General features: G+C 35.3%; 8 protein-coding genes and 1 long non-coding RNA gene across 19 annotated transcripts in view; 4 read left to right on the top strand and 5 right to left on the bottom strand.

The window, feature by feature from the left end:
- Positions 1–4,314: 4,314 nt before the first annotated feature.
- LOC127941353 (cholesterol 25-hydroxylase-like protein 2) lies at positions 4,315–5,725 on the bottom strand. The gene has a single exon (XM_052536351.1). It carries the CDS (start codon positions 5,598–5,600, stop codon positions 4,728–4,730), a length of 873 nt encoding a protein of 290 aa, XP_052392311.1. The 5' UTR covers positions 5,601–5,725; the 3' UTR covers positions 4,315–4,727.
- A 6,195-nt stretch (positions 5,726–11,920) lies between these two features.
- s100z (S100 calcium binding protein Z) lies at positions 11,921–16,429 on the top strand. Its single transcript, XM_052537598.1, has 3 exons — positions 11,921–12,131; positions 12,469–12,625; positions 15,953–16,429. Exons 2-3 carry the CDS (start codon positions 12,485–12,487, stop codon positions 16,127–16,129), a joined length of 318 nt encoding a protein of 105 aa, XP_052393558.1. The 5' UTR covers positions 11,921–12,131; positions 12,469–12,484; the 3' UTR covers positions 16,130–16,429.
- Positions 16,430–30,073: 13,644 nt separating this feature from the next.
- LOC127942050 (corticotropin-releasing factor-binding protein) lies at positions 30,074–34,058 on the bottom strand. 2 transcript variants are annotated; one of them, XM_052537581.1, is made up of 7 exons: positions 33,909–34,058; positions 33,094–33,190; positions 32,716–32,873; positions 31,697–31,907; positions 31,328–31,470; positions 30,700–30,817; positions 30,074–30,579 (listed from the first exon to the last, which is right to left on the bottom strand). In XM_052537581.1, exons 1-7 carry the CDS (start codon positions 33,993–33,995, stop codon positions 30,425–30,427), a joined length of 969 nt encoding a protein of 322 aa, XP_052393541.1. In that variant the 5' UTR covers positions 33,996–34,058; the 3' UTR covers positions 30,074–30,424. The 2 variants fall into 2 exon arrangements, with proteins under 2 accessions (XP_052393541.1, XP_052393542.1); XM_052537582.1 differs by having other exon boundaries at positions 33,094–33,187; positions 33,909–34,054.
- A 12,043-nt stretch (positions 34,059–46,101) lies between these two features.
- LOC127942193 (angiogenic factor with G patch and FHA domains 1-like) lies at positions 46,102–55,155 on the top strand. 6 transcript variants are annotated; one of them, XM_052537840.1, is made up of 16 exons: positions 46,102–46,205; positions 46,292–46,348; positions 46,810–47,030; positions 47,109–47,208; positions 47,290–47,477; positions 48,390–48,527; positions 48,630–48,830; positions 50,710–51,232; positions 51,395–51,497; positions 51,575–51,626; positions 52,423–52,524; positions 52,614–52,779; positions 52,892–52,971; positions 54,201–54,328; positions 54,437–54,536; positions 54,629–55,155. In XM_052537840.1, exons 3-16 carry the CDS (start codon positions 46,827–46,829, stop codon positions 54,833–54,835), a joined length of 2,292 nt encoding a protein of 763 aa, XP_052393800.1. In that variant the 5' UTR covers positions 46,102–46,205; positions 46,292–46,348; positions 46,810–46,826; the 3' UTR covers positions 54,836–55,155. The 6 variants fall into 6 exon arrangements, with proteins under 6 accessions (XP_052393800.1, XP_052393801.1, XP_052393802.1 ...); XM_052537841.1 differs by having other exon boundaries at positions 46,107–46,194; XM_052537843.1 differs by having other exon boundaries at positions 46,172–46,205; positions 46,814–47,030.
- A 1,121-nt stretch (positions 55,156–56,276) lies between these two features.
- LOC127941805 (high affinity cAMP-specific and IBMX-insensitive 3',5'-cyclic phosphodiesterase 8B-like) lies at positions 56,277–114,907 on the top strand. 3 transcript variants are annotated; one of them, XM_052537237.1, is made up of 22 exons: positions 56,277–56,477; positions 87,056–87,112; positions 90,434–90,624; positions 91,715–91,774; positions 91,863–91,920; positions 92,252–92,340; positions 92,442–92,520; positions 93,214–93,354; positions 93,510–93,598; positions 93,921–93,975; positions 96,806–96,857; positions 98,173–98,250; positions 98,614–98,690; positions 100,850–101,014; positions 104,483–104,540; positions 105,632–105,761; positions 105,855–106,053; positions 106,922–107,139; positions 107,221–107,359; positions 107,433–107,600; positions 108,380–108,509; positions 110,008–114,907. In XM_052537237.1, exons 1-22 carry the CDS (start codon positions 56,433–56,435, stop codon positions 110,115–110,117), a joined length of 2,388 nt encoding a protein of 795 aa, XP_052393197.1. In that variant the 5' UTR covers positions 56,277–56,432; the 3' UTR covers positions 110,118–114,907. The 3 variants fall into 3 exon arrangements, with proteins under 3 accessions (XP_052393197.1, XP_052393196.1, XP_052393198.1); XM_052537236.1 differs by lacking the exon at positions 56,277–56,477 and adding an exon at positions 64,536–65,259; XM_052537238.1 differs by lacking the exon at positions 56,277–56,477 and adding an exon at positions 86,491–86,974.
- LOC127941807 (uncharacterized) lies at positions 58,954–60,661 on the top strand. The gene is made up of 2 exons (XR_008149145.1): positions 58,954–59,210; positions 60,468–60,661. It is a non-coding gene; the product is annotated as an uncharacterized LOC127941807 (long non-coding RNA).
- An 8-nt stretch (positions 114,908–114,915) lies between the features above and the next one.
- On the bottom strand, positions 114,916–124,162 carry LOC127941806 (WD repeat-containing protein 41). 2 transcript variants are annotated; one of them, XM_052537239.1, is made up of 13 exons: positions 123,610–124,162; positions 123,058–123,173; positions 122,304–122,352; positions 121,094–121,222; positions 120,947–121,009; positions 120,696–120,807; positions 119,988–120,050; positions 119,638–119,739; positions 119,377–119,561; positions 118,423–118,544; positions 118,265–118,347; positions 117,100–117,236; positions 114,916–115,721 (listed from the first exon to the last, which is right to left on the bottom strand). In XM_052537239.1, exons 1-13 carry the CDS (start codon positions 123,655–123,657, stop codon positions 115,581–115,583), a joined length of 1,350 nt encoding a protein of 449 aa, XP_052393199.1. In that variant the 5' UTR covers positions 123,658–124,162; the 3' UTR covers positions 114,916–115,580. The 2 variants fall into 2 exon arrangements, with proteins under 2 accessions (XP_052393199.1, XP_052393200.1); XM_052537240.1 differs by having other exon boundaries at positions 123,058–123,170; positions 123,610–124,148.
- A 5,265-nt stretch (positions 124,163–129,427) lies between these two features.
- Positions 129,428–134,368, bottom strand: LOC127942126 (homeobox protein orthopedia B-like). Of its 2 annotated transcripts, none has more exons than XM_052537711.1 (3): positions 134,144–134,368; positions 133,345–133,745; positions 129,428–130,648 (listed from the first exon to the last, which is right to left on the bottom strand). In XM_052537711.1, exons 1-3 carry the CDS (start codon positions 134,217–134,219, stop codon positions 130,139–130,141), a joined length of 987 nt encoding a protein of 328 aa, XP_052393671.1. In that variant the 5' UTR covers positions 134,220–134,368; the 3' UTR covers positions 129,428–130,138. The 2 variants fall into 2 exon arrangements, with proteins under 2 accessions (XP_052393671.1, XP_052393672.1); XM_052537712.1 differs by having other exon boundaries at positions 134,183–134,367.
- A 6,367-nt stretch (positions 134,369–140,735) lies between these two features.
- LOC127941826 (tubulin-specific chaperone A) overlaps positions 140,736–144,179 on the bottom strand; it is an 8,707-nt gene continuing 5,263 nt past the window's right edge. Inside the window, exons 3-4 of the mRNA XM_052537267.1 lie at positions 142,809–142,895; positions 140,736–141,046 (exon numbers count right to left, since the gene is read on the bottom strand). Coding sequence (XP_052393227.1) covers positions 140,966–141,046; positions 142,809–142,895 — 168 coding nt within the window. The 3' untranslated portion in view covers positions 140,736–140,965. The remainder of the gene's footprint in view (positions 141,047–142,808; positions 142,896–144,179) is intronic.

Genomic DNA, 144,179 nt, shown 5'->3' with positions numbered 1-144,179 from the left:
GTTTGATACTAAGATGTTTATTCAAATCTCTAAACTGAAATGTGAATAATAATTGTACTTGCCTTAGCAAATACCACTTTTAACTTTTCCAGTACAGATATTTTAAAGCTAGAACCAAACAATAGCTGTTTAAAGGCTGTAAAAGTTTGTAAACTTTGGCCTTTGCTGTTTATGACAGACCAGAAGTGTTTAAAGCAAATGAAGTTCCTCTTGCATCTTGCTGACAGCACAGAGAGGAAGACGTTATTCCTCTTTCTATCATCACCCTCCCCTTGCTCTCATTCTTTTTCTCTTTCCTCCCCCTTTCGTCTTTCCTTGTGTTTTACAACCTGTTATTCAGCTTACATTTTTTTCCAAGCATGAACAAACATCAGGGATACGATACGTGAAGCAGAGTAGAAATGTGACACTGTGACAGACAGGTATACATTATAACCTGTGAGTTAATGAATGTTAGTGAGTCAGGTTTGTCTGTAGGAAGTAAGTGCTGACATTTTGAATTGTTTGCTGAGCAGATAAATGTTTGTGGTTTTGTGCCATACAAAAACCATACAATACAACTCCATTTCGTCGACTCTCTTTCGATGTTCAAACTCATGTGCACATGCGCCACCACCTGCAGTTTAAGATTCAGGATCACTTCTCAAGACACAATCATTTATTATTCACTGCTGTGTCTGTTGGGGTCTCGAGTCTTTGACGGATGTGTGTTGGCCGATGTTTTTTAAAATAGGGCCAGTCTGTGAAACTCTTTGTGTCTGTGTTCAGCTGAAACACAATGACTGGTCAAACCTGTTCAGCAGAGCATGCTGAAGCACGTTTGTTGGTGGTGCTCATGTCCTAGTCAAAGCATTCACATTACACACACACACACGTACCATATGTCCAAAATGTATATGTTTTTATTATTTTTTATTTATTTTTACAAAACAAACTCCTAGCATAAATAGTTTTAACATAGATTTTTGACTTTGTCGTTTTATATTCATTCATTCATTTACTTTAACATTAAATAAAAAAAATAATCCTATGTTAATTTGCTCTTTTTGTGTAAAATAAAATGTAGATGGCCTTATAACATTTATATAATGTGGAATATTTACATTTATTGAAGTTAAAAATAGAAATGACGAGGCTTGTTTCTTAATTGTATCTTTTACTATGAAGACATTTGTCTATCGGTGAATTCGTCGCGTTGATGCAAGTGTATTGAACACAGCGACATCTACTGTACAGAACTGGTAAGTGCAGCACTTTTTTAATGTATTGGCTGTTTTGAATACATTTTTTTTTAAATAATATGTAAAATAGTATGCAATATTGAACTAAAAAGGTTTCAAAATGTAGCTCTTTTGCACAATTAATTTTGTACACAAGTTTTGCAGTTATCATATTGGAAATAAATACAGATATTTTGCAATTTATAATAATATTTATTTTCGTGGTAAAAATAATGTCTTGGTGAATTTTGACATGAGATGAGGACTAATATTCCACTACACGATGTAACTGGAAGGTCAAGTCTAATACACTGCATTGTGGGATACGGTATAATGTGCACTTCTGTATATTGCAAATATAATAGGTCATCAATGTTGCATACATAAAACATGCATACTGTGCACATTACACATGTCATATAATCCAGAAATAATACAAGTAGCATGGTAGTAGGCTTTTAGGAGAATTCTGCTGATTATTCTATGATATATGTGTAAGTGAGTTTAGTTCTCGTCAATTTGGGTGACTGATTTATCCTAGTGTTCAATGTAAATGTGTAATCATTTCTTTCATGAGCACTCCGATGTTCACAGATTGATTTGTCTCAGCATCTTATCTCTCCTGTATAACTACTTGCTTAAAACACAGTCCACATTTTCTCCCAGTTTCCACATTCCTCAAGGACCCCTCTGTTGCAGTGCCAGAGGGGGAGGCGTCCACAGCAGTGCCTGATGGGAAATGTTCCAGTGTTTCCTGTGCTGAGCTGCAGATAACAACTCACTGTTTAGAGAGCTCAGCCTGAGGTCTTCAGAGATACTGAGCTGCTGGACGAGAGCCAGGTAGCGCTCAGCCTCACACGAACAAATGCCGCGAAGCCCTTATTTTCAAGTTTGTTTGTTCGGCCTCCTCCGAGTGAGCCAAAGGTTGCAGATAGCACCACCGCCCCCTATGCTAAAGGTCTTCCACCTTCTGTGGCATTGCATGCTGGTATCTTACTGTGAACACTCCAGAATCATATCTGAAATTGTGTCATAAGCCAACTTTATCTGAATTTCTCTTTCTCTCTCCTCTCTCTGTCTCTCTTTTAAAGCATGGAGAGCTATTCTCCATGTGCCAGAGGGATCAGTAGGAGGCTGAAAGAGAAGATGATTAATTAGCATTGCCTCTCTGCTTTGGCTGTAGACTGATCTCAGCCCAGATTCTCTGCGGGCTTCTCTTATGTAAAACTGTCGAATAACAAAGTGTGGCATAGAACCGAGCGATGGCTGAAAACAAACAGTGCATGCTGAGGTGTATGTTCAGGCCGGTTGGACATCCATATCCTAAAAGTGTGAACATATATTGTTCTTTCAGTAGTTCTAAAATGTAATAATTTATGCTCCCCCTTTGTCATTTCAGTCCATAAGAGTGGTCCATACAACTCAAACTCTATATTACAAGTCTTCTGAAGCTGTTTGAGAGCTTAGTGTGAGAAACCGGGCAATATTTGAAGAGATAGCTAACACAAAATTTGTAATTCTTTTATTTGCCCTAATGTCATTCCAAACATGCAAACAAAAAGAAAATATTTTTAACAGTCTTTTGTCTGTGCTTTTAAAGTCACCTTGTATTCTTAAAAAATAAATAAATAAATAAATAAATATATATATATATATATATATATATATATATATATATATATATATATATATATATATATATATATATATATATATATATATTATTTTTTATATAAAATATATATACCTTTAAGCCTTATGCAATTCTTAAATGTCATATCATATCATGATTAGTTATGTGACCTTGCATGATATGTCAAAAACAGCCTTTTTATAATTACCATAGTTGCAAAAGAGATTTCAAAGCTCTGTTTTGGACACAAATCTACATTATGGGTTTTCTAGGTCTTCTAGGTTTTCTAGGTCTAGGCAGTTGACCAATTTAGGGTGTTTTATTATTTTATTTTTTTGCCTTTTTTTTAAGTTTGGCAATATAAATCACCATGTACTTACAGTATAAGAGCAGCTCTGACGAACATCTCATATTGTATTTTGAGAGAAGAGGGAAGAAGGAAAATAATGACATAAAAATTATGACAAATTTTGGGGTGTGCTGTCTCTTTAAGCCTAATGAAGTCCTGAAACGTCATTTACAGTTGCAACTTGCCACCTTGTGATCGGTCATGTGACATGAGAACAGGCATGCTATTTTATTTTATTTTTTTATCCATAAAATGTCAGTTTCTCAAACAAATCTATCCCATGGATTAAAACTCACATTTTCTGGAGCTTTTGTCTTTTTTGTACACCTTTGCAGTATAAAACACTGTCTATTCTAACTGGATGAGCAGCTTAAAGATATAATTTTGTGATTCACTGAACGAAGAGTTGTAATAACATTGGGTAAATTATGACATGATTTACATTTTGCATTAACTACTGCTTTAAGCATTATGCAGTTCTACAATGTCATTTACAGTCACTTTTTTACTGCCATGTGATGTTCAAGAACCAATAGCATTAAGACTCAGTGATGTACAACCAGGCATGATGCATAATTTTTTCAAAAGACACACTTGTGAATATGATTTCAGAGCTCTGGTGGCTTAAATTGTGGTCTGTTTTTCACACAAATATATCTTATGGCTTGAGAAAGCTTAGGATGTAGTGTTTTTTGACTGGTTTTATAGCTAAATCTCCATCCACTTTTGCTTGAAGAGCAGCTAAGACATTCTGGCAAACATCTCATTTTGTGTTTCATGAACTAAAGACAATGATATGCTCGAAACAAATTTTTTAGGTGATATGTGCCTTTTAAACTTTACCTTAACTATGTCAACTCAATTATCATGATCAAAATAACTCATGTAGTCTGTATTTTGAACATTTTGAATTTATATTAGCAAACACAAACAGCAGCAGTGATGGTGTAAGAAGTCTGAGATCTTTCTAGCAATCACAGTGAGCCAATTGTGTTAGCCAACATGCCGCACAGTTACTTCATATAACGATTCTCTAACGATTATAACAGCCAGTCCTTTTATTTCCCAAAGGTTGCAAAGCATCCTCAAATGCATATCAACACAGCTGAAAGTAAACTTAACAAACAACACAGTATTTTATTGACCCAAGTTTAGTGAAAAGTGTCAAAATACAATAACAAGCACTGGAATACAAGCCATTTTGAATATACATAATCTTTTGGAAAGACATTAGGCCAAAGCTACAAACCTGAGATATGCAACAAAACTCACAAGTTGGCCATTAAAAAATTTTATTATTTAGAAAAATAGATAGATTTGAAAGAAAAGACACTTTATACATTCAAGGACCAGGATGCTTTCGTTGCAAATGTGCTGCTTGCTTCTGTACTGGTTTGTTAGTAAGATACTTGATCTGCAGTTCGGGGAGAAGATGAATAGCAATGGAGAATGTGCGAGACAGGGTGGGACAGATGGAGCGAAAAGAGAGAGATGAGTGTGAGAGCGTGAAAGGGAAAGCAGAGCCTCAGGCTTCCTTTTCGTCCCTTTCTTTCTGTGTTTTTGTCTTCACAGGAGCCGGCATGGTTGCGGTTCCCCCCAGCCAGTCCCAGTGGGCGAAGAAAGGTGCAAAGTTGGTGCCCGGCTGCTGATGGTGAGCGTCGTGCCGCAGCGCTCCACCCCAAAGGCCAAAGGGAACCAGACGATGCATTGCCCAAGGGAAGTCGTACCCGCAGTGGTCCTCAGTAGAAACCCAGATGTTGAACAGCATGAACGCCCAGGTGGTGAGACAGTGACACTGGAGGAGCAAAGGATCCACGGTGGTCCAGAAGCCCACACTGAAGAGCTCCCAGGCAGACAGGTATTGCGTAACCAGGCTGAAGGTTTGGCGATACTGGTGGTGGAGCGCGTGGAAGGTGCGGTAGAGCCAGCCAACGCGGTGATGCAGCAGATGCCACAAGTAGTACTGGAAGTCGAACACCACTGTGCAGCCCACGATTCCCAGCAGGAAGGCAGTGAGCGTGGGTGCCTCGCGGGGCAGCGGCACAGGCGGACGCCAGAGCCACTGGGCTATGGCTGCAGGGAAGATGTAGAGCAGATGGTTGTATGTGGTGAGCGCCAAAGTGGAGCCGATGTTGGACCAGGTGACGGTGCGGTCCTGGTGGATCTGGTAGCGTCGGATGGACGGCCAGGTAGGTGCGAGCAGGTCCAACACAGTGTAGAAGAACACTAGCACCAGGTACATGGACACCGAGATGATGACGGGAAACAGCGGCGAGCGCAAGGTGCTCTCGTGGTTCTGCTGCAGGTAATCCCACATGGGCTGCAGCACAGAGCGCTCCGACAGAGCCCAGGTTGCGTTGCTGATGTCCAGCAGGCCACGCAGACTGCCGGGATTCATGTCCAGCTATGTTTTGTTGATGCAACAGCCAGACTTCTGTTACGCCTGTGGCGGGGTGAGGATGCTGGCAGCGGCCAGTGGCGACTTACTCTTGCTTTGAGTGCTGGATGTGGCTTTTTGTAAATGATCTGATCTGCACCAAATGAGGCAGGCCTTTACGCCTCTAAAATGTGTCCAAGCACCACCTCCTGCATCTGTAGCGTTTCTCTCTCTCTCTCTCTCCCTTTCTCTCTCTCCCCCCCTCCCCCCATGCTCTTCTTCTTTTGGTATGATGTGTGTGTGTTTGTATGTGAACGCTCTTTTCATTGGTGGTTCGAGGGTGATCCAGCATTTGACCAGCTTTGACCAGTTCAAACATTCCTGTGCCACTCATTTCTGACCTAGAAATGCATGGAGAAAAAGAAGCAGAGATGTCTAATTGATCCGTCGAGTATCTATTTGTTTGATTTTAATCATCTGCACTGCATTTATTAACCAGCAACGGAGATTGATTCATTGATGCATTGCAGTTCTGTTTCACACAATGTGCAAAAATGTGTCATTCGGATTTAAATGTCATTTTTACTTCTGCTGAATGAGGCGCTGTGAATGTATTTATGCAAGAATGGCAATCAGGAGACATATATTGTGCACCTTCACTGACTGTCAATTAAAATAAAAATAAAGGTTTTTTTTAGATTTTATGCATTTAGCAATGAGTCACTTTGCTCAATTTGTTTTGCACAGCATTTGGGTCCTTAGAATGTTTATAAAATAATGTTATTATGAACTTAAATGATAAAATAAAGCTGAAAGAAATTAAATATATTAGATAAAAACTTAAAGTATAAAATAATAGGTTTAAGTTTAAATACTATGATTATTAAGAAAGAAAAATGCATTAAAGCTATATATATATATATATATATATATATATATATATATATATATATATATATATATATATATATATGTATATATGTATACATATATATATATATATATATATATATATATATATATATATATATATATATATATATATATATATATATATATATATATATATATATATATATATATTTATATAAAAGAAATTACTAAAAACATACACCAAAATTACTCAAATGAAAATCTAAAAAATAAAGCCAGTTCAAAATATGAATAAATACAATAATATTACATAAAAAAACACTGTAAATAATTACTTAAATCATGAATTGTTTTGGAAGGGGTTCATGTTGCTCATAGCTCACTTTAAAATGAAAATTGCCATTATCATGTTGTTACAAACCTATTTTTCCATGAAGAGCAAAAAGGTTTTTTTTATTTTTATGCACTTGCAATGAATCAAAACTGGAGTTTTTAAGCATCATGTTTCATGTCTTCTGAAGACATATGATAGCTTTGTGTGAGAAACATAAAAACATTAATCAGCTGTTATTTACCCTAGATCTTATTGGTGCATTCATGACAGAAGTAACAATTTGTGAACAAATAACTGAAAACAGTACTGTGAACTGGATCAAATAAGTCACTGAGAAAAAATCTGACTCAAATAGAAATGTTCACAAATAAGACATTGTTATATTCACTTTTTTATATTGCCATTTTTTCTCAAAGCTATGACTTTAGAAGACGTCTATTCTTAAAATAAACCTGTATGATAAATTAGGCATGTTTATGCTGCTTTTGCATCCTTTTCAAAGCTTCAGCTTCCATTTCGTGGAACTGCATAGAAAAGAACAACTACAATTCTTCAGTATTTTCCATTTGTGTTCCATAGATCGAGTTCATACAGGTTTGGAACGACATGAGGGTGAGGAAATTGAGAGTTTTAGGTGAACGGTTGAAGTTGTATTTGTGCAACAGGTGGATGCTGAAACGTATAGAGCAACTGACCTCAACATTACAGCATTTTAAGATTTTCTCCACAACATATCAGTTCCTGTTGCACATTATAAAACCTTCTGTTAATATACATTTTAGAGAATTACATTTATATAAACTGATATTACGCAACATTTGCCATTAATATTCATATGTTTGTCTGGCTAGACTTGAGTATAAAATGCATCATAAACAACCCATTTCAAGGATGAGTAGGGTTGTGCAGCCTAGTTTCTCTCGCCTTTTCTCTTTCTGTCTCTCATTAATCATAGCTTTTCTGTCAGGCCTTCACAAAGATGAAAAGCCCTTGTTCATATTTTGACATTTTTCAAACCAGGAAGTTGTAGCTGTCACTGTGGTCATGCATTAATCTCTCTACAGAATAAAGTTGGTTTTTTTCGAACAGGAAGAAGCTGAGAGCAGGACAGGGCAGACGGCCACTGAGCTGCTCTCTATGGAGTCATGAATGATCCACTTCTCATGCAAAAAAAAAAATAATAATAATTATAAAAACATCCTCCATGATTGGGACAACAGCATTTTTTTTATTTATATGATTTGTTTTCATATCTATATATTATATATCTGTAAAATAGCTGTTAGTACAGAATGCATGAATAGATCACAGAAATCTGTGTGAAAGGCTGGATACAAATACTGAATGAAAATATGAATCATTTATGAGTCACATACAGGCTGATCGACATGAGACGCAGTGCTTTAATGCTTAAGGTGAAGCGTGTCAGCTATTCATATCAGTGCATATAAATTATGGTAATTAATTTGCATTGACACTGTATTCCAGCAAGAACATATAAAGTATAAAAATGTATTCTTTATAGTTTAATAAAATCAAATGCATGCAGGTTTGAAAAGAGTACATTTAAATTTCAAATCAGCTGTTCATTATGTATATTGCATAACAATGTATACATGTTTTTGCATTAAAGGAATAGTTCACACAAAGATGACTATTTATCCACTCTCAGGCCATCCAAGATGTTGATGAGTTTATTTAATTTATTTGAACCGGTTCAGAGAAATTGAGCAGTACATCACTTGCTCACTTGCTTTACCATTGGATGCTCTGCAGTGAATGGGTGCCGTCAGAGTGAGAGTCCAAACAGCTGATAAAGACATCACAATAATCTACACCACTCCAGTCCATCAATTAATATCTTGTGAAGCAAAAAAAAAAAAAGCTGCTTTTGTGGGAAATGTATCATTAAGGTGTTTTAACTTTAAACGTAATCATTTAGAACTGTTGGACTGTTTTCACTTGTAAACGCTGCTTGATCGGTGTATATTTCACATCTGATTCAGATCACTTTTTCACTGGAGAAATCAATTTTATGGATAGATTTCAGTTGGAAGCAACAGTTTACAGTTAAACATTTTGGGAATTGTTTCTTACAAACACAGCTTTTCACTTTACAAGATAATAACTGATGGACTGGAGTGGTGATGATTACATGTGCATTATTCTGATGTTTTCATAAGCTGTTTGGAGTCTTTTTCTGATGGCACCCATTCACTGCAGAGGATCCACTGGTGAGCATACGAGCAAATCTTTTCTGATGAAGAAACAAACTTGGTGAATACATTCTTCAGCAAACTTCATTTAAGGGTGAACATTTTCTTAAAAAGTGAAGTTTTCAGAGTGTACAGCGTTTTTGTGTTCTGATTAGACTTGAACTGGCATTGATTCTCATCACAGATGCTCATTCAAAGCTTCTACAGCTTGACGGAGGTTTCAGAATTGCTGGAAAGAGCCTTCAGGAGCACCAGGATTAGCTGTCCGGTGGTTGTTAAAGTTGCTCATCATCATCATCATCATCATCATCACCGGTGAGTCATCAATAAATTATAGCCTCCAGCTATTATATAACATGCAGTATGATGCAGACATTTAACAATTGCTGTTCAGGAATTTACACTACAACAGACCCATCACAATATAATTTTTTTTTTTTTTTTTTACCAAATTACTTTTGCAGGAATTACGTTATTAACATTAGCATTATGGGTTAGTTTTGTATGCAAAAAAAACTCTTACCTGGAAAAATTGATTGTGTAGATTTACAGATAATGTGTATATGCTAGGCTAGCTACTGTAAACAAATATAAGCCTTTATGCATTAATAACTGTTTTGTTTCTTGAGGAGCAAATCAGCATATTAGATTGATTTCTGAAAAATGATGCTGGAAATTCAGCTGTACATCACAGGAATAAATTACTTTTAATTAATTTTAATTTTACCAGTTATTTTATATTGTGATAATATTTCCCCCCAAAAAATTATCAAAATAACGCAGCCTTGGTGAGCATATGTAAAAAAAAATTATCTCACGGACCACAAATTTTTAATGGAAGTATCAATTGTTTTCAGTTTAAAATAATGCTAAAAACATTCATAGTCTCGATATTAAAATAACAGAGGCACTACTCATGTTGAGCCGCTAGAGGTCAGAAACACATCGCCATTAATACAGCAGATGACCTCAAGATGTGCTGAAACAACCATGCTGTGCTGTTTACTTTTATGATGTTTAGACAAATGCAGTAGTATGAATACTGAGACATTATATGAAAAAAGAAAAAATGGCTATATGGGTCATTGCCCTCCAGCACAGTAAATTCAATAGTTTCCTCACTCTAATTAACACAGTACTTCGCAGGGAAACGTTTCATCATCTTAATGAACGGAAAACACATTTAGCTTGGAGGGGTGAAGGGTGAAACACACCTGAGCCTCGTCCTGACCCCACCTCTGCTCTCCCTCAGGTGATATATCACGAGTAAAAAATAGACTCGTCTTGATCCTCGGAGAGAAAAGGCCCCGAAACACGTCGACACATCCAGTTGAACTTTCTGTCTTTTAGGAAGAACATTTTATTCAGGAATTTAAGATTACATAAATAATACATAACTATCGATCTAAACAAATCAATAGTCTTAGGTCTGAAGTTCTCTTAGACCTAAGAGTAACCCCATGGGATTAATAGCTTAGTTTTAGCAAAACAAGAACGCCGCATACGTCATCAAGTCCCGTTCCTGCGGGCAATAATAGTCTGTACGTAAACGCTCGTGCTTGGAGGATGTTGCAGGAGTTTCCAACCAAAGCACTGAACCTTTCTCAACAAGCTGAACCAGACAATCATGCAGAAAGAACACAGCTAAAACAAACTAATGTTCCATTCACACTGAGTAGAACATGCATGTTTTTTTACTCTTATATCATTTGCCATGCATTGTACGATTGAGAGGCTGCAACGACTGAAGCTGAGAATCATAATTTGTGTTCTGCTGAAGAAACAAAGTCACCTACATCTTGGATGCTCCGGGGGTAAGCAGATAAACATCAAATTTTCATTTTTGGGTGAACTATCCCTTTAAGCCACATAACAATATGATAACCAAGTGATAAGCCAAGTACAGAATCTTCTCTATCACTCACTCTATCATTCCCCATGCAGAAGTAAGTAAAAGGGCTTAATGAGCAGAATTAGAGCTCTTTTGTATGCATCTATGACAAAGATGCTGATGAAATGCTTTTAGAGGGACTTGATAAGGAAGGCTTCCCCCATGAAACCTGTACCATTCGTGCTGCAGACATGAATGAACTCAAATCATGTGAGATGTCAGATTCCATGTATTGACACACAGTGGTGGGCCCTTTTTGACATGGGGCACGCAGTGTACAAAGGGGTCCCAGAGATGCCTGAGGGCGTCTGACATTTCTCGGGACCCAACATGTCATGCCATCTCCATCAAAATAATCACAAAGGAGTTTCCCATAAATAAATAATGTTTAAAATCACATCATCTTGTTCCTTTCTCTTTTAATGCTTTTAGCGTCTTTTCTAAGTTCACTCTTGAAATCATGAATTTCCTGGTTTATGCTTGCTGTGGCTGGTTTGGTGCTAGTTAACCCGCATGATCTTTCTGGTGATGCAGGTGGACCAAGAACCTCTTGCTGGTTAAGCTTGATAATAAGCCTAGGAAAAGTTTGTGGTCAGTAACATCTTTTAATGATCAGTTGCAGAAAAACTTCAGGAAAACTTCAGTGTCACATGATCCTTCAGACATCATTCTATTTCTAAGATGCTGATTTGCGATTCAAGAAACTTTTCTGATTACAATCAACGTTGAAAACAGTTGTGCTGATTATTTTATTTATTTTTTATGGAAATGGTGATTGTTTTTTTTGTTTTTTTCAGGACTCTTTGATAAATAGAAAGTTCCAAAGAACAGCATTTATTTGAAATACAAATCTTTTGAAACATTATAAGTGTTAACACTTTAATGGATCATGTTTATGTTTATTTATGTTAATATGATGACCTGTTGTAGGATACCTTTGTGAACTGACTTCATACATCCACCTAAAAAGAAAAAGTGATATAAAAGTGATGTTTGTGTGTGTGTGTGTGTGTGTGTGTGTGTGAGGGCTCTCAGGAGGCCTTTGCTCTTTTATTTGGAGTGTGTTTTCAGTGCAGGTGTGTGGAAGGGTTACTATGGTACAACACCTGAGCTATCATACATCGTCACAACAACAGAGGAGGGTCTTCCCTGCACAGGTTACCTCAAAAACAACTTCATCCACTCCTGAAAACAGTTTGTTCACCAACACAGAACTTCACTCCTCGGCTCTCAACAAGGTAAGACACTTTTCTCTCTTTGCCAACAAACTTCAGAGCTCTGTTCATATTTAAAGGAAAGCTGATAATGTATTGAAACTGACTTATTTATTTGTAAAATTATTTTAACCTCTGCAAATAAATTGTAATTTGGCTGTGTGAGTACCATTGTGGGATTTTGACATTATGGTACTGAATGATTTTTATATTAATGTGCACTAGTATTGACATTCTGCTATGTCCAGAAAAATGCTATGATACTTTGGAAGTGTTTGTTAATAAATATAGCAATCAAACAGTTATGTCTGAGCAGCAGCGGGTCGGTCTGAACTGGATGTGTGTCATACCTGCTCCACAGGTGCTCTGCAGCAGAAATGCCCAGTAAACTGGAGGGAGCCATGGATGCACTCATCACGGTCTTTCACAACTACTCAGGGAGCGAGGGAGACAAATACAAACTCAGTAAAGGAGAGCTGAAAGAACTTCTTGACAGTGAACTTACAGACTTCCTCACGGTTAGAGATCAGAATTTTCACAACAAATTTCAAAGCTCGAGAACTCTAGCTCTTTCTAGCCTTTACCACAGTTTGCGTGTTATTTATGAGTCTGCATTGTCAGATGAATACAACTAATCTTAATCCAGACTGGAAAAATATAAGCAAAAGAGACATACCAAAACATTTTTATGTATGCACATTTATAAGAATGTACAGTAAAATGTAATAAAATATATGCATTTAGTTTTTTATTCTTCATTTATTGATAAATATAATTTCTACAATGTAATAATCATCATTATTAATGTTATTATTAATAATAATTACAATATACAATATATAAGTATGTGTATGTTTCTTAATAAATATAATTTATGAATTAGCATTGCTCAAATCAAAAAATTCAAAAGCATGCTTTTAAGAGTGAAAATGTGTAGGTTTTTACCATAAGGAAACATAATATCTGACCTAATTTTTACATTTAACTTTATTTAATTAAAAAAAAAAAAAAAAAAAAAAAAAAAAACTGCATGAAGTTACCAGATTAAAAAAATCATAGTAAATTTATCACAAATAGGGCTGCTAAGGAGTGGAAAATTTCCAGTAAATTTCTGGAAACTTTTCAAAAATCCATGGAAATATATATGTAAAAAAAAATCCTGGAAAGTTTCCAAAATTTCTGGAATATTTCCCAAATTGACTGGACATTTTCCACCTGTTTGCAATCCTAGTCACAACCAAGGTTTATTTAGATTTTTAATAGTTTATATAGAAATCCAGTATATTATGCTATGGATATTTTTGAATGCATTTGCAACCCTTTGTTGCAAGCATTTATGGTAAGTGAGCTCTATTTTGGTTTCCTCATCAGGAAGTGAATTTAAATCATGTGTATTAAATAATCTTCTGACCTCATATCACATGAGAGCTGTTATATGAACACACACAGAGAGCGAGAAAGAAATCTCTTGGCATGCAGTTCAAAGTGCTCACTTTCCTTCAAGAAAACAGCCCATAACATCACCTCACTGACTGCTTAGTCAACTGTACATAATGCTTTAATGCCATCTATTAAAACTGAAGATCTCATCTTGACTTCCAGCACATACCCTGCTCTTACTGCATGCATTAATATGGGAGTGAGTGATGTTGATTAGTGATAATTATTTTGTTAAATGCACAACAAACTTTTCATGTTGTTTACTGTGTTTGCGTTGAATTCATTTCCTGTGTTCACAGGCGTGTAATTCCAGCTCTCACACTGGGACAGGCCACTTGCTGAGTTGGCTGAAAATCTGAGGAAATGCATTAAATTAATTATTTCTTTCCCATCAGACACAATTTCGTTCTATAAAAATGACCCCATTCATGATCAGGAAACTTTATCTGAACCTCAGTGAGACAAAAGTTCAGGAAAACAGTGCTTGGGTCAAACAGCGTCTCTGATGAATCCATACAGATCTTTGGGGATCTGTGTGTGTGTGTGTGTGTGTGTGTATGAGAGAGAGAAAGACTCTACAGGATCAAGAGGAAAATAAGTTGCCTCTCCTCCCTCTTTGACTGAATTTCATAAACCTGTAAGGAATTATTTTAAACGTATACTCTTTTTATTATAAAAATAATCCTGTGGAAACATTCTCTAATTTTAATGCAATACAGAAATAAATACAGATTAATAAACATATTATTAATATACAATATACAATATTTAACAGCACATATTTCATTTTAGTAAACATAAAAAAATCATTTATATGTATATATATATATATATATATATATATATATATATATATATATATATATATATATATATATATATATATATATATATATGCACATATACACATATACATATGTATGTGTGTGTATTTTGTTTGAATAGAACATTTTGACGTTAACTTTTGCTGTAATGTGTTCATTCTGTTTTAAATAAAATATTATGCTAATTTATACTAATGATACAGTTAAATGTGAAACAAGTAAAAAAAAAAAAAGAACAAAAAACTGAAAAGTAGATTGTTTTGATTGCATTAGTATTATGAGGACGAATGTGCTTGATTGTCATGCAAATTACATCTCAATGTAACAAAATTGTAATGTTTTTCCCCCTGTTACGTAACATAATTTCTCATTTTCTTCATTTAATTTTTGGGATGAAATATTAGCTGGATGTGTTTTTCTTGAGATGGGGTCTCCGTTGTGCACGCATCATCAGAAGGAGGCATCATCCTGAAATAGACTGTCACCTTTGACCTCTCTCTCGCCACAACAGACTCGTCCACGCTCTCCTGAGAGTGTGTACTGTAACATTAGGAGGCAGAAAGAGTAATGCGTGAGATGTTAAACCATGTCTGGTGGCTTCGTGTGTTAACCATACACAAGTCAATCATTCAGTGGAGCCACAGGCCGATGGAGTCTGATGGTTTTAAAGTCACGGTTCATCAGTTACCAGCTTCAGGGACCCACGGCCACTGGGTTTTGCCCAATCGTGCTCACGTGGAGTGAATGTCAGGGTAGATGGATGGATATCCATGAGATGGATCTGATGATTTTTTTTGGACGGTGTGGAAACAGGCTAACAGGATCAGGGAAAAAGAGTTCGTGCTCAATATAAAAACAAACATATACCCAACATTAAGCAATTTCTATAAGAAATCAGTATATGTTCCATAGAGGTTTTATCAGATTGTGTTTGTTATTGGCCACAAAGGACCTGTATTTTAAGGCTGAATACAACAAATCTTAATTCAGACTGGACACACTTTAATGAAAGAGTCCTACAAAGCAAAATATTGTATAAAAGAATATATTTTTTAAATTATAAATATTTGATTAAATCAAAACATATTCCTTTTTAATAAAATATTATTTTTAATGAATACAATTTAATTATATAAATTAATATTAACATAAAATAAAACAATTTTTTTAGCATAACTAAATATTTATACAACAACTATAGATTCATAAAAAAAATATTTTTCAAATTCATAAAAGGAATATATTGTGTATGTATGTATGTATATATATATTTAAGGTTTAAGAATTGTATTATGTACTTTTTCATGTTATAATCATTTTGATTATATATATATATATATATATATATATATATATATATATATATATATATATATATATATATATATATATAATCAAAATGATTATAACATAAAAAAGTACATAATACAATTCTTAAATCTTAAATATATTGTATTTATATGAAAATACAGGATATATCCTATTTTGACTGATCAGCATTCAGTGGCGTACCATGCACAATATAGCACACATACGTTTCAAGCTGAGCTGAGTTGTTGTGTTTGTTTTGTCTTTGTTTAGTCTCAAAAAGACCCCATGCTGGTGGAAAAGATCATGCACGATCTGGACTCCAACAAAGATAACGAGGTCGACTTTAACGAGTTTGTGGTGCTGGTGGCGGCGCTGACAGTTGCGTGCAATGACTTCTTCCAGGAACAACAGAGGAAGAGAAGCAAAGACGAAAAGAAAGGCAAATGAAAGGGATGCATGAACGTACCTGCTTGTGTAATGCTCTGTGATGCATTAAACCGTTTGTCATGAACCAGACCACGTCCTTATGTTAGCCATTTACTGTCAATCCTTGGTTTATATCAAAGGCATTCATTACATAATAATAAATTATTAATTTCAATTATTTAAAATGACTTGTTTTCTGAAATGAAAAGATGTACTTATCAAAAGCTGGACTTTATTATCCTATACCTGTAGAATACAATGGATCTGACCTCTGCTTCTATGTCCATTAAATATATTATATATACAATCTATTAAATCAATAACATTATCAGAGCTGAATCATGTTGTTTTTCTCATTTCATTAGTGCACATACAGCTTCCCATTAAAGAAAGAAATGGTTTGGGAAACAGTCTGCTGTATGTTATGATGTTTTAAACTGTAGTGTGTCCACCAAGGTTGCTATTGTTAACTTAAACTAACATTTTGTTAATTGAAATAAAAATTGTATATATTTATTTATAAGCGTTAGATTAAAAAAATACTGTCTTGGCAACTAACGTAAATCATTTTATGTTGAAGCACTAAAATACTGAATGAAAATAAATAAAAACTAATACTGAACTAAAACTAAACTGAAGTAAAAACCTAAATAGTAATTTTTTAATAACTATTTATGTAATAAAAAGAAAAAGCAAAAACTACTAGAAATAATAAAAGCCCATATCAAATATAAAAAAGTTAATGAATAATAATATAAATAAAAGTTAAATAATGCTGGTGTCTAGTTATTATTTCAAATATAAAAATGATTTTTTTTTATTAAATATTTTTTATTTATTTTTGTGAGAATTAAATTTTTTTAACAAGCCCAAACAAATAATGAGTACATAAAAAGTAAAAAAAAAAAACACAGCTGAAAGAACATCAATTTTCTTCATCGCACAGTGAATAGAAGGTTAATTCAAGTGCATTGAATTATTGCTGTGCTGTTGTTCTTTTAATACTGGCATAATTTTCAGTTTTGGGTAAACTATCGGTTTTACGGTTATGGGGTTTGTGATTTCTTTTTATTGGAATTTTGCCCATTTAGATGATATTGATCCAGGAACACATAATAGTTTATCACTCTGGTATCAGCACTATAAAGCTAAACCATGCACTAGACGACCATGTGTTCTTGTGCTTTATAGTCCATCTTAAAGGTTTGAAGTGTCTGTGTTGAGAAATACATCAGACAAAAGGCACAATATTTAACAGATGTCTTGTTTTCGCTCCAAAACATTGCTGTGCTTCAGTAATGACTTCAGAAACCTTTCATTTCCGTTGTCTGTCCCTCAGCAGTGCGCTTCATCTTCTCTCTACAGAGCACTTGATATTCTCTCCAGAGCTCGACTCTGTCTGACGCAGTTTCTCCTAAACGATTACCGTCTCTGTCCCATGCACCATCAGTGATAAGAGCAGTGTGCAACTTCACTGTGTAAAATGTCCTTTTAATGAACAGGCACATGCAGTAATTGCATTATGCCATTACTATAAGAGTTAGATTTTTATGAGATGATTAGAAGACGTCTCAGGGCACATTTCGAACTGAGGTTCATACATTTTTTCAGCCCAATGACAAGTTTAGACTGGATTCAATATTATTAAAATAAAATATTTAGGGCTTTTAGTCCATGTGTGGTAATTTTGAAGCATAATCTATAAGCTAGTGTAGTCTTAAACAAAAAAAAGACAGTATTATAGTTTAGATAGTATTATAGTTCAGAAATATATGTCCTCTCTAAAGCTTTTGAATAATAAAATAATAAAAATTAGTATTTATTATTTATAAATGAATTTATGAATTTATTTAATAATGAATAATTTAACTTGCTTAATTTGAAAAACATGCCCAGTTTATAGCCTTAAAAATTATAAAATAGAATACTAAAGTAAATGGAAAAATAAAATCATAATTATAGATATTAAATAATAAATATTTCTTTTATTTTCATATTTTGTTTATTTTAATGATGAAAACATGTTGATTGTTTTTATTTATAGAATACAAATAATAAATATGTTGTATCAATTATTTACAAATGTATTTATTATTATATATTCAAATATGTATTATTTATGAAAATGATTAGAATATTATTCAACATTATTATTATTATTAATATCAACAAAATTATAATTATTATTATTAATATTATGCAACTTAATAAAAAAATATTTACATATTGTTATTGTTTGGAATAGAACAAATGTTTATATATATATATATATATATATATATATATATATATATATATATATATATATATATATATATATATATATATATATATATATATATATATATATATATATATATATTTCTGTTAAATATTTAAATGTATATCCTCCTTATAGCCCTAAAAATAATAAAGTATTATTTATATAATATTAAAATAATAAATAACATGCATTTTTATTATTTAATAGTTAGCAATTTAGTTTTTATTATTCGTAGTTATATGTCATATTTGAACTGAAGGTTTATGATATTGTTAGAAAGATCTATTTCAGATGTAGAGTGTGCATATTTTCTTATTTTGTCAACTATTTACATTTTATCAAAAACAAAAAGTGGATCCCGTGGCAAAAAACAAAAATAATCCACATCCAGGCACTCACATAGGAGGCAAAATATAAAAAGCCTTTATTGTAAGACAGGGCTACATGTTAAAATACACCATTGCTAATCAGCCCAAACAGGCCTTTATCAGGGTATTATTTACATTAGCCTATAAGTCACTATCACTGCATATTACGGTTTCGCAATAATGACCCTCCTGTAAAAGAGGCTTGTTTCTAGATCTCACCTCGGTCAAATAAAGGCTATGAAGGTTAAACTATCTGCCTTTGACATGCATTTGTCCTCTGTCCTCTTTGACTGGAGTCGACTTCAGCCAGGTGTCTAATGCTTCACACGCACACACTGTGATGTCGGCGATGATGCGATGTGATGTAAGAATGATACACGACCTCATTTCCAGAGGCTGTCGATCAACCCGGGTATTTTTATAAAGGACAAATGAAGATCTTGGCAGAGGAACGTGACTGCAAACCTGAGCGCGGAGACACGACCCGTAATATAACGCTTCAATGTGATAAACTGCCAGAGGGCTGCTATTTATGAAACGTCCTTCAGTAGCCGGACGATCGGTGTTACCTGAGACATTTCAGACATGTATAATAATAAATAAATAAATGCTCCACCAGTGCACCTTCTCTCGCTCTCTGGTTGCTTTTACTGTGGATGAATCAGTCATGATTAACCGTGATAGCTAAGATGAGATAATTATCTGTTGTCTCTTAATGGCCTCTAATTCTATTTGTCTTTTCCTCTTCAGCGATTCATCATTGCATCTTGTTTTTCTCCCCCTTCCATTTGTATCCTCTTCCGAAACACCTGAGTGGAAGTTCTCCCCTAGTAAATGACACCTTAATGCTTTAATGCTGGTTTAGATAGTAGTACACATTCGCTATTATGCATAGATGGATATTATGGGTTCTATATGATGCTATGCCACTGAAGAACCAAATTATGTGGTTCTTTTTATACAGCAAAATACGGTTCTTAATAAAAAAAGAGGGCTCGTTCATGCACAGATTTCTTCCGCCGAGCTCTGGGTGCAATCCCGTTGGATTTGTTGCTGTTTCCGCTCTCAGTGAATGAGTTCTGGGAGATGGTGTCTGAGATCAGGCCTCTGCTCCGCTGCATCGGTCTCCAGCCGTCTGCACAAGAGAGATGCTCACGTCAACAGCGGCCTTCACAAAGACAAATCCAGCCCCGTGAAGCTCCGTCTGTTTACCAGTGACAGCGATAAGAGAAAACTAGACGAAACAAGGACGAGCAGAGGAAGCGATTACGCCCCCTCTCGCTCTCCTTCCCACCGAACATGCCATTTATCACCGCACAGACACAAGGGTCAGACTAGGAGGAGAAGTCACGGTGTGCTATAACAGAGGTGCATGAAAAAGTGTGTGCACGGCCCTATTAAAACTCCACTCCGAGATCCATTTCCGGCGTGTTCCCACAGGACAATCACGATCACCACCCCTCATTCGGCCTTATCTAGGAGACTTTCAGACACTTCACTACCTCCTTATCTCTCCTCGCACACCTCCACTCCTCCGTCAGGCATTGCGTCACTCCCGCATCATCCACCGACTCTTCATTAGAAGTGAGTGATATGTCGGAGAGCTGGAGGGTTTCATCCATCTCGCCCACTCCCATCCTTCCGGACATCTGTAATCGGTTTTAGACCTGAGTTACGGCCCGCCGCTCTTTCTAAAGAAGAGCAGGTTCTGGTAAAACTCACTCTGCGGCCTGTCGCACACACTAGACCGCACAGATGGGTCATTACGCTGTGAGAGAAAGAGTATTTATAGCCAAAAATAATGAGGATTACTCACTTACATGCTATTTGAAGAGCAGACGAGGAAACGTCTTCAGAATACACACCAACAATGTACCTGAGACAGAACTCGGCTGATTACACTGATGCTATAATTATAGAGTAATTATGGAGTAATTCAGTTTTTTTTATTTTATTGAATCTGTTCTGTTTTTTTAGTATACCATATCTAAGCAGACTTTTTTATCCCTTCAGACAAGATTAAGAAATAAGTTCAGCTAGTGTGATTTATACGTGACATATATAATTGGTTACATTTTAGCTTAACACATAGAACTATTTCTTGAAATTAATTTATTATGTTTATTTTGTTATTTTTTTATTGTTAATTGGCAGTTGCACTTGATTAATTTATTATTAGTTCATCTGTGTTTTAAGGAAATTAATACTTTTAATACTTTTATGCAGCAATGATGCATTAAATTGTTTAAAGTGATAATAAAAGACTTTTACAGTGCAATACTGAAAACTCAGCTTTGATCACAGAAATAAGTTGTTTTAAAATATACTAAAATAGAGAACAGTTATTTAAAATTGTAATATTTCACAGTATTATTGTTTTTATTGTATTCATTTTTTATCAAATAAATTCAGCCTTGGTGAGCTTAAGAGACATCTTTCATTAAACATTAATAAAATAATGATAAACTTTTGAACAGCAGTGTAAATCCTTCATCTTTTAAGCATATTTTGACTGAAAGTAAACTGAATGCTACAGTACTTTATAATTATGCTATTTTTTTCGGTATCAATATGTCAGTAATGTCATACGTTATGCACTAAATATGAATCATTTTGAACCAAATTAGTCTGTAATAAAACTGATTTAAAAAAAAAACATATATAAAATATATTTGAGTTCACATCCAAGTTTTATTTTGTATATAAATTTATTTTGTATAGAAATAAATTTTAAGACTGCCTGTTATCCTTTATAAATGGCATTGGGAGTGTTTGGCTGAATCAGAAGTTACTGAGAAGCAGCTGATGAATCTGATTCTCAGCGTTCAAGCTGAATCTGACACAAACGCGTTGATTTGTTTCACAGATTAAATCAGATGAAGTGCATTTCTATTGATTAGATCTCCTCAACCCCAATATTTTCCCCTGAACAACACTTGTATACGGATGCACTGTAATTGACAACTTTCAAAAGTCCTCTAAAGAAAGCTTCTGAAAGTGACGTGAGGATGATGAGTGTGACGAAGGGGATGACGCTCATCTCTGTGGGGTTTGCCCTCCAGTGGCATGAGATGAAAGCACTTATCAGCGCCACCAACGTCACGTCACCCTGAGTTAGTACCAGTGTCTTTCACACCTTTATAGACTTTCACAGTAGGTGGACTGATGGAGAATGTGTGTGTGTGTGTGTTGTGTGTGTGTGTGTATGTGTGAGTTTGTCATGCTGAAGCCAAACGACTCAGAAAGGCTTTGCATCACTCATGGCTTTCAAACGATTGACTGAGTGTCCAATGTTATGCTCAAAATCCCATTCTGTGGACATGAGTGGACGTCACAATAATATCCTTGAAAGCACACACACACACACACCTGAGGCTAATGTGTCGGTTGCCATCTCAGCAGGATTGTGAGAAGGACTTGCTCAAGATGCTCCACTGCAGTGATTTCTGAGGAACAGATTGTTATTAATTTAGCAAAACCATTTTGGCTGCTCTCATTCAGCTAAAGGAAAAAAAACATATTTTTTTTAAATCTTGACATTTGCTTTACTGTCCTGCTTCCCAGACTTTAGAGTTTCAGTGGCTCTCAACCAAAGTCTGCAGTCAAAAGTCAAAGACCTCAATATGAAATCAATAATTTCTTTTTTTTCCAAATTATCTCAAAAGTTGGGGGGGGGGGGGGGTTGTAAAGAATTGATGTGACTGTAAAGACATTTATAATGTTATAAAAGATTTTTATTTCAAATAAATGTTTTAACTTTTTAGTCATCAGTCTTGAAAAAAATTCCCACAAAAATATAAAGCAGCACCAGTGTGATTTTATTAATAATGTATACTATTAAAGTTATTATTAATATTTTTAATTAGTTTTTATTTTTCTATTTTCTATTTTCATTTTAGGTAAGCTTAAGTAATTTTGCTGTGTTTCTGTGTGTGTGTGTTTTAAATATGTCAAAAAATTGTATTATAATTTTTTTTTTTTCATTTTTTTTTTTTTATACATCAAGTTAAACTATAGCTAGTTGGCAAATAGCTGAACATTTTAAATAAGTTTAGATTCATTTTATTTTATTTCAGTAAAAAATGGTTTTAATTAAAATTTTAGTGAACTGTAATTACCCTCATCAGCACAATCTTTCAACTGTTTTCAACCCAGATAATAATAAGAAATGTTTCTGGAGCAGAAAATCAGCATATTAAAATGATTTTTGAAGGATCATGTGACGCTGAAGAGGAATAAATTACATTTTAAAATATTAAAATAGAAAAGAGTTATTTTCAAATTGTTATAATATTTCACAATGTTAATGTTTTCTACTGTATTTATGATTAAATAAAATAAGAATAAGAATAAAAATAAGAGACATCTTTTAAAAACGTATATTATACATGCTATTCATATTAGTGCTGTACTAGAACTGTACATTAACAACTGCCTTAAATGTTTCTGTCTTTTAGGACTTTTAGGAGATACATCTGAGATAAAGTGGATGTTTAAGTTGCCTCTATGAGTGTATGTGTTAGATGTGTTTAGACACACACTTTATTCCCCCAGTGACTCAGATAGGAAGATGCAGTTTACCGCACTGATAAGACATCACAATGAATGCTGCTTCATTCAGCCGGCAGGAAAGAGTCAGTGTGTTACTCTTGTGTGTGTGCGTGTGTGTGCGTGTATGTGTGTGTGTGTGTGTGTGCGTGTGTGTGTGCGTGTGTGCGTTTGTGTTCATGGAGATATGAACAGCAAACAGGAATATAAACAGAGAAACTTGCAAGACCAAGTCTGATAACAACAGATACTGTGGAAATCAAACACTGCATCCCAGAAAAACCGGCGGCGTTGAATTTATCTAATTGATCGAACACAGACTTTAATAAAGGACATAAACAAATCCATAAAATAGAGTGTAGTCTCACAAAATTAGACTCTCAGTGATAAAGAACTAACTTGAGTATCTGGTTGTCTCTGATATAAAATGTATATGGGCGAATCTCACAAAACATGTCCACACTAATATAAAAAAATATATATTATTATTATTTATAATTTTATGTTACAGTTTATTTTATATTAATTAAATTGCAGCATATTTATATCAAATGCTGATTTTTTTTTGCTAGTTATGTCAGATCCCTGAATGGGAGTAAATGTTGAAATTAAATATTATGTCATATGTATATGAGTAAGATGAGAAAATGGGTAAATTGTTAGTTTTTAATATTTTGATATGTGAGATTTATGTGAGATTGTACATTTTGAAATTAATTTATTTTAAAATTTATTTTCTTCTTTTTTGCTTGTTTATTAGTTTTTTTTTTTTCTATTAAATATTTTTATTTTTATTTCAGTTTTAGCTTTAGTAATTTCGTATTTCAGCTTAATCATATATATTTCAGTTAGTTGCCAACATTTTCTTAATAAGGTTTGTATGAGTTTTCATCTCATATTTACATTTACAGTTATTTTGGCTTTATTTGAGTTAATGAAAATATTTTGAGTCTTATTTTTAGTTAACACAACACTGACAGTAAGTTAAAAAAGGACATTTACTTAGATAGTTAATAATTCAACTAATAATTCAAAACGTGCAACCACTGTCCACAACTGAATCAAGAAAGATTATTATTTAACATTTATATAATATAAATATATAATTATAATATATAATATATAATTATATAACATTTGCAGTGCATAATGCACTTTTAAAATGTTTTCTCAGTGGTGTATCCCTAAAACTCTTCTTAAGATTCAGTGATATTAAAGTAACAAAATGACAGTAATCAGGATTGTTTGGGTTAAATTTTATTGGGTTGAAATACCCAGACATATTCTTAACAGGCACTATGAGATCCAGCGCATCCTTCTGCTTCTCTGCGGAAATATTTGAACAAAAAGTGATCCAGATGATGGATTAGACGGCACTAATGGTGAGTTTCACGCTTAAAGAAGTGGTCTCTCATTATGGCCAAGAGTGAATATCTTCCTCGCAAGCGTGCAAGTGGCTCTATGTCAAGAACAAAGACGTTCTGATTTCCCTTTTTGCAATCTCCCATCTCAGTGTTTTGGATCCATTAGGTAGACCCGCTACCCATAATACTTTACGAGGGACTGTGATTGTGGTGTGTACGTGACATCATTAACCCTGCATCATAGCATCATAGTGTTAACATTAGCTTTGCTTGTTCCAGTCTGATAAACAGGACACGGTCATAAGCCTAATCATACACAAATAAGTCCTCTTTTCATCTTTTTTCTTCTTTATCTTCATCCTCGCAGCATCTCCCGGCCTCTGTTCTGTGGTATTAGTTGGCCGAGAGAGCATGCTGAATTTCTGCCATTTTATATTAAATTGCCCTCTTAGATTCAAGATTTCTTTGAAATGAAGTCTTTCATAAGGCAAACCCAAGGACAAAATAAGCTCAAACTATGTTTGGTACATGGGTGAGTACTTCTGAATCTAACGGTTTTCTCTCAGGGCTCGAAGCATTTCAAAGAACATACAGTGAATTCCGAGAAGCTTGTAAGATGCGGGCTGATGGTGTCAAGGGTGACATCTGATTGTTATTGTGGCCATGCATCTGTCCCGGCTGCTGATGTAGTACTTTAAAATGACATAACCAGATATTCTGTAGCCTGCTAATCAGGTTCTGCAATGTTCATTTGATTGTCTTTGCTTAAACAGAACAGAGTGAAGCTGATGGAGGGAATCAGAAATCAACAGAAGAGTTTCAGTCATCATGTGTTCAACTACAGAAATGAGCAGTTTCGACTTAATTACATGGCTCTCTGAAATGCTTGATTCTGATTGGTCAGTAGAGTGTATTAGTGCATTAAAGTGAATCAGAACATTACAAAATTTGATTTGGAGCAGAAATGAGGAAAAGAACTACAATCCCATAAACCATTGCAAATTACATAAGTTGTAGATTGTATATAGAAACAATATATTTTCCATTTATTGAATTTTTTTTATATATATATATATATATATATATATATATACACATATACACACACACACACACACATATATATATATATATATACATAAAACAACTATTTAAGTGTTTTGAGAGCATGGAGAGACATCACTTCCACCTCTTACTGGTGGAATTTTCTTTAAAGCATCATGGGTAATATAGTTTTTCACCAAGGATTCTGCTGTTAAACACAATCATTTTAAACATAAGCTGAAATAATGCAAACTGATGGCTTCAAAAAAAGCATAATGCCATCGCTCACAGCTGGTCTGTCTATAAAGTTTTATAAGATCTCATTAAGAATCCATTTCATGCAGAAAATGATTGCAATTTTTACTTCCAGAACCCGACTGCTGCATTCTATTACAAGGCTCTCTGAAATGCTTTATTCTGATTGGCCAGTCACAACGCTCCGAGGTCCGAGTTATTCTCTGACTGCTGTCGATAGCAGAGCTGTTTCATGACCAGTCATTCGTGCTTCTTTCATGTCTCTTGTATCACACCGTGGACAATGTTTGTTTTTTTTTTCATTGTGGAAGCTTTACGATTAAAAATATTTAAACTCAAATCAGGCAAATTTTCTTCTTGAATATCGTATCATCTCAAACAATGGGTTGCTTCTCAAATGGAAGGACACATCCTTGTAGACTGCCACAGATAAAGCTCCGTCGAAGGATGTCTCAGTTTGAAGGATTCTAACTAGACAGTCTTGCTATGACCACGTGGGCACAAACCTTATGACACAACCATCTCACAGATGCACTCTAGCCTCTAAGTCTCACAAGGTCTGGGCTAAGAAAGACGCATCCTTGGACGTCCTTCCAATTGAGAAGAACCTTTTATTTCTCCTTAGCTGCTCATACTGCAGTGCATTGTGAGTCAGGAGTATACCACCATTTCATTAAAAAAATAAACATGCTACAGACTAATTCTAATAGTTAGATCTAATTTCCATTAAAAAATTAGATAGGGTAAATGTTATGTTGACTTTGAAACTAGTTGTATTTAAAAAGTAGGCTATTATTTGCAATTCATTTGGATGGCATGACATCTATTTAGTAAAGCTCTCAGATTTTGTTTTGTCATTTTACAGTTTGATTTGATCACTTGACCAGTTTTTGCAACACTCTGTGAGTTTGTTGTTCTGAAACCCAGCTATATTTCCGCCTGTGCTCCAGCATCTCTCAATGCAGCTCTCTCCCTCAATCTCAATTCCTCTCTCCCTTTCTCTCTGTCTCTCTCTCTCCATCTCTTACTCTCTTGCTCATTCACCCTAACAATCCCACGTGTGGCAGTGGTGGTGTAATTTCCACCGTTGGCTGATTTCTGCGTTGATGTGCGCAGTAGGGGACAAGCGCAGCTGTGCTTACCTCATTGTGCGTCCTGCTGGGATTCTCAGTTCGTTATCAATTATTCTGCTAAACTCTCTCTGGAGCGTTTGGTCTCGACCGGGATAATGTGTGCGCCAACCTTTAATCAAGCATGAGGCGACCCGTTTCATCAAATCACACAGAAATGCAATAATATTTTAACACACAACACTCACATTTCATTCATAAAACATTCTGTCCGAATGTTTCACACAACATACACTGAATAAACTTACAGCTGTCTTTTAGTTGTGAAATGAGATTAAGAGTTGTTTTTGATCTAGATAATACCCTTACTTTCTTCATACAGATATACAGTCGCAAAAACATAGACATCATGTTAAAACTGTGTCTTACAAACTAGTTTGGCCAACTAGCAGTTACCCAAGGGGCAATCAGTCTTACTTTTTGGGATCACATTAGACCAAACTATGTAACTGTATTAAAAAAAAGTTATAACCAGTCTTGAAGAAATGTATTTTAAAAACATTTTGAAACTATAGTCTAAGTAGTTTATGCAACCCGCCACTGGTTTTATACCCGGGTTAGCAATTAATAACAATCAATATTCATAATCTGATGTTTCCATTGATCTATATAATATCTCTATTATAGATCAGTGGATGTTTCACACTTTACATCCCTGATTTGCATATTTGGGTTGTCAGTGTCATTGATTGGACGAACGCAGCATGTGACCAGTATAATATTCTTCCTTAAAAGATTAATTCACCCAAAAATGAGTAATAGGTTGCGTTTTATTCACCCCCGAGGCAGGTGTATATGACTATCTTCTTTAAGACAAATCCAGTTGGAGTTATCCTTAAAATTGTTTTTGATCTTTCAAGCTCATTAAAGTCAGTGAGTGTTGCATTCCTTCACTCCAAAAGAAGTTAAATAAAAAGCACCCTTCCACAAAAAAAGTGTCTTACACAACTCCGGGGGGTGAACAAAGGCCTCCTGTAGTGACTCGATGTGTTTTTGTGAGAAAAATATCCATATTCAAAATGTAATAATCACTTTAATCTAGCGTGCGCCAACAGATTTACACATAAGCAGTTCCGGGGGAATGAAGAAATTGAAGTCAGCATTGCGCATGTTCTGTTGAGTCTCGTGAAAACCAACGTTTGTTTACAAGATCAAAAGAATAAACGTTTCTTTACTTTAGCAAAGCAAAACAAGTCTCCTCTTCACTTATATCAATATCCTTTGAAATTCTTCTTTACAAAAATCCTCATTTTGTACTTTTGTATTTAGTGACCCCTGTTTTGTTTCGATCTCTCTGCTGCGTTTCCACATGCGTCACTTCTGAGCGGTGCATGACCAACATTGACCTCATACATCGTTCCCCCGGATTTGCTTAGTTTACACCAGTGAGTGCAAGCTAGATGAAAGTAATTTTTTACATTTTTGAATATGAAATACATCAAATTTAGATATTAATACACATAACATTTACACTAAACCACTAAGTCACATCTAAAACATTGTTAAATCAGTATAAAATATTTAATAATTACTTTGGGTGAACTCTTCTTTTAAGCACAGTCACTTCTTTAAGTTCCTATTTTGAGGGACGGTCGAGATGCCAAGGGGACCTTGTTGATGCCTGGTGCATGCAAAAGAAAGACGTGTCTGAACATCGTCCTCCATCATAGGACAAATTTGACAGGATAAGGCAAAGCCGAACTCCTCTGCTGTCATGATGTGAGCAGGTTGTCAGCGATGATGATGAGCATCATACAGTATGAGAGTGTGACGATAATACATAAAGCAATCTGTTGATTTAACAATAGTGATTAAGCAGTCCGTTTGATTCAGGTCAGCAGTCTTCATGAAGAGGTTCAATTGACTAGAGCTCGTTAAATTGATAGTCCTGTATTAGGGCTGCACAATTAATCGAATTTCTAATTGTGATTAAAATTATGGATGCCATAATTGGCAATTAGTTGTTCAAAGTCCACTTATGTTTAAAATGTATTTTTGTCTTTCAGGTTATCTTAAGGGGTTTTAATTTTAGTTGTAGTATAACATGTTATATATTATAATATATATATATAATATTTTTTTATTTAAAGAAGAAACCAATGTATAGTTGACATTTGAGGTCTAATACAATAGAAAAGTAATAAACGTTTTTCAGTTAGAGTGTTTTCAGCTGGTTTCTTTTAATCTGAAAATATGGCATGCGGTTGATATAACAAAGATATAAACATCATTTAATGTAAATTGTGATAATCGTAATTAATGATCACAATTACAATTTCAACAGAATAATTGACAATTATGATTTATTTTCATAATCCTGCAGCCCTATCTTGTATAGTCATGTAGAGTTTGGATGTTATTCAAAAGATTGTGGTATTTAAATTATGAAAATGTCTTTCGTTTTTTTACTAAAATTGCTAAGTAATAGAGACAATCACAGAAACGTGACTGATGCAAGAGTGCTATGACATTTTACTTATATTCTCAAGCTATATTGCTTTTTAGCACTTTATGACTGCTTAGATTGTTTCTTTTGCACATTATGTTCTGGCTTAAAGGAATTGTTCACCCCATAATTCTCATATTTTTGCTGGAAGCAAAGGTTTGAAGTTTCTTACAAAAATGCAGCTTCTCCCTTCACAAGATTTTAATTATTTGGAATGGCTTAATGTGGATTACTATGATGTTTTTATCAGCTGTTTAGCTGTTTGGACTTTCATTCTGACGGCACCCATTCACTTCAAAGGATCCATTGGTGAGCATGCGATGTATTGCTAGATTTCTCCAAATCTGTTTAGATGAAGAAACAAACTCATCTACATCTTGGATGGCCTGAGGGTGAGTACATTTTCATAAAAATCTTCCATTTTTCTCTTTAATGACAGATCAAAAAGTAATTTGTGACAACTAGTTTGCTTCACCTTACAAAATGAGTAGACTAGGATAAATGTTAGTGTTTTCTAGTGCAAAATCAAAAATTACTGTAACCAGAGTTTGCTTTGCTCATGTTTACTGATTTTATTACAAAAGCTCTTTAATACAGATAAATAATGACAATTACATTTGTCCTACATAGTGGATTTTTTCACACTTGTGCAGTACCGCTCCAGTTTTTAAAAGGGTGCTTCAAAATGAAACATGCTGAACAAAACGGTGATGTGCATCAACACAAGTACAAATTTTATTTAAACATCAGCCACAGATCTTACAAGTTTATGAGATTAAAAAAACAGAAGTGTCAAATGAAAAGATGAGGCAAAAAAATAAATAATTTTTTTAATAGGGAAATTATACAAAGGCTCAAACTCAGTTATTCTGACATCCCCCTGAACAGAGAGAGGGTCTTATGCTCTTAAACACACGTCTTCAATGCTGTTACCCTTCATCTGCTGAAGCTCTTGGTGGCCCAGTAGCCGATATTGGAAACTAACTCGATTTATGAACTTCCCGCTCGACACCATTCTGACCACAGTGTTATCACAGCCGACCTTCATTTGAGCTGATGGGAAGAGAGATACGGTATGGAGAGGTTTATGAGATTTTTTGCACGCTAAATTGCTTAGCACGGTTACTGCTAGAACCAGTGATGATGCACAACAGATAAAGAAGGAATGCTCACCTGGTCCGTTAAAAGAGTAGCAGAGATCTGCCATAGGGTACATCTTGGATGTGTCCATGCCGTTTCCACCCAGAAGCTCCACAAAGTCTCCAGAACCGGGACAGCCGAGAATGGACCGCTACATGGATAAACCAGAAGACTCAAAGTCATCATAATTCATCAGTGTCTTTATATCAACTAATATATTTTCAAAGATATTAGTTCAAAACAGCTTAACTCAATTCAAAGATTGTTAAACAAACTCTATTTCACTCTATTCTGTTTCTGTTTGTTGTTCTGGACACCCAGTCGTAGGTTAACCACATAAACGTTTATAAAGAAAATTGTAAATAATATTTATTTTATTTTGTTTTCTAAATGCTATATTTGTAAATAAAATGTATATGAATTCATATGTATTATTTATTTATTTATTTATTTTTACTTTTGGGAAAGGCTGGTTTTGTTACTTGAGATCCTTTTGTTGGCCAAAACTAAGCTGTACTTTGAAATAGTGAAATTGCTAATTTAATGTATTAAGTTGTGTTTATTAAATAATATTTCTTTATTTTATTGTCATTTATTCATTTTTATTTTGGGGAAGGCTGGTTTGTGCAAATGGTGCATTTCTTGACCTGGAAATGCTCACCTTGAGATCATTGTGTTGGCCGAGATTGAGCTCTCCGATCTGGATCTCCACTGGATAGATGATGGAGAAACTGCAGTTCCTGTGCTGCTGTGGAATGATCATGGTGAAACTGCCCTCTGGGGTCTGAGAGACAACATTACAGGCTGCAAAAAGAGAGAGAGAGACACAGATGGTTGACCATCAGTATCTTGCATGTTAAGCTTCAAGCGTGGTTTCAGCATGAGCCATATGTCATTCAACTAACAGTATAAATGCTCCGAACCTTCAGGGAATTAGTGACATTAGTTTTCAAGTTCATCGGTACTGCAGAGAGGCAAATTATACATAATTTCCAGGGTCATTTTTGTATTTGTGTGCATGTGCACTTACGGAATGGATTGATGAGTTTGCGGAATGTTACTGTGAAGCTGCTCCCTGATTGGTGGAGTCTGAAGAACAGCATGGCGACATTCTGAGACGAGCGTACGATCGGTCGAGTCACTCCAGTGTCGCAGTAATCAGAGTAACGCTTGTACAGAGGAAGAGGATGGTCCTGTGTGCTGGGAAACTTCTCGCCCTTCATCACCCAGCCATCAAATACCTTAAAGATAAAAAAGTTGGCTTTTTAACACTTTTAACACCATTCTACTCCGCTCATCTGCATTTAGTACAACATAGCCTGTTAAATAATTTTCTAAGTTGTAAATGAAGATTGTAGGAGTACGTTTTACAAGAACATATGAAGTTTTTCTACTTCAAAAATGTAATGTTTAATTCATTTGTTACTTGCTGTTTCTTATTCACTAGCAATTTCTGAGTGACAATTTTTTTTTTCAGATCCTACACCAATTTTTTTTTTTTTTCAGAGTACTTCATTTTTTCAGTTCAAGTGAACTGTCTTGAACTCTGTTTAGTTCAGGTCAGGTTCAGTTTATATAATTCCCTACCGTCTCCCCCGCTTTTCAGGTCTGTTGAGTTCATGCCAGTTTTGTTTCACAGCTAATAAATTACATTAAATTTCGACATTTCATGTCCGTTTCATTGAACAGGAATTAATTCAGTATGTTAACTTCAACTATATGCCATGTGGGTTTTTCAGTCCAATTAAACTTCATTAATTTCAATGACATTTGCTTAATTGGATTTTTAATTCAGTTTTTAGAGTGGAATATGTTAGCTCATTGTATGTAGCTAAACATGCTTTCTGTTGTAGGGCCTGGCTTAAAATGACATGACGTGATCTTTTGCCGCCCTGATATAACCTGGCTTTAGTGTACCTACATTCACAGTTCGAAAAGGTACAGATTGACACAAAAATACCAATTTTTTTATTATTTATTTTTTTTCATACTTAGAACCGAATAAGTGATTGTAATACTAATACATTACATTTTTTAAATAACACTCACCTTTATGAAATCTCCTCCTCTGCAGTCGATGTTGACCGAATCATACTCGACGCTAATGATGTCACTAGGCTCGCCGATGAAAAACACGGCGCAGTTTAACTGTGGACGTTCTGCTGTGAATGTAAATTGACCCTCTACGGCCACCATGTCCAGACATCCTGAGGGACACGGAGGAAGATCAAGACAAGAAAGGTGAAAAGATGGATGCATAACCACTCTTTAAATATCAATTAGTGCCATAATGTGCTACCATATCGATTAAACGGTTAAAAAAAATCAACTTATTAAAACACATGTGAAGTCAACATCTTGATATAGATAATTAATTTATTATCCATGACGTGTGTCTTTTCCCACAGGTTTTCTGATGTCACTCACTGAGCGCTCGGCGGTACACAAACTCCTCCGGTAACTCTCGCTTTAGTTCAGAGCTGAGGAGAGATAATAATCCTTCCGGGCTGATCTCGTTATCCTGCTAAAACAACAATAAACAGGACATGGAAATGACTGGAATTAGAAAAAGATGTCAAAATACAAAAATATAAGCAATTAGGTTTGCATTTCAATCAGTGGTGCTCAAGGATTAGGATTTTTAGGGCTTCTTGGATTCAAAACAACTTGTTCTTAAATGTTCTTAAAGTAACATAGGCTTTCACATAAAGAAATAGGCTTTGCACACTACATAGAAATAGGCAATAATATTATACAAATACATATTTAAGCACAAATATTTAATGCCAAAGCATATGTGGGCACTTGCAAGGATCTATTTCCACTTGATCGGACACTTATAATGATTTCCACTGGTGTCACCCATATTTTTTTTTTTTTTTTTTTTTTTTTTTTTTTTTTTTTTAAATAAAATAAATAAATAAACGAGAAAAAAAAATTGCATTGAAAAACCCCCGTCATTTTAGACATTAAACAAATGCATTAGTTTACGTTTTGTATATGCTCACAATAAATTGTACGATAAAAGTTGCTCGTACAATTTTATATTAAATATAGGCATTGTTATAAAATGTAAACATTCTATTGTAGAATGATTGTTAAAGCCAAAGCACCAATAAACACACACAGAGCTCACAATAGACACATCGAAAGTTAAATATAAAGCTCATTATTGTGTGTGTGTGTGTGTGAGTGTGTGTGCGTGTGTGTGTGTGTGAGGTGAGCAGGTGTGAATATCTCACCTGTATGTCCAGAAAGCGCGCGTGTCCCCGGAGAGCCGTGACGCTCAACAGGAGGAAGCACAGCTGTGCGCGCGAAGTGCCCGACATGTCCGCGAAGATTTGCGCAATAAGAGAAGAATTCCGAGATCTCCCGACCAGACTGCTCCTTTTATACCCCCTCACATAAATGGGGTGGGGGCTGCCTGTATGGATCAATTTATGTGAGTCCGCGAGACAGAGAGAGAGAGAGAGAGAGAAAGAGAGAAAGGGCATGACAGATGCGTAATGTTTATTCTACTTTGTCTAGTTCTCTTTGAATAGACTAGTAAAAATAATCGTTGAAGTAAAATTTTCAGTTATACAAAAGGCAAAAGGGAAATTGTAGCAGGCTGAGAAAAGAAATGTCACTAGAGATTCGCCATAGAGTCTCAGCTACTAATATGTAAGTGCCATAGGCTATTTTATGAATATGCAGTTAGCATTCTTCCAGAACAATAAAAAGTCAATAAAAGTAGAGTTGTTTTTAAACGATTATATGTATATATATATATATATATATATATATATATATATATATATATATATATATATATATATATATATATATATATATATATATATAGTGTGCATCTATCTATCTATCTATATGCTGTATATAATAGTTCTATGTAATAATTTATAACATGTAATCTGGATTGGATAATCAGATGTAGTATCTAAAAAAAAATATTTAAATGAATTTATATTTTATGTTATAAAATATTTATAATCAGATTCCAGTTACATTTATGGATTGTATTATATTATTCACACAATGGCAATCAATTATCCATAATTTATTGATTCTCAGAAGTAGTCAGAATAGAAAATGAGTAATATTCAATACATTACTGACTACAATTTTCATCATTTGTAATCAGCAACAGATTAGCTGTGCACTTCTGTTTCTCAGCTCAGAAGAAAATTTGTGTAATTTCACTGCAGTGGGAGAAAGGTGAGGTGGTGGGACTGAATGAATGAACGTCACATACAGACAGTCAGTGGGGTATAATCATGTGTTTCAAAGGAATAGTTCAACTTAAAAAGAAAATTCTGTCCATTGCTCACCATCACGTCATTTCAAACGTATGAATGGTAGCTTTTTGTGTTATACAGGAAAAAAGAACGTCACACCAGAATGGAACGACATGAAGGTGAGAAAATAATGTCAGATTTTTTTTACTTTTGAGTAAACTAACCTTTTAGAACATTTATTCATTATAATATAATGAGGCAACTGAACTTTTCACTTGCATATTAATATTGCAGTCCACTAATTGTCTCAGACTGGTGTTATTTTCTCACACCTACACTGAACCAACTGTGTCAGGTGAGCCGAATAAGAGTGTTTAACCTCACTTAAACACATATTCACTGCTCTTAACCCTATTTGCTCTTAGCTTAAAGGTCTTTGAGCTCTGAAAGTCATCTCGGGTCAAATCAATCAGGACGAGAAAAGCCTTTGGGTGCATTCATGAAGGTTTCTTGAAAACAGGCTCAGGAGGGAACCAAGTAATGTCTCTAAAGCCAAACGGTGTCTGTATTAGTTTTAGGGTGTAATGATTTTCTGCTCGTACAGCAATATGCATTTATATTTTTGCCATAGTTTAGTCAATGCACTTGTTGGACAGAGGAGAAAGTTTTGAGTTCCATGAGTTGCAGTGTGCTTTAATAATGCATCAAGCTCTGTTATCTCATGATCTGACCCCTAAAAATGACATCCATTCAGTTATTTTAAGAATGCATGATACAAAACTAGCTGTGTATGTGTGTTTTCATTTTTGAAGGGCTTTCTAAATAACACATGGCTATGAAACCAGAGTCATGTTGTTTGTGTTTCTCCTTACCCAGCGTGTACTATCATCTTCAGGGAGCTGCAGACGTTCCTTCCCATCAAACACCCTGTTCTGGCATTTGAAACCCAGCTCTTGCACAGGTGTCCACTTCTATCAGAGTCTTACCTGCCCCGGGTGAACTGAAAGGTCAGCTGTCTTTCTCACACTCGCTCTCTGGAATCAGGGGACATTTGCCTCTTGTGAACCATATAGGGCCAGTGCAGCTCTCTGACTTCTGGCAGAAAATGAATGGAAATATTCAGAATTGGCACACTAAACATGCTATTTATGAAGTATGCATATGTGCAATGAATGGGGTTTGTGACTGTGTGTGTGTGATGATCTACTTTATTCTCCACAAAATGTAATACAATCTTTTTGATTTTACATGAAAAACTCTATGCCAAAATGCACTTGACCTTCCATATTTTATCTCTGTCTTGACACACTGCTTGGTCTGATTGCCAAAAGTCACTTCACAGAAAATTTGATTAAAACAGCAAAATAAACATATTTGCTTCTGATGGACCCCAAACAGGGATAATGATCATGCCCCCCTCTGCCATTGGTCAGATGAACAGATAGCCCCGCCCCCAATTTATGACACTGGTCGAGTAAAGTAAAAAAAAAAGAAAAAAAAAGAAACCCTGATCCACTAAAAATATGTCTCGAAAAAAATGTTACATGTTTTGGTGTTGTTGTTTTTAATTAATTTATTTAATTAAATTTATTTTATTTATTTAATTATTTATTTTTTGCTGAAATTATGTTTATACTTTTATTTGTATAAATTTTTTGTATAAGCTTCAACTAAAATTGTATAAACAAATAATGTATTTTTTTAATATTACAAAATATTGTAAAATAAAACAAATATATTTTTAATATTGAAAATATTGAAATTAGTTCATTTCTGGTTAGAAAATTATTGAAAATGTTACATATACACACACACACACACACATATTTAAACATTTTGAATTTGTTTTTGTTGTGATCTTTTAACATCAGTAAATTCAGTAAAAATATATTTTAATATACGGTATATTAATTTAAAAAATACTGTTGAATTAGGCTACTTTTTGACTTTTTTTTTTTAGTTCAGTCCGTATTTTGTTACTTATTTCCACTGCTGCAGATGTTTTCAGGCAAAATCTATCAAATAAATTAACAATTTGACTAAGACAAGCCACACAACTAAGCCACAGTTAAATTACAGTAATTAAATGAAAAACATCCTCTCACTCTAAGCACTTGTGCTTGTGAATGTTTGCTCACTTGAGCTCAAACCTACAGAACTCTATGAAACCTAATATAGTTCGCCATGTGTTTGCTCGTTATTTTACGACCTACTATACACCGTGTGATATGTGTTTATTGGAATCCAACGCAAATTTCAGACTGATCCCGGCTAACTGCTTCGTTTATTTCATTCCTGCATCCATGCAGTGGAGAGTACAGCGGGAGAGAAGAAAGAATGACGCACTTTGGCAGATAGGAGGCCACTGCATTTATGTTATAGCATTAATCTTCCATTTCTGAGAATATCACTCACACACATACACAGATTGAACACGGCTCAAGGAAAAACATGAATGAACTTGTCTAGATAGAAAAATTCCCTTGGCCATCAGACAAGTGTGTGCAGATCAAGATGTTGGAAGGTGTCTTGTGTGTGTTTCTGTGGCCTCTTTGTGTTTCAAGAATGACTTATTGACCTTTCATAAGCATTAAAAGAAGGTTTCGAGTTCAATACAAATCATGCTCTATCACCAGCATGTTGATGACCACAGAAAAAAAAAAAAATTAGTTTTCAAAAACAAACAAGAATTGCGTTAACAGCAATGCACTTGTAAGGGAAGTGAGGCAAGACAGTTCAAAATAGAGTTTAAAAGCAGAAATGTGTTTAGGTTTAATTCCTCTTCTAAAATATTATTTAAGTGGTCTAAACCATCCTTTAGCAGTGGGGATTCTATTATAGGTGCATAAATGTACACTGTATTTTAACATTTTGCATTTCGACAGCATTTGCTTTATTAAAACTGTGTTTACCCTTAAATGCACTACAGTTCTTAAATTTGGGGTTGGTACAATTTTGAAATGTTTTTTCTTAAAGGGACACTCCACCCCAAAATGAAAATGTTGTCATTATTCATTTACCCCCATGTCGTTCCAAATCCATAAGAGCTTTTTCCATCTTCGTAACACAATTTAAGATATTTTGGATAAAACTGGGAGGCTTGTGACTGTCCCATGGACTGCCAAGTAAACACCACTGTCAAGGTCCAGGAAAGTATGAAAAACATCGTCAGAATAGTCCATCTGTCATCAGTGGTTCAACCGTAATGTTATGAAGCGACAAGAATACTGTTTGTAAGCGAATAAAACAAAAATAACAACTTTATTCAACAATTCCTTTGTCAACAGTCTCCTCTGTGTCTCTCCACATCACTCAAACTGCCTGTGCTCTTCTGTGTCAGCAACACCACAAGGATGTGCAGTTTTCATCCATAATATCTGAAAATGTGTTCCGAAGACGAACAAAGCTTTTGCTGGATTGGAACGATATTGATTAATGATTAAAGTGATTAATGACAAAACTTTCATTTTGGGGTGGAGTATGCCTTTAAATGCTCTTCAAGGCTGGATTTATTTGATCAAAAATACAGTAAAAACACTTACAATTTAAAATACCTGTTTTGTATTTAAATATATTTTACAAATGTAATTTATTTCTGATGCAAAGCTGAAGTTTCAGCATCATTACTCCAGTTTTCAGTGTCACATGATTCTGATTCTTAAGTGCTGATTTGCTGCTTAAGAAACATTTTTTATTATTATCACAGTTATGTTGCTTAATATATGTGTGCATTTATTTAAAAAAAATGGAATCTTTTGTAACATTATAAATACTTTAATAACAACTGGATGACCAGTGTCAATAAACAAAGTTTAAAGGTAAAAACGTTAGTTCTCATTTATTTGCATGCACCATATTTGTTGTTTCAGAGTCTGAAGAAATTATGCATATCAAGTAATGGCACAAACATGGCAACAAAATTTACATTGAGCTCATTTTGCATGCAGCAATTCCAGATTTTATGGGAAATTATATTATTCAATCCTGTCCTTTTATGATCAATAATTCCTAAAGGAGATTTGGTATTGGGTATTCACAGCGATCCCATAGAACATCCACTTTTGGTTCCCCAAAGAACTTTTAAGTAAACAGTTTCATTTTTCTTAGTGTGAGAAACATTTTAATCATTAAAGAAACCTTTTTCCATTATAAAGAATTTTTTTGGAACTGAAAGACTCCATGGGCATTAAAGTTTCTCAATGGAACTAATCCAATAAAGAACCCTAGTGTAGTGAATAAATAAACTATTGTATACAACTGAATTTGCCCATGAATATGCACTGCAAATTTGATGATTTTCAACAAATGTGTAAAATGTGTCATTATTCCCAAAAGCTGTTTCATCACAAAACATTCGGGAACTGTACAAAGGCTCAGATGCTTTGTGTGACGGGGTTTGTGTTCATTTCTCTTTGAAACATTCATCCTGACACATAAAGTGGAGCATTTGATGAGGGACTGCTGGACGAGGTCACACACCAACTCTTCATGTAATAATGACGAACATGAGTGATTTTTTTTCTTGTTTTGAGAGACCTACACACACTCAGAAGGACATGTGTATGTGTGCATGTGTGAGAACGGGAAGAGATAATTTATAAGAGGCTCTAATGAATACTTCAGCCAGAGAGAGAGAGAGATTTGACCGAAAGAGAGGGAAAAAAGCTGTATAAACAGAGGCCAATATCTGCATGCAAAAGTAAATAAAGCAGTGCCCTTTGGTAAATGAGGGGTAGATGGCGTTTCATAACTAGCAGACATGGAATTACACATTTTAATGGTTCACTGTTTCAGGGACGATGATGGGACACACAGAAACACTCAGTTTTATTGAGAGGCTGCCCATTTGAGACGCTGTGTATTTTAAAAGCCTTCAGCACTGAATTATTGCATAAGTACTAATGTAACGCTAACATAACATTAGCATAATGATAACGTAATTTGACACTGAAGCAATGAAGCTGCGTTCTATAAAACAGATGCAATTAGATTCAGATTTAAATCTCTCTTTATAACCCATGTGCAGGTGTGTGTGTGTGTGTGTGTGTGAGAGAGAGAGAGAGAGAGAGAGAGAGAGAGAGAGAGAGAGAAATAGATGTGTGATGTTTCCAAAGGCTTCAGAGGAGAAATATAGCCTGAGGTACACACACACACACACACACAAACACATGAACACACTCAGATATAAAACAAACAAACCACTCTAAATCTGATAATAGTAAGAAGACGTGATGAAGAAGAGAAGAGAACGTATTTTTGGACTGATGCTAACTTATAGTCCGAAACATACAGTACTTTATATATATGGTTGATGGTTTTTTGTGGGGGGGTGGGGTTTGTAATTATTTGTTTATGTTTTTGAAAGTCTCTTATGGCTGCATTTATTTAATCAAAAATACAGCAAAATTTGGAATTATTATTACAATTTAAAATAACTGTTTTCTATTTGGATGCAATATAAATTATATTTTATTTCTGTGCTGCAAAGTTGAATTTTCTGCATTATTACTCCGGGCTTCGGTGTCACATGATCCTTCAGAAATCATTCTGATATGCTGATTTGGAGCCCAATAAACACTTCTTTTTATTATTTTCGACATTTCATTACTTTCATTGTTTAAAACTTTTTTTCTCAGGATTCATTGATGAATAAAAAATTCAGAAATGATTTTACTGTCACATTTTATGATAAAAATAAAATGTATGAATGAAAATGTAATTCATTTTTATTATTATTACTTAAAAAAAATCAATAAAACAGAACAGTTCTGCTAAGCACCCATTTCACTAAAGGTTATGACATCTTTCTGTATGTAGCTGTAAATGTGTTTAATGGTGCGGCTCATGAGTAAGTGATCCACACAGCCCTCAGAGATATCAGCCCCTTATGAACGTGTGAGGAGTCAGCAGTGCACGCTCTGTTATATTTGCCTTTAAACTATCGCGATGAACCGCACACTTGTATGCATCGCCCTAATTATTTATGACGTCGATCAGGCGCTGCTCAAAGGAGCTGTTTTCTGTCTCAGATGTCAAACATATTTGGAGCTAGATTGAATCCCACAACCGTCAATAAAACACATCTAACCGTTCAACTGTTGAGCTCCTCTGTGCTGTTGTTACATGTGAGGAACAAATTCACTGGCACTCTTCAGTGATTACTCCACTGACGCCCGGAGAGTTCGCAAACATGCATCCTGCTGTCTAGATCGACTGATGAGAAATCAATGCACGCATGAACAAATCACTGCAGTGTACACGCTTTTCTGTCTGTTGGTGTCCATCTCATCTCGGAGGAGATTTGATCAATGCTCTGAATCTGAGCATGTTTCACACACATGTGCTCACCATTAAGAGCCAAAAAACCCAGGGAAAAACAAGCTTGCGTGAATCTCGTACAGTTTCAGTTCTCAAATTCTCTTTAGGTGATTCTGGGATGGAAATATTGACTTGTCATGAATGAGGTACCATTAATGTTGTCACTAAGTTCTTCATCAATAAATCTGTATAGTGATTGTTAACTACACCAAAAAAAAAGAGCATTGATTAGTCTTGGGAAAGCTTTTGTTTTTTTCGCTGAAGTTTACCAAGCTAGCTAGTTTATCTATTGTCAAACCACCCTGAAACAATTAACAGAAAACCGATACTAACACAATAAGAAGATAACTACATTTAACTGTATGGGATGGCATTACCTTTTGAAAATATGCAACTATTATATTTTATTTTTGGAAGAAAAAAAAATCTAACTTGAGTGTATTTACAGTAAATATAAATAATTAGCACTCTGTTGTGACGAACAGTAACATATAACCAAATATTTTTTATACAAAAAGAAGAATGTACAGTATAATGAGTAGACCATAAAGTTTGTGAGCAATAAAAAAGCAACCACTAAGAAACAATAACAAAAACGAACAAATATTAAGCAGGACAACCATTTTCAATATTGATCATTATAAGACATGTTTCTTGAGCAGTCAATCAGCATTTTAGAATGATTCCTGAAGGATAATGTGACACTTAAGGCTGGAGTAATGATGCTGAAAATTCAGCTTTGAATCACAGGAAAAAATTACATTTTAAAATATATTCAAATAGAAAAAACTTATTTTAATTTGTGAAATTATTTCACAATATTACAATTTTTTCTGTATTTTTACTCACATAAATGCAGCCATGGTTTCAAAAACACCTCAAAATGACCCAGGAGTGGCAGTGCATCTGTCCACTGATTCCATGCAGGATTCTCCCGGTCCCCGAGGAGTCTACAGACCCCCGGGTGAAAAAGAGGAAACACCTCAGTGATTGACTTGAATCTGGCATTTCATAGTAACACAACAGCGCATTCATCAAACGGGCTGTGAGCCCTGATCTTCCCTACAGCGAGAAGCTTCATCCAGTCTGACACAGGTTTGACACCTTACCAACATGAAAATCAACAGCATAAACAGCCAAAGGGGAAAAAGTCATGAAACACTGACAAAACAAGAAAAAAAATGAAGCCAGACAGGAAATAAGCCAAAGGACACTGACAGGTTGTTGTAATGCACAGTGTATCTTCAGAAACACACACTCATAGAGGAGTCAGTGAGTTTTGACGTGTGTGTTTGGTGCATGTCTCCTCCATGTGTCTAAAAAAGGCTTTAATGGGATCTCTAAATATAGATCCTTCATGATATTCAGGTCTGATTCTGGCTGTAGCCTCTTCGCCCTCTGGCACTTCATCTGCCTGAGCATTTCTCTGTCTGATGAAGCAGAAGACTTATGAATGCCGGACCTTTCTAGAGATCCAGGATCCTTTCTCAAATCAGCGTCATCATTGAAGTTTAACCTTAATTTTGTATGTATATATTTTGCTCGAATAAATGTGTCTTGTTATACGGATGTTACGATACTTATACAAAAAGCAAGGCAAAAATACTACTTTAGAAAATGTTTCTTATTAGAAACATCTGAAACTGAGCTATACTGTAAGTATACCTCTAATGTGATCATCCCCTTAAATGCTCAGTGATATTCAGTTGTATCCATTTATTGCTGAAATTTAAGCCAACACAATTCCTGCCTGATAATGGCTCTACAGTATTCTCACGAATATTACAGGGAGACTGTAATATAAGTTCTGATAGTGGGGGATATGAGCTGCTTTGGTGTGATTTTATCTCTGCACTTTGTGTTTTTTTCAGAGCTGTTCCTCACCAGGATGACGTTGTTGTTACGCACAACTCCATGTCATCATAATGCAAGTCCTGCAGACACTTCACACACACACACACACACTCACATCCACAGAAGCATGATATGCTTGACTCTGGGACAGAGCAGAATAAACATTTTCTCCCTACACACACATACACAACCTCTTACACTGACAAACTTTGCAAACACACACACACAGGCTAATCCAAGGTACAACAGCCCTGGCGCGCTGAGCTCATCAGAAAGGGCATTTGCATTTTGAATCCGTGAGCACAACAGAAATCTTTCCTCATTTATGACACTACAATAAGCAGCAATTCCATGCACAAACAAACGCTGATTGAATTCTTGGTGCAGGGAATTAGAGAACGAGGCGGATCCGATCAGATCAGAAAGAACAATCTCTGTGGCTGTGTTTATCCCTGCGGCTTCCGATTTATGATTCTTTATGATTCTTTTTTATTATTGTTTATTTGATAGCACAATCTGACAGTGAACGTATTTGAAAAAAATACACAATTATCATCTTTTGTAGAGATTTATAGAGAAACAGACAGATGGGTAATAGTTGATGTAGTATTTGGAAATAAGAGGCCACACAAGCACTGATGGTTATATCTAATAATCACACTTTAACAGGATTTTTCTAAATCTGATGAATAGATAAAGTGGCTATGTTCAGTTTCAGTCTTTAAATACTACTAACAATATAAAGGTTATTCTTATATGTACTTAAACCAGTGAAGGTCTCACATGCAAAAAGAAACGTGCATTTTTACATTGCTTTGGATAAAAGTGTCTGCTAAATTAATAAATGTAAATGTAGTAATCAGCAATAGTAGATTGTGTACAACAGACTTTTGATCATGTAGATGACTTAGAGGTCTTAGAAATTTGCATGTCAAATTTGATACCGTAGCCTTTATAGGGTTAAATCAGTTACCCTGAGTATAAGCAGTAGTTATGATGCTTGATTTAACAAATACCACTGATTACATTTACATTACATGCTCACAGCCATGTTAATCATCATGGAAATATTGCATAATTCAAGCGAGATGGATGGTTTCCTGTAATTTACTGTTTACGGGAAGGGTTTACTCGAGGGTCATGACACTAACACGTCCTGTAATTAATGTCAGCTTAACCCTCAAGCATCCTTCATATAGCAGCCCTTGATTGGTCCTTTTTGGACACAATTTGGCACGAAGCTTTCATGTGTGATCCCACATTTTTTATTTTATTTTATTAATTTTTTTAAATAAATAACATATCACTATCTTCGATAAAAAAACACTATCAATTCATGCAATTTATTTATTGTTTTTTTATTTATTTATTTACTTACCTCTTTATGTAAAATGTATGTAATATTTAATATTTATTTTACTTCAGTAAAAAATGAAAATAATAAAAATCATTCCAGTAAGTTTAGACAGCCAAAACCTAAAAAAGTGGTTACTTTGGTGATATATGATGGTACATGAATGATGGCAAATGCCAAAATGTGCATGCAGACAAATGCTATATGCTATAAGGAAAAGACAAACTCTGAAAAAATCTGCTCTGTTATGGGCTCATTCAATGCTTTGTTTATCTGTTTGCCACAATGAGAATGTTGTATAGGCTCCCCCTTCATTTCTGTATATATGTGATCTGCACTGCGCTGAATTTATTGATTTTTATGGGACAAATAATTTTTTTTTCAGAATTATTGTATTTCCTGTAATCCCATTCATTTCCCATGGATATCCACTTTTGACCACGAAGGAAGACGCTATGGAGTTTTTCTTTTCAACCACTTAAATTGTGAAATCGAGTCCGTTTTGTGTGAGTTCAGGTGGCAAACCTAAATTTAGTGATGGTCAGAATAAGAAAACTATTTATAAAAAATATATATAAAGATATATATATTGCCCACATTTGTCATGAGGGATGCTTGAGGGTTAAGTATATAAGTGAATGTGCTTGTTGTGTGTCATGAAAAATTCTCAACCTGTCATCTTAATGAAGTCACTCACATCTCTAACTGTAGTGTACTAATTAAACAAACACTTCATTCACAGGATGAACATGCCGTTCTCGTAAATTAGTACATCTCTAATGTTTGTGTAAAGTACATTTTTGTTTAACAGTGAAGGAAGCACTACTTCTTGTTTCACTAATTCTGTTAAAACTTGCAAATACTAATAAGCACACGCTTGAGGCAACATAACCATGAAAGCAGTGCAGGGAAGCAAGGTGGTGTAAATCTCTTGATTTCCTCAAGCTGTCACTCTTCCTGTGTGTGACGGGCCTCTAAGCTTCTGTCATATTAAATGCACCTGTGGTCTCATCTTATTCACCTTGCAGCCTGACGCAGGTGTTAGAATAAACACGGTTTTAATTTGATTCAGCATCATATCCTGAATGAAAGTGCTTCGTGAGGGATGTTACAGACAGATTGGCTTCCAAACTCACAACCTTTTAGACTGAAAGGTTAAAACATTTAACGCCCACACACACACAAATCTATAAAAAGGTTAAAAAGGTTTTTAGTTTCCCCCCATCTCCTTGGAACCACGGATGGAGTGTAATTTCACTTGCCTGTACTGCCCTCTGCTGTTTCTCAATCACTTCAAGCAATTTAAAGACGTCACATTTAAAAAGTTGAACAATAATATATTTTTTATTTTTTTGCATTTATTTATTGAGAACGCCAGACCTCCGATAAGGATTGTTATGTTTAATATTCTTAAAAATGTTGAAAAAGATCTTTATAACTGATGAAAATGTTTTTTTTTTTTTTGGTAGACACTTTGTCTGCAAACATACATGAACCCAAAATTGCCCTTCGCGTATTTTCTAAACACTGAAAACATATGAAACAAAGGTTAAACGTAAATGAAGAAATGAAAAGCCTATGTCTTTATATATTTGATGTAAAAGGTTGTCGCTTCGACCAAACGAAGGTCGATGCATTAATTGAGTTCTACACCGGGGGGCGCGAGCCGCCATAGAAAAACCGGAAGTGATGAAGGAGTTAGTAAGCCATGACATCACAAAGTGAAAGTATGGCAGCGTCCGTAGCAGTGGGATTAAATTTCAGCACGTTGGTTCCCTGTAACGCACTTTACGATCACACAAACTTCTTCACGAATATGTGTCCAGTTCACGGTGGTCATATGATGTTTATCTCTGATTTGCAGATTGACGCGCGCGCAGTGAATCTGGGAACGCGCAGGGAAAACGGGAAATTAAAATCGGTGAGTGTGCCTTAATACAAAACATAAAATCTCTATAAATTCATATATTTTTATTATATCTTATATCATATATAATTAGTTGAGAATTTTAGTAGATTGTTATGCTCAGATTGTTATTTTAATGGTATGGTTTCAGTATCAGCATTTTATGCATTTTTTACGAAATACTTGTATAGTTAGGAGTTCTAAAACCCCCAAAATAATTATTTCGCGAGAAACTCTCTTCCTAAAATATATATTTCAACTTTGTATTTATATGTATAAAAAACAATGATTAAGGACTAATTTTTCTCAGAAAAATAAGACACAAATAAGATAATCGTTGACGTAAAGTAATAGAATTAATTTGAATAAGAGATAACTTTTGTGTCATATTATTATTATTATTATAAAAAATATACAACATGAAGTATCTTACTCTTTTAGTTCTAAAGATTTAAATATATTTTTGTTATGTTTAGGTAGAACCTCCTCTGCAATGGCTGCAGAAGGAAACCCAGATCTGGAATCCAGTGATCCGGGTTTGGAAGTAGAGTTTGTGTCTTTGAGATCACAAGCCGAGGAGCTGCGACAGGAGCTGAAGACATGCAAGGATGAACTTCAGAAGTTACAGAAACAGCTCATCCAAAGTGAACGACTCCAGAAGACGACAGAAAGCTACAACGAAGATCTCAGGCAGCAGGTGAGCCATGTGCTTGTGGAGAACAAAGAGCGTTTTGAGGCAGCATAGATTTATAGCATTGTGTTTGTGTTGTTTTAGGTTGATCAACTGAGTGCAGAAATCCATGAGCGAAAGAAGAGAGAGAGGCAGAAAGTAGATGCTGAGACTCAGACGGAGGAGTATACATGGACAGAGACAGGTTGGGCTTTCTTCTTTTTCTTTTTTCTTTTTTTCTGCAGCACTGATGTGCTATTTAAATGTTATTTTCTTCCTGAAACAGATTATTATAATTATTACTATGGCGGATACTACCAGTCCGGAACGGAGACCACAGCAGAAGCACAGGAGAATGCTGTCATGGAATCTCAAGGATATTGTGAACCAACTGAGGAGCATCATGTAACAGCTGAGACCGCACCAACCAATCCTGAGCTACCAAATGAATCGAGTGATCTTCCACAAACAGAGGTACGACAAGTGTTACTTATTTAAGTGTTATTTATTTCCGATAATAGTTCTGGACATTTATTATTGTCGGTATTGACATAGTTTGCACGTGTTGCATTTTGAGTTGAAATACTACCAAATGTCAAAAATATGTCCAATATAATGTCAAATCTGCATAATGGTGAAGAAGATATAACAAATCTTACAAAAATTACAGTAATGCCAGAATGTAGCTGAAATAATAAGGCAAATTGATAAAACTGTAAATAAAATCGGAGTAAAAAAAGATCTAACATATTGCCAAAAACCTGAATTACTGCCACAACAATCCAAATATAGTCAAAACAGTCTACAAATACAATACATAAATAAATGATAAAACATATAACAAAGAAATTTAAATATGGCCCAAAAAAACAACAACAACAACATTTAGACAAAACAGCCTGACGTTTGGCTACAATAATCCAGCACAGTGAAAATTATAACTTAGTCTAAATTAAGTACACATTAATATCCAAAGGGCTTAAAATATGGACAATATAAATCTAAAAATATCCCAAATGATTTCAATTTTGGCAAAAATGTAGCAAGAAATAAATAAATATAATCTCACATATATTACTGAGAATCCACAATATAGCCAAAGTAATCCAAGATATAGCCTACAATAATTTACATTTAAATTAACTCAAAGTTTTGTCAAACTAATTTTATAGCCACATAATCATAATATGGCCACAATAACCCAGAATACCAGAATAATCTTAACGTATGATCAAAACAATCCAACATATCACCGAAACAATTTTAAAAATTAAACCAAAATGATCAAACATTCATCCTAAACAAATCCGAGCAGTTTACTGTCAGTAATAAAAATAGTTCTCATTTCAACGAATAATTATGAGCCAGTTTCTTGACTGTTCTCAGGAGGCCTCTGGAGAAGGTGGCTCTATTGCAGACATGCTGAGAGCAACCGCTGAGGAAGCGTTGAACCAGACCAACTTTGTGTTTGATGAAAGTTCTGGCATGTACTACGACCACAGCACTGGATTCTACTACGACTCTGTAAGTCCTTCTTCTGTCGGGACGCTTGACTGCTGCCATTTGTGTAATGGGCATGTGTAATCTTAATTGCCTGTGTTAATGTGTTTTTTCCTCTTCCCCCAGTCCAGTCAGCTGTATTATGATGCTAACACAGGCATGTACTATTACTTTGACCCAGAGAGTGGAAAATACCAATTCCACTCTAGGATAGAGGTGCCTGCAGCACATCCCGAAGTGGAGCAGACGCCACAGAGGAAGACCAAAGATTGGAAAAACAGGAAGTCGGTGAAGAACACCGATAGAGCTTCCTGTCCTGATGGAGGGGTGAGATGCACATGGACACACATTGTCTTTGCATAGTTTTGTAATCACAGAGATTTGTGTTTGTTGGTTGACACTCTTCCTCTTCTTGATTTCCCATTTGAAGTTTAATTTGTCAACCACTTTAATTTCAGTTTCTAAATTTTCCCACCATCATGAGTCTCAGTTTTCTGGAATTGAATTTTTTTTAATTCAAAAACCTCTTTCTGGCTTCTGGTTCTGGCTCTTGTTGAATTGAGTTTGTGTTCGTGAGGGTCTGTAGAATATTCGGGGGTCTCAGGAAGGGGTCCGTCATTTGGGATGCTTGGTGGAGCTGACCGTGTGCTCTTCCTTTCGCTGTAGGTTCAGGATTTGACTTGCTCATTGGCTCAGTTGAAGATAGACCATTTGAAGCAGGTTGGAGTGAGAGGTACGGTCTTTAATAGCTGTAAAGTTACATAGAGTTTTAGTATTTTTTGACCCAAATGGTCATAACAAGCGAAAGACATGTTTTTATTCACTACTAAATACACTACTGTTCAAGGTCAGTACATTTGTTTTTGTTTTTTATATAAATAAATACTTGTATCCAGTAAGGATACATTACATTGATTAAAAGTGACAGTAAAGATATTTATAATTTTTTTTAAATGCTTTTGAATATTTATATTGAATTGAATTTTATATTCATAAAAAAATTCTGGAAAATATTTCAGTTTCCACAAAAATGTTAAGCAGCACAGCTGTTTACAACGTTGATAATATAAAAAGAGATGTGAGCATCAAATCAGCATATTAGAATGATTTCTGAAGAATCATGTGACACTGAAGACTGGAGTAATGATGCTGAAAATTCACCTTTGTGTTAGAAGAATAAATTACATTTTAAAATATATTCAAATCAAAACAATCGATTTTAAATTGTAAAAATATTTCTCAATATTACTGTTTTTACTGTGTTTTTAATCAAATAAATCCAGCTTTGGTGAGCAAAAGTGACTTTAAAAACTTTTTAGTTTTTTTTATTTAACCTTAAAGGGATACTCCACCCCAAAATGAAAATTTTGCCATTAATCACTTACCCCCATGTCGCTCCAAATCTGTGATGTGGAGAGGCACAAAGGAGACTCTTGACAAAGGAATTGTTGAAAAAAAGTCCTTATTTTTGTTTTCTTCGCTTACAAACAGTATTCTCGTCGCTTCATAACATTATGGTTGAACCATTGATGGCAGATGTACTATTGTGACGACGTCTTAAATACTTTCCTGGACCTTCACAGTGGTATTTACTTGGCAGTCTATGGGACAGTCACAAGCCTCCTGGTTTTATCCTAAATGTCTTAAATTGTGTTCCGAAGATGAACAAAGCTTTTTTTTTTTTATGACATTTAATTTAATGACAAAATTTTCATTTCGGGGTGGAGTATCCCTTTAACTTTTGAACAGTAATGTATGTACGATGCCAAAATGTATTCTGTTGTACTTTGGAATTTTTTCCCTTTAGTAGTTAACCTGGTAAACCAGTTTGTTTATTTGATTTAACATTTATTGTTGGTATTTTGACTGGGGTATAATGCGGTGTCAGAGCACAGGCTTGTTTCTACAAATCTGGATTGCGTAAAAAAATATATCCCATGCCGCACTCTTCTCCACCATCTTTTCTGTGCCAAAAAGGACAAGAATTAAAAACGCATCAAACTATGATGAAAACTTAAGCCAGACCAGTAAGCGTTGTTTGGATGTTGAGGTTTCTTGTGGTTGTTTTGCATTACATTTTCTTGAACTGAAAACTGAGACTCAAATGGACCTTGAAAGAAAATACAAATCTTATATTTTGATCTCAAAATGATGTGGAGACACAACTGGTGACGTCCTGATTGGCTGAGTGTTTGCTCACTGACAGGACCATAAAGAGGCGGGGCCTGAGACTGTCAGACCATCTGAAAACCACCAGTGTGGTAAGAAGGATGATGCGTCATCACTTAAAAAAGGACGAAAGTCTCGCTCCCAAAACTTGCAGCGACGCAGTGGTGCAGAACGATCCAAACGGACCAAGAGCCGAGAAAGAAGCAGAGATCGCTCCACAAACAGAAAGAAAACCCGGAGGAGGAGTGAATCACAATCTGATGAATCACATAGCAGGAGGCGGAGCGAAAATGGGTCGCATTCCGATGACACGCACAGCAGGAAGAGAAAGAAGAAGAGGAAAGAGAGGAAGAGATCGCGTTCTGAGACTCGCAGAATAAGGAACTCACGCTCTGATAACGTGAGCGGTGAGAGCGAGCCGGAGGAGGGCGAGCTCACCGAATCAGATGGAGAGAGAGAACTTTCTCCAGCATCGTCATCATTCTCATCCTCGTCTGTATCTCCTGTCCAAGCAGAACATGAGAGTCCTGAGAGAGAAATGGAAACGTTGATGCAGGAAGGTGAGGAGGGGAGTGAACAATGCGCCCCCTGGTGGCTGTTTGGTATTGGTTGTTTAAAGATACAATGTTATTTTTGTTATCAGGTAAACACGCCATATTTTGCACTACTGTAGCATTTTATTTTTGTCTATCTGTAATGTGTGTGTGGTTTGTATATTTCAGAAGCCTGGCCGCCGTGTGTTCGGGTAACTGTGGTTCGCTCTCCTGTGCTGCAGACGGGAACGCTTTTCATCTTCACGGCTGATACAGTCGCCACCATCGGCCGGTCGGTACAGTTCTGTGTGTGGTTCTGTTCATCCATTGTGTGTACGAGTTCAAATGGTTGTGTGTTTCTGTTTGCAGAGAGAAAGACATGAATCATGCCATCAGAATCCCCGAGATGGGAGTCAGTAAGGTAAAACAAACCCAAATCAAACTGTAAACACACATTCTTGGTCAAAAGCATTTTTACTATGAAATGAAACAATCTAAAATGCTGAGATTGAGGCATTTTGTATAGTCAGATATAGTCTTGATATGGATTAAATAATTATTGTACGTTGAATTATACTCTAAATCCCTTGTTTATTTTAAAAACTATCTTAAAGCATAATTTGCAATGCATTTTACTTCTGTAATCCGACACAAACCATGATTCAGAAGTTTGGGGTCACTAAAATTTGTTTTTATTTTTGCAAAAAATCTCAGGCCGCAGTTATTTAAACAAATACAGTAAGACTTAATTATGAAATATTACATTTTAAAATAACTGTTTTCTATTTGAATAAATGTGATTTATTTCTGTAATGCATCATTACTCCAGGCTTAAGTGTCACATGATCCTTCAGAAATCATTCTAATATGCTGGTTTGCTGCTCAATACTTTTTTTTTTTTTTTTTTTCAGTGTAATATTGTTGTGGAAACCATGATTACTTTTTTCATTTTTAAATGAAATTATTTTAATAAAAAATGTAAAATATATATATTTGAAATTGAAACGTTATTGATGTATTTACTGTCACTTTTAATCAATTTAATGTGTCCTTGCTGAATAATTGTATACATTTTTTTTTTTTTTTTTACTGACCCCAAACTTTTCTAGAGGACATAGAATTATAACTCCAGGAACATGTTTTAAAAAATGGATTTGATTTCATTTTGACAGTGTTTTCTCTGTGTTGATGTTCTTCTCTCTATCTCTTGTGTGTAGTCCCATGCAGAAGTTTATTTTGACCAGGAGCAGCAGTGTTATATGCTGATAGATCAGGGAAGTCAGAATGGCACCGTCCTCAATGGAAACCGAATACTGCAGGTAACAAACACAGCTCTTCTGTTCCACCAGCCTTTAACACACGTTTCAATATAAGGATGTTTATCAGAATTTAAACATGTTTTCTGCAGCCCAAAGTTCGCTGTGACCCTTGCCCTCTGACCCACGGAGATGAAGTTAAGATGGGAGAAACAGTTTTGTCTTTCCACATTCACATGGGAACAGACACATGTGATGGCTGTGAACCAGGACAGATCATTGCACACCTGAGCCGCCATAAGAAAGACGACACCTCTGGTATATACAAGTCCACATGATTCTGCTCACAGTTATTATAGGCTTATGGTTTAGTATGACTCAATTGCTGTTATTACATTTTTTATGACATGCATACTTCTGTATGTTTCAGCAACTATACTCAGTAAAGAGGCCAAGGAGGTTCAAAGACAGAAAGAACTGAAGATGATGAAGGTTAAATATGGTCTTAAAGTAAGTTTATATGTTCTTTACAGGCTCTTCTGTTGGTAAAACTTTTAAAGCAGAGGTCAGGCATGTTAATGTGGGCTTTGTGATGGTTACGCTCAGTGCTGCCCTCTTAAGGTCAGTAAGTAGAGACGGTCACTCTATTCCTATGTGTTGCAAGCTACAGCAGGAACAATACTTAACCTTTAAAATGATGCTACTGTTATCATGCTAAGGCAAGCATCACTGCTGTTATTATACATACTTTGTCCTAAAGTTGGTTCTAAATCATTAAGTATGAATCTTTGCTGCCACATTTATACAATATTTGATGTTTTGAAAAGACTTGAAGGCAACCAGTGTTATTTTAGTATCATTGATTCTGAATTTCAGCTTGAACAAAAATGAGAATTGTTGCATTGGCAGCTAGATTTTTTTTACCGTTTTAGTTCACAATAATAACATGACTTTGGAAAGCCCCCCCCCCCCCCTAGTCAAAAATATTACTGGTGTTTCTGCTGTATTAACTGTATGTTCTTCAATAAAAACAATAGTTGAGGAAAAAAATACGAAATGTGATTTAATTTCTTGATTTTGTTATTTTTAACACTTAAACGTGTATATTTAAGCCTAAAAAATGAAAAAAAAAAAATATATATTACTTGAAAGAATGTAAACATTCAATGAAATAAGAATCTAAATGGCATTTAGTTTAAGTACTTAAAGAATTAAAACAAAAGAAGCTAAAATGTAATACAAACTTTATAGACAGAAAAATTTATAATTTTTTTTTACTAAAATGTAAAATTAAAAACAAGAATCTTACATAAGATTCTAATTTAAAATATTACCAAAATCTATAATAGTTATAAAATATTACCAAAATCTATAATAGTTATAATAATTATATTATATAATAAGTTATACTAAAATAACTATGTGATTACAGTAAGATTTTAATTTACATTTTCAATGATAATTTAATGGTTGAAATACTTTTAATTCATCCTGTGACCCCCCCCTAGTAACCATCCAGAACACCCTTGCCTTATAAACAGTTCTTAAGTGTTCTTGTTGTACTGTGTTACTGCTGAAAGGTTACTGATGTATTATATTTCATTGTCATAATTCACAAACTGTACTTAATTTTGTTCTGTTAATGTTTGTATTTTCAGCACCGCTGGATGTGACTTGAAACTCTTGACTATGCTTGTTTAGCAAATACTTGTGTGTGTGTGTGTGTGTGTGTGTTTCAGAGCAGTGATTATGAGGAGCAGAAAGCCCTGAAGAACAGCAGGTATAAAGATAGAGCAGAAAACCGCCGGCAAAAAGTCGGCAGCGAGGCTACGTTCAAGAGAGATGATGCTCCTGCTTCTGTTCACGTGTACGTAACCGATTCAGTCAAACATTTATCCCTCTTAAACAGATGTGCACTACAGTAGACATCTTGCGTGACAATATGAATTAAATATATATGTGTGTGTGTGTGTAGTGAAATTGGAGATGAGAATAAGGGTAGAAAGATGCTGGAGAAGATGGGCTGGAAACGAGGAGAAGGGCTCGGCAAGGACGGAGCTGGAATGAAGGATCCAGTAATACTGATTTCTCCATGTTTTGTTTACGCAGGGTTATGTGTGCTAGTGCGTGAAATTTACACTCACTTCTCTTTGTGTGTGCATCATAGATTCAGCTGCATGTGCGCAAGGCTCAGTCCGGTCTCGGTGCTGGAGCTGCTGTGTCGATAGAAGACGCTTCACTCACCAAAACCAAAACCCAGCGGAACTGGGAACGTGCACGGGAACGGTTCTCTGACGCCTGCCAGGCTGACTCCGCCCATACTGAAACCAGCCAATCACCTAAAGCCTGGGTCAAAAGTCAGGGCACAGAGTGACTTCTTTGAATCTGATGCCAGACATGGCCATCATTTGGTTAACTTTTATAGTAATTTCAGTTGAAGACCTTATTCTTATGAGGTTTGTAAATAGATGCAAGTTTGTTTTAAAGATTGCTGGTCAGAGAGAGAGTGTTTTTGTTTGTTGTTTTTTTGCAGTGTAATTCAGATACAGAATATCTTGGACAAATAAACAATAAAAAACAGTAAATGCATTCCAAATTATAATTGTTTTGCATCCTAAAATGAAATGGGTAAGTCTGCCTTACTGTGCAAGAATGCATGCAAAATGTTCCAATAATAAATTATCTGTAAAGACATGTTTTGAGAATCATTTTGCAGCATTGTACTTGAGGGCTGCCGTTAAACCTGTCCAATCAGAAAGCAACTTATTTAGCTCCCTAATCTTCAGTCTTAAATCAGTCTTTTCTTACTGCCGTTTGTCCAGGCAACAAATAATTAGTTATGTTAGAGAACAAAGTCCCATGTGTTGTGATGGTGAAGCTGTGGTACTTTAGTATCACTGTCCACACACAAAGCTGTTAGGACCAGTTTGATCTCTGTATAGTTTGGAACCTATAGCAATTCAGCCACTTAAACATTATTATTTACCTCTTGCATGCATAAAAACAATTATTATCGTTTATCCTTATTGTATCAACCTCATGTCTGGGTCACATCACCTCAAAATCAAAAGAAAAAAAAATAGCTGATGAATATTTTCAGGGTCATTTAAGACCAGTTTATTATTTTTGGGTGAGTTTTATTTCAGCACGGTGCTTTCCCGCACTTCTCATGATAGTAATGTACTTGTTTTACTTTTAACTTTATTTGTAGTTCTCATTATTTTCAGCAGAGTTTCTCATAAGAAAATAAGAAATCCTGTTCAAATACAATGTTTATAATAATATTTATTTTTAGTAGTAGTAATAAACATGGTTTATTACTATTATTAGAATTATAACTATTAGCATTCCCATTACTGTAGTGAATTTTTATTATTATTATTTAAATGTTACAGTTTTTGTATTATATTTAAAAAATATATCATTTGTCAAATATGGTAATTCTCTTTATTTTCAGTGGTGTTTCTCTGATGTTTAGACACTTATAAGAAGTATTGTTATTATTAGTGTAATAAATATTATTACTATTAAAATTCCCATTACTGTAATGTACAATAATATGTAATATTTTTCTAATGATAAATTGCAGTCTGGAATAACATTGAGCATGTAATGAATGCAATAACAAATAACTCGTATAATAGCCAGTAATCGACAAACTGAATAAGAAATAATTATGCAAAGTGTTTTTTTTTGTTGTTGTTTTTTTTTAGGTGAAATAAATGAATCTGCACGAGCCGACGGCGCTAGGACCGCGCACTTGTCCGTTCAGTTCGTGTGGGTGAAAAAGTTCAGAGAAACGTAGCCTACCTAAAACCTCAAAAAGTTCCCAGGCAGTATTGCCTTTCGGTGCGACCTGGTGGAGAGAATGTTGACACAATGTGCTGATTTCAACGAAGTTTTAACTCTAAATAGGTGGGATTGGATGTAGCCGAACCTCTTGAGGGCAGTTTGGACCGGGGCGGACAGAGATGAGCGCGTGCACACAGCTGCTGTCCAACGGACAGCGGATAGAGGTGAGATTCACTCTGAACGAATCAAAATCTTCGGATCCTATGGAAAAAGGTTTCTTATAAAACTCGTTTTTTTTTTTTTTTTATCAAGCCATCGAAGGTCGTTTCAGTTTGTCGTTATACGTTTAACTAGATTAAGTTTAGCCAATGTGACCGTTCTGAAAAGGAAACGAGGAGTAGCCAATGCTACTCCGTGTTCTGTTCATTCTCTACAAAACAAATTTAAAAAATCCTCTTCTAAGGACTTTAAATAGTTAATAGATTTTACCTGTTCTGCTTGGGGGGTAACCTCAGGTCCTCTTTAAGTCAGCGCTCCTCATGACAACGTTTAGGAGAGTGGGGTAAGTTGTGACACTCTTAAATGGTCCTTTAGCCAAAAATAAATGAGATCGAAGTAACGTTAAAAAAACCCCCAAATGTTTAAGCATATGCGTTACTTACTGAAATAAACAGTAAAATATGACTTGTCTCGAGATGAAATTATACGTGTACAGGACCCTATAACTTCAGAGAACTTGTCCACTCTTTGGGTTAAGTTGAGTCATTGGGCAGTACGTGAGAATTTGCATTTTAAAATGTAATTCTGAATAGGTTATGAACTCATTTACGTTACCTGCTATGTAGAATATGTATTTAAAAAGAAAAATAAAAAGTTTCATCTAGGCTATGCTACTTTAAGCATATAAAATTGGCACTTTCTGTGGCACGTCTTACCCCACTCTCCCCTATTAATGTATTTGCAGTTTAATAATGGCTTAATTATCTTTATGAACCATTTGTTCTTTAATAGTTGGTTTTGTTATGTGCTAACATTTTGAAGGGGTTTCATTTGAGACATTGCTGCCAAGATTTTTAATTGAGGCATTTCTTTTTTTGGTCTGCACTGAAGTAATGTCAGTTACACTGTAACACTGAGAATTCATGTTCTCTTAGTTACACTGTAGATGTTAAAGGGGTCATGAACTGAGAAATCAAAATTTTGACATATAATAGGCCATTCATTGTACTATAAAAACATCCTGTAAGTTTCAAAACTCAAAACTTTCTTGTTATTCTAAAAGCATCTTATATTGAAGTCAAGCTGCCAAATAATAAACGATATAAACCCCGCCTCCACAGAAGATCATCAACGCTTACTTCTACATCACTGCCAAATGTAGTGTAAATAACAAGAAAGTCTACACAGAAACCAAACGATAAAGATGCTCTGAAGAGAAAAAGACGCTGTGCTGTGCCAAGTTATTGAAGGAGTCTTTGCATCGCCTTTCTTCTGATCTCCCAACATTAGGAAAGAGTGTATGAAGTTTATTTTTAATGAAGATCCAGACCACGTCAGTAAGAACTCAGTCCTTCATTCACTTCATTTTACCACAGATTTGTTTACAAACAAGCCACAGTTCAACGCAGGATTTTCAGAAAGATAAAAACTAAAAGACTATAGGATCCGACAGTAATGGTGCACCACACAACTGTAACTGCACTGAGTATTTATGCATTTTTAATCTAAATCACAGCAGTGTCCATCTCTGAAGGCTGTAGGCTGTCAAACAAACACAACTGTTAGCCAATCATAGCAGTGGGTGTTGTAATGCATCTATAATCAGCCCCTCCTATTCAAAGCTTTCTGATGAGATGAGAAAAATAGCCTATTACTTCTAAATGATGTTTTGATGTACACATTGATTAAAGTATAAGTGGACCACAGAGAACAGTACAAAATAATGACAAGGGCAGTTCATGAGCCCTTTAAGTGTCAGGAGATTTCTGTGATTTATCTAGACAGTGTTGCAGTTCTCCAGCAGAGGGTGGTCATGGGTGGGCTCATGTATACAGAGCAAACGGTCAGCAGTTAGTGTAACATGCTGGGCAGACTGAATCATCTGCAATGAGTGCAAGCGGAAGTTTTATTCCTTTGATGAAGATGGGATGTTGTAATGTAGGAGAATGTTGAACTCTGCTTGCTGTTGGAGAGATCAGGTGTTTCGTTTAAAGCAAAGATTGCAACAAATAACTCGATCAAGCCTCTTCCAGCTGATTGCCCAATATTAAAATGTTCTCAGCTGCAATCTTAAAATCTCATAAGATATCCCAAAGATTAATTTTCACTTCTAATCTAATTCACATTTAGTAATTGTAGTACTTTGTAATTTCCATTAAGAGAGGCTGATTAAAGAATACTTAACAGTCACACTGAGAGTTCATAATGAATCTGCCATGAGCTTCTGTAGTTCTCTAACAACGAAGAAGTGTAAAAGTGTGGCATCGCTTTCTGTGAAATTCTTTTTTTTTAATTGCTCTCAGCAGTGCCGGCTATGATCTTGACTACATGAAGATTTACTACTGCATATATATATATACACACATTTATCCACTGTCTGTTTTTTTTACTGCCTTTGCATCTTATATCGGGGTACTGGAGGATTACTATATTTATATAACACAGCATGTGGTGTCAGGTTAACATTATTGAATACCATAGTAGAGCCCGACCGATATATCGGCCGGCCGATATTATCGGCCGATATGAGCTTATTGCATTTAAATCGGCATCGGCGTTTATAACGGCCAATGAATGATGAGAAACAGTCTCATGCTTTACTCATGTTATGAGTGTTGCATAGTTTACCCACCAGAGGGAGCTCTGCAGCTCCAGAGTTGACAACAGCGCCAGAAATCCACTAGCGAAGAAAGCGATCAGCCAAGCCAGCCACGGAGATTTTTTTTTCTGTTTTGACGGTGAGTCTGTCGTTCTTCATGTGAAATGATTTAGTTCATACACTGTATATACAATGATGTGGTAGTTCTAGCTAACGGTCCTATCATTATCACTTATAAATATTCTGTAACATCACTTACAGCCGCTAATGCATTGCTATATTAGATTAGCCACAGAGCTAATACCATGTTTATCAGTGGAAGAGTGCGAACGTTAATAAGAGGTCAAACTATAACGTTATCGTTTAACTTATTCTAAATATATCTGCAGTGTTTCCCACATAATGACCGGGTAACTGTGGCAGGGGGGCAATGACTAGAAGTTATGTTCAGCGTGCCTTGAAAAAACAACAGCTGTTATGTTATTGAATGAATTCATTAAAAATAGGTCATTGCACTTACATCAAATCACGATATGGACGAATATCTGTAAGTATTAAGCCGGAATAGTCTTTTTAAATATGAATCCTGCATGTTCTGCGCGTCTCTGTTAATGAATGGCGCAGAAGCGCCTCTTCATTCATTAAACACACGTAAGTGCATTAAGCTCGCGGTGAATTCAGCGTCTGCTGTCTCACTAAATAAGCACGTGAACACATGAACAACATCTCCAGAACTGCTCTGACAGTCACTTCATGAGCATTTGACCGTTTGATTTAAGTAAAAGCAGCATCACATCACATACACAGAACTGTAAATGTACGCCAACCCGTCAAAATAAAAGTCCAGTTAAAGACTGTTGTTCAGCAGAATGTACAAAAGCCTATCATAGACCCGATTACTAAAATATTCGATAGCTACAGCCTTATGTTATTCTAACGCTAATATAGCTTCCTTTTTAGCAGGCCCCTTAAATGCTTGCTATTAACTTGATTGAAGGTGGTTCTTCTCAAAATTGACAGCGGTGTGTTCATGACACTAACGTTAACCATTCAACTTCGAGTAGGTGCGTCAGAAATGATTAACCAGAGGGGACATGTAAATAAATGTGAGCTGAACAAGCGCTTTTTTTATTTTATTTATTTTTATTTTTTACAGATTGTTTCAAAGCAGCTTTAAAGACATAACAGGAAAATGTTGTAATATTGTTAAATAGAAGTAGGTAATAGGTAATACCTATTGGTTGACAAATAAAATATATATATATTTCTCATTTTTGCCTATGTAGGAGATCCCTGTTTATTATAATTCTAATTCTAATGATGACACGAGTAATGATACATGGTGATATTATTAATACACATGCTTATTCTTTCTCTGTCTCTTTCTGCCCTACAGATGGCTGAAAAAGGGCATGCTGTAGCAGCAAAGTGTGGGACTACTTCTGCAAATACTTTAACTTTAGTATTATAATTTATTTACAGAACACACACAGACTGTTAAAACCAGCTTCAACTGGAAGAAAGTAAAAGTGTTAAATGTTTAAAATCAGGCTGTTTTTTTTATCATTAAAAAATATATACTTTTGATGTGCAATTGTTTAGTCATTGAGACTATAATCTAAGGCTTTTTTTTATTTTTTTACATAATCTCTTCTGGAAAATGGTTTATACAGCCCACATACATAGAACAGGCAGATATTTTGCTATTGAATGTTGTGTAAGTGCAGTATATAGGAAATGGGTCTAATATCCAGTTTATTTTCAAAATCAAAATATCGGCTTATAAATCGGCTCTTTTCGAGTTAATATCGGCATCGGCCCCCAAAAAACCATATCGGTCGGGCTCTATACCATAGTATGTAACATGTTATTTTGTCCATAAGATATAATACCATGATACTGACAGGGCATTAGTTGCACTTTTTAATAACTGGTCTGCACTTTGTTATATAAGCAGAAGAATAAGAAGTTCATTTCCACCACAGAATAAAAAAAGATCATTGTGACTTTTTATCTCACGATTAATTTTTTTCTCTCTCACAATTTTTTTTTTTCCACAAATCTTGGATTTTATATCTCACAGTTCTGATTTTTTTCCTAAGACCTGCAAAATATAAACTCGAAATTGTAAATTAAGCGGAAATAAACTTCCACAGAAGACAGCAATAATTTATTTTTATGAAAATAACATATAGTGTTCATATGATTTATTTAATGGTAAACAGCAGCTTTGACATTTTTAATAATAGCATAAGGGTGGATAAATTGTTTAGTTTAAGTGGATGATCTGTGATATAATCTTTGGAAGGTGCGACTGACCAAAAATTATTATTGATCTACAATAATTTACATAAAATACTTAATTTTCAAAATTGCATTTTAAATCTAATTAACTCAAGAAAAAAAAAACTGTATATTCACCATATGTTATTTGGGTATGATAAATATAAACAAAATTTAAACCATAGTAAAGCAAATTCCCCATGAATAAAATCTTCTGCTTATTATGTAAATGTTTAACCACTGTGTATTTAGTTCATCAGAATAGTACATCTGAGATATTATTGGCATTTCTAGTTATGACTATTGAAGGTTTTGCCTACGCATGTACTGTGTTACACATATGCAGAATGACTTGCAATAGTGAAGAAGTTAGGCCAGAAAAAATTTTTTCACCCATGCAAGAATCTGTTATAGAATCCAGCATAATAAAAGGTCTGTATAGTCTGGGTTTATCAGTCATTTACAGATGTTTGGAACAATTTACAGCTTGGATCTGTAATATGCAAACATTTGGAAACCCAGATGTACTATCACTGATCCTGAAGTCTTGCACTGTACATTTATATGCATTTGGCTGATGCTTTAAATGACTTATTGCATTCATATTTTATCAGTTCATGAACTCCCTGGGAATCCACCCATATGCTCTACTGTTTAACATACAGAAACACTTAAAACGTTGTTTTTTAGGAACGTTCCGATGTTCAAATAATTTTTGATTCATCAAGGTGAAGGTCAATTGAATGGCCTTGTTTCATTTTATCAGTTCATAAACATGCCCACGTGGTTCAATGACAGCCGTTAGTTCCTCTAGCATCACTGACAACTGTAAGGATGTACTGTATAACACAGTCTGTTTATTTTTAAGTGAATTAGTAAACAAGTGAACATTTTGTGAAGTAAGTGTTCAGCAAACAATGTTGTATATGCTTCATTAGCAGTCAATAAATTACACAGCTCTAGGGATGTAACGATTAACTGCGAACTGGTTGAAAATCGCTTAAAATATGTGACGATTCAAATCAGTTGAGATGCTAAACAAATTGGGATTCAATTAAGGGTAGGAGTTTACATAAATGTATGTCTGAGGGGAACTTAGATTAGATGGTATTTTTTCTTTTCATCTTGCCTCTGTATAATGCATATTAAAGTTCATAAGTGCAGCACTGCTTTGTTTACAGCGGAAACCAAGGAAACGCTTTAAGCGCCACCTGCTGGCAAAGAGTAAATCTGTGTCTCATTCAGCTCTGCTGTTTCTTTTTCATGCAGATATTTTTATGTAGTTTCGCAAAACTTAAGTCAAACCACTCTTTTTTGCTTCAAATTTTGAAATTATACAATCTAATTGAATTTAAAAGCTGCTCATGTTGCATGTATGCAGCATCTTTGTTTGGATCATGATTAAATGCAGTGGTTGCCTCTCATTTTAAAAGAGTTTGTGGAAAGAGCAAAGACAAAGCCTAATTTTGTTTAAATGAAGAGATTTTTTTTTTATTTGTGTTACTTATTTATTTGATTTGGGGTTTGTTTTAAAATTTCAATTTAGTTTTGTTATTTACAGTTACATTATATTTCAGTATAAATAAGGACAATATAAGCAATCAAAACCAACAAAAGAACAATACGCAAGTGCTAAATTAGTATATTATAGTGTTATATTTCAATTTCACAAAGAAACGTGCTTCATTTTGTCCAAGCAATAATAAAAGAACACATTTAATTTATAATTTGTCTTTTTTTTTTTTTTCAAAATAAAGCTGTCAAAAGTTTCCGTTTTAACTACAAAAAACACTAAGTAGTCTATTCAAAATGCATAATTTAATTTAGAAACCTGCAAAGAAGTGAAGAAATCTGTTCAAATACTCAATTTGTTGTCAAATAACTTTTCACAAAATCTGTATTTTTCCGTTGCTGTTTGCCTTGTAGTGAAACACACACATATGTAGCAGAAAACGTGAGTCATGTTTGCATTTTCTTGTCACTGGCCATAATTCTAACCTTGAAATCAGGATTAGGCATAATGGATTATAATAATCTTCAAAATCATTCGTTCATGTGAAAATGGGCTGAGAATTGAAATTAAATACACTTTATCTCCAAATGGAAATGTGTTTGCCCTCAACGTGCATTTACATTGACAGATGCATTGGATCATAAATGACAAATAAGATACAATAAAAACATAATCCCTTTCCTTAAAAATGTTTAACATTTTAATAGAGGTAGGTATAAAAGAGTTTTTCAAATGATTATACCTGCACATTGGCAGTCTGTACCATCTTCCAGCAGGTAACAGTTCATACTCAATATATGTACTGGGTCAGCTAAGATTTCATGTGCTTCCCTGAGAACTGACTGTTCAGTGACTCAAGGGCCTGATATTCTCCTTTCCCTGCAATCTTCATTGCGATTTTAACCAGGTGCCCAATCTTAAGTTTACCAAACCATACTGTGATGCCATATCTAATTAAGCTCTCTCTTCGACAGCCCGATAAAATTAGCACATAATTATGTGACCAACTCATAGCTTAAGTCTATTCATAAAAACAGTCTCTGCATTACACAAGAGCAAACTGTGTCCACATGAATACCACAGCTAAGTGTATTATCAATTAGGATACTTAGGAATAGGAATGCATTTGCTTAATTGATGTTTTATGTATAATTACTGGAACAAATAGATGTAACCTAGTTCAGAGAAAGACAGGAAGCTTTTTGTGTCAGTTTTTCTGGAAATTAAGATGTAATACAACATGATATACCTTAAAAATACTTGCAGAAGCAAAAAATGCTACAAAATGCTTCATATTTTGTAAGAAAATGTGACATGCTAGAGCAAAACAGCGCTATTTTTGGAAAAGCAATTATTAGATTTAATTTCATTAATGCAGGATGATGTTATATATCTACATTTATGGTTCACCCTGCTTTCCAGTTGCTCAGTTGTTGAGTAAGTCAATAGTCTTGTTTATGCATCTGCATTTTGCAGGCTATTAAATATGAATACAGCCATGCAAAACAGTTATTTTCTCGTTTAGACTCCACTACAGAAAGAAAATCATGAATCCATAATTCTTTACAGATTCAATCAATAGGCAGACTGTGTGTGTGTGTGTGTGTGTGTGTGTGTGTTTATGGGAAGAGGGAGTCACTACTGTAGCCTACTGATGTGCGTGTCTGTCACCGATGACGCTCGTGTGTCTTAAAGGACCACGAGTGTAAGTTTGAGGCATATTCTCACAGTCTGATGCTTTGCGCCTGTTTTTTAAGAGCTCCGCCGTCGTGATGAACACACCGATGATCAATACCGCGAGAAAATGGATCGTATCGTGCAGTTTGAACATTTAGTGTCATACGCCGAGGTGAAATGAGGGTGTAATTCGTCCAAAATGTGACATGGCACAAGCGCAAGGGGCTCACGGTTGGACAGCCGAGGTGTCATCCATCTGATCTGATATGATCACTGATAAATAACGCCGCGAGATGGATCTCCTCTCCGTTTCTCCCTGACGCGCGCGGGAGGGAGGCAGGCGGAACTGAGCAGCGTGACCACCGGCCAATGTACCGGGGGAACGTCTTGAGATCCGTTCCTCCGAGTTTTACGCAGCAAGGCGCGGGGAACGATGGGCTGCGCTCCCAGCATCCACGTCTCGCAGAGCGGGGTGATCTACTGCCGAGACTCGGACGAGTCCAACTCGCCCCACCAGACCACCACCATCTCGCAGGGCACGGCGACCACCCTGCACGGCCTCTTCATCAAGACCGACGCGGCGGACACCATCCCCCCCGTGATCGCGTACCAAAGCAGGCACACACGGACCAACTCCCACCGGGAGCGGAAAGAGAACAGCGGCGGGCACGTGTGCACGGAGGCCGAGACTCAGACCAGCAGATCCAGCGTCAAGGTATGAGGAATGAATGAATGAATGAATGAATGGCAAGATGGTGGGAATCAGGTTTAGCTCTTTATCTCTCTTTATTTCCACCGTATTGTCATTCATTCAGTGTGTTAGTGTCATTCCTGCATGTGTGCTGTTGTTGTGAATCATCACCTGGATGCTTATTGCTGCCATATACTTATTGTTTACTGTTAATTATGTCTAGTTTGACATCTCTAATGGTATTCTGATATTCAGAAGGTTAAATTTAGCTTTGGTGAATGAGTTTTGTTCATTTAGAAACTTCAAACAGGTGGGAGCCCAGTGGAGGAAAATATTTACCTGTGGATGTGATCTTAGCAGCATTATTTACTTTTACAAAGACATTTTTAACAGTATAAAACCCTCAGCATTTACATTAACTGGTTTAACATTATCAATTCGATCATTAACTATTATGTCTGTTGTCAATAAAAATCAACATCGAATAGGTGTGCAAGATATTGCAATTCCTGTAGCTTAAAACAGTAAAGCATGGTGCTAACAACATGGGTTCCATTCCCAATGAATGAGAGAACTGATTAAATGTATACCTTAAATGCAATAGAAGTCGCTTTTGATAAAAGCCTCTGCCAAATGTAAATGTAGTGTTCTGCTTGGCTTTTATGTAATTGATTGGTGGAAATACATCATACGTTACAGATGAAGACTTAGAAAAAATATGTGGGCCATTTTTGCCCCAAGCCCTGGTTCATTTCTGACATTTGTGGGAACAGTTTGTATATGCACCACCATGATGGTCCTTATAGCAGCAGTGCTCAACTGGTAGGCTGTGTCCCAAAAATGGGCCTCCGGTTTGTTTTCATATGGCCACATTTACATTTATGCATTTGGCGGATGCCTTTATCTGAACTTAGCAACTTAAATTGCATTTAAGGTATACATTTGATCAGTTCACGTGTTCCCTGGGAATCAAACCTGTGATGTTGGTGTTGCTAGCACCATACTCCAGACACCATACTGTTTTAGCAAGATGCTCATGGCCAACAGAGAAATAAATTTACATAAGATGCAACTAATAACATAATTTCATATGGTTAAATATTTAGTCATGGTAGCTTTTCAGAATTTTAAAAGGAGGCAAAAATATATCCCATCAAGGACTGTTTTAGTTTGGTACTAAAATACAACACGGTTGCACTGCGGGTCAAAGAGCCATGGCTGTTTTTTAAATGTCAAATAATGTTCTTGTTTATATTTGTTCATTTTACACCTTTTATGCAACTATACACACTTTTCAAATGTATAAAATCACCTCTATCTGATATTAAAATTCATTTAATTTCCACACCGTGAAACTCCACTTCTGATATCAGTTTTTGTAAGTAGTAGAGATCTATTTTAATGCAGGTGCAACTCAAGTCAGATAATGATTTTTGTGTTAAATGAGTCAAGGCGAGTAGGAATTAAATTAGTGCTGCTTTCGGATAACCAAACTGGGCTCATGCAGTCGAATACTAATACTTTAGCATATTGTTCTATCTATTTTAGGTTTCACATTTGATTTGGACATTCTGGTTGACATTTTACATGATCATATTTTGTGTGTTGCAGATTTGGGTCACCATTGGGTAATTAAAGTCAAATTTGTGTCATGATGCAAAACCATTTTAGAACTACTGCCTTGGACTGTACAAGTACAGTGGGCCCAAAACGCATTTTGATACTTTGACTGCACATCAAATTTCTGAACGTCATTGCATTTTGTGGCCACTGTATCTGTATGGTTATTTTGGTGGCTTTTATCAAGTTATATTTTATGCTTTGTGGAAACCATACTGCCATAATAACTTTTTTAATGAACTTCATTTTCAAGTCAGTGACTGTTTAAGTTTTAACTTGAAATAGAAAAACCATGCTTTTTGAACACAGCTGTAGTGTTCCTTCCCGAACTATGGTGACTTTTCGTAAGGCTGGACATTACAGCATTTCTATTTATTGTTGAAAAGGTTAAATCTTTTTTTTGTCTCTTTCTGGGGATGATATCTTTCTGTTACATTTTGCTTACATTCTGCAGAAGAAGCTGGAAGGCTGTTTACCTGAACGCCGTAATTCCTGCTATGTTTAGAATGGATTTCAGCTTTATCAGAGTTAAAGTGTTTCCAGTCAGATCGCGTGTAGGATTCAGATTAGAAAATGTCTCACGCTGCATGTGAGCACACTCTCTTAGACCTGTAATAAACACACTTTTTTGTTAGTTTGGTCAAAGAATGATTACATTTCTCTGTCAGAGAATGATAAAATCGTGGCTCATTTGTTCTGATTTGGCCAAATAAAACCGATGGCCCACTGTACACAGTTGAATCTCTGTTACCAACAAAAATCAAATACTAATGCCGTTTTAAGATCCTAAAAGGACCTTTTATAGATCTGTGTATGGATGTATGTAATAGTTTTTAATGGGCACTTTTTATGTGTGTATGTTGGTCGTCTGTCAGTTTGAAAGGAAACTGGTACAATCTGCCAGGCGTGTGTGTGTGGTATAGTCCGATGCTTGCCGACACTGGCGAGGAACTCAGTGATGCCATTGAAGTGTGTGTGTAACTCTGCATGGCTCTCCATCACTCACACACACTCTCATTGTGTCCAGAGCAATAGAGCCAATATCCATCTTGTATTGAATGTGTGATATCTGGCTTTCTTGTGTGTGTTTGTGCATCTCGGTGTCTTTGTGTTGAAGAAAGACCGATCTTGTGTTTCTTTGTATGCATTTGTGTTTGTTCATGCCACAGAATTTGTTTACCCCTCTGGCTGTGATCTCTGCAGGGTGTGAACTATCACATGCAAAAAGGCTGATGAATCTCAGTCCAGATACACACACACATATGATTAGAACAAGGCATTGTGGGAGGAGGTGCCCTGAGACATGTAGTGGGGCATCAGCCGTCTCGACTGACATTGAGACTCATCACTGTCAAAAAGTAGCCTAACGTAAAGTACAACCTGATTGGCTGTGGCTTCCCTCGGGAGGTCAGGAACATTTAGATAACAGCATGAAATCGGTCCTCGATGATTAGCGCCGTCCTGCAGCATCTGTCCCACGAGTTAGCATCATTTAGTTAGCAGATTTCTTTGCGTTTGCTTTCAGGGGAGACATTTGTACCAAATGATGATACATGATGTGAACATGATGATATAAATTTATCCCCTGGATGGCTGGTTTTTATTTACATCCATGGTAATGATGCCATGACGTTATTCTCCAGCATATTTGTAGATGTTTTAAATTTTTTCCCTCTCTGTTAGAGAGAAATCATCTGTATTAGTCCAAGCAGTTAGTGAGTAGAAGTTTTTGTGTGGTGTTGCTCTTTCCAGTAAAAAAAGGTTCAAAACTGTCACTGGGGTGGTCCTTTTTTGAAAGATACACCTTTGTACCCATAGGGTGTGTATTGGTACCTTAAAGGTACATACAATTAACTAAACTATTCATATTACTGCCTAAAAATGTACTTTTCAAATACTTTACCTTTTTTTCTGAGAGTGTACTTAGATCTAGACTAGCAACCGGAGTTGTATGTTTTCAGTATGTGAGCATTTAAAAAAACTTAGGGTTTTTAAAGGTTTTATAAGTCTAAAGAAATTAATAATAACACCAACAGTTGCATGTATTATAATATATAAAGCCATATGAGTATAGAGAAAGAAATTCATACTTATATTTAGCAGGGATACATTAAATTGATCAATTTATTTTTATATTTAATATTATTATTAAATGTAATATTATTACTATTTAATATCATTTAATATATATATATATATATATATATATATATATATATATATATATATATATATATATTATTTTATTTATTTATTTATTTATTTTAAGATTTGAAAGAAATAAACACTTGTATTTAGCAGGGATACATTAAATTGACCAAAAGTTAGAGTAAAGCCCTTTAAGACCAAAATTTGTAATTATTTTAAATTAGTACAAAATATCTCAGTTTCCATTTTTTGAAAAAAAAAGAGCAGCACTACTGTTTTGAACAATAACAGTATTAAGAAGAAATGTTTCTTAATAAGCAAATCAGCATATTAGAATGATTTCTCAAGGATCATATGATGTATGATGCAGAAAATTCAGCTTTTCATCACAGAAATATTATATTTTAAAATATGTTAATATAGAAAACAATTCATTTAAACTGAAACAATATTTTACAGTAGTACTGTTTTCAATTAAATCCAGCCTTGGTGAACGTAAGAGACTCTCATCTCTACTGCAACATTTTGAATGGTAAGACACATCCAAATATTTATACTGTTCACTAAAAATATCTGTGGTTTTACCACAGTTAAAGCAGCTTTATTACGGAACCAATCATAAGGAATGGTAAAAAAGGATGAAATGATACACAAGTTAATTTTCCTGTTAATTTTTGGTTTGACCTCAGATTCCCCATACCGTGACTGATTTGGAGTTGTGATCCGAGCATTGACCAGCTTGATTATGGTGCATGTGTGTGTGGGTCATTACTTGAATGTGCTCTCGGTTCTAGTATGAAAATTACCAGCTAATGCCAAATAGTGAGTTTTTCAGGTTGGACAGGAAACTAAAATTTTCTAAGCCGTTTCTTCTCTATTTGTTCACGTGTGAGTGCTTTCCTTTCATTTCTGTGTGTGTGTGTGTTGAGGTTGTGTTATAGACTGTGTTCTCTCAGTCAGCAAGAGCAACAGAACTCCAAAGTAGTCCATGATGGTGGCATAGTAACGTTGTTTATCATCTGGGAGGTTTTTGTAAACACTTGAAAGCATCGTGGGAGTATGTAGGATCTTACGGGACGGGAACAGATTGTTTGAAATATGTTTAAATGTGAAACATTCCAGTTTACAAGCTGGACACACCAAGAGCATTTCTGCTAACAGACAGCAAGAGTTTGAATCTTGAGTTTATTCATTTTATTAGGATGGAAGATTGGGGTAGATAGTGGTTAATACAGTCAAGCTGCTATTTTAAAAAAGTAAATATTATGGTTTCAGATTTGTATATTTAAAAAAAAAATGTAAGATTCATTATTATTCATTATAAAAGAGCAATAACACATGACAAGGAGTGCGATATGGCTGTATATCGGCACAGCTGTAATTTGGGATTGTTGATGTATATGACTGAGGTGACTCTGTTGTGTGGTGTCTCTGTATTTGGTGAGTGGGATATTGCTTTGGCTGTAGCGTTGATGTTGTTTTACACACGTTATAACTGCTGCGCACAGCCAGAGAATCACAATCCTCTGATTTTTTTTTTCTTCACATAGAAAAATCCCTCTCCTAATTTATTACTCTGTCTGTGTCATCAGACATCTGATTGTCTCTGTTTATCTACTAATGACCATCTGTTTCCCACTCTACCAGCTCTCTCTCCTCTCTTCTGTCTCTCTCACATTCTCGCTGGTTGTTAATAATATCTACTGAACAGAGACTCCATCCCTGGAATTTTTGTTTTGGCCTTAATGAACCAAATGCAGAGAAAGTGAAGATAAGAAAGTGAAAATGGTGAAATGGTGGTCTTTTTGGTGAAATGTGAAAATATATATATAAGTTAGAACCTTAATTAAAATCTCATTGATGGGATGGAATGGAATGATATTATTAATTTCTTTCACCTGGAGAAATTTATTATTTGGAAAATGTGTGGTGCAATGGGTAAAAATTTAAATTGTTGTGAGAAATCATAGATTTCCGTTGTTTACTTTCGTTTTATATGGCTTGGGGTGAATTTGTGTGCACTTTGACCTTTCTGTGTTGTGTTCTGGTTGCCTAGCTGTGCATGTTGACTTACAGCTTCAGTAGATGAACTGATGATTCTCTAGATAAGATGGCATTCAGTTGGTAAGCTGTATATTCATAGAGAACACAGTTTTATGAGGTTATTTATAGCCCATTTTAGAGGAACTCTTGAGAGAGAAAAACAAAATCTTGTTTTACACCAAGATTGACACTTTGATTATACTGTATCTGTATTGTGAAGCTCTTATCAGCAATTATTCAATGCTAGATATTCAGTTCATAAACCTGCTTGGTTTGTGGTCTTGTTTCTCTGAATCCTTAATGAATATACAATGAAGTTGTACAATGATTTCCTCAATTGAAATCAAATAATATATTTTGAAAATGTATTTAATGAATCTACCAAAAGGTATCTTAAAATTGTAATTGTTACACATTCCAGCATGGTGTGATTTTAAACCCAGCTATCAAAAATATGTTCCAAGAAGGTTGTGTTAATGTTCCCATTAAAATATGAAAATATAATTTCTGGGACATGACCTGGATTTCTTAACTGCCTGTAAATGTCCAGTGTGGCTTTGTTTTCAAGACATGCTGAAAATTAGTTTGACCAATAGCTTGGATGCATTACACAAAATCAGCCAATCATGGTGTGCGAGAAGGTGGGATGTACAGAGAACGGGCAAATATGTGTCCTAGTGTTGTCACAGTACCAAAATTTCAGTATTCGATACCTATACCAGTGAAAATCCACGGTTCTCGGTACCAGTTTCGGTACCAAATCAAAACACAAAAATATTCTAATTAAAAAAAAGAAAAACACTTTTTATCACTAAAAATAAAACCAATGCCATTCTTGATAATTATTTACAATTATGTTTAAAGTTTTAGTTTTTTATATAATTTTGTCTTAAATAAATGTAAACATTATTTTTTTTTTTTGATAAAGGGGATTTTCTATTAAAATTTAAACATGGAAGAAATATTGTGTGATTTTTATTTCTTTAAAAAATAAAACCGTAGTAGCAGTATCACAAACATTATACTAAATAATAGTAATATTTCTAGCACAATGCCTTTATGTAAAAATTAACTTTTATTTTGACACTGGTTTTACTCAAATGAAACAATAAAATGCTTGTGAAGTGACAATTCTGGTGATGTTGTTTATGTATTTATGCTTAAATTACTGCAAGCATCACACGCTTCAGTCTATGTAGTAAACAAACCCGCATTTCTCTGCCCTTCATTCATTCACACAGAGACGCGCAGAATATGCAGGATTCATATTTCAACCAACTTTTATGGCTTAACATTACAGTTACTGGTCCTTAAGGAGATTTGATTTGATTAATTTATGCTAACTTTGACAAATTCCGTGACTGTCCATATTAATATGTTTTATTTTCATAACTGGATTTTGAGATTCCAACCGCGTTTTCTGCTTCGCTGAAATCATAGCACTGTATGCGTCAAGAACCAGGTTGACTGGGTCCTCGGTACCACCGGTACTTAAAGAAACCTGGTACCGTCACATTTTCATTTTTTTTGTACCGACTTGGTACCGAAGTACCGGGTCTTTTGACAACACTAATGTGTACATGTATGAAATACAACACAGAAATCCCATTCCAGGATATGTCCTGGAAAAAAGGCCAAGTAAGGCCACCCTAACAATGATTTCACATAAGTATCCATGAGATTTCATGTGGTTTAACAGTTAAACTGTGGTCACCGTGTATGAGCTATGGTAACTTTTTATTAGAGATGTGCTTGTTGTGTTGGTCACACTCATATATATGTGACTTTTTTTTGCTGTCAGAGTGAAAAGGGGATCTTTGGATGATTACTGAATGACTCTGTACTGATGGAGAGCGAAGATAAAAGCAGCACACTGCATCACACGTGGTCTTAAGATCACAGTCATACATTTGTGTGCATACATCATGTGTAACCTCCTTCAGTGTGTGTGTGTGTGTGTGTGTGTGTGTGTTTAAACTTTGTAGCCAAATTTATCCACAGAAGTAAGCTAAATTTGACAAAATGGTTCTTTGAAGAGGCTTTTGGAAACAGTCCTTTATCATTCCATTGAAATCTATATATTAGGGCTGTCAATCGATTACAATTTTCACACCCTTTTCCTCTGCTTTAATCGGAAACTTCATGAAATTAAGCATAGACCATTTATCATGTTTCAAATGTTTATTTTGTCATCATTTGCTACAGTACATTCAGCAAAGTAAAACAAAAGATTTAAAGCGTGATTCTCAAAAATCTGTATGTTCTGCAAGCTTTTTTTCAAGAGAAATGTAGTTGTCTGTCCAAAAAAGGACACTTACAAACTCCAAAAGGACAACGAAGGAGCCCATATAAGCACATATGAAAGAAAAAAAACAGAATTTATAGTATGTCTACAGTGCAACAGCAAAGAGCCTTTTTACATTTTAGAGAAGTTAAGTTGCGATACTAAACAGGACCACATAGAGATGCCCCTGCCCCCTGAAAAAAACCCAAAACCAACTGTCTGCTGACTGCATATATATACTACTGTAGACCGGTCCATTAATTATCATGAATGTGTGTGGAAACAACATGAATGCATGGAAATTTCTGTGCTCTGCATAAATACAATTGTGCGATAAGTGTGTCAAGAGCACTCATAAACGCATTATTATAACGCACTCACGCGTGCTTACTGTACGACTCCTGTATGCCACTGCAATTGTCTTTTACCTTAATTGCAGTCTTCATCCATTAAAACTTTTCTAGCGAGAATGGTTATCCAGTCAAGAAACCGTAGTTTGTGTGTCATCTGTCCATACAGTGATGGGATGATAAGATTCTGTTCTGTTTGTAATTCATGCAAGTGTGTGTGACATGTGAGGGCTCGCGCTCTTCAGAGACAATCACAGAATATGTCAGAGCTCTGCAATCTCTGATGTAATAAGCCTGGTTTCCTTTATATTAGCGCTGTTTTGGAAGGATTGTTGGAACGCATTCACTTCCTCGATCATTTGACTGAAAATTTTCCCGGAGTTTAGCAGCTTTAAATGATCTGATCGCAAGCAGAGGAGCAAAATTTGGTTTAAAGGGTTAGAATAGAAATAGTGCTTCAGTAATTTTGCGATAACTGCATTAAATTATTTTAACACGTTAAGGTTTGTAAAATTAATCGCATGCATTAATGCGTTAATGCAGGCCTAATATATACACTCACCGGCCACTTTATTAGGTACACCTGTTCAATTGCTTGGTAACACAAATTGCTAATCAGCCAATCACATGGCAGCAACTCAATGCATTTTGGCATCTAGATGTGGTGAAGATGACTTGAAGTTCAAACCGAGCATCAGAATGGGGAAGAAAGGGGATTTAAGTGACTTTGAACATGAAATGGTTGTTGGTGCCAGATGGGCTGGTCTGAGTATTTCAAAAACAGCCTATCTACTTGTATTTTCACATACAACCATCTCTAGGGTTTACAGAGAATGGGTTTCCAAAAAAGAGAAAATATCCAGTGAGCAGCAGCTGTGTGAACGAAAATGACTTGTTGATGTCAGAGGTCAGAGGAGAATGGGCAGATTGGTTAGAAAAGATAGAAAGGCAACAATAACTCAAATAATTACTCATTACAACTAAGGTATCCAGAATACCATCTCTGAATGCACAACACATTGAACCCTGAAGTAGATGTACTACAGCAGCAGAAGACTACACCAGGTGCTGCTCCTGTCAGCCAAGAATGGGAAACGAAGGCTACAATTCACACAGGCTCACCAGAATTGGACAATAGAAGATTGGGAAAGTGTTGCCTGGTCTGATGAGTCTTGATTTCTGCTGCGACATTCAGATGGTAGGGTCAGAATTTGTCAAAAAGAACATGAAAGCATGGATCCATTCTCCCTTGTCTCAACGGTTCAGGCTGCTGGAGGTGGTGTAATGGTGTGTGAGATATTTTCTTGGCACACTTTTGGCCCCTTAGTACCAACTGAGCATCGTTTAAACTAGGGATGCACCGAAATGAAAATTCTTGGCCGAAACCGAAAACCGAAAAAGAGAAAACCAAGGCCGAAAACCGAAACCGAAACACCGAAATAAATCATGCCAATTATTAGTACCATTGCATTTATTGCTATGACCGTGTACTAACTTTACTAAAATTAAGACATTGCAATTGCATAAATTAATATTAAAGTTTCAAAGATAATTACAATTACATAACTTATTAAAAAAAAAACATAAAAATACATAATTACAAATGATGTAAATATTTATTAAGCACATTGCAACAATGCACAGTATAAAATAAAATTCAAACTAAAAATTTATCCCACTCATGTGTATATTTAATAATAATGTACAGGCCTACTGGCCTGCAGAAAGGTTTTAAAATGAACAGTTCTCTCATAAAAACAAAGTGCATTTAGGTGAAGTGCATTTGAAATTTTTCTATGTAGGACTAGAAAGTGCATTACTTCTCCAGTTGGCAAGACTGTTATCACTTCTGGGGATGGGGACTTCAGACAGTTAACCATCTAGCTGTTGAGCAGTTGAGCTTGTCATCTGCCTGACATTTGAGAAATATTTGAGAGAGTGTATTTAAATAGGGCCAGGGCATAAATAAACATTTTTATCAAATTAAAGCAGAAATCTAGCAGAAAATCTAGCATAAATATGGCTACAATCTGATATTATGTATGTATATATGTTTGTGTGTGTGTATAAGAACAAAATACCCAACGTATTATTATTATTTGAGGCACTTTCTTGCAGAATTCCACTGAACATATCAGACAACGATGGTGCATGCCCCTCATCTGGTTCTTGTGCAGAGACGAGTCTTTTTTTCTGCGCTCTGATCTGTCTCCTGCGCTTGGCGCTTCTCCGTCTCCACGCGGGTTCTCCGCAGCCAGCGCGGCCTGGATCATTTCTCGTGCGCGCCTTATTTCCGCATCCAAGTAATGGTCTTTATAACGCGGATCAAGCACATTCGCGATGAAGTGCAGAGGATCCGAAAAGATCTCAGTGAGACGTGTGCTAACAGACTCTATAAGACTGTACTTTTCTTTGTTTTTACTTCGTGGTCCGTCTTAATCTCTTTGTTAGGAGACGCTTTAGTGCTGCGAATAAAGGAATACGAAGAGAGAGAATGTTCTCACTGGTGTTAAGTGAATGTCGCGGGGAGCTCGTGGTCTTTGCTATGCAAGTGCACGTGCAGGTCGCGGTTTCTTTTTGCGTCATCACAACATTTCGGCCGTGTTGTTTCGGTGATAAAAGTCTATCGGCCGAAAACCGAAAAGGCCATTTTCGGCCGAAAATTTTCGGTGGCCGAAATTTCGGTGCATCCCTAGTTTAAACACCACAGCCTATCTGAGAATTGTTGCTGAGCATGTCCATGCCTTTATGACTACAGTTTATCCATCTTCTGATGAATACCTCCAGCGGGATAGTGCACCATGTCACAAAGATAAATCATCTCAGACTGGTTTCTTGAACAGGACAATGAGTTCACTTTACTCAAATGGCTTCCACAGTCACCAGATCTCAGTCCAATAGAGCAGCTTTGGGATGTGGTGGAATGGGTGTACAGCCGACAAATCTGCAGCAGCTGTGTGATGCTGTCATGTCAATATGGACCAGAATCTCTGAGGAATGTTTCCAACACCTTGTTGAATCTAATGGAGAATTAAGGTAGTTCTGAAGTAAAAAGTGGGACTTAAACCCGGAACTAGCAAAGTGTACCTAATAAAGTGGCCAGTAAGTGTATATACACTAATGGTGAAAAGTTTGGGATGAGTAAGACTTGTTTTTTTTTTTTTTTTTTTTTTTTTTATAAAGAAGTCTCTTATGTTCATCAAGGCTGCATTTATTTGAACCAAAATACAGAAAAAATGTGTACTTTAGCAAAATGTCATTATGTTATTAAATGATAGTTTCTATTTTAATATCCTTTAAAATATAATTTATTTCTGTGATGCAAAGCTGAATTTCCATGAGCCATTACTCCAGGATAAAGTGTCACATAATCCTTAAGAACTCATTCTAATATGCTGAGTTTTTTATTAGAATTATCAATGTTGCCAGTGCTGCTAAATATTTTTTTCAGGATGCTTTCTTAGGACATGGATTTCTAAACCATCTGGAAATGTCCAGTGTGGCTTTGTTTTCAAGACATGAAAAGTTGTCTGACCAATAGCTTGCAGGCATTGCACAAAATCAACCAATCATGGTGTGCGAGAAGGTGGGATCTACAGGGAACGGGCAAATATGTCCCAGGCCAGGATATGTCCTGGAAAAAAGGGCACGTAAGGCCACCCTAACAATGATTTCACATAAGTATCCATGAGATTTCATGTGGTTTAACAGTTAAACTGTGGTCACCGTGTAAGAGCTATGGTAAGTTATTATTAGAGATGTGCTTGTTGTGTTGGTCACACTCATATATTTGTGACTTTTTGTTGCTGTCAGAGTGAAAAGGGGATCTTTGGATGATTACTGAATGGCTCTGTACTGATGGAGAGCGCAGATAAAATCAATTCCCTTGCCTCACAGGAATAAATTAGATTTTAATGTATATTAATATAGAAAAACATTATTTTACATCATAATAATATTACACAATATATAATTTTTTTTCCTGTATTTTTAATAAAATAAAAGCAGCCTTGATAAGAAACTCCTAAAATAATAATAAATATAGCTGCAAGCAGCGATGGCGGGCTCAAGCCACCAATGCCATAACCCCCCCGTGGCATCAGGTAAACTGTGCCCAGCGGGCACATGCATTCACAATATCCCTCTGGCAGTGAGGTTTTAAAGGATACGGCAGTTAAAGGGTTAATCCGAATCATCTAGACTTTAAAATCACATTCACAGAACAATATATATATATATATATATATATATATATATATATATATATATATATATATATATATATATATATATATGTATATGTATATGTAAATATATGTATATATATATATATATATAGCTTTAGTAACACTGTACAATAAGATTTTATTTATAAACATTATGTTAACATGAACAATATTTATATAGCATTCATTCATGTCAGTTAATATTCCAAACTTAAACATGAAAACATAGTTTTATTGTGATTTTTTTTCCAAGTACATTTTACCAATTCCAAACCATATCAATCTTAATAACTACCATTATTTTTTATTTAATCATTTATGAGTGCTATACAATAGTCCAGGAAAGCTGGAAGAGAAAAACTCCTTGGGCCCTATCTTGCACCCAGCGCAATTGACTTTGTACACCGACGCATGTGTCATTCCTATTTTGCACCTGCGCAAAGCGCGCTTTTCCCTCCACAGAAGAACGTCGCTAAACTAGTGAATGAACTTGCGCTCCCTGGGCGGTTCAGCGCAAAAAAGGAGGCTTGTTCCGGCGCAAACAATCCCTGGTGCTATTTTGCTGTTCCATTAAACAATTGCGCCACTGACCAGAAAAAACCTAGTCTAAAGTCAAACGCGTTGTTCATTATGCTGTTTTAAGGGCGCAAGCTTGACCATAATGTATAGCGTGCACAACGCGCATACACTTTGCTCATGTAATCTACACAGATGCAACAGTTATTTTTGCAAATCATAAATTGTTACACTAAAAAAATATTAACACATGAGATGACGGAAATCATGACGCTATTTTGGGTGGGTTTCTCCCATCCTCATACAACACAACTTCTCTGTCTTTCACTGCTCTTACAAGAACATCAGTCTCCTCGGCTGTGAACCGCTCCTGGCGTGCGCCTGGTAAATACGCCATAATAATAGCAATCCATAATGGAACTTGCGCACCTGCTTTTAAAGGGAATGTTGGATGACGCTCTGATTGGTTTATTTTACGTTACGCCCAAACCACACCTATGAATAATGAAGCTACTTCAGACCAACCCATTTTAGATTTGCGCCGGGCGCAAGAGCCATTTATCCCGCCGGGAAAATAGCAACAGCGCCGAGACCCGCCCACAAAGTTACTTGCGCTTCGCGCTTTGACACTTGCGTTTCAGATCGTTTAAATAGGGCCCTTATATTCATGTGTGCAGATTTATTAGGCATGTTTTCTTTTACAGATGAAATGCGCTAAAATAGAGTTTTAACTCAAACTGTAAGGTCGAAAATTATGAAATACCCATGAGAAATATCAAACACAAATGCAATACAGAAATTGATAAGTTAAGACTTGACCATTGTACAAAAAATGCTGACTGGGTCATGAGGTCAGAAAAGAAGAAGAAAAAAGCAGGTCAAGAAGAACTGACAACACACACACACACACACACACACACACATTACCCACAGTGACAGTGGGACTGAGTGACATCAGATGTATGATAGTTTTTTAATTTTCTATCATCCATATAGTGTTGTATAGTCATGAAACTATGCATATTTCTTCAGAATGACTTGTCTTCTATGTGTACATTTTTTTTTTGAAGTGTTTAGAAGCTGCACTTTAAAAAAATAAAAAGACATTTACTGGTTCCTTTTTTACTATTATTTCAAAAAATCACCACGACAAAACCATTCAAGCTATCCAAAATTCATTCACACCTGTTGTGTAAGATTAATTCTTTAAACAGTGGTAAAAGAGGATGTGGTGCTGAACCTTCAAGAGTCACTCAAAACTTATCTGTCCATAAAGCCTATAAAGAATTATTCTTAATATACAGTTCACAATACTTCAGCTTGTTATTCTAATTAAGTGAGGGTCACTTTATCAGTAAAATACATACAATTCATATTATTTTTTTGAAAGATTTCTATAAATGATTTAAATTATACTCGTTTCTACAATAATTATTTAAAAGTAATCCTATAGCTCCCTCTGGTGGCCATTATTGGTACTAAGAATTGCAAGCTTGATTTATATGTTATGATAGTTTTAATTTTATGCTGGCTCTTGAAAATGATAAAGCTATGAAACTTACTGTGCTTCCTTCAAATGAGGACTTCTACTTATATAAAAAATTATGAAGAGTTAGAATGAAACATTTTAAAGATATAGTAAAATAACTATTGTATTTTTTATGTTACTTTAATACATCGCTATGGCCACACCATTTAAGCTATCCTAAACCCATTCACAATTTAACATCTCAGTATATTGGCTTCATGTTAAAAAAAGTTTGGTGTGAAATACTTGTGTCTTCTTGGAGGAGTATGAAATCATTTCCAGGCTGATTTTATCATAAATCCACAATAGAATTTCTGAGTTCTGTATCAATCTGTGTTGTTGTTTGTTTATTTTTATTTATTTTTTTTTCATAGGAAGATAACTGATCCTTTACTCTCCTTCTTAATAAATGTGCTTATAAACCAAAAACAAGCTATTTATAGCTGTATTTATAATCTGCTTACTACTGACTATTAATATTGGGACAAGGCTTTATAAAGCATGAACTGACTATTTACTTTTTGAGTTTGAAATTATTATTTGCAGCACAAATAAGGTTTTTTAGGATTTTTAAAAATCCCTAAAACTGTCAGAAAAGGATAAGGCCTATTTCTATGTGAGTGGCTACATTTATTTGTTTTTATAACTATAATGCATAAACTATGAAATTATACAAAATGTATAAAAAAGTACAACAGCAATTGTTTTCCAATGTTTTTTATTAATTAATTATTATAATTTTTATTTGGGATTTACATTTAAAAAAATTAGCCTACTGCAATCATTCTAAACAGCTTGAATAAAACCTGTTAATATTTATTATAGACCACTGTAACTGTGTATAATCTAACAAACAAGTTTATTATGAAAATAAAAGTGTGTACAGAAGATAAATTGGACGATAAAGAAATTGCTAACAATAGTATAATAGAGCATGTTTTATGTTTTTAGGCGTTTAGATGCAGAAATGGACAAATAAAATGTAAAATAAAATGTAATTGATTTAATTAAATATAGATTAATTCTTGTTAGAGCAAAATAATAAATAAATACGTACACACATTAAAAAAGCAGCCAAGATGAATGAATTTCATTTTTTATATAGATTAAAATTTAAGACAGAAGCAGCTGGTATACGCGGTCACTTAATATTCAAATCCAGTAGATCCACTTCAGATATATTTCTCAACAGTTTATGTTCACGTGGCTGTTTTCGTTTATAGTCGCCAAGCTATTATGTGTTTTGAAATAATCTTGTCCGTGATGTGTTCGTTCGTACGACGAAAGGCAGAATCCTGCAGCTCGAGAGATATATGTTATTCTGCCAGTCGCGCTTTCAAATAGTCTTGCACACTTAAACGGGTCACAAACACCTGCATTTAGCTCTTGTAGTGTTACAATGGGTTTATTGTGTGCATTTGTGGTAATATGTTATTTAAAAAAGCTCTTAAACAAGAATAAATTCGTTTGTTTTGAGCTCGACACTGTACGCGCTGATCGGAGGCGTGATTTCAGATAGGCAGCCACAAATATTTCATTTTCACACAAACAGTTCAAAAACATCTAAATGTAGCTCTTGGTGTGTTCTAATCGGTTGATTGTGTGATATCGCTGTAATAATTTATTTTTAAAAGCTTTAAAACAGGAATAAATTAGTTTTTTCTGAGCTCTTTACTCCAGACGCTCATGGTCACATCGGTGATTCATTTCTCCTATTTCTCACATATCTCTGGCCATAAATTATTTATCCATGAGCCCTGAACCGGTAATAATCAGATATGTTGGTTTAGCTTGTCAGTGTGAATTAAATCTAAGTATTTATTTGTATTTTTAACCGATTTAAAAGTGAAAGAAAAAGTCCGGTAATTGCACCTGTAGGGGCGCAATTTCTCTCAGACAATGGAAGTCTAAGCACACACACTCAAACAGAGGGACAGAGTGAGATGAGATGTCTGACAGTTTTTTAATTTTCTGTTATCCATACAGTGTTGTAAAGTCGTGAAACTATCCATATTTACTCAGAATGACTTTTTTTCTGTATGAAAAAAGGTTTTGAAGTGTTTGGAATTTAAAAATGCAGGACAATTAATAATTTCATTTTTACTGTCATTTAAAAAAATCACCACGACAAAACCGTTCAAGCTATCCAAAATCCATTGGCAATTTAAGTTGTTTAAAATGTTTTGTCATCATGTAGACAAAGTTTGGTGTGTATAGTGTTACTCTCCTCTGAGCAGTATGCATTAATTCACAGCTAAATGTAAAAAAAAATCCACATTCAAATCAAAATAGCTGACTTCCTGTTGATCGTAGCTGATGACTGTGAATTAGAAAGTTGTCCGTCTTGATAAGAACAATTTATGTACCAAGTTTGGTGTCTGTAGCTAAAACTAACCCCCCCACTTTTGACAAAAGGTGGCGCTATAGAGTGCCTCATTCACGCCCTTTTAAAAGCTTTTGCCATTGTCTAGCTATCACTAATACTGATATGTGTTTTGAGTTTCATGTAAATCTGAGCTTGTTGTCTACCTCAAACTCACCATAACAGAACATTCAAGTTTGACACGTTGCCATGGCAACACTATATCAGATATCAATATCCCCACAACAGATTTACATCGGCCGTGTTTTGTCATTATTCTGATGAAGTTTTAAGTAAATCAAGTAAAAATAAGATGCTGAATTCAAAGCATTTGGAAAATGACACACTTCCTGCTGCCAGTTGGTGGCGCTATAACGTTGACTCTTAATAGTCACATATATACAATCAGTATCATACAACGAACAAACCCATGAAGTTTGATCAAATTCAGGAAATGTATGTGGATGTTATTAGACATTTCCTGTTCCTCATTTCTCGCCATAAGTTCCACGCCTCGCCACGGGCAAACCGTTCGAGATATCAAAAATCCCCTCGCAATTTTTCTTCCACAATGTCTTGAGATCATGTTCACCGAGTTTCGTGGCGAACGGGTTGAAAACCTCAGAGGAGTATTTCAAATTCCAGAGCATGCTTTTTTTAAACAGCCCTGAATAGCTGACTTCCTGTTGGGCGGAGCCTATGACATAAAGCGCGAAAGTTGTTCAGCTCAATGAGATCTATAAGTGTACTGAGTTTCATATAAATACATGCAAGTGTGTGTGAGCTATGGTTCAAGATTTCTGACTGTGCTCCAGGGGGCGCTGTAGAGCCCCTGTGCCACGCCCGGGTCCCAGCCTCTGCGGCGTCCTGATGGCCGCAGATTCCAATGTGTGTGCCAATTTTCAAGAGTTTTTGAGCATGTTAAGGCCCCCAAAAACCCCCGGAAGGTTTAATAAAAAATAAAAAAAATAATAATAAGAATAATCCTTAGAAGAACAATAGGGCTCTTCGCCCCTTCGGGCTTGAGCCCTAATAATAATCATTCTGATCCCAAACTTTTGACTAGTAGTGTATATACATACATATGTTTATTTATTTTGTAATGCATTTTAGATGTTTGTTTTTTTTTTGTTTTTTTTTTTAGAATGTTAATCTCTTTTAGCAGTAGGTTTGTATTATGCATGTTATGTAAAGATTATTGATGTGTTTTACAAGTAAATACTTTTTCAGTTTTTCTACTTCTAATTCAATGTGTTACTTGCCATTTCTTTGAGATTGTTTTTGAAATTTACTAGGAATTTCTAAATGAAATTGGTTCCTAAAAAGTGTTTCAAAAACTGAAAAAAATACATCTATTAAATCTTGTGTAAAATATATATTTTTTTAAATGACACTAAAGACATTTATAAAATTACAAAATAATTGTATTTCAAAGAAATACTGTTTTTTTTTTAAACTTTTTTATTCATCAAAGAATCCTGAGAGAGAAAAAAGTATAAACACAGTTTCCACAACAGCTTACATAAAACTTATACTTTTCTAGTTTTTTATTTAGATTTTATATATATATATATATATGAATAAAATCAACCATGACAATGTTTGAATGAGAATGTGCTTTGATTCTAGCATCTCCAGGTCTCCTAGGGGTTAACTGGACAGAAATACAATCTAGCTGATATATTATATAATGTGATAAGTAAATCTGAATCAATACAGCCGCAGCGCTGCCGCTTGCCTACTTTCATCTGGGGGATCTAAATATAGCAGGGATCATATTTTATCGTGACCTGGTACTCTGTGAAGGAAGGCCTTTGTTCTTCATGTGATTTTATGTGTCTCTCTGTTTGTTTGTTGTCCTCAATAAAAGCACATGACTGAGTCTAAACACACTCAGTGTGCTGGGAAGAGGAACACACCACGAGAGAACCAGAGAGAGACTCGGAATTCTTGAAAATACAGAAGATGAAAGAGGTCAAGATAAGATTAAGATAACTAAAGTTACTTAATCATATCTAGAAATGCAGCAGCGTAATTACATATTCGTTCGTATGGATGTATATAATTTATATTTTTTATACCCTACACTTTGGGGATTTTTTTTTAAAAGACATTAATACATTTTATTCAGTATTGGTGAATTAAATTGATAAAAAAGTGACAGTACACACAATGTTATTGGAAAAACACTGAAGACTGGAGAAATTCTGCTGGAAATTCTGCTTTGCTATCACAGAAATCAGCAGGGACATGAATTACATTTTTAAATATATTCAAATGGAAAACAGTTCTTTTAAATTTCTTAAAATCTTTCACAATATTACAATTTTTACTGTATTTTTGATCAAATAAATTCAGCCTTTGTGAGGTCATACTGACCTCAGGCTTTTGAACCGTAATGTATATTGCATTTATAATATTTATATAGTAGCTTTGTTTTATAAATATTGATATTGTCTTTAGATATAGAGAAGATGAAGTGTGCATTTTAAGGTGTGTGTGTGTGTGTGTGTGTGTGTGTGTGAGAAAGAGAGGTCTTTTATCCTGAAAGAGATCTGCAGCACAAGGCAGCATCAGAAGAGCTGAAATCCACAGGCTCTCTTTGAAGAGGGACTGAAATGAAGCGTGTGGAGTCATTTAAAGATAATTAAGCTACATTCAAAGGAGTAAAACGTTTGGTTTGTTTATTGACACAGCCATCAAAAGCTGTATGATCTCTTCCGGAGGCGGGCATTATGTCAGACTCTGTTCCATGTGTTCTGCTCCTCATGTGTCCTGTTCCTGTCCTCGTTGTGTGAATTCGTTTCCAGCTCTGTTTTATTATTTAGTTCATTTGCTCCCAGGTGTGTTCCCCTGGTTGTTTGTGTATTTAAAGTGTTCTCAGTCCCCTGTTTGCTGTACGTTATTAAACGTCATCCTGAGTTCTTGAGTTTGTCTCCCTTTGTTCGTGGAATTAAAGTCTTGTTAAAGTATTCCCCAGCGTCTCCTCGTTCCTCTCTAGTGAATTGGGACATAAATGTTATTGAATTTCCAATAGCAAAGTGTTCTCTCTACTGTTTTGTAATTGTTATTGAGAAAACATTGTGTAACAGTGATTTTAGCAATGTCCTTTGACCGGAAAATAAAAAGCATTATTGATGTCAACTGTCTCTTCCGATTGTCACTTTTAAAGGGGTCCTAGTATGAAATATCTGATTCTCCGTTACTGTAGCTTTCAGATCTCAAGAGACACCCTTTTGTTCAAATAAACTCATATTTTTCTTATAATATAAAATTATATAATTTAAAAAGGGTGCCATATTATATTTTTATAAAAAGAAAAGTGGACCTCAGGTAAAAATAAAATGATTACATTTATGAAATGACCCCTTTAATGCTGTTATAGATTGCCTGCAGTTCAATTTGTGATCATGAAAATACTTTTACTACTAAAAAATACTTTTTTTTTCTTGTTACTGGCAGCACCATGCATCTCAGAATATTATATAAAATTCCATGACATAATTATGGTAGTTATTCATGCTGTATATCAAAATACCACAATATTAAATGTTTTTACCTTGTTAATGCCACAATGCCTTTTTTAGGTGTTTTGTGCTTTTCACATTAATTTCACATTAGTCTCAATAAATTTCAAGCAACTGGTTGCAGTTTATTTTAAATGTAAAACAAAAGAAAAAAAAAATTGAGACTTTTTTTTACATGAACCAATATAAAAAATTGTTTTTGTCCGGGTTTGTGAAGGAACACTAGATTGCTAAAGTACATGCAGAGATTCAGTATTTTACTGCATGTGACAATTGTAGAGAAATTGATAATTGCATTTGTTGAAGCTGTAAAGGGTGTGATTGTGTTATGACTGTTGGACTGTCCAATTAAACACATCCAAGATCTGTGTGTGTGTGTGTAGTCACAGGAATAAAAGCTCTTGACACTAGATGGCCTCTCAACAGTAAAATTTTACATAAAACAGGCAGATGACCAAAGCAAATTCATGCTGTGCTATTTACGCAAGAGTGAGTTAGTAAATAGATTTTATTTTAATGTTTTAATCTTTTTACTGGAAAATAAGAGTCCTCTCGTTCATCTCATTTTACTCATCTCTTTTGTCTTGGCAAAATTAAATGTGCATTACATATGCTGCTTTTATAGTGATTAGAATCGGTATTTAGCCTGGAGGCTTTTTGTGCATGTGTGTTTGTGTGTGTGAGCGTGTGATTCTTGCTGAGAGGCTTATGTGTAGTGTTAAAGTGGATGACGCAGGAAGCTTTGAGCCACCTGCTCTCTGTCATTACAACAATTTTGCTGTACCATTTGGACAACTCCATGCTAACCAGCCTTTTTGCAATGTGTATCATATCTGACGAAGCAATAGAGCAGTTAAAATGGCATTTAAAACAATTTGACAAGAGGATTATGGATAGTCGTGTTTAAATCAGCTGAATAACACACTTGGATTGGAGTTGGTGCTGATCAGGACGGCTACATTTGCCATCATTATTTCAGCCTGTGAAACATTATTTTCTTCGGTGGACTAATTTTGTTTGTCTTGTTTAGTTTGCGTTATTGGTTGCATTCTTGGACATTCAAGCACATGTACAAACAGTATGTGATTAAAAACAGGACAGGCATGTCAGAATGTTGCTTCAAGGCTCTGAGATGGTAAGACCAGATGCATTATTGCTTTTGTTTCCTTTTTAACCTCATTTCAATGAAACATACCTGTTTCTCTTGATCACTCAGGTGTCTGCAGCAGAAGAGCGTTTGGGGCCAATGCAACTGACCCAGGAGCCCATTCAGGTGCAGTCCTGTTTATTCATTATGTGTATTTTTGAATTTGTAGCTTCCAAAGTTTGGAGTCGGTACGATTTTTGAAGTCTCTTATGCACACCAAAGCTTTATTTATTTGATCGAAAATGCGGTAATAATGTGAAATATTATTACAATGTAAAATAACTGTTTTTTATATATATAAACTTTAAAATTGTATTTTATTCCTGTGGTGCAAAACTGAATTTTCAGCATAATTACTTTAGTCTACGGTGTCACATGAATTGCTCATTTGCCGTTGTAAAAAACATTTTTACTGAAAATAGTTCTGCTGCTTTATTTTTTGTGGGAACTGTGATACACAGGTTTTTGAAATATAAATATTTTATTTCAGTAACTATTATAAATGCCCTTACTGTCACTTTTGATCCATTTAAAGTATACTTGCTGAATAAAAGCATTAATTTCTTTAAAAAAAAAAAAACCTTACCGAGCCCAAACTTTTGAATGCTAGTGTATTTATTGGCTTTTTAAGTGTTTGTCTTGTTGGCTTTGATTTGGTTAATGATCTGGGCCGAGTAAACGAAAGGTGCACGTTTAATTGGCTAATTACTGAGTTTGTATCCATGTTATTATCATTGTGCAAGGCACTAAACCTCTGGTTGCTTAAAGCGAATGATTAGAGTAATAATTGTGCTATAAGTTGCTTTAAATGAAAAGAATATGTTCTTTGACTTCATTTAGATTAATCTACCAAATTTGGACTAATTTGAGATTCGCCCTTGGCCAATAATCAAGTGGATGTGACGAGCAGGAGAAGAAGTGTTACCTACAGAATCTATTGATTCTAGACACATTTAACATGTGACCATGTGATTTTGTTTGATTTCACCAATTTGTTAGTTCACCCAAAATGGAAATTATGTCATTAAATAATTTACCCACCCTCATGTCATTCCAAACCCATAAGACTTTAGTTGATATAAAAACAAATTAAGATTTCTCCATTAAAAGACCAAAACTTAAAAGATCATATAAAGCTTATGGGATTTAATACTTAATTGCAGGTCATTATGAAACCATGTAGGCTAGTGATCCATTATGATTTCTCACAGTCCCTGCAGTAACACATTGTTGAATGTCACTGTGACATCAGTGCATCACTACAGGACTCTTTTTAGTGATGCTTTGATCTCACATGGGCTGCACAGTGATAGAATGATACTGTGACATCACAATGCATTACTGTCATTCATTGCTGCATTGTCTTGTTTCTACGCTATGGCCAATGAGTGAAGGCACATAGAGACCTCTTAACATGGACTCGTGACCCCTGGGATAATCTTGAGATGTCTCAAAGGATTGACACAGAGATTATCCTGAGTGCTTGTTTGTGTGCGCATGTGTGGGTTGAGTGTGTCGTATTAGTTGGAATTATGGCTCACTAAAAGTGCAGTTGTGAAACAGAAAGTGTGTGTATTGTTAACCTTATTACTGACTGCCGCTTGTCAGTCCAGTCACTGTGAATTGAGGAAAGTTTGACTCTCTTCAGAGTCCGATGTGCCTGATGTTTCTGGGGAAACCAATAAATCACCTGTCATTTTTCGGGTCGTTTGAAATTGAATTGACTTCAATCCACCCACACACACATTGTCTGATTTCCGGTGTTATTTTAGTATCGCTGATATACTATTAGACACCAAATCTGACAATATGGTGTTACAGATTACTAGTGATGTGTTGTTTGTGAACGAATCGTTCTTTTAGAACAAATCTTTTAAGTGAACGAATCATTCTTTTAGAACAAATCTTTTAAGTGAACGAATCGTTCTTTTAGAACAAATCTTTTAAGTGAACGAATCATTCTTTTAGAACAAATCTTTTAAGTGAGCGAATCGTTCTTTTAGAACAAATCTTTTAAGTGAGCGAATCGTTCTCGTTCACGTAATCCACTGACTCATATTTCTCGTTCACTGAAGTACCTCCCTCCACAACAGCGCAGCGCTATTAGCAGCGCATGCGCAGCTCTGTGAACCAGGTAGCTCTGTGAACGGTTTCATCCTGTCAAAGAGTTACTCAACCTCGAGCCAATAGCCTTCGAGTATGACATGTGACAGAGCATGTGATTTGTTGAATGTAGTGAACGAATACGCCCTTCAATGAACGAGTTTGATATGAGTCTGAACGATATCTAGAGATATCGTTCGTGAACGAAATGACTGAACTGGGACACATGTATTTCGTGAACGAGTTGAATGATTTAGTACATCTCGTTTGTGAATGAAATGACTGAACCTGGCACACATGTCGTTCGTGGTTGAGTTGAATGAACGGATACATGTTGCTCATAAATGAAATGAATCGGTACATGGCTTATCTAGTTCGTGAATAAAATAAATGAGCAAACTGGGTCAATTGGTCATTTAGCATGTCAATCTCGCAAAATGCAAAGCGCAGTTATAGGTACTGTGCAAAGACGTTTGTTTTCATATTTAGCGTACAGAACATAATCCCACGTTTAATCCCCGATTTATGAATGTGAATATATAGGCTTATATATGAACTTTCTGACCAAACAATTAAAATGATAATTATGAAAGAAAACCTCATGCTTTGTTCATCTGAACAACTTAAATATACTTTATATACTGAATGCGATTATGCACATATTTTAATAAAGCCAAATCAGTTTTTGTAGCAAGTGAATACGTTCGTTGGCTTTAGGCACTCTTTTTGCCCACCTGCTGGCATATTTTGTGTAATATGAAGAAATGGTCACTGAACGAATCTGAACGAAACATTTTGGTGAACGAACTGAAAATGAACGAATCTCTTGAAAGAATCATAATTTCCACCACTACAGGTTACTGAAATCCGTTACTTTGATTTGATGATCCTGCTGTACCTCTAACTGTTAAAATCAGAGCAGTATGCTTTCTAAGATATAAAATAGAGGAGGTTACACATCACCAGATTGAATTTTGGTAACATTAAAGTCATTCTATGTTAAATAGAGGGTAAAACTGTTATGCTGCTTTGTAGGATTTAGTGAGTGTGCTATATATCTGTAGTTTTGCACATTTCTGATAATTAGTGTCAGTAGAAATGTGTTTGAAAATGAGTGTGCGAGGTGGTGAGGTCTCTCTGCCCCCTGTAGGTGGACGTGTGACACTGCACAGCGGGCCTCCTGAGCGAGGTAGCGGTGACAGGCGTCCTGAACGACCTGGGCCCTGTGGAATTTCACATCGCAGCTCCATGGTTACACAACGCTGACCGGGATGAAAGACTGTTGACCTTTCACACGCACCCACCAACAGCACCTCACTCTCTCTCCGTCTCTGTCTCGCTCAGGTGTTACTGGTCTTTGCTAAAGAGGACAGTCAGAGCGATGCGTTCTGGTGGGCGTGTGAGCGGGCGGGGTTCAGGTGTAACATCGCACGAACACCTGAGTCTGCGGTGGAGTGTTTCTTGGATAAACACCACGAGATCATCATCATTGATGGCCGGCACTCACGGTACTTTGAGGCTGATGCCGTCTGCCGGTGGGTACAACCAAACCATCCATCATCTGTCTCTCGCTCATTTCTCTTCATCTCTTATACACGGCAAATTTTAGCTCTGTCTTAGAGGTAGGAAGGGAAATTAAGTTATATACAATAACTCACAATTTACATAAAATAGTTTTTACAGAATTCAGAATTCCAAATTCAATTTGATTTTGAATTACAAGTTCACGGATTCATTTGGGTAAATTTCAGTTATAATTTGTATTTTTCTTACACTACTGTTTAAAAGTTTAATATACATTTTTATTAATTATTAATGAATAATACGAAGAAATCACCATATGATTTCTGAAGGATCATGTGACACTGAAGACTTCAGTAATATCTGCTAAAAATTCAGCTTTGATCACATGAATAAATTACATATTAATATAGAAAAGTTATTTTAAATTTTAGTAATATTTCATAATTTTACTCTTTTAACTCTTACTATTTTACTCATAATTTTGTATTTTTGATCAAATAAATGCAGAGTTGGTGAGAATATGAGACTCTTTTTCAAAAAGTTTAAAAAAATCTTACCAAGACTTTTCTGAATGGCATTGTATAAAAGACTGTACTTTATGTATATGAATAATAGGGGCAGTGTTTCTGATTCAAACCAGTTTCAAACCTTTTTCAGTCATTCATTAAAAGATCTGACTCATAAGATTCATTCATTTCAGAAAGCGTGCAACTCTGGTGGAGCGAAATGTTTTTGATTCACTTAAAATAATCAGTTGATAAGAATCATTTTTGAGTGAATCTTTAAGACCAGGTTACCCACCACAGTGGCCGCCAGGTAAATAAGCTAAAATTACTCTCCACTGTGGAGGGAGTGGCCTGCATTTGGCTGGTTGCAGGTGTTAATTTCCCATCCTGCACAGAGGCTTAAATCCATGTGCACACACTCATACTCAAAGCATGCAGCTCTCTGCCAAATCTAGTAGTTGCCAAATATTTTTTTTCCTAGTAGATGTCTATGCATGTGAGAGAGAGTGTGTACAAGATACTCAATTTCACTGTCATGATGAAATCAGAAAATGTACAAATCTACTTTTATGTTATCATATGTGTTTTTAAACAGGATGATTCGAGCGACCAAGCCTTCTGAACACGCTGTTATTTTAGCAGTGATGCCACAAACGTAAGACCTCAGAGAACACTTTTATCTATTATCCATGTGCTACGGTTGTCCATCATGTTCCTCCTACTGATCTTTCGCTCTCTTCCAGTCCCTCAGATCAGGAGGAACCATCTGTCCTTCCTCTTCTCTCTGCTGGCTTTTCCAGAGTGAGTATTTTACACTAAAACAGGAATGTTTGCTCTACTACATGGGGGCGGGGCTGAACAGGAGTTTGGGCGTGTCCTGTCCAGACTAATATGTACCAAACAGTTCTTGAAGTTTTTTTTTTTTTAAGTCATATTTTATTTGTGGGTTGATTACCACAGAAGATTATTCCGAAAACCAAGACTTTAAAGTAATGTATTTCAAGTAGTGCTTTATTCCATTTCTGTATATTGCATACTTGCTGAACCACACCGGTAGCTAAATATGACATGTATTATAATGGGTTTAAGATTGTTTAGAGTTCACTTAACGGAAGATTTAACTGTCTTTCAGAGGTACCTGGAGAACAGTAGTGTGTCAGTCTGTTATAATGAGTTAATCCAGTTAGAACACGGAGAGGTTCGAGCCCAGTTCAAACTGAGGTAAGTCTAAAGCCTAAGCAGACGAGATGTTCAGTGTATAGACGCTGCAGTGTGACGGTTACTGAAGGCTTCACTGTTTGTTTGTGTTTCTGTTGATGCAGGGCTTGTAACTCGCTTTTCACCGCATTAGAACAGTGTCAGGAAGCCGTGGAGATCAGCAGTGAAGATCATGTCATACAAGTGAGTTTTGGGATCAGAATGGACCATCCCACTGGGATTTGGTTACATTTTTATTCAAAACAACATCCTTACAAGGACTACTGCCTGGATGTAACACAGTAGAGTTGAGACTGTCGCACACTAGGACAGCTGACAGGTATCACACACCGGACACTTCACGTTCAGTTCAAGATGGCAATCCAAAACACTTCATCTAATCACCAAATTGGCAAAATTTTAAAGATTTGCTTCGACACAATGCTGCGTTTCTCGTCTGGTGTGTGACCCCCTTCAGTGTCTGGGAATAGAGAGCAGTGAATGGCCTAAAACTAAAATGAAAATACTTGTTAGATATTCATAAAATTGAAGTTTTTAAATACCAAATTATTTAGTGTACGCTTGTCACAATCATCACATCTTGCCCCTGATTAATTGTCATGCAAGTAAATAGAATTAAGAGGATTACTATTAATAAGTCTTTTTTATGTCACTTAATATTTATTCACATTGAATATTTGATTTTTAAACATTTAATGAATATGAATATTCTAAATATTACTATTAATTAACATATTTTTACTTTTTGATCAGTTTGTTTTACTAGCAGTGCTAGTAGTAATAGTGTATTCAAGAATACATATACATATGTTTTCCCCTTTCTCTGATGTATTCTTGTTGGTATTCAGATGTATTTATTTTTCTTTGCGTTTTTAGTATGTAAATCCAGCATTTGAAAAGATGATGGGCTATCATAGAGCTGAACTGATCGGTAAAGAGTTGACCGAACTGCCTAAGAGTGAGAAGAACAGCGCCGACCTGCTGGACACCATCAACACCTGCATCAAGAAAGGAAAGGTTAGCCGTCAGCAGCACATTGCTTATTTATGAAGGTCATAATATTAGACCATGTTTGACTTTAGTCATGGCCCCGTTCACAATCATAAACAGTAGTTATCATTAATTTGATTATTAACCGATTTGTTTCAATATGTGTGTTTTTGTTTGCTTAGGAATGGCAGGGGATCGTTTTCTCACGGAGGAAGTCAGGGGACAGTATTCAGCAATATGTCAGAATCACTCCTGTGATTGGCCAGGGAGGGTGAGTCACATGATGATCTTTTTTTTTTTTTTTTTTTTATGAAACCTCAAATGAATTAAAACGTAAAAATTTTTATTTTAGAATGTTATATTTTATTTAATTTTAAATTAATGTTTAGTTATATTAACTCGGTTTTATATCTATTTAATATTATAATAAATATATTTAATATATTATCTGTTATATATAAATAATATAATAAATGCATTTTTTATTAAATAATAATTTTTATTAAATACTACAAATAATATATAATACTGCTGCTATCATTGGTGGTTTTATTACAAATCTGCTAGAAAACAAATTGTTTCTTACCTTCTAGAAAAATCCGCCATTTTGTGTCCATCAAGAGGCCTTACAGTGACAACCACAAACAGGTACATTTATTTTTTGCTTTTCCGGGTGATATTTTCATGTGAGCCTTTCGTTTTAATCAGTATGTTTTCAATAAATGTTGACCAAGTTTAATGTTTATAAATTAATAGAGCTCTCAAGTTCGCACCAAAGCTTAAAGTGTGCAAGGCTCACAGGGGCAGCAGTGGGCAGAAATGTTAGCTATATTAAAGCATCCATCCTGACAGGCCCGTGTCAGAGAGCCAGGCGGGCGTCAGGGTTATTAATAACCCTCCATAGGCTCAGGTCTAAACCCTAGCATTAGCTGGAGCTGCTGATCAGAAAGACCTGTGAGAAACAGACAGAGCTGTTGCTTTACTCACTGCTGTTAGTAATATAGTTTCAAAATGTGCCATGCTAACTTAACATACTTTGTCAAAATGCTACAATTAGTAATATTAGATCTCGATGAAATCTGAAAATCTTTATTGACATAAAACAGTCATATATGTGGTTGTGTTTGAATGTGCAAATATACAACTATTCAAAAACAGCGGACTAAAAAAAATGCGAATAACATTTTCTAGATCAGTGTTTTTGTCTACTTATTCGACTAAAATATCCTTAACACAAAATACATTTATTTCAGAAGTGAAAATAATATGGCTTGATTTCTGAGAATTTTATTTTATTTTAGTTTTGACCTTATTATTAATTTTTTCTTATTTAAAGCATAAACCCAACAGAGTTTTGTTAATTTTTTAAAATGTATTTAAATTTTACATTTATTTAGAACAAGGGAAAACTTTATATACTGTACACTGTTAAAAAATCTGTGGTCTTAAATAATTTATTAATTATCATCATATATATATATTAAATATAAAAGATAAGAATTTTTATTCATCAAGGTTGTATTAAATTGATCAAAAGACATTCATGATGTTATAAAAAAATTTATTCCGATAAATGTTGTTCTTTAGATCTTACTATTTATAAAATATTTTTGTGAATGGATCTGTTTTCTTAATTGACAACAAAAATAAATGTTTCTTTATTATTAGCAGCAAATCAGCATTTTAGAATGATTTCTGAAGGATCATGTGACACCTTTCAGCTTTGCCTCAAGGGAATAAATTACATTTAAAAATATTTTCAAATAGAAAAAAAATATTTTAAATTGTAATAATTTCACAATATTATGTTTTTACCGTGTTTTTTATCAAATATATGCACCCTAGTGAGTGTCAAAAAAAGAAATACAAATCAACCCCATATTTTTACAATGGCATTGTCTGAAAACAAATGTTTTGTTCAATATTCATTGGAAGATTTTATAAATACGGATTAAGAAATCAAATCCATCAAACGTTTCATCAAACAGTGATGAAACGTGTCTTCTCACTTCATCAGCTTTCCATTCTTCATGATCCTCTCATCTACATGTCATCCATTTATGAGTGTGTGTTCATGTGTTTGTGCACGTATGTGTGTGAAAGTGTATACAAAATAACCCTATTCTCTTTCTGTCTGTACCATGAAGCGTTTCCTTTCTACTAAAACTCAAACCTCACACAGCATAGATTCATTTTTGGCAGCGCTCTTTAATCTCTAACCTAAGACTGAAAATCCTGTTTCATTCATTCAAAACCTGATCATGTTAAAAGGATTAAATGGATTGCGATTGCAGTGGGCAGGATTTCCGCCCAGGTGAATTCAACAAATGCTTAAACCAGGTTCTGATCAGGAACAGAGCCCAGACTGTGACAAGTGATAAATCCTGTCTGTTCACTGTTAATCTGAGGCTCTGTCCTAAACACACAACAAACAACAGGCAACAAGACATTCTGAGAGCCACACTGTGTGAATAAACCTCAAATATGTCTTGAAAGTGAAAGTATTTATGAGTACTTACATTTACAACCTTGCCAAGCCTGCATTTATTTGATCAGTATATTTTAAAATATATTTTAAAATGTAATGTATGCCTGTTATGCAAAGCTGAATTTTCAGCATCATTACTTCAGTCTTCAATATCACATGATCCACCAGAAATCATTCTAATATGCTTATTATTTTTGCTTGATATTTTTGTGGAAACCTTTTCTTTTTCTTTTTTTTCATGATCCTTTGATTAATAAAAAAGTTCCAAAGAACAGCATTTAAATCTTTAAATCTTTAAAAATCGTAACTGTCACTTTTAATTATTTTAATGTGTCATTGCTGCTTAAAAGTATTAATTTCTTTCAAATATAATGCTCACAAACTTTGTACATTTCATTGTATATATTATATTTTATATAAAGATTATATTTATTTTTAATAGCGTTTATGTAATTAAAATTTAATATTACATTAAATATTTTTCAGACGTAATGTATTCATATTAGTATATCCCTTTTTTTTACATAAAGGAATTTATTCAGTAGAATTTTAGCTTTTGTGATGGTATGGGAATTAGTATGAATTATTATTATTAATTATTAGTATCAATATTATATTTTGTGACGTGATAATTACTGTATAAAAATAAATGTTGGTATTGTGACAAATTCGTGGCATATTGTAGCCAATTCTTTCCAAGAACCACCCACTTAGATGGGAAAGGGACATCTGTCCAATATTTCAACAACAAAACATTTCGTGAACTGCCTGGGACCAGTAAACTCTGTAAACTTACCCGCTGTATTCCACACTAAACATAATCACCTCTAATATTCATCTGACACCTGATTTCATTTGCACATTTGTCATAATGTTGTTGACAGAAAGTTTACACTGAGATCAGCTTAAGCGATTGGAGATCTATGTGTGTGTGCGTGTGTGTGTGTGAGAGAGAGAGAGAGAGAGCTGATCAGAAATCTGTGTTTGCAGGTTCATAAGTTGAGTAAAGAAGAGAAAAGCTGTGGTGAACACTCACAATCAGGTACGAGATCAGACCGTCTGTCCTTAACAGTTGGTTTGTTTACTGTTGCTTAATTAGCACACTCTAACCCATAATGGCTCTTCATAGATTTGTTTTTTTGTAACATGCTGTGAAGCACACAAAAGCGTGTATGAAAATGCACAGGTCGATGCTGCATTGAGAAGTCGTGGCTAAAATAGAGATAGATCGTGGTGCAGAACAGACAGATGGCTGCAATGCACCCTGGGACATTTGGGTGTCAGACTGTTAAAATTAGCCATAATAATTTGCGTGCCAATATACTTGCGTGCATGTCCATATGTGACATGACACAATAAGTAACAGTGTTTACTATTTCACATCATTTGTGCTACTTTCTAGGGCAAGAAACACTATTGCCATTGTTTGTAATACTTAATAAAATGGTATAAAATGAAAAAGAGTGTTAACTGTTGTTCTTAAACATAATTTAAATGTATAAAATTAATAGAAATCAGTTTGTCTATTTGTCTGTCTTTTGTACTACAGTAAAAGAAACAGAAAATGTATCCAAGAAAATATTAGTGCCTCTAATTAATGAAAGCGTTTTACTAATACAATTGTTGATTTAAAACAATTTAATAAAAAAAAAAAACATTTATATATATATATATATATGTATATATATATATATATATATATATATATATATATATATATATATATAATGTATACATAATGAATACATAACTATAAAAGATTAAAATATATAATTAACTAGTGGTCTGTGCAACCACAAACCCTTTAGTGTATATAAATATAGTTTATATTTTATTATATTGAATAATTTAATTATTGTATTTTGTATCATATTAAATATTAAATAAAGGAATTTGTATATTAACATTTTTGCAATGATATTGAAATTATTGTCAAGTATTGACTTATTAGTGTAAATATATTTAATTCTTTTTTATCATTTAAATTTTAAATCATTTAAATGTATTAAAACATTTAAATGTGTAACATTAATATAAATCACCATTTAAGATGTAAGATATAGTTAATAATAAATGTAATTATATTTATTTTTACAAATTAGAGCATCTAGAATTTTTATTATAGTGAAAAAGGAAAAGAAAGTGTATGATTTTTGTCTCGCTCATTTTTGTCTGCTGCATGAAATCACTTCTGTGCTTGTGATGATCATAATGATGATGATGATGCAGGTGAAAATAATGGTGCTGGTTCAGACAGGAGATGATGAATGCAGTTACGTTTGTGAGTGTGTGTGTGTGTGTGTGTGTGTGTGTGCGCGCCCACTTGCAGCACTCATTCCTTATTTGTCCTTATCCAGAATGCAATTCCTTGCGTCACAAGGACCGGAGGAAAGAGTCTGTGGACGTCAGATCCATCAGCTCTCACAGCAGCGATGGTAAGAGAAAGAGAGGATGTTTCAACACAATACGCCAAAGAAACGAGTGAAAGAGAATCCCTTTAACAGTTCAGAAGTAATTTTAAAGAGAAACAGAGCAGTAGAGAGATTAGTGTTAATGTGTGCACTTGAGTGTGTGTGTTATAATGTGTTTGTTTTATGTGAGTCAGAGCGTGTGTGTGTGTGTGTGTAAGTGGGGCTTTTTGTGACGTGGCCAGTGTTGATGACATCAGCACACCCACAGTCTCAGTGCACTCTGACGCAGACAGTGCTATTTAAAGAGCTCTTCTCTCTCTCTCTCTCTCTCTCTCTCTCTCTCTCTCTCTCTCTCTCTCTCTCTCTCTCTCTCTCTCTCTCTTTCAGCTCCCAGTCTACAGAACCGCAGATATTCCTCTATGGCCAGAATCCACTCCATGACTATTGAGGCACCGATCACTAAGGTACACCTGCGTTATTATACATACCTGAAGACAAAAAAAACATAAACCTGTATGAACCATTATAACTAGAGATCAACCGATATATCAATTTACCGATATTTTCACTGATATTTAAGCAATTTACCATAGTCGGATATCGGTTTTGTAATATCGGATTCACCGATAAATGGCGCTATCTTGTGGATGTTTTGAGAATTGTGCGCTGGATCGCTATTGCAGCGCGTCTGTAGGGAGAAGAGACAACAACAGTGTGCAGGTACAGTACTTGATTTGCTGTAGTTAGTAAACTTAATTTAACATAACCAGTTATGCACAAATTACATGCATTACATAAATGCCTGATATGTAGACTCAAGAAGTCATGTTAAATAATCCATCAAGTCCTGTCCCAATAAAGACATAACTTTGCCTGAATTAATATGCAGCCATGAATGAGCAAATGTTGGAAAAACGCACTGAATTTAATTTTCTCTCTGTTGTCTATGTTCATCATAAGTCCCGTGAAGTTGGAGTCACATAGATCCTTTCCCAATAAAGACATATCTTTGCATGAGTTAAAAATTACAGCAATGAATGAGCACATGTTGGGAAAAAGCGCTGAATTTAATTCACTCTGTTGTAAATTTACTTCATCACTAGTCACATGAAGACGCTTTCATATTGCTGTTCACTCAGCGGGTTGATGTAGTTGATGCTCAGGAAATACTCCAGCACAATCACTGCATGTAACTTATAACAAGATTTACTTGTTTAAAACACCCTAAATTGTATCAACATTTCCTATGTAACCATTATTTTGCTAATAAACATCTAAATATACAACTCTATGGAAATTAATGATTTATTATCACCGCGAGTGATCACAGTTGGAGTATAGTTCTGTGTAACTGCATAGATAAACCGCGCTGTCAGCAGGCATTTCGTAATCTAGAAGGACAAAACATTATTAATTATTTTGATATAACATTCCAGTTGAGAAATGCAATAAAATACGATGTTTTGTTTGTTATATTCCAAAATTCCAGAGAATATTATTCAGTGAATTAACATTATACAGTGAATTATTCTTGACTCTGTAGCTGTTAAACAGCTTATAAACCTATTAAAACAGTAGTTTAAAATGAAGTTGATATGACTCCTGTCCCTTATTTATTTTCTCCATTTGAAAACATTAGACCATTTATTTAGCTAATTTTGCTAGTTTGTTGATATTAGTGTTGTTGCTGTTGATGCTTTTTATGATTAATGTTTTTTTATTGTTGTAATATAAAGATTAAATTTAACATGAAAGAATAATTTTCAACACTTAAAAAAAAAATATGACTGAAAAGAGGAAAAAGCTAAGTTTTACATTTTTATGTTCTTTTACTTTATAACAGTTAATAAATATCGGTTCTGCATATCGGTTATCGGGGACATAAACATGCAAATAATTGGTATCGGTATCGGTAATAAAAAAGCAATATCGGTGGATCACTAATTATAACCACCTGATTAAATACAGAATCAGCTTTAAAAAATCAGTACCAAAACCAACATTTAGTCAAAAAACGTAACTGCTTTGATGGTACGCGGGGGAAGGAGACCAGAGACCGTTTTGATTGAATGGATGTGAGTGGAGGAGGGGCTTCACTATGCCTATTAAACAACTTTTATGAGGAAACCGCTTATCATTTAATGAATCGACAGCTATTTGTTAATCTCCAACATGTTTTACACTAAGCAGTACTTTTGGATTTAACTATTTTATGCGTTTACACCGGGGGTAAAAATGCTATTTTATGAGAGCAGTTACTGACTTTTGTGACAGGTTATCCAGGTTATCCTATGGTATCCATAAATGGCTATTTGAGTGTCGCGTGATTGGTTTTTAAGGCACGTGTAAGTTGACCGTTATGCTTTCTCCAGTAGTAGGTAATACACTACAGACACTACAGAATATCTCCCAATAGTAAGACAATCTCTGGCAGTACATCAAAAGCCAAAAAGCTGTGAAACGGCCACATCCTACTGGAAGTTCAGTTTGAGCTTGAATGACTGGAAGGGGAATTTACTGTAGAACTGTAGAAAGAGAAATATTTATGGACGTAACCCTGAGTAGTGATTTGTTTTCTCTCACCCTCGGTTTTTGTTCTGTGTGTATTTCTTTGTCTTTGTAGGTGATAAATATCATTAATGCAGCGCAGGAGAGCAGTCCTGTGACAGTAGCTGAAGCTCTGGATCGTGTTCTGGAGATTCTGCGGACCACTGAACTCTACTCACCCCAACTGGCATCAAAAGAGGACGATCCTCACACCAATGACCTGGTGGGGGGGCTTATGAGTGTAAGTCAACCATTCACCTTTTATTCTTAAAAGTGTTCATTTAATTTTATACCATAATTCAATACATTTAATCGTATTATTAACCCTATATTTTTGGTTTGTATTTTATTATTAAGTGTTTTATTTATTTTTTGCTAACCCTATTCATTATACTTTTTATTAATATCACTTTATTTTATTTATTTTAACTAGTGTTGTCAAAAGACCCGGTACTTCGCTACCAAGTCGGTACTAAACAAATGTAAATGTGACTGTACCAGTTCTTTAAGTACCGGTAGAACCAAGGTCCCGTTCAAACCCGGCTCAGCGCTATGATTTCCGCGAAGTAGAAAACGAGGACGGAATCTCAGATGTCTTAGATTTTTATGTGGACAGTCATGGAATTTGTCAAAGTTAGCATAAATTAATCAAATCAAATCTCCATATGGACCAGTATCTGTAAATGTAAATGCCGCAAACGTTGTTTGAAATATGGATCCGTGTTCTGCGAATCTCTGTGTGAATTAATGAATGGCAGAGACGTGCAGGTTTGTTTACTACATAGACTGAAGCGCATGACGGTTTTTCCGGTAGTGGGCGGAGCTAATGCGCAAATGGCAATTTCATTGGCTGGCTCTGATTTAGTACCGTCCCTTTCAGCAAATCAGTTTGACCGAACGCAGACAACGTGATTAATATTCATGAACCCAGCAGCTCATCAATTCATAGTGCATTGTATATACATTAGTATGATAATAGAATTAGTAGTAGTATTATCTTTTAATAATAATTAATATGATCTATTACTATTTTTTTACAGAAACCCTCAATGACCAAAAATATCTTAAGCATCACCACCAGTCTTAAGTTCAGTCAAAATGACAAATATGCATTCATTAGGCCTAAAAGTTACTTTTTTACATAAAGGCATTGTGCTAGAAATATTACTATTATTTAGTAAAATGTATGTGATACTGCTACTACTGTTGAAAAAATTTATGAAACTTTATTTTTTAAAGAAATAAATCATAATATTTCTTCCATGTTTTAATTTTAATAGCAAATCCCCTTTATTTACCAAAATTAAAATGTGATTAAATTTCATAAATTAAAAGACAAATTAAATTTGGGTGAAACTTGTTTACTGTTTTTCATAATTATATAACTTGTTTAAAAACTTTAAACACAATTGTAAATAAGTATAAAGAATGGCATTGGTTTTATTTTTAGTGCTAAAAAGTTTTTTTTTTTTAATTAGCATATTTTTGTGTTTTGCTTTGATACCGAAATTGGTACCGAGAACCATGGATCTTCACTGGTATCGGTAACTGAATACTGAAATTTTGGTACCGTGACAACACTAATTTTAACCCTAATCCTATTCATATTACATTATTACCAACCCTCTATTTTATTTTATCTTTTGAATTTTTTATGTAATTTTTTTTTAATTCCTAATCTTTTTATTTATTGATTTGTTTTATTTTATATTTGTATTTCAAAAGAAAAATAAAATCCTTCATATGACTCCTGTTTGGAACTAAATGACACAAAGGACAACAAGTCATTTTTCACCCAGACGATGCACAGAAATAGCCTTAAAATAGTCTTCAAACAAATGCAGTCAAAAACAATATAAACAGATGGGAAACTGATTTCCTGTACACAGACAAACCTATACCAGATTTTTTCAGCAGAGAATCATCATTACGGGAGAAGTTCAGACGTGCCATGCCAGGAAACAGGTCTTATATGCAGTGTTTGACTGCATGTTTCATGGCACAGACACATGGAGCTCCTTGCTGCCTGGCACAGGCTTTTTCACAGTTAGGCAGCAGTCTGTGAAGACAGTGCCGCACTTGTTTACACAGGGCTCTTGCTGTCTGGCATCTCGGACAGAGGTTTGCAGGGATACACCAAACAGAAGTCATTCATTTGAGAGTCACAGTGACTTTTGGTGAGCAGTTTGCCAATGTGCAGCGATCAAATGATCAGCTTCCTGATATAGCTGGATACAAATGGTATCAAAAATTTTTAACAGGGTTTGCTTCTTGGCTGTGGAAATGACTGAGGAGATTTAGTTGGCAGGGTTCCCACCGTGCTGAAAAACTTGTGAATATCAAGGAATCTCAAACATTTTAGCCAAGGAAAATTCACAAAAAATAATCTAATGTTGACATTCCTTCTTATTCTCAGTTACAAAGTATTTATTTTTAGAAATTATGTTAAGTAGAAAAAAAAACTAATCATAAACAACTGGAAAAGTCATGTGAAAATTATGGAAATTCATTTGTCAAAAAGTATGGAACGTTGGAATTCTGGGGAAAAATTTCATGAATTTTTATGAACTATTAATTAAGAAAAATGTTTAAAAAAATGTATTTAAAAAAAATACTTGTTTATACTTTCAAAACTGATTAACTGTTAAATTGCAATAAGTGTGATGCTATTACTGTAAGCACAATTTTTATTCTTGTTTACACACATGGATATATTATGTAAGTAAATAAATTAATACTTTTAGTCCACAAGGATGCATTCATATTGATCAAACATGAAAGTAAAGACATTTACAACAATTGTTCTCTGTTAAAAAAATGCTGTAGTTTTGAACTTTCGATTCACCAAAGAATCCTGGAAAAAATTATCATGAGTTTCCACAAAAATATTAAGCATCACAACTCATTTAAACATTATTAGAAAAAATTCTAAAATAATCATTTGACACTGACAACTGGAGTAATGATGCTCAAAATTCAGCTTTGCATCACAACAATATATGACATTTTATAGTATATTTAAGTAGAAAACAGTTATTTAAAAAATATTTCACAATATTCCGCAGTTGTATTTACTGTATTTTTGATCATATGAATGCAAACTTGGTTAGCAGACAAAAAAAAAATCTTACCACCCTTAAACTTATGAACGGCGGTGTAGTTTTGAAACATTAAAATGCTAAATACTGCAAGCCAGATTCAAGCCTCTTCCTCTCATAATGTCATTTTTCTCTGTTAAATAAAGGTCAAGCGGATGCGATGCACAAATCTCAAGAGTTCAAATGCCCTTTTTGGTGGGAGACCTTTTGAGAGAGAGGTCAGGGGTCAATTACACAGTAAAATATCTGAGTTGAGATAGTCCAGCTGTGGCCTGTGATCATTACAGACGGGATGTGTGTGTGTGTGTGTCATATTTATGCATGTACTGTTAACCTACGTCTGCAACATCTCAGACAGAGTTTGTTTTAAGTACTGGATGAGTCTCTTTGAATCTGGATCTGTTCTCTGTGGGTTTAATATCCTCCAGGCCTGATAAATGGCTTTTCTCATAAGAGCATGCAGGCGCGAGTGAGTTATGGGTAGCGTGGTAATGCTGTGCTTAAATGTGTTGTTATGATTGTGTTGTCTGGAAACGTTATTTTGGCTTCCTCAAGCCTTTTTCTCTCTCATTTCTGGCAGATATATTGATGTATATTTTTCTTCATTTCAGGATGGACTCAGAAGGCTCTCTGGGAATGAGTATGTCTTCTCCAAAAGTGCATTACACAGTAAGTTCTAGCCCGGAAAATTATTATCCATATAAAACAGACTGGATGAAATGTTGTAAACTAACTCTGAATGAACTATTTCAGCCTGTTTACCTTCTTGCTTATACCTTGTATTATTTAGTATTAAAGGATATAATTTAAAATATAAAAGGCACTAATTACTTATAACTGAATTATGGGCATAATGACAAGAAAATGTCTAACAGTGAAAATTAAAAGTTTCAGCGAGGGATTTAGAGTTGCACCGGAGCTATTTTACGCAGTGTTATTGTCTGTAAATAAAATTACAATTATTATAAATAAAGCTGAAATACATGTTATTATTGAAAAACTAGATGAGAATTTGAAATGTTAGAAATAAATAAAAAATTTAAAGCACTAAAATGATTAAGTAATTATTAATAATTGTGAAATAAACTATAACATTATAAAAAAAACGAATAATAATAATATTTAAAAAGAAAAACAAATAAATGAACTAAAGTACATAATTTTTTTTATGAAAACAACAAAAATTTGGGTTTCATTTATTTTTATTTCAGTTTCAGTTGTTTTCATAAAAAAAATATGTACTTTTGTTCATTTATTAATCTTTTTTATATATTAAATTCGGGTTTAATTTATTTTTATTTCAGTTTTAGTTTAATATAAAAAAAACTAATAAATAACAAAAAAACATAACAAAATGACTAAACAAATAACAAAAATGTAAATCTGAAATTAAACGGAAGAATCTAGAACTGAAATAAAATAAATGAAACCTCAATAATACATAAAAGACAGATTAATAAATGACAAAAGTAAATAACAAAATCACCAAAAAGATTTAAAAAAAAAATAAAAATAAAACTGAAACTATAAAAAAATAAATGACAAAAAAAAATACTAATAAATACTGAAAATATAAGAATTAAAGCACAATTAAAATAAAACTAAAAATATACAAATTGAAGCTAATTCAAAATATTATTAATATTAATAAATATGTATATAATTGACACTAGTTTAAAGCATCTGAAATGTTTTTTTTGCCTTTCTTCCATGTTCTGTCTTGACACTGAATGTTTGGCCATCACCTGTTTGACGTTCAGATATGAGTCAGAGTCAACTGGCAGTGCCTGTCCCGTTAAACGACATCCCGTCCTCCATCGCAGAGCTGCTTAATGAGGAGGAACGCTGGGAATTCAATATCCTGGAGCTGGAAGCAGCTACTCACAAGAGGTACCAGAAAGAGAGACATTTTTGTGTAAACTTATTGTAACGGGAAAAGTTCTTAGTGCTATAGTTTGTGTGTGTGTGTGTGTGTGTGTGTAGGCCACTCTCATACCTGGGGCTGAAGATCTTCTCTGCTTTTGGCATGTGTGAGTTCCTGAACTGCACAGAGGCCACGTTGCGCTCGTGGCTGCAGGTGATCGAGGCTAATTACCACGCATCCAACTCTTACCACAACTCAACACACGCCGCAGACGTCCTGCACGCCACAGCCTACTTCCTGCGCAAGGACAGAGTCAAGGTAAACCTGACAACCAATCACAATACAGAACTGGAAATATCTCGATTTATACTTTCATCCAAAAATGAAAACATTGGCCTTAGGTAAGGAGAGCCTTTTAGAACATCCAAGTGCTTTAGCGGATGATTTGAGACTTATTTCATTCACCATTCAACTCTCAATCATTTATTCAAGAGTATTTTTACATTGTTATAAGTTTCTAAATTAATTAATATTTTATTAAATTAACTTATAAATTAAATTAAATATTGAATTCATATAAAATTTCATTTTAATTTAATCAAAATGAATTATTTTCAAATAATTTCAGTATACATAAATGTATAATTCATAACATAATTCTGTAAATTACATATATATTCAATAATTATTCAAATTCAAAATGCATAGTTCTGAAATTAAAATTATATTTTAAATATTAATATTTTAACATTGAACATATTAATTTATTTAACATTAAAATATGAATGTATTGTATTTAATAGTAATATCTTAATACTGATTTTTAAAAATGGCGTTAAAATATTTTAGGGAACTATTTATGCATATTATGATACTACTATTAAATATGTAGGTTTTTGTTGTACATATGTTAATTTTTGAACAAGGTGATGCAAACAAAATTGAAAAAAATATCTTAAATATAATAAAAACACTGAAAAGACAAAAAATGTATCTACTGTTTGAACATTCAGAATATTTGAAACACAAATAAGTTGTGTTGCCACTGTTATTGACAGACACTATTAATCTCAAAATGGCCAATTATTTGAAGATAAATCATTTAGTCACTAATATTGAGCTGACTTAAACAATTTTGGGTTACTAAAGTACCTCCTTACCTACGGTATCTGTGCTGTGTTTGCAGGGCAGTCTTGACCAGTTGGATGAAGTAGCAGCACTTTTGGCAGCAACCGTCCATGACGTTGATCACCCGGGCCGCACCAACTCATTCCTGTGCAATGCAGGGAGTGAGCTGGCCATTCTGTACAACGACACGGCCGTCCTGGAGAGTCACCACGCCGCTCTAGCGTTCCAGCTTACTGTACGAGACAGCAAATGCAACATCTTCAAAAACATGGAAAGGTATCAGTGTCAACTTAATCAATTATTTCATACGACTCCCACTAATCCAGTACTAAACTCTCTCAACTTCTCAATATCCAGGACTCAGTTTCGGACCCTACGGCAGGCAATAATAGACATGGTGTTGGCGACAGAAATGACGCGACACTTCGAACACGTCAATAAGTTCGTAAACAGCATCAACAAACCCATGAGTGCCATTGAGGAGACGAGCTCCAATGTAAGACACGCATTACTGTGTTTCTGTACTGTATGAGCACCGTCTAACCAGTGCCGATCTGCATGTGTTACAGAGTGAAGGCAGTGATTGTGAGGGTCCGGCCAGTATTCGCAACTCTCCTGAGAACCGTCTGTTAATTAAACGGATGCTGATTAAATGTGCCGATGTGGCCAATCCCTGCAGGCCTCTGGAGCTCTGCATCGAATGGGCTGGTCGCATTTCAGAGGAGTACTTTGCTCAGGTAAAAACCCATGTTCACTTTTCCACATGCTTTGGTAGCACTTTACATTAGGGAACTGTTTTCCGTTAATAAGCTCCTGATGTGCTTCTTATTAATAGTTAGTTAGGTCATGTTTATGTTTAAACACTGGATCAGGTTATTTAACAACCAATATGCTAGTAAAATGCATGCTAATAAGCTACTGGTCCTTAAATTAAAATGTTAGTGTCTTTCAAATTTGTATTGTCATTTAACTTTTTTAAGATATTGTATTTCCACGTAAAATTGTATTTCTGTAATATAGTTTGTAGTACTTGATGATCCCGATTATCTGTTTGAGATTTTGAGGTTGTATTTTTAATAAGTGTATTTTGATGAAAAAATATAATTATAATACATGTATTTATTAAATTATAGTTGTTATACAAAAAATGAATAGTCAACAGCTGTTTAAATTTAAAATACATGTACTGAAATTAAAATAATTTATTAATATATAAAATGGTTACTAATAATGTTAGTTATTAATACCTTAATATTTAAATAAAATTCACTTTAAAATCTTTGAAACCGAAATTATTTATTGCATGCATTATCTATTGAAAAAGCCAGTTTAGTTGCCATAGTTCTTGAGCGATGCTGTTAATCTCAAAATGGACAAATAATGGTTGAAGAAATTGGTTAGTCACTAGTATTGATATTAGAATGCTATACATGTTTTAAAGTAACATATCTTCACTTTCCGGTCATTTATTTTCTTTATTTGCGATCTCTCTCTCTCTCTCTCTCTCTTTCACTAGACTGACGAGGAGAAAAGACAAGGTTTGCCGGTTGTCATGCCAGTGTTTGACCGGAATACCTGCAGCATTCCTAAATCCCAAATCTCATTTATCGACTATTTCATCATGGACATGTTTGATGCCTGGGATGGTAAATATACTCACATGCAATATATTAGTGATTTCTAAAAATCAAGGTTGCCCCATACAAAAATTATACCTCAATTTTTGCTGCCTTTTTGAAAAAGTTTTGATATTTTTGAGCGCATCATGTATCACGGCTGACACAGAAGAGTGTATGCTGTCTGCGCACAAATGATGCTTTTACGGGCTTTAAATCACATGGGGGTAAGTGATCAATGACAGTTTTCATTTTGGGGTGGAGTATCCCTTTAAGTCTGTAAATATAGTTTTTTTATTTTTATTTAAGTAATATTTATTTTAATACTTCAAGCAAAACCGAATTTTTGGCAACTAGCCAAAAATGTTTTATTTCAGTTCATATTTATTAAAAATAAAATAATTCTTCTTCACAGACAGCTGAATTAAAAACAAGCATGCTCATAAGACCGACAAGGTCTATTTTCAAATCATACATTACTCTCAGGTTGCCAGAAATAATTTTGAACTGTTTTTTTTAGATCTTGCCTAAAGATTTCTGCAATATTTATGATTTTTTTATATTGCCAACAAAATCGTTGTGAATTCGACATTATATATTAAATATTTCCCAGAGCTGTACAACAAATGCAGAAAAAACACGAAGCACGGAGTTGAACATGAGCCTTCTGATACACAGTCATGAGGAAGTGTTTTTGTATGCGTGTCTGTGTTTGAGAGAGAGAATACTTTCCCAGGCATCTTTTGACTCTCCTAATAGAGATGAAATGGTCCATTAGCAACAGAAGATGTTGGACCGGAGGGTTTGAGTTTTTAGTTGGTTGCTGAGAGGTTGTGATAATGTTATCCAGAGGCTGAGCTGATTGTGGCGAACTTTGGAAACTTTAGGTTCTGTGTTTCCCACTGAGCCGAACCCCAGAGAACAAACCTGCTTACTGTCAACACACAACAGCCGTGATGTCACGGAAACTTTAAAAATGGTGGAGAGGGGCAGGGGGTGAGAGTGTGTGTATATGTGAGAGAGAGAAAGAATGTGCATCTGTGTGTAGTCCGTAGTCTGAGGTCAGGATGCAGTGATGCAGAATCTCTTGAGCTCTCCGCAGATTTAGTTCCCAAGGTCACGGTCAGGTCAGATTATCATAGAGGAGCTGCGTGTGTAACTGTGTGTGTGTTTGACAGAGAGCAGCAAGGACCACTGAAAACATCAAGAAGATGTACCAGAAATATGAGCGTGTGTGCATATGTGTGAATATTCAAATTGCCATATTTACCTCATGCATACCACAACACACACACTCTCCCGTCTGTAGTACATCTGCCAGAAACCAGTGCAAACGAACAGATGGTGAGATGAGGAGAAAAAAAAACATTAGCATTATCAACACTTGCTCAATGTTACATTATTTACTGATTGATAAACAATTCTATAAAAACAATTATATAATTGTTTTAGATATTTATACTTTATTAGGAATTTATATAATTTTTTTTTCTCTCTCTCTCTCTCTCTCTCTCTCTCTGTCTTTCAGCCTTTGCCAGTTTGCCAGGTCTGATGGAGCATTTGGCAGAGAACTACAAATACTGGAAGAACTTGGATGAGATGAAATGTAAAAGTCTGCGGCCTCCACCTCTTCCGTGACTCCTTTGCCATCAAGGTCAAAGGTCAGAGGAATGCAGCATCTCTTCCGGCCCTCCAAGATTCCATCCATAGAGCACAGATAAGCAGCCCTGTTTCCCTGACGACGCTCCGCCTCAATCGACAATCGCCCCGGTAACAAGGGTAAAACACAAACAAACGACTAAACGAATGCACTTTATCAGCATAGAGTTCTCTTCCAGCATCTTTTCACTTTCTTCTCTTCTCTTTTTTTTAAAATTCCTTTGTTCTCCCACTGTTTTTAATGATTTCTGGAGAGTAATTTTTTTTGCAATGTCTGACACAAGAAGACTGATCTTAATCCAGTAGAGGACTGTATCTTCTATTTTCGTAAAAATATGGGACTGAAGGGTGAATGCTCAGAGAGATTTGTGTCTATACACATGCACACATAACATTAACAGACATGTGGAACCACAGATCCAAATGCCAAAAGGGTTTTATTTGGACTCTGAAGCAGGAGAAAAACTGAATGTCAGTGGGACTGAGCTACTTTGGAAACCAAAAAGGACCCAGTAGTGAGCCCTGAGGCACGCCACATTTTCCCCCTTATTGATTTTGTTAAAATTCAACACGAATGGAATATTTTGACAATATTATTGACAGAAGCAAATGTCAGGTTGCCAAAACAGAAGAACCTTTGTAGACGCATTTGTAATCGGACAATTAATTGGAATTGGCCAGCACTGAATGTGATCCAGTGTGCGAGATTGTAAAATCTGCGACGGATCAGCCCACTGTGGGCCGTCATTATTCTGGCACTTTCTGTATCAGAACTACTCAAGCCTTTCTCAGACTCCGAGGACTGGTGTGTAATAATCAATAATTTTGATATAAATAGCCAATAATAGCAAAGAATATATTTCTCAGAAACACTGTATATCCAGACACATACTGTAATAACGTGAATCATGATGATGCGTGTGTATAAGCAAAAGAGGAAGTGTGTTTATGTTACAATGTGCTTAGTGATGAATGTATTAGAATAATTTTTACATTTTACACATGACAGTTAACATTCCTACTTCATGTAACAGTCTGTACGGATGCAACATTCCCTTATCTTCAGAGTTATACTGTGTGTAAACATAAAATCCAGCGCAGCCTCATAACGATACCACCAACACATTGACATTTGCTTATGTTGATAGTTGGGATTTCACATATTTTAGGTGTTACATGATTTTTAAGTATTATTTATTTACAAATGTGCTCAGCTGTAAATCGCTGTTGTAATCTTTTACCATAGACCCGTATTGCTGATGAGCTTCAAAAGCTCATTTTTTGTAGGCCAAAAACCAGCGCCAAAGGTGCGTTTATAATCAAACACGATGATGAGTTTTAAACAGATGTTTGGCTGAAGCCATTTAGACTGGAAAAAGAACTAGTTTAGATTTCTAAAAAATCTGTCACTCAAGACATAAAAAAAAAATGTTTTTATTAAACATAGCTGTTGGTGTCATTTGTTATTTGCACACCTATTTTTTACCGGGTTACATTTGGACACAGCCGAATTGCACTGGCTCGCAGGCAAGCTTAGTAGAAATGTATTAAATGTTTATATTCAGTTGCCATTTGGCCTTTTACTCTTTATTCATTGTCGTAAAGGAGCTCTTGAGAAATTCATCTTCACAGTTCTAGAACACCAGCATGACACCACACGAGTTCTGTTAGGTTCTGCACCGAGGGTTCTAAATGTGATGACATCATAATGACTTAAAGAATTCTGGCACGCATCACAAAGGCAGATGATTTCACGATGCCCTTGTAAGATGGCAGCTGTCATTTTTGTTGTGAAGCGCTCCGGACAGCATTGTGCGGTTAAAGGCATGCGGTGCACATTCAGCAGCTCGCAGGGTTTTGATTTTTCCTCTTTCCTGTTCTCTCATCCTTCCTGATTCTATCCGTTTCCCTCCCTTTTTCTTTTTTCTTTAATGTGCTCACAAGGGTAGAGCAGTAGTTTTGGAAGCACTTTTGAAGCCTGTATCTCTAATATATAAAGCATTCTTGATGCATTATAAAGTTAAAATCAGTAGGTATCAGTTTATATTGAGATTTGAAAATCATCATATTCATCTAAATCAGACAATGTTTGTAGCGGATAATATCAGAGATTTTTTCTAATAAAAAAAATTGTTTGATTAAATATTTCCGTTTAACCGCTGGTATACATTATGATTTAACACATGAAACTGGGTTATAATTAAGGCATTATGCTTTTTAAAGATACAACTGAAATTAAATATACATTGTAATGAATTGCAACTTTGGTTACAGTCATGCATAAGAACATACAACTGATTTTATAAATGCATTAAGATTTCCTTTATGATATACTATATATGCATTTTGACCCATTTTTGCCAGTTTATTGCTATGAATGCTGCAGTATGCAGATTATGGTGGATGCTCTTGTCGCCCTCTAGTGGTAAATCCAGAGATCCGCACACATTATTGAACTCCAATGACGCTGTTGAATAGTTTTTACATAACTATGAAATAACAAGTATCAAAGAACTTGTGTTTGTTTGTGTTTTAGGAGAAATTATGTTTTTTTGTTTGTTTTTTTTAATAGCAGTATAATCATGTTACCTAAAGCTCTTGTCAAGAAAAGTACCACAAATAAAACTCTTAATTGACACTACCAGTCAAACGCTTGGATGCACTTTGTTTAAGATATTAAATGATTGAAGTAGTTTTGAAATTTAAATTGTGCCTACTTTACCTCATCAGGATGAAGACTGAAGACTGGAGTAATGGCTGCTGAAAAAATAGCTTTGCCATTAAAAGGAATAAATACATTTTTAAACATATTCAAATAGAAAAAGGTTATTTTAAATTGCAATAATACTTCAAAATATTACTGTAATCTAATAAATTTATGTATTTTATTAATTATTAATATATTTTGTAATATATATATATTTTTTTTTTCAAAGTCATAATGAAGAATAAGAAGGTGTGTCCAATTGTTTGACTGGTAGAAAACACAAATGTGCCCCTTATGGTCATGTCATGTCATTTTATCGAGTAATGTTCAGAGTTCGCTGTAGGTTTGACATCCTGTAGTGCAAAATGTTATGAATTTCCATTTTACATTCTGGTCCATCGCGCCTCTGTATTGATTGAACAAAGGTAACCTGTAACGCACAATGAACAAATGCCAGTGGAGGAGATTTGGTTTGATTTGGGGTTTAGAGCCGACTGAGATAAAGCCATAGAACATTCTAGAACTAATCATGGAAGTGCAGGGTAGAAAATAATGAATCTCTTCCTGTCCTCCACCCTGCTTCTCCTCTCTCTTCCTGTCTTGCGGTGTTTAAAAAAGCTCCCGTGTTTTCCTACTTCATAAATAATCATTATATTGCATTCTCAAACCCAGGGTTTATAGGTAATTTAAAGTACAAAATGCAATCGTGGAAAATCCCTTTTTAAGCTTGGATGTGTGTTACAGTAGTTTACATAAATGTTCCAGATAACTTAAAATCAGAAATGTAAAGCCTTTATTTATATATAAATGTATAAAGTATAAAGAATTAATACTCACACGAAAGCTATATATATTAATGTTTTCACATTTACACATTTGAATATTGGTTTGATATTTATTGTCAACTAAAGGTTTTCTTTCAAAATACTGACTGAATTAAGACAAAAATCATGACTAAAAATTACATAACGAGAAGTGTCTGTATTCATATGATGCTTCAGTAGATTAAGACGGAGTGTTTTATTTTATTTAAAAAAGCAAATATTAAATATATTAATTTTTTTATGCAAACAGTGTACTTTAAAGTTTCAAAGGTCTTTAAAACAGAAATGTAAAGCTCATATTTATAAAAAATAAAATAATAATAATTTATAATTATATACAGTAAGTCATGATTTTTCATCTGGAACTACTTTTAATTTTTTATAATAATAATCAAGAGGGACAGTCAAAGTTATTTTTGATTTGAAAACAATATGTTGCCAATAAATGCTGTTGAGAGCCAGAACATGTATTTGGTGGTGGTTAGTGTATCTAGTGTAGTTTCACCCTTTAGGTTTATATTTTTAGTATATTCAGTTTCAGTTGCGTCTTATTTCAGATTTAAATGGACTATCTTCCTATCTTCAGAAACTCTCAGGCTCATGGGAAGTGTTCATGCTCTGTCCATTATCACTGTGTGTTATAAAACACATTTTCAACTACCTAAAGTATTGAAAAAAATCATTAATGACTGATCAGTCCATAGTTGAATTGAAATGCTGTTGTGAATCTTTTCAAAGTGTCATCCGTCACACGTCATGATCAAAGGGCTCCCTATTAGCGTACCATGATGACCTCACAGTGACATCATAATCGGGGGCGGGTCTTGAGTCGCAGCCTGTTTCATTAGTGAAGGTGAACGAGAGTTGATGGGTGCAGCTTTTGTGCCAAATACTGTATTCTTGAAGTACAGGGGATGAACACTAGCATCATCCCTTGCGCAAATGTATATAAACTATTTTTTATTGAACAAAAAAAAAATTGTCTCATGTCATTTAACAGGTTTGTTTTGTTGAAGGATATTATTTTATTGTATTGTCAGTTGTACAAAGAAAAGATTCAGTGTTGCATAAAATGTCTGTTTGCTTTATTTACTTCTGTTTGATTCTGTCTCTGCGTCTGCTGTTGTTTGGAGACGCCACTCCAACTCTGAAACCATTGTGTTTGTGAGACACACACACACACACAAAAGATATTACAAAAATTGCAATAAAGTGATTTGATTGAATTAACCTGGAAACACCAAGCTTTAATTAGTTTTTTAATCAGTTTTGTCAGTTAAGAAATTAGCAAGCATACATTCAAGAAACACAGTGATAACACTTCACTATCATGGTTTCATCTGTTAACAGTTAACTATTAAACACCAACCAAACAGAACAATACTTCAACATTTAATAGACTTTGTAAATGTTTTATCAGTTGTCAAACTGTATTAAACATATATAATGTTTTTGTTTTAGTACATCAAATTCAACTAAATGAAACTGAGAAATGTTTAAACCACTATCTGAATTAAAAAACTTATATATATATATTTCAGCTAGCTAAAGTAACAAAAATGTGAACTAACAACTGTATTTATAACAAATGAGACTTTATTGTAAAATGTTATCATTGCACTTTTAAAAGTTCAGTTTTAAAATAACATAAAAACACCAAACATAATATATACATGGTTACAGATGTTTACTACAAGATACTGATTTCATAAAACCATCAAATTAAAATCACAACATCATACCAAAACAATGTGATGTTAAAACACTGACGTGACAAAGCTTAGCAGATGTTAGTAAGGCAAAGAAATGTGTTCATATTTAAAACACAACCCAGGCACCATTTTGAGCTCCAGAGATGATGGAGATGATGATGATGATGATGATGGGGATCATCAGGCTTTGAAGATCCCATCACAGTCCCTGGTTTTCCTCCAGTTTCTGGAAGACGGCGAGACTGCGGAGCTGAGACTGTAACTCTCCATCCTTCCAGACGATGAGCAGCTGATCGGTGGAGCAGGTGACCAGACCCTTCTCCTTGAAACTCAGAAACATCTGCAACACAAGCCACATGATAAGACTTCCTTCTTTATATTGTTGTGTGGACAAATATTTTAGAAATGTAAAAAATGTAAAACCTTGAAAGAGAAAGCATTCGTCTGAATCACACAAAACACACCAAAATAATGCAATAAACCGACGTGTAAAGGAAAATCATGAACATTTGATAAATTCACAGTGGAATCAGTTTCCAAACATGAATTATAATAGAAACTCATTCAGATTAATGATTGACATGACAAATTACTGACTTCAAATCAAAGCAAAAAGTAAAACTGTGTTTCATGATGGCTCAGTAGACGATTATAAGATGCTTGTGGCGCTCTGGGAGCTGGAGCATGACCTTTAGCATCTACAGGAACTACAGCATTCTTACACTTTATACACACAACTAATAATAGACGTACAGTAGGTCATTAGATGATGTCTCTATGCCCCTCTTTTCCTGTCCTCCACCCCTCTCTTCCTGTCTTTTACAGTTAAAAAAGCTACTGTAAGTTCACTTATGGCTCCTGTTGTGCCACAACCACAATTTTATTGTGAGAAAAGGGATGAATATAATATTCTATATAATATCTTAAAACAAATTGTATTAATTATATATATATATATATATATATATATATATATAATCACTTTAGATCATCAAAATCCACTGAAACATTTGTTTAAAAATGTTTTGACTTGTAAATTAAGCTTTATTTGTGATTATTTCTCTACTGATTATGTTTTATTAAAAAATTCCCAAAATCATAGTTTAAGAAAAAGGGGTTAATATAATATTTTATACATAATACATCATGAATATTTTTTTTTTTCAAGCTTGAATGTGGAATTTAGTTGAGACACTGAACATGCCCTAAATAACAATTCATCTAAAATGAAAATTGTCATCATTCATTCATTCATTCACCTCAGACTTAGGTAAATGCTGACAGAACTTCCATTCCGTTGAGGTAACCAACTCTTTTTTTACTGTTTTTATATGCATGTGTAAATCACATTGAGAAAAGCCATTATAAAATTCCTTGAAGCTGATTGAAAACATGCAATATGATTTACTTCTAATGCTAACGTAATGCTAATGTGATAGGTGTGCTGTTGAAACAGAGCACATGTCAGACGATCAATGCGTAAGTTGACTTGTATGTAGATCACATCCTTCACTCTGTCAGAAACTTTAATTAAACTGCAGCTCAAAACCATTCTCTGCTTCATCCAGGATCAATGTCTCCTGATAACACACTGTTCGTACACACCAAATCGAAAGCTTCATCTAAAACTAGGTCAAGAAAAACACTCAATACCACTAGTTGAGAAATCTCAAACGTCCGCATCCTTGGGTTTATGTCATGTGACCCACATACCGTACCTGCACAGCTCCAGAGTGACCAATCAGATCGCCGATCAGTTCCAGCGAGCGCAGACCAGGGACTTCTGGGATTTTCTTTGCAGGAGGGCCTGTCTGCTTACTGGACCTGCCAAAAGTGCCAAACATCCCAAAAAACCCTGCAAGAGAAAGACGATGAGCTAATCACCCGAACCACCCAAAAATAATGCATTAAACTCATTTAATCCTTTATCGGTCACCCTGTCCCGTATACGGGACGCCTACATTTACTTCACTATATTACAAACATATCTAATCTCTTGACAAACTATATATCATTAGAAAGGTATAAGACTCCCAAATATATATTTTACCAATGTGTTTTGTTAAAAATTATGTAGGAAAAGTAATAGATTAATTTATGACAAGAGTGCACCCTCAAAAATCTACATTATAAATACATGTAAATATAAATACAATATACATGTTTTGACCTTTGTTTAAAAAAAAGACTTCTTCGTTGCCTTTTTCTCTATCACATTTTAGAAATCATCAAAAATGATATATCAACTGAAAACGTAAAATCTCAAAATTCATCCTTTAAAACCCATTTTAAAATTAGACATTGCATTACCATGTAAATGGTACATCGATATCATGTTACAAAATGTTTTCAGTCATGAATTATAAAAAAGAAAAATCATAAGTGATTTAAATGAGAATCTGTCACACATTTGACTGTATTTTTGATCAAATAAACACAGCCTTGATGAGCATAAGACTTCTTTAAACAAAATTAAAATAAATAAAAAATAATAATTAAACATTCAAAAAATTCAATAGGAATTTTACATTTTTATTTATTTTTTTATTTTTTATTGCCCATCAAATAAATTGCTATTAATAGCAATTGTTTTATGGGCAATTAATGAACATCAGATCAAGATATTAATGGTTGTTCTGAGAGTTTGTCAGGAAATAATTTTACAGCAGCTAGACTAAAACACAACTAAACACACACACACACACACACACACACACACACACACACACACACATATCCTCTGCACAGGATAGCAAATGAATTATGATATTGGAACATCTGGATTAATTTCAGAAAGAAGACAAGAATGAGGGAATGAAGGATGTGGGTTGTGATGGAAAGAGGAAAGGGGAAAGAAAGAAGGGAGAAATGAGTCGTGCTCACCTGAGGAGGCGGGTTCGGCGGGCAGGGGGAGGTCCTGTAACTCCCACATCCTCACACTACCGTCCTCAGAGCACGACATCAAGCTACAAGACAGACAGAGAACACTTCAGATGCTTGACAGATATGTTTTGGAGGAATTCTTTTGGTGTGCTTCATACCTGTCCCGCTGAAGCATGGTGTGCAAGATATTTGAATCATGGGCCGTCCTCCTGTATGCCACCACACTCTTCATCAGCACATTATAAACATACAGACCACTGCCTACAGCCGCCACTATATACTGAGAGAGAGATTTAACAGATGCATGATTTAACTCTTTATATGATATATACTAGTGGCCCAAATTTTGGAATAATTACAAAGTAAAAAATAAAAATAAACTTTTGCTCAATGTATTTGAATAAAAATCCAGTAAAAACAGTAATATTGTCAAATTTTTAAAATTACTGTTTTCTATTTCAATATATTTTAAAATGTAATTTATTCCTGTGATCAAAGCTGAATTTTCAGCATCATTACTCCAGTCTTCAGAGTCACATAAATTATTTCAATATGCTGATTTGCTGCTTAAGAAACATTTCTTATTATTATCAATGTTGAAAACAAGTTGTGCTGCTTAATATTTTGTGTAAACATAAATTTTTTGATGATTATTTTTTATTTTTCTTATATACCCCAGACTTTTGAATGATAGTGTGTTACAGTTTCCACAAAAATATGAAGCAGCAAAAATGGTTTTCAACTTTAATAATAATCAGAAATGTTTCCTGAGCCTCAAATCAGTATATTAGGATGATTTCTGAAGGATCATGTGACACTGAAGACTGGAGAAATGATGCTGAAAATTCAGCTTTGAATCACAGGAAAAAAATACATTTTAAAATATATTCATAAAGAAAGCAGTTATTTCAAACTAATAATATTTCACAATATATATATATAGTTTTTTTTTTTTTTTTACTGTAACTACTTTTACTGATCCAATACATGCATCCTTGGTGAACATAAGATACTATTTTTAAACATAACAAATCTTAATTATTCCAACTTTTGATGACTGGAGTATGGTTTATATTTAATTCATCATTTATAATGAAGGGTCAGTTTCTTACCTCCCCATCTGAGCTCATGTGTTGAATGGACCTCTCGATCTGTTTCTGGTGATTCAGTTTGAACTCTGATTGGCTGTCTCTCGCTGGCTCCTCCCACAGAATGTGCTCATATGCCTGGATCGTCCAATCCACTGAATCCCAGATAATGAGCTCACCGATATGAGAGCCGCTCGCAAACAAGCGATCTGAGATAAATAATAACCAACAATAAACTCAACGCAATCCAAAATGGACTGAGGACTGACTGTCATCATATCTCACCGTTGATGTGGATGAGAGAACGGATGGTGTCCTGATGGTCAGCTAGATGACGCATGGCCATGACCGCAATGTCTGATCCAGACAGGTTCAGCTTAAATATCACTGGAACATCAGAAACTCTTTCAAATCATTCATTCAGCTACAAGCAAACTCATCAATAAAACAGCTCAAGCTCCAACACGAGAGTCATTTCTATTTAGATGATATTATAAATGAACAGAGCTTTAAAATGAAGATTTGTGAAGACCACGAGAGCTTACGCTAGACCAGTGAGTGTAAATCTTTACAGACTTGTTGAAAATTCCATTCATTTTTTTTTTTAAGGCATACAAAAATTATTTTTTACCTACCAATTTCTTTATCCATGGCAGCTGCAATGAAGTTCTTTGGTAACTCCACCATGGCCGAGATGCCTTCAGAATAAAGCAGAAGATTTAGGAAAATATATTTAAATACACTACTGTTTAAAAGTTTGGGGTCAGTAAAAAAAAATTTTAAAAATGTGTTTATGTTTATTTATTAAGGATGCATTAAATTGATAAGTGACATTGAAGACGTATAATGTTGCAAAAGATTTCTGTTTCAAATAAATGCTTTCCATTCATCACTTAATCCTAAAAAATGTACCAGTTTCCACAAAATTATTATGCAGCAGGACTGTTCTTAGAATAATAACCATACATGGTTGTTGAGCAGCAAATCAGTATATTAATGATGATTAATGATGCTGAAAATTCACCATTGCATCGCAGGAATAAAGTACATTTTAAAATATATTCAAATAGAAAACAGTTATGTTTAATTGTAAATATATTTCACAATATTACTGTTTTTACTGTATTTTTGATCAAATAAATGCAGTCTTGGTAAGCATAGAAGACTTCCTGAAAGTAATTTGATGTTGCAGAAATTACACACTGTCACTTTAGGTTGCTAAAACTATTAGCACGGTGTTCTAGTGTTGTTATCTTGTGTTTTAGTCTGTATTTGGTCTCGGACGGAGGTTGGACATCCATTTATTTATCTGTGTGTGTGTGTGTGTGTTTTGGATTGTGTACCTGCATCGCTGTGATGAACCATTTTACACCGCAGCTCCAAGTCTCTGTTCCAAACACACAGTTCATTTCCACCCGAGAGCCACACGTCCAGATGAGCCAACACCAGCAAACACTGAAAAACAGACACGTCCATCAGCGTACACACACATGAAATCCACCTACACACACTGAAAGAGGAACAGACCCGTTTCCACACACAGTCCAAAGCATCTGAAACAGGAAAAACATACTGTACATAGCACATACTGTACCTTCACTGAAGACTGGAGATCAGAAATGTTCTGCACTCGGTTCCCTGAATCTGGATCCCATAACTGCGGGAGAATTAAGGGAAAGCTTCAACACTAAACACACACACACACACTTCAGCAGAGGTGTGTGTAATGTGTAAAGGATACACTGAGCGTGCGGTCTGATGATGCGGTGATGAGCGCCGTGTGTGCGGTTCCTCCTCTGATGAAGGTGTATGATGTCATTGCAGTGATTTGCTGCGTGTGACCGCGCAACACAAACAAACACTCTCCAGTCTGAAACACACACACACACACAAACAAATGCTGCTGGTTTTGCTTTTATATTGAGTGTTGGGGTCACACAGTATACGGTAAAACAGCAGAGCATAATTATGACTAACATTTTTTATTAATGTTATTAATATAGTATTAATTAACTATTTAATTAACAGTATAAACCCATTTCAAAATATATGAAATATCAATAACTGAATCAAGCATATATATTTGTCGCAAGCATACAGTATGTATGAAATTATATTTTGAATATATTTTGAGGCATTGCCCCCTCCAAAATACAATAAATACACACAATATCATAAATCTTTCCATGTTTACAAATATATATATATATATATATATATATATATATATATATATATATATATATATATATATATATATATATATATATATATATATATATATATATATATATATATATATATATACATACACATATATGTGTGTGTGTGTGTGTGTGTGTAATTATTCTTAAACATTATGTATGTGTGTGTATATATATACACACATACATACATACATGCATGCATATGTGTATATTTACAATTTTATGTTTTAAAAATTAACTTGTTTAAAATACTTATTAAAAACATTTTGAGCACATTTCATAAATACATCATACTTTTTTTTATATATATATAATATATTGTGAAAATAAAATTCCATAGTATAGTATAGCATAAATAAATAAAATATCTTATATTAGTGTGTGTGTGTGTGTGTGTATGTATAAGAGTTAATCTTATAAGACAATATATGTTTTTAATATATTTCTAATATGAGTACATTTTAGAGAGAGAGATAGCTCATATTTTATCAATGATAAAAATTATATTTATCATGTTTATTTAAAATAAATTAATTACCACTACATGAGGCTTTTGAAGTCTGCGTTGCCTCAATGCAAAAAAAAAAAAAAAAAAGTTCTTGATTATATTTAGTTTTATTAATAAAAATGTTAAAATCACTTTTGCCAAAAGGGTATCAACTAGGCTGACCTCAGACCCATTTTATGCATTTACCATATCAATAACATGTGATTAGCATATTCATAAAGTTCTGTTCTGCTCACCTCAACATTCCAAATGAGCACCAGGCCATCGTCACCTGCAGACGCAAACCTGCCAATCACAGAACACACTGATGTTGGGTAAAACCTCCATTAACCAGTTTAATGTTTAAACAAACGAAAGCATAAAGCCCAAAATATAACATCGCCCACACTATGACAGATCTCTTTCACTGATTGGATTTTAACAATCGCGTGATTCTCACATAACCTTTGACCTCTTGAGCTCAGAAACGAATCGTCCGCAGGAAGAACAGGAGAATGAAACTGTGATAAAGGGATGAGACACAGGAAGTATGGAAGGGACAGGAGAAGAGAAACAGGACTCGGGGCTCTAAAAGCAATCAGCGATGTTCTGCACACTGACCTCACCTGAAACTCTCCGCCTGCACGGAGATCATCAGGAGCAGCCAGCCGTAACACACACACAGACACACACACACACACTTCCATTCGCTCTTCTCAATCACTTCAGTCAAAATAAGCCCTGCCTTACACTGCGTGTTTGTACATACATGAGCTTTCTGAAAGCCTCCAGTGCAGATGTTTTCATGCAGAGGCATTTAATATGGACAGGCCTCGAGCTGATGGACACTATCAAGTTGATGTTGAAGTGCACACAAACACACACACACAAACTCCCTCAAGCTGTGATGATTAAGCTCTTGTCACGCTCTGTAAGTTTGCTTTTGGAGAGGATCTGGCTCAGTCTTAGCTGTCAATCACTGGTCAGAGGCAGAAGAAGAGGATTGCTTACCTTAAGTCATCAATCTGCACCAGAAATCGAACAATGTCAAAGTGTCCTTTCAGCACCTGCATCTCCGTGAAACAGTTTTTGGGCTGTTCCTCCCCAATGAACAGCGCTGCACTCTTCTGCCCACGAACAGAATATAACAGACAAACGAATCATTGCTTCAATCTAGCTCAGAATGTGCTGAAATGACTGTTGTTTGCTCGACTGCATCGGCCTGTCTCTCTCTGATACATGTACTGAAATCCTGCAACTACAAGACCCAGTATTTAAGAGAACTGGACACTGAAACGAGCTTCTTATCTTCTGCTTATTGGTAAATAATGGCCATAACATGCACATAGGCCATGCCACAAAACTGGAGTCTGAGTGACTTTTAAATTGCATTAACTATGTATCATTACAGGCATTTTTCTAAACACATCAACAAAAATGTAATTACTTTCAGTTTAAATGCTGTTGGTTTTTATTTTAGGTTTTTACTGTCTTTTTTTGGGCTGTATAGATAGATAAATAGATTTTTTTCTAGTATTGTGTTTTACTATGGCTTGTACTCACCTCCACTGTTCCCTGCGCTTCCCGACCTCCCAGAATCCACCGCAACATGTTGTTCTTTTAAAAAAGCATCTGAATTAATATGCAAACCAATTGATTTTGTGTGCAATCAAATCACAAGACAAATCAGTGTAGCTGCATGTTGCGAAACCGGCTGGCAGGGACGCGCGGTGGGTTCTGTTGATATCCCTGATGTGAAGAGTCTTTATTAAAACACTAAACCAGTCGCGTCAATTCAGTCTCTAATGGAATACATTTACATCTGTGATGCACAGAAACATTAAAACACGTTTTGTTTGACAGAACGCTTCACACGTCACTTCTGACACAATGTATCAGTTCCGCGCCGGTGTGCTCTGCTTTAGATCCAGAATGCTTCAGCTAGAGCAGATAAACGGGTCAAATGACCGTCGAAGGAAAATGTTCATATAAAATCATCTTTCTGACAGTATATTCGGCTAAATTTGTCTCTGCTCTATGACAGCCTCATATCAGCTGCTCACTACAAACAATCTGCTGCGCTCATGTGACTAGCTACGGAAGCTTCCAGGGGACACACGTGACCCGTAGTGTTTTCGAAGCGAGAAATAGCAAAGGTTTACAGTGTATCGTTTATTGGAGGTGTTGGTTATTGGTTTGTAGATGTAAAGGTTCCAAAAGTAAACAAAAATAATAATAATAATAATAATAATAAGGAGCATATAAAACAAAACTTAATATAAGGATTGTTTTATTCTGTCAAATTCTGCTTTATATTATCTTTATATATATAGAGAGAGAGAGAGAGAGAGATACAAAAAAAAACGTGATACTGTTATGTTTTTATGGTCATCATGCCACCGCTAGGTGTCAGTATACACCGAGTCGAAAACCCTGTTGCGGTCGAAAATGTCTGAGACACTAACGAGGGGTTATCCACAGCTTTAGGGATCCAGCCAAATGTATTCAATCACTAGTGTCTGTGATCTTCTCCCAGATGTATTATTCCCACGCATAAAGGCAACAGTATGGCATGACATATACTGACTAATCAAGTGAACACATTAAAGCAATACTTTTACTACAGACTCTCCCTCAGGTCTTCAAAAGAATGAGAGAGTGATGGGCTCTATGTGTGTATGCTCAGGAATTATTTGAGGATTACCATCACCTCACTTTACAGAGATGTGGCCCCTCTCAAAATCCCACTGGGCCCTTATGACCCCACCCTCACACACACAGAGAGAGAGAGATGAGCGAAACGTGTGTTCTCAGATAGAGACGCGTGTGTGAGCGAGTGTGACCTTCATGCTGAGCTCTAGCGTTGATTTCTGATTTAGTGTCAATCCGCTGCGCTTGTCACGCCAGGCGAGGTGCTTTCCACAAGGTAATAGAAAAACTCAAGGGCAGAGAGAGAGGGGAGGGAGCAGAGACGGAGGGAGATGCAACTATCTGAACAAGCTGCAACAGAACAGTCCAAATGCACGACAAATTAAAGTAAGGATAAGGTTAGAGAGAAATGTTGACAATTAAAAGTTCATTCACATCTCCTGAAGAAAATGCAAATGTTGCAAAGCAGCAAAAAAAGTTAATTTTAATTATATTTATATTCAACATGTATTGCCTATTTATAGTAGGCTTATTATTATTATTATTATTATTATTATTATTATTATTATTATAAAACTCAGCAGTATGATGTATAAATGGATAAATAAATATAAAACGTAATAACCAACCATAATTCAGTATGTATAAAGAATAATAAAGAAAAAAAAATAATGTAGTTGTAATTATTTTCTAATTATAATAGAAACGTCTACATCACAGGTCTAAGGATATGGACACAACACTATCCTTTAAATCACCTCTGAACTTTACTTTTCACCTGATGAACAATAAAAACATTGACAGCCAATCAGAGTCCCCTGAACTTAACAATATAAAGCAGCAAACAATAAAATTACAGCCTTAACTTGCCTTGCTGTGAACACTAATATAGTTATTGTTTATTTAGTTGTAAACTAATGCTATAGATGTCCTCACCATAATTATCGCTGTAATCTCTCCTTTTTTTCCCTCTCAGCTGATGATGAACAATTAAAACATTGTCAGCCAATCAGAATCAGCGCCAGCATTTAAAGCGACAGACCTCGGTAAATTAGAAAAGAAAGGATCATGATGTCATGGGTTGCTGTGGACGCTAGACTTTATGTAGTCCCGCCCCTTTTCAGCATGCACATTGTTTTCTGTCTTCAGGTTTGTGTTTTCCACAGCATGAAGGAATTTATGAATGAAGCAGGTCTACTGACATTTGTTATGATATCCACTTCAAACATTACAATGCTCATGATAACTTTTGTTAACTCCACAATAAGTAAATCTACTTCACCTGCTAATTCAAGATTGGCTGCACGCTTGTGTCTCTGGCGCATAAGGTCTATAGACAGGTCTATAAAGTTATTGGTTTGAACAGGCCTTTATTCAGAATGTAAATATTACAATGACATCATCACTGTCAGTTTTGAAGTCATGACATTTTCAAAACTTTAAAAAGAAAAATAGTAATAATGATTTTCATATACAAAACAAAGTCTGAACACATTTGAATTAGCACATACTTGCAGAAAGTTATGGAAATGATAAAAAAAAAGAAGAAGGGGGATTTCAATACAGCGCTTACGTTTTATGTTCTCAAATATTTAAAACACACAGCATCTGGTCATTATAGTGGACATGAACATCATGTCAGACATGAACAGTGAAAACTTTTCAGACTCAACGAAATCTGTTCTCAGTTCAGAGAGAGAACAGGACACGAGGAAGATCGTCCTGCTCTCCCTCTCTCTCTCTCCCTCCTCTCCTCTCTCTGCTTCTGTCCATCCGGCGAGAGCAGAATAGATGGTTATTCTAAAAGGTGCTGATTTCAGCTATAAACTGTCAGGGGAATGCGTGTGATGTTCAATAAGGCTTTCCCATACAGAGACAGAGTAGAGAAGACAAACTCGTTTATGAGCACCACACCACCCTGTCCTCCTGTATTACTCACACACTAAATTCTGCTTTATACACACACATACTACAGCAGCACTTCAGGGGATTTGTGTGTATGTTTTTTGCCTACCAAGCAAATGCAAGTGCACGACACTGAATCACTGTTGCACATGCATTTTTGAAAACAGTATGAGCCTAACTTCCTAGAAACAAATAAGCAATTCTCTAGCAGCCATGAACTCATTAGCAACCGCATAGCAACACCCTGGCAACCACCTACAACACCCCATCATAGTGGAGACAGGAAATGCTGAACTCATAAACAAACAAAAACATTGATTTGAATTAACCAAATGTGTAATTATCCCTACTGATAATAAAAGTCATAATTGTATGTTTAAGAAAAGGAATTAAACATGGCTTCTGCTATATTATAAAGAATATGATTCCTTTTTTACTCCGTCCCTATGTAAGATGTAGTATCCCCAAATTCATGGAGGGGTCTGAAATCACATACTGTCTGATTCGCATGTCTGATTAAGTACTACATTTGAATATGAACTTACTTTGCGACCATTAAAAAATTATGTTTTACATAATCTGAATATGGATAGTAGGCCTATTAAATCCAGACATACTGTTGTTACTATCACATGATCAACAAGTGTCGCCATTCATAAATCCTCTCCTGTGGCTCCATGGAATAGTAAAGCGTCTTTCAGATGTGCACTTCCAAATTGGAGTGGAAGTAGTAAGTTAGCGGGGTACTTTGTTTTTGGAATACTGTGAATTCAAACATTCTACTCTGGCATACAGTTTTTTGCTTACTGTATAGCAGGGTTGATTTTATTCATTTGATTTCAGATGCAATGATAGCAACAACAACATACCAACTTTTTTTCTTCTTCTTCTTTTTTGCTTGTCATTGCAATGGTTAGTGTGTGTGTGTGTGTGTGTGTGTGTGTGTGTGTGTGTTTAAAAAAAGTAACAAACCAAAATAGCCTTCCATATTTTTTAAACATAAAAAACTCCCATGAGCTCAGTATGATTGATTAATTCAGCGGATGGTGCCCAGATATCATATCGGAATAAAAAGAGATTATTTAGCAGAAATAAATCTCAACATTTGGAAGTCAGCACAAATGAGTCAAGAAATTTTTATTTTTTTTGATCTTGATTTCATTCATCACAGTGGAAATGGAAATTCAGTGGAAAATGGAAATTCAAGTTGAGCTTATTACATTATGGGATACATTACCCAGTATGTTTGCATGTTTGCATATATAATTCAGAAAGGGCTAGTATAGGCTAAGAGCTGACCCTAACTCAGCTTTCTATTCTCTCTCTCTCTCTCTCTCTCTCTCTCTCTCTCTCTCTCTCTCTCTCTCTCTCTCTCTCTCTCTCTCTACATGCATGTATCTCTCATACGTTCACATGAGCGCGCGCACATTTTAGGCCTGGAAAATTAATGAGTTCTCATTCATAACCCAGACAGAGAGAGCTATATTCACCCTCCGATGCTTTATTGACTGATTTCATTTATTTGCGGGAGATGGATTGGAGGTAAGCAGGCGTCCTCCGCGCCACATTCTCTGCTCGGCTCGGCTCTCTCGCGCAATGCATTGTGGAGGGTCAACGTGCGCCTCTCTCGTCAGCGTGTGACAAATTAGCTAACGAGGAACGGCCTTCGAATTTCCACATACTAATTAACTGAGCAGGTACTGAGACAAATTATAATATTTAGGTAATATCACCTCGCATCTGTTTGCAAGGAGCACATCCGTTCATATCACCTGATCTCTCTTTTAGATGCGCGCGCTCAAAAACACAACCTGCCTTCTCACTATTACACGTTCAAACAAGCAGCGGAGCCATTTCCGTTTTATAAATTTAAAGATTTTTAAACACTAACTGGAAGACTGCAGAGCTCAGGCAGTGTTGATAATAGCCCATAATGTGCAATGCCTCATCGCTTTTAACCTCATATAGGCTGATTTGGGCTGAAGATCTGAGCTATAAACGCAACTAACAGTGTTCTTGCATTATGATTTAATAACCAAATTTGATTAATTAAACTAATGCAGATCATTCCAATATACATCAGCATAAATATGCGTCTTTGGGAAATTTAATCAATGATCAATTATTATTATTATTATTATTATTATTATTATCATGCAGGTATGATAACCTGTTATTTTACAGGCATGATGACCTATTATTTTGAATTATTATTATTAAGCTATATATTTCAGTGGTAATATACGTAGCGAAATAATAATAAAAAATCTCTTGATTGTATTTGTATTTTTGCGTTATGGATGTTTGAATAATGATTTCATCCAGCAGTAGTTGTGCAATAGGCTACAGCCTAGCTACATGACTGTATTAGCATCGCATTCACAGTGGTCTGAAGACAGACAGTGATGGCGCGCTCTTGGTTGTGTTTGGCTGAGCCCTGGTTTCTCATCTATGAGGTCATAATGCCAAGAGCCCGAGAGCCAATCAGAGAGCGAGTAAATGTCAACTCCTGCAACATCTCCAGACGAGAAGAAAAATGTAGTGTTGGGAGAGATAATGACTCGATTTGATGACACAAAAATATTTTTCAATAATATCCATTAGCATACATTATGTGGCTAGTGCAGATCAGTAGGTCGTGTACATTAAAATAATTATAAATACTTGTGAAAATGTTTAATTAAAAAGGATTTATGAATGGATATTAGCTTTGTTAAATATTGTGCTAGTTATATATATATGCTATAATAGTAATAGCCTACAGTGTTTCCAATCATTGTCTATTGTTCCCCAAGAATAAAAGAAGCGACGTGTCAATAATGACATATTGAAAATGATTTTATTCGTTAATTTACATTCAATCGTTATAAACATAGGCCTATTCAGGAAACAAAAGAGCCGTTAAGAAGATCAAACATTTAAGAAATTTACATTGGTATAAGCACATACAAGAACTTAGAACATATCACAAACTGACCGAATGGGAACGAGTTAAGAATGCTTTATCTACACAAAACATCCTATATAACATTATATAACAAATTCAGACTTCTCGTTTAAATGACTTTTCCCCGTTGTTGTGTTGTTTACCTTGGTCGGCACATGCAGTCAATAATCTTAATTCTTTTTTAGATTTTTTTCCTTTCTTTCCTCCAACGATTCATAAAACAGTCCTAAATTTTGAACGATTTCTTCTTCAATAATAACGATGATCATAATAATAAAAACGAGTGCACCGTCTCTCGCCTTGTTTCTCAAATGCAAACGAATACATTTCAAATGTGCAAATTGTTTACTGTCCAGGTTGCTGACATTTTGAATTTGCAAAAAGAAAGTGCTAATAAATAAATAACAAATTATTAAATAAATAGGACGTAATAAATACTTTTTTTCAGCCTATGATGCTTTAGGTTTTACTTCCATCAGGTGCGCACAGTCCTTGTTTACAAGAGGACAGTCGTATCCTTTGACTTCCGTGTGCGTCATGGGCCAGTAATGACCGGTGGACGAGAAACAGGAGGTGAACCACGTCAAAATATTAGGTGAAACTCATGGACACTGTGTGCTCGAGCGCTTTGCGGCGCAGGGACGCGATGCTCGTCCCTCTCCAGATGTCAGTGTCCGGGGAGCTACACAGCTGAGGCGAGCCGGTCACGTTGGTGGGACCAGAGAGCGACGCGGGCACCATACCGGGGAAGGTGGGCTGGTAGAGGTGGGACTGGAGGCCGGAACCATTGGAGGACATGTTGGACAGGCTCATGGAGTTGGGTGGAGGACCGGCGCCCAGGCTGCACTGGGACAGAGACTGTGCCATAGCTTGTTGTCGGCCTAGGGCGGGCGGTAACTGCAGTTGTGAGACTCCCGGCATCCCAGCCGCGGCCCAGCGGGTGTCATTAGCGTGAAAAGAGCACAGGCCGTCGCCCATGGCCGCCGCGGAGGGGAACTGCGGGAGGCCGTGGTGAGTGGGCAGCAAAGTGCCCGGAGCGCGAAACACGTTGGTGGTCTTCTTGCGCTTCTTCCATTTGGCGCGTCGGTTCTGAAACCAAACCTGAAACCAGAGGGAATAAAAAGAGCTGTCAGACATGCTTACATTGCATTAGAATAGATGTATAGATGTGTTTAATAAAACAGCAATATAACATGGCGTCCAATATTGCTCACTGATAAATTGTGTGTGACTATGATGATGTGCTGTTTTTGTTAATATCATTTATGTTCACTAAAATAAAATAAGCAGTCAATAAATAAATACGCATTACTGTTTGTTTTGTTTTGTTTGAAACAAGTATCTACATTTCTTGATGTCATATTAAAGATTCTTAAGAATCAATGTTTTGGTTTCTTTGTTCAACAACGAATTGTTTTAAGGATGCTGAAGAAATATAGATACACAAAAATCTATGTTGCACAAAACTTATAGATGCACAAGAATTTAAGTTGCACAAAAACACACAGCACAGCAGAACAATATTATTCTGATGCATTATTTGTTTGTTTGCATGCTATTAGTGACATCAAAAAAAAAAACGACACTGAAAAAAATAGTAACTTACAATTGGTAACATCTCAATTAACTAGTTTGATTCAAGTTTAAAAATATTATTTAACATCACTGAATCAACCTAAATAATTTACACTGTAATTTAAAATAGCATGTTTAATGAAATGTGTTATTAGACTTTTCTTTGTAATTAATTGTGAAATTTACTAGCAATATCTCAGTGATAATTGTTACACGGTCTTTTCAGTGTGAAAACAAAACATTTTTTATGGATTAAATTAGGTAGAAATAGCGATTGCAGGTTACCACTTTTGGCTGTATAACTACCATTGTTTTAATTTCAATATTGTTGTTTGTTTTTCTCTTGCTTATTTCCTTAATAAACGTCTCGACATCACTAAATGGCGCTATTAATGCTGCTTTTAATGATAAGGAATCATAATATTTAGACTCCCTATTATTATGTGCTCGATTTTACAACACTTGGGTATAATAAGTCCCACCGTGGGCAGTAAAAGGCTCACACGGTGTTTATTTCTCGAGGTCCTTCAGGTTTATAGAGATATCAGGCGCGCTCACAATGATTAACGAGCAGATTTTGACCCAACGAAAAGGGGAGAAAAATGTGGAGGGGTTCATATTAGATCCCCGACTCCCACTCCACGCAGCCAGCCGTGAAATCCGGCCTCAAATGCATTACACTTCAGAGGATAAAAGAAAATGCAATTTCTCATACCATTAAAAAAGACAGAGCACCATCCGCGCGCTCGCCATTAAGTCGTGCACGCTGACAGACCTATTTCACGAGAGCGCGAAACATTCATGCAACAAACCTAGTGTGCTGTTTCAGAAGATCACCGCACGGTCAGCATGCCACTAATTTATTTTTTATGTAAATAAAATAGTTAGGACAGAGTCTCAGGCCTGGTCATTATCTTACGCAGAATAATTTTACGCTTTGAGCTTAATAAGCCTGTTAAATTATAAATAATTCTGAAATTGGTTAATAATAATGGTCTTGGTTTTATTGCACTATCAAGTCGAAAAGCTATACATTTATAATGAGCCACTATGGATCACAGAGAGAGCGCTGGAATGCCGCGCGCGCTCATTGCGTCCTACATTTATCTCGCGGGTTCATTTACCGCTGCATTTGCGACTGACCACCAATCACAGCAGCAGCAAGAGTCATAATCTTATAAAAGTGATTAAGATATCGGTCTGCTCCAATGGCTGAGATAACAATAATGGTATTGTAAAAGGAAGATGACCTGATCAATAAAATAATCATGAAAAAGCTCTCCGCGTTTTAAATGGGCGCACTTTCAAGAGCCAAGAAAATTGCTGTAGAAACGTAACACAAGTCAAATACAAATAGGCCTAGTAATCTCTGTAACAGCAATAAAAATAAAAATAATTATAATACTAAAACCTATATGATGGTAGTGCTTAAAGCTCCACGGAGGCCATAAAGCAAGAGATTCGAGAGATTGGATGAATATACTGTTGTGTTATTTTAAACTGTGAAACTAAATGAGAAACATAAGCAACTACTAATAAAAAATTATAAACAGGACACGCTGTCTCACTTAAAACACCACGAATATTAATATGAATTTAACAGGTTTGTAGATGTTATTTCTAAATATTTTTTTCATTGTTTTATTGACGACAGAGCTCGTTCAGAGGTATTTCCACCACATTTAAGAGCGTTTTCATAAACAATTACAGTATTTTTATGCAATGATTTGTATGCTTATATTCTATCGACAAACTCCTGTAAACAAACAGAAATGCACATATTATATTGTATTATTATATTTATTATAATTCTCTTTATAATAAAAATAGTCTTCTTAAAATTAAAATACAAGGCGTTTTAATTTCGTTAAACTTCGTAATTTTTAATAATAACCATTAGTATTTGGGGGGGGGGGGAAATCAGTTTATATATAGTTAAATTATCTTTCTAAATATTCTTTTGGAATGCATTTTATATAAAATATAATCTGAGTAATAATAATAATTAGTGCTTTAGTTTAGAGCTTAATATAGTGCTTTGGATGCATCGATACCATTTTAATTTCAAGCATTATAACTGCAGCCTACAACAACGCCAAATTTTGTTATGAAAATATCTGATATGTATTTTACAAAATAAATACAATGTTAATGACGGTACAACAATAATAATGCAATGAAGCAATCCGAAACCTGTGCTGTTCAGACTCCATCGGACTCACCTGCACGCGTGATTCCGTCAGGCCGATCCGGAGCGCGAGCTCCTCGCGCATGAAGATGTCCGGATAGTGGGTTTTGGCGAAGCTGCGTTCCAGCTCGTTAAGCTGAGCCGGAGTAAAGCGAGTCCGGTGCCGTTTCTGTTTCTGACTCTGACTCTGCTGGCCGCCGGACTGGGTGGGGTTCTGCTGCTGCTGCTTCTCCTGTTCCTTACTGTTTACCGCTACACCCGGCGGATTGGATCCAGCACTGTTGATATCGTCTCCGGGGAGAAGGGTGGCCCCTTCCACTGCATCGGAGACCGGGGCGAGTTCTCCGGGGTGGCCCGGGTCAGTTCCGCCGCCGCCCAGCCTGCATTTCAATGCCTCCCTGTGACCCAGAAGCTCAGCCGCGGCATCCTTCATCCCTGAAACATTGAGAACAGGTCAAAGCTGAGTGAGCTCAAAATCAACACCAAGCACTGCTGAAAAAGAGAAGTATTAGTGCAGAAAATCATTTTTTCTAGACAGTCATAGCAAGCACTGTTCTTATGCAAAAACTACCATTTGCTATTAGTCATTATACAGACATAAATGCATATAAAGGTGAAAAACTAGCTCACAACAATGTCATCTTTTAAAAAACCTAATTCCATTTGATTCCACTCAATATCTGGGAAAACGACTAAATCAAATTACTGCGTAATATAATAATAATGATTACTTTTCCAATGAATTAGTTCGCTTAAATCGAATTAAGATAAAATACGAGACAAATTGTCAATTTTCTCTGCTTGATTTAGATGAGAAGAGTCCTCCAGCTTACAGTAGAGTTGCAGACCGGAGTTTGGCGTTGACAACTCACCGAGGCGAGCATCCAGCAGGTCGGCGTGCGAAAGCATCGCGCACCGCTCCAGGGCGAAATGCTTTTCCAAAAAAATCTCTATGACTTTAAACTATTTAAAAAATATATATGGCCTAAATGAAAGCAAATTCGGTTTGTGGTTAAAAAGGAGGTTCCTTGCATTATAATGTCCTTTAGAGGAACTGGGAGGCGCTTAATAGTTGAATGAACCCGTGAGCTCCTTCAAATGAGAGCCAATCAGCGTTGAAGCCTGGAGGTGTCAGATGCGCGAGAGACTCTCTTGCTGCCCTCCCAAGTTCATTTCTCCTCGTTTTTTGATCCCCACTCCCAAATTACAACCTTTAAAATGACCTCCTTCAGAAAGCTCTTCGAGAAACTAGTTTAATTGAGCGTGGTGCCAGAGTCATTGATGGGGACCTGATTATTTAAGGAGAAACAGCGAATTAAAGTATTGTTATATAAACGTGTCATCCTTATCAAAGCCATATGGTTTAGTAATGGCTTCCCCAAGTTTATTACTGGACTAAACGATCAAACCGTGCTCTCTTTATGATATGGACTCATTTGCTTGGTTTTTATGCTTGTCCTTTAGATCCAAAAATAATAATAAAATCTCGCCAGCAGGTCTCGCGTATTAATTATAAAGTTCCCCAAGATTTTCCACTTTTGTCACTAAATCGTTAGTTAGTTAGTCGTTCTTGTCGTGCCATGTCCAGCTCTCGCCTTTTGGAGACGAAGTGAACCTCTTCTAATGTTTCTAGTAGCCCGGGGCAGCCAACAACAAAGTTTAGATTAGCCATATATCTCAAACCAGGGTAATTTTCAACATCATTAGGCTTTTATGTAATTAGTGCCAAATCTATAAGCTTTTTATTACGATTATTAGCGAGATCAGTATAAATTAGGGCTGATTTAGTAGTGTTTAGGCCCGACTGTCACGGCGGGAGGAACTTGGAGTAAATGATATGTGAGCAAATTAGGTGCATAATTCGGTGGAAAGTCAGAGTCAAAAATGTGCTTCCAGACCAGGGCTGATGCGCGCAGACACAGGGAACCCCCACCAAAGCAAAGGGGGAGTGCGAGGACTTTCGCACCAAAATAGATACATTTAGACTTTAAACACTCTACACTGACAAATTGCATTCGTTGCATTGATTTTTCATCCAATTGCCCCAAATTAACTTGATTTATTTCATGCAAAGAACACTCGAGTGCCAGTGCATCCCGTCTAACCAGCAATAAACGAACCTGCATTTACACCAATTAACACAATAGCTTTTGTCACACGCGGAGCCGGTGAAAAATATCAGACAACCAGCGCAAACAAGACTCTAAGCAGATGTCAGTGGGATGGTTTAAAGTACTCCTTTATTTGCAAGAGTGAATGGTGTCTTTTCAGCGCGCACAAAGGACGCGTCCGAGCGAGAAACTTTCCACTCTTTTTTTGACAAGCCACCAATCTGCTGGTGAGAACAAGAGAGCTCGCTTCCAGACGCCGGGTCAGATGCGACTCTTGACTCGCCGGGGAAATGTATATGCCTCGCTGAAAATGAGGAAAGGAAGAGAGTGCGGATTCAATTTGGAAACAATTGTTCTTGCGCTGCGTTTTGATATCCGAAATGTCAGTGAAGGCGAAGGAGGCACCGGGCGCGTAATGGAAGATCTCGGGTTTGTGTTCATCTCACACTTTGCTTTTGGCCAGGAAATAGACACGGGGCTTTTTGAATTGGGATGAGGATGTGGCTTTAAACCAGAGACGTTAACATAATTCGAACGCGGTTGTGTTGTTTTATCTTGCTGGAGTTGTAATACTTTTATTCTACACGCTTAAAAATAAAGGTTCTTCGGTTGTTCTATTCAAACAACTCCAACTATGCTTCTTTGGAGACATCAAATGAGTTTTAAACTTTTAAGATCAATTCGTTTACAGATTCTAAAAAACAAAACAAAAAAAACAATTCTCCAATAACAATTTCTAGAACCTTAATTTTATTTTTTAAGAGTTGGTGTTTAAGACGCAAATTATTCACATGCATTCACTGTTCAATGTATTTTTCCTCATGTATCATAGCTAGAAGAAAATCACATGCATTACCTCAACAATAACGACCATTTGAAATCATTACATTGTTTGTTGTGAAACAGTTACCGCGTGATTGATAGCGCGCTTCATTTTATGACTTCTCAAGAGCTCAGTCCTTTTATAGCTGCACAAACAGAAGTGAATCACTCTTCTGGAGGCACATGGTCATATTTAACCGACTAAAAGTGCGACAGACGCCTAACGATGCTTTCAGGGGACATATGAATGAAGGGCTACCGTGCACTTCATAAAATATGAACAAAATATAGTGTGCAAGCTGTGACCCTCCATTAACATTCTTCTATCCCATTACTGATTGCTTAGGTCTTTATTCGGATGTTTTTGTTGTTGTTGTTTTGTGTGTGTGTGTGTGTAGGATCAAGTGTTTTTCCCCATTCTCTAATAAATAAGTTTTAGATTGTTGCACACAAACGGAGCAAGGGCTGAAAACTGGCTGGCTGGAAATACATTGGCTTGCTCTAATGCAATTCATTCCGTCTGTTTACCTCGTACAAAATGTACAGATTGAATTTCTGTACACCAATACCCGGCCTGCAGCCAGCAAGGGGATTTCAAGCTTTATTTGTGAAACGCGAAGCGAAGCAAAACATTTTATTACATGCATTTGAGGGGGATACACAACTGTTTCCTGACCTCACCAGTAATGAAAAAAAAAATTCTCTAGGTCCTCTGAGCTGCAGCAAAAGGTGGTGCTCATAATTAAAGTTCAGAAATAAACACTATAAAAACCTATAGAAAAAAATAATAAAAATAAAATACACAGTATTGCAATTTAGCAATTGACAAAACGTTTAATAATGCAAATAATAATGCAAATAATATATTTCCATTATGGTGTACACAACACGCACACAAAACTAATAAATGTAAATATATAATATTTGTAACTGTATCACCAAACAATTAGGACAACCGATAATCAGAGATTTTTTTTCTTTTTTTACCAAACAACTGAAAGTAATTTTTCAACAAAAAATCTATCTAATTATAAATTCAAAGACGTTTAAAACATTTGTCAAATTCTCATATACTGGAATAATTAGCATGAAGTTAAGACAAACAGTTATAATACCATATTACAACTTTAATATATATAATATGGAATGTCTTTAATAACAAATCTATTCATATTATTATCTATGGATAAATAAGTGAACTTATTTATAAAGTAAATAAGTCAAAACAAACATTCGTTACACTAACCTCGCATAACATTTAAAAGTTATAAAAGTAATAAAAAAAATCTAACTTTAATATGCATCATATTTAATTTCTTAATAATAATAATAATAACAACAACACATTTATAATATTTACTTATTTTCCAAGTCCTTTGTGCGCAGGGAATACAAAAGTTATGCATCAGTGATACTGTGAGACGAGAGAGAGAGAGAGAGAGAGAGAGAGAGAGAGAGAGAGTAATTTAGGAGGTGATTCAGAAGCAAAGCTGAGTTGCATCTCTCTCTCCCAGCAGATAGCGATAACAAGCTCGCATCAATCTTCAACTGCATATAAATAAAAATAGACAAACAAACAAACTCGCGCCCTGCAAGTTAATGCGGCGCATCTGAGTGGAAAGTAGACATTTTCACGCGCTCTGGAGATGAGGAGTGACTTTTAATAAAATCACAAGAAAAACAAATGTAATTCCGAACGCGGTCTGGAGCTGAGAGAATGTTGCTCCCTCCCTCCTCATTGTGGAGGGATTTTCAGAGAGCCTTTTGTTTGACTCACCATCTCATGGCCTTCATATCCACCATCACATCTGTCCCACCCGCGCGCTGACATACAGGACACATTTCCAAACATAGGCTACATGATTCTCCACCAACACACAAACACGTTTACTTACGCGTCAACACAAGGCCAATCATAAATACAGACTAATAATCACCAACCCAAACCAATTTTTATATTAAAAATATATATTATTATAGATTATATGATGACCTATAGAATAAATTATAATAAAGGAATTATTTACTTTTCTAAATGATTCCTGATAACTAAAACAACCATATAAAAACACCCAAAACCTCAAAGTCATCTTTTCGCATTAAACAGTGGTACAAACGTTTTTTGGAGGAGGCTTTGTCAGATTTATTCAGATTTTCAGCTATTTTGCTTCCAAAATTTGACAAAATCGCATTCTTAGTTTATTGCATAATTGTTAATTATTGCGCAATTTATTTATAATAAGTAGTCTATACTCCTGCAGATTAGGAAAATGATGTCCCCGGAATAATAATAATAATAATAATAATAATAATAATATGGCTTGTTTTAAAAAAAAATAATAAAATGTAAATATAAAAAAGTCGCATATTTGTATTCCCACTAACTCCAATTTTTATGAAATTAGAATATCAATAATATATTTTATATTATTATTGATATTCTAATTTAATAAAAACTGAAGCAATAATTTAGAATATTATTCTGGAAACTATATTATTATTGTTATTATTAATTGTAGGGAAAATATCTGATGCCACTTTTCTCTCTAACGAGGTTTCGTGTAAATTAGCCACTTTATGTGATTCATTTTCAGCTAGGCTATTTTACTCTTAATGACACGCAAATACACACTGACTTCTTTCTGCATTTTCAGATTTCCATTAAAACATTTTTAGTGATGTTAGGTCTTAATGTGCGTGTGGGGGACAGACAGAACCTGCTCCACACCCACACGCGTGCAGCACAACGCCCTCTTTCCTCGCGCGTGCAGTTCCACGGCGGAATGTGATTCACGGGGCGTCTATATTCACTCAATTAGAGAATTCTAAAGAGAAAATCGATCGTCCATCTGCAGAAATGCCAGTTTAACAAATTCGATTCTTGTTTCGTGCAGGTGATACGGTGACAGTCGGGGGATTAAAGGTAATAAGTTGTTGTGTTTTAGCTGGAGGAGGAGGAGGAGGAGAGGGTGATGAAGAATCCCCCCACCCCCGAATCCATCAGGTGCTCGGTTCCTCCGGTCGCGCGTGCACTGCAGGCTCAGGTAGCGCGCGCCCGTCGCCGCATCTCATGCTCCAATTAGGCTCTGCCCTCCGAACGGACTCGATTAGACCGTGATTTATCCGAAAGAAATATAATTATGGCTCCAAATAAAATAATCAGCATTGAAGAGCGATTTCCTTAACGAGATGGAGCGGTTGGGTGTCACGGAGTGGCGGCGCCTCATTAGCGCTATAATGAGGCTTCGGGGTGAACCCGGTAATTATCGAAATCTGTAGAATGAAGACCAAGCCAAATGGAACCCGAATTCATCTGCTGTTTCGGCTTTCAAAAACACATTTTAAAACACACCGAATTAGGCGGAACTATATAGACTTAAGAGGAAACGCGATTGTGGGAAGAACATGACAGAAATCTATTCAGTTTTCTGTCTTTGAGGAAACACCACAGGACAACAGTTGAACAACTCAGTGCAACGCCACATAATGTCTTTATTTAAACAGTATATCTATAATTTGACTAAAACATAACATTATTAAATGTATTGCTTGAAAACTGTGATTATGCCATCTTAAACATAAATGCCACTTCTACGTTTTACTTTGTTATTGAATGCAACAACATTCATGTTTAGGTCTGACTGTCCAAGTAGTTTTTTGGGGGTCACTTTAAACAGAAAAACAATACATAACCATACAGACTACTGAAGAGTTGCTCCATGCATTTTATATCACATAATTATGTAGAATTCTGAACTATGTGATATCAAATGCATTGAAGAAAGCATATTTATGCATTTACCTTGACAATGTTGATTGCAATATTTGAGAAACATGCGAAAAGCTTAATGCAATCTCTACCAGAGGATCAGATATTGCCCTCAATTACCTAATATTCACGGACATTCATAGCCTACAAAATACACGCAGAATTCAAATTATGTAATTATGTTAAAACTGCAATTTATCCACCAAATAGGTCGAAGCACGTGCAGGCGAGCTACATCCGTGGGCACGTGCTTGCATGAGAGAATCTGGCCAGCGGAGGTCAGTGTCCTTTCAGGAGAGCTGGAAATACATTCTCATCACATATTAGTTTTTCATGCTATACTCGTCTCCCTCTGCATGCAGGAAAGCAAAGCCTGCCCACGTGACTGACATTCAGGTTCAAATTCTGCATTAATTACTGCAGTCCTATGAGAAGGGAAAGCATATGGCATCTTATATCAAAACTCAAGGCCAGTGTCTCACATATTAATTTAGCTTTATATAGTCACACATACCTGCAGCAGGAATAAATGTGAAATGTTAACATGAAATCAAAGACTTGTCAATTTTTCCCTTCCCACAGCAGGTGAAGGTCTAATCTAAAAAAAGTAACACTATAATGGACTGAAGATATAGAGCTGAACAAAAAAAAGTGTTATTAAATACTGACTAGGCGCATGAAGGTCTATCTGCACATTAATAAAATAAATAAAAGGGATTGAAATAGTATAAAGAAACTTTATTTCACGATTGTGTGCATTTGATCACAGAATTCTAGGAAGAAAATTGTCGTTAAATTATGAATCAATACAAAAATCATTGAAATCCAAACATAAGCAATCAGTAAACATCTCGCATTGTGTCTGAAACACTAAACAGGTCAGAACAAATGGAATGGATTTGGGTTGTCTGTGTGTACGTTAGCGTCTGTGGGTGTTTATTCGTTTGTGTCCATCATCCTTCCAGCTTGACTGAATCTAAAACAGTTCTGGCCTCCTTGTATTCTTCCATTTCAGCCAGTTCCTCTTCTGTCTCCTGAAAATAAAAATAATTCCAAGTCATCGTCTGCACCCATTCTGGAGTCTTAATAAGTGCGAGTAATATCTGGTTAATTAAAAACATGAATAATGAACAAATAACATGAAGAAAGTGATGCATCTTACAACTCTTGTAATTTACAATACAATAAAAGCATTGGTTTTATTAATTTAATCAACTGATCATAATTACTACTATACCTATTACACATTTGTTTCTCATCTAAAATACGGAAATAATTTAAAATCACAATGTGTGTTTTTTTTTTTAAACCATAAATTATATAAATGTAATTGAATTATACCAAACTTCAGATTTCAAAATCCACTGCATCACTTTAGTCAATATAAAAACATTTAGCAAAATATTTCCACTTATATAAACAACAATCTTGGTTTTCAACTGCCTTAAATGACAGAATAAACTCAAAGCTGAAGACTAGAGACCGGGAGCTTTCCAGCCAGTTAGAGTTAGTAAATCAGATCACAGTAACAATGAAAGAGACTAACTACCTCACCAAAAACAGCTAATCCACTCAGTAAACCTGTCAGATAATCACACACACACAGCACCTCAGACAAACAAACACACTCGCACCTAACACAGTGAGAAAATGTAATGGAGGCAGTGAGAGGAGTAGGTCATATCAATGCTAATCGATCGACAACGGTTTCTATGGAGGCCATTGCCGTGACAACATTACTAATGAACTGAATGAGTGCAGCACAGGACTGTGTGTGTGTGTGTGTGTGAGTGTGTGTGTGAAGCCTCAATGAGCTGCTGCAGTTTTACTCTGACACAAAAATATAGAGGGAATAGGAACCATTTTTATTGAAACCCAAACAGAGGCTGTCGCAGCAAGCTGTTTGAACTGTGTAATCAGCTTTGTTTGCTGTTAATTAATGTGACCTGTAATCCTTCACTTCCTCTAAATGCCAACAAACAGGAAGCGGATGGCACACCATCTCCCCTGCACATCTCTCACGAACAGACATTTTCCCTCACACACATAAACCTGCAATCATGTCTTGTGCTTAGCACAGATCCAAATACCTGGGAGATGCTTGGACACAAAAATATACTCCTGTGCAGCCAATATTCAGACAATGAACAACTTTTCTATCCTAACTCAATTTCTGGCCATCCAAAATGTAGTTGAGTTTGTCTCTTCATCTGAACAGATTTGGAGAAATTCAGCATTCCATCACTTGTTGACCAATGGATCCTCTGCAGTGAATGGGTGCCGTCAGAATGAGAGTCTAAACAGCTGATAAAAACATCACTCAAAAAATTCACACCACTAAAGCCCATCAATTAACATCATGGGAAGCAAAATACTATGCATTTTTAAGAAACAAGTCCATCATTTAAAGGATTTTAACTTCAACCTCCTATGAAAAAAATCATCTTGTTGAAATCAATAGAGAAATATGCACAGATCAAGCACTGTTAAGAGAAAATAATCAAGTTCTAAGCAAACACGTGGTGTGGATTATTTATGGATTACTGTGATATTTCTATCAGATCTTTGGACTCATTCTGACAGCACCCATTCACTGCAGAGGATCCACTGGTGAACAAGCGAGGTAATGATACATTTCTCCAAATTTGTTCTAATAATGAAAAAACCTCATCTACATCTTTGATGGCATTTTGAGCAAATGTATATTCTTGGGAAACTAATTTTTGAATTGTGCTGCCGAGTTCAAACCTTTCAGGTAGGTCAACACCTGAAACACTGTGTGCTTCATATTCTCACCAACAGTTGTTCCAGGTCAGCGTGGGCCACGGCTAAACGACGATGGCAGTCAGGGATCATCATTTTTGCCTCTTGCAACACCTCCAGCTGTTAAAGACACATTTAAGAGATTTTACAGGCTCTGTACTGTAACAAAAACAGACGACTTTTCACATTAAAAAAATCATTCAGAACTTCTCTATTACATTCAGAGAGCCGTTTATATGTCTGTATTACTTCATTAAGTATTTGAACTCCTTGTTGAGTGAGTTTGTAAGCTATTGGTCCACCTTCCAATATTGAACATGTACAACAAGATGAGTAATCGTTGAGTATTCATGTCAGAATTGTAAATTTTGTGTGAACTAGCCCTTTAAAAACAGATGTATATGCATTCACTCCAGATAGAAGGTGAAGAAGAGAATGAAGAGAGAGAAAAGGGGCCACTACTCCTTGAGAACCTCTAAATTAGCAGCATGTGTTGTTAATTACAAAACTCCTCTAAAGTTACATAACATCATTAATTTTGCATCAGCACATTAAAACTCATTAAAACTCACCCTGATTTCACCCACAGCGCTGCCATACCGAATCAACTCTGTGTCTTTCACCCTTATCAAAGCAATTTCTTTAACCCAACAGAACAACTGACTGGTAACAGCAGTGTAGTGTTCAGTTCCCTTTCGAACAATCTCTCCCGTTGCCTTGACATGCTTATTAGGGAAACCCCTTTTTACTCTGATACTGAAGCCTGATTTAAATTGCTGCAAATGTTACACCATGAGTGTGGCTCATCTAGGAAACCCCTGCACAATGCAGATGGGCACATTGAGTGCGTCGCTTGTCTGGGCTGAGCTCACTGAGACATGAGTCTCGCCTTCTCCACTCGTGGATCGCCACCTTTAATGAAGGCAGTCCTCCTTGCTCTGCTCTCCGGCTTCCTTTCTGCCCTAGGAGAAAGAAACCGCATACCAGCGGGGCTATTGCACTGGGCCTGAGTGAAACCACAACGGCGCAGTACCTTTGTGCTTCACTCTACTCCAAACCTCGATTTTCCTGTGTGCTTCACACATGAGGATCAGCGGCACTCGTCAGCTGCGAACAGCTTTATTTCCTTCGGCACATCTGAGGATGAAACCATGGACAGTAAGCTGATACATATTCTAACTTTGCTGGCTGTGGAGGATCTCGGCACGGCTTGGTTGGCTCCAGAAGAGCCCATCTACCTATAGGCTTTAGGGCCCACTCCACCATAGGAATGGCCTCCTCCTGGGCTTGCGCCAGTGGGATTTCTATTGGTGATATATTAGTCGCCACCGGCTAGTTGTCGTAATCTACCATCACCAGGTTTTATAACTATAATTGCAGGCACAGACTTTGTCTGCTTAATTC

This window comes from Carassius gibelio, chromosome A21 (genome assembly GCF_023724105.1).
Source record: "Carassius gibelio isolate Cgi1373 ecotype wild population from Czech Republic chromosome A21, carGib1.2-hapl.c, whole genome shotgun sequence".
In the NCBI taxonomy this organism is placed as follows: domain Eukaryota; kingdom Metazoa; phylum Chordata; class Actinopteri; order Cypriniformes; family Cyprinidae; genus Carassius; species Carassius gibelio.
The sequence above is the reverse complement of the archived record's forward strand: the minus strand, read 5'-3'. Positions and strand labels throughout refer to the sequence as shown.

Coding starts and splice junctions, on each gene's coding strand:
- LOC127941353 (XM_052536351.1), bottom strand. CDS start 5,600: ATGAATCCCGGCAGTCTGCGTGGCCTGCTGGACATCAGCAACGCAACC.
- s100z (XM_052537598.1), top strand. CDS start 12,485: ATGCCCAGTAAACTGGAGGGAGCCATGGATGCACTCATCACGGTCTTT. Junction 12,626..15,952: donor AACTTACAGACTTCCTCACG/GTTAGAGATCAG, acceptor GTCTTTGTTTAG/TCTCAAAAAGACCCCATGCT.
- LOC127942050 (XM_052537581.1), bottom strand. CDS start 33,995: ATGTCGGGCACTTCGCGCGCACAGCTGTGCTTCCTCCTGTTGAGCGTC. Junction 31,908..32,715: donor GAGGAGGAGATTTCATAAAG/GTGAGTGTTATT, acceptor TTTATCTTTAAG/GTATTTGATGGCTGGGTGAT. Junction 31,471..31,696: donor CAAACTCATCAATCCATTCC/GTAAGTGCACAT, acceptor CTCTTTTTGCAG/CCTGTAATGTTGTCTCTCAG.
- LOC127942193 (XM_052537840.1), top strand. CDS start 46,827: ATGGCTGCAGAAGGAAACCCAGATCTGGAATCCAGTGATCCGGGTTTG. Junction 52,525..52,613: donor ATGGAAACCGAATACTGCAG/GTAACAAACACA, acceptor TGTTTTCTGCAG/CCCAAAGTTCGCTGTGACCC. Junction 54,537..54,628: donor GAGCTGGAATGAAGGATCCA/GTAATACTGATT, acceptor TGTGCATCATAG/ATTCAGCTGCATGTGCGCAA.
- LOC127941805 (XM_052537236.1), top strand. CDS start 64,978: ATGGGCTGCGCTCCCAGCATCCACGTCTCGCAGAGCGGGGTGATCTAC. Junction 92,341..92,441: donor CGAGCCCAGTTCAAACTGAG/GTAAGTCTAAAG, acceptor CTGTTGATGCAG/GGCTTGTAACTCGCTTTTCA. Junction 104,541..105,631: donor CTCCAAAAGTGCATTACACA/GTAAGTTCTAGC, acceptor TTTGACGTTCAG/ATATGAGTCAGAGTCAACTG.
- LOC127941806 (XM_052537239.1), bottom strand. CDS start 123,657: ATGTTGCGGTGGATTCTGGGAGGTCGGGAAGCGCAGGGAACAGTGGAG. Junction 120,051..120,695: donor GGTTCATCACAGCGATGCAG/GTACACAATCCA, acceptor TTTATTCTGAAG/GCATCTCGGCCATGGTGGAG. Junction 118,348..118,422: donor ACCATGCTTCAGCGGGACAG/GTATGAAGCACA, acceptor TCTGTCTTGTAG/CTTGATGTCGTGCTCTGAGG.
- LOC127942126 (XM_052537711.1), bottom strand. CDS start 134,219: ATGCTTTCGCACGCCGACCTGCTGGATGCTCGCCTCGGTGAGTTGTCA. Junction 133,746..134,143: donor CTCCGGTCTGCAACTCTACT/GTAAGCTGGAGG, acceptor TCAATGTTTCAG/GGATGAAGGATGCCGCGGCT. Junction 130,649..133,344: donor TGACGGAATCACGCGTGCAG/GTGAGTCCGATG, acceptor CTCTGGTTTCAG/GTTTGGTTTCAGAACCGACG.